The sequence below is a fragment of the Aphelocoma coerulescens genome, chromosome 24, assembly GCF_041296385.1.
Source record: "Aphelocoma coerulescens isolate FSJ_1873_10779 chromosome 24, UR_Acoe_1.0, whole genome shotgun sequence".
In the NCBI taxonomy this organism is placed as follows: domain Eukaryota; kingdom Metazoa; phylum Chordata; class Aves; order Passeriformes; family Corvidae; genus Aphelocoma; species Aphelocoma coerulescens.
The window spans coordinates 6,278,773-6,400,668 of NC_091037.1; the positions used below are offsets into that span (position 1 = coordinate 6,278,773).

A 121,896-nucleotide genomic window follows, 5' to 3' on the forward strand; every position below is an offset into this window, starting at 1 on the left:
GAGCAGCAGAGGGAAAAATTCCGGTAGCAGAGCAGTGGGGCTGGGTTTTGTGGAAATGAGTTATTAACGTGTCCTTTACCTCTCTGTTTATTTTCCACACGGTTCCAGGTCAAGGGAAGTTTGTCTGTGACAAGGATTAGGCTTTGGGAACAGCTGTGGCTTTTCATATTTGATTCCTGAGCTGCACCAAGGGTGTTTGGACAGATTCTCCTTTGTCTCCTCTGTCGGTGGTCAGGGATAACAGGACACAGGTGACATCCCCAGAGTGTGACATCCCCTCCATGAAGGACACCCAGAGCTCCAGAGGAAGAAAGGAGATAAATAAGGCACGTTCCACACTGTCCCCGTGGCTGCCTGGTGCCGCGGGGGTTATTTATGGCCGGGCTGGGAATTGCAGGGCTGGGTCCCACATGTGAAGTGAAAGTGGAAGTGTGTGGGTGGGAGGGGAAGCAGCAGCATCCCATTTATCAGCGCTCCCGAGGCCGAGCAGCTTTCCTGGATCCAGGCTGCCTCATGGAGCACTTCACATCTCCCAGGCAGTGCTGCAGAACCCCAAGGGCACGATCCTATCCCAGATCCATCCTCGGCGATGGCAGGGGCAGGCACACCCACCCTGGAGAGGGAAAACCCTTCCCGTTGTCCTACAACCTGCTCTGAGTGCTCCCTGTACCTGCCCATCCTCAGCACAGCTCCCAAAAAAGCCAGCTGGGAATGCCCCAGGCTGCCTTCCCCACTTCCCAGAGCCAGCGTGGATCCGTGGGGTTCCAGCAGGGAAGGGGGATGGGGTGGAGGGCTGAAGGCAGGGGTCACGGCGGGGTGAGCTGATGAACAGCAAACAATCCTAATTTATGCAAAAAGCAGTCTGGAAAAAATGACATTCCTGCTTGTCTGCATGTGCAACATACAGAGATCCCAAAGAAAGGAGCCAAAGACGTGCCCATGAATCGGAGCTTTATCCTGCCAGCCCCCCAGAGCCGAGCCCATGGATTTGGGGGAGTTCCCCTTGGTAATTGCCCGGCTCTCCAGCACAGGCCGGACCAACAGTGCCCTATTGCAATCAAACAGGTCCTTTGGGCCTCGGATTTTCTCTGGTTTTCCACCCTCTTAGACAACAAACAAGCCATTAATGTCTGAGAGCACAGCCTGGATTCCCACTCCCAGAGCACAGCTCAGATCCCTGCGGGATGCCCAGTGCCACGTTCAATCCCACGTCCCAGGGCTCACTAATCCCTCCCTGCCCACCTCCCATCCCAGTGGAGACACTCCGGGCTCACAGCTCTGCAAATGAGATCCCACTGTGCCTTTTCCTGATGGAAAACTTCCAATAGGGAGCAAGCACAGGCTTTGCTTTTGACCCCTTTTGGCTCTCCCTGGGATAAGGAAGTTTGCAGAGAATCTCTAGGCTAATTGCTGGATCTTCATTAACAGGAATCCTCTGTGCCTTGAATAACCCCTGGTTTCTTCTGCTGGCGAGTCACAGACTCCCAGAATGGTTTGGGGTGGAAGGGACCTTAAATCCCATCCAGAGCCACCCCCTGCCATGGGCAGGGACACCTTCCACTGTCCCAGGCTGCTCCAAGCCCTGTCCAGCCTGGCCTGGGACACTGCCAGGGATGGGGCAGCCACAGCTGCTCTGGGCAGCCTGATCCATAATTCCAAAGCTTTATCCATCTTTCCCTGCCTGCAGGCTCTCTGCCCAAACCCCTGGGCACATATCCGGGGTGCCAGCCTGTGGAAACCTGCAGGTTTTCCCCAGGCTTTCCCTGGATGTTCCCAGGCACAGTCAGCAGCTCCAGCTGGATGCCCTGCAGCAGGATATGGGAATTTTGGCTCAGGCTGAGAGTGGGTGAGAAGGGGAGCCCAGCTCACAGGAAGGGTGATGGAGAGAACCATGGACCAGAATCACTGGGCTGTCACTCCTGCTCCAAAGGCTTTTCCCAGCTGGAAAATGCCCCAGCCATCACCAGGCAGCGATAACACAGCATCAGCTTCCTCTCCATCCCGTGGGAGAGATCCAAGCTTGTTTTTCCTCCCTTTTTCCACTGGATCTGCCACGTCAAGTGGCTTTGTGAGCACTGGGGATGGCAGTGCCCGTGGATGGCAGGGAAAGGATTTCCCAGGGGAAATGCCATCCTCGGCCAGCCTTTCCCAGCCCTGCAGAGAGCAGATGGCTGCTTTGTGTCCCACCCACAGCCCCAGCTCCGGGTGCAAAGCCGAGGTTTGTCCCGTTGCTCCTGGGTGCAGGAGGAGCACACCTAGCTGGGGACATTGTCCTTGTCCCTATCCAGAAGGGCTCAGCTGGAACCAGCCTGGCCCTTTTGCAGCCAGCAGGAGCCCGGCCTGGGGCAGCTTTCTGGGGAGAGTTGTGGCTGTGCTGACTGGAGCTGTTTCCAGCACACCCAGACGAGCCCAGGCTCCACCACCAGCTCCTTCAGTGCCTGGAAATCTCCCCCTGAGACTTCATCAGCATCAGGTGGGAGTTTTATCTCATTTGGCCCACTGGGCACTGCCATGGGCGCGGACACAGCCTTGCTTATCCCAGTGCAAACGGGATGAGGAATTATTTTGTTTCAATCCCATCCCGTGTGCTGAGCCCCAGCTCAGGCTGGATTCACCTCCTCCCCCAATGAGCTTCACTAGCTCCAGCTTTTCATGGATGCAGCAAATGAGAGAAATAAAATAAATGCTACAATCAAAGCGCTCAAACCTACGCCTCGCCTATGCCAACACAAACCCTGAATGGGAGGAAGCATTAGGCTAAATTTAGCCCCTCATGCAAAATCTGAGAGCTTTTATTTTTTCTTTAATTTTTTTTTCTCTAGGTTCGTACTGTAAAACATCTGCTGAACAGTTTCCTATAACTGTTTTTGGCTTTTAAATCAAAGAAAGAAGAAACAATGTCCCATTTTTGTAGAGAGAAAAGGAGGAGGGGAATAATAGACCTTCCTCTCAAAGGAGGATGACAATGAGGATAGAAATAGAAAGGGGGGAGCTTTGAAACATCTTGAGTCCAGACAAGGAGTGGGTGGATGGCAGGTTCAGGTATCTCCACTTGCTTTGGCCTCTTCCCATTCCGAGAGGGAGCTGGCAGAACTGCTGACAGCCGAGGGGAAAGCCACGGGCAGGGCTGGATCTGCCTGGGTGAAGGGGGGATGGGAAGGGGGTGCAGTGGGGCTGGGGGTGCACGGGGAAGTTGTGGAGGAGGAAAACCGAAGTTATTGAGCAGGAAGAAGAAAGAGGAGCTGTGCTCGGATGTGCTGGCTTTTCCCCCCTACCCAGGAGAAAATTCCCTGCTCCTTCCAGCATCCCATGGTCCAGCTGAGCTCCTCGGGGTGTCCCGCAGCTGCGGCCACCTCCACCCACCTGCGGCATCGCCAACACCAGGGTGGGTGGCCCTGAGCTGCCACATCTGTGCTTGGGCCCCTGCCAGTCTCAGGCCAATCCCAGCCTGGAGAAACACGCTTTTCCCTGCTCTTCTCTTCCCTGCTCTTCCCTGCTCTTCCCTGCTTTTCCCTGCTTTTCCCTGCTCTTCCCTGCTCCTCCCTGCTCCTCCCTGCTCTTCCCTGCTTTTCCCTCCTCTTCCCTGCTTTTCTCTGCTTTTCCCTGCTCTTCCCTGCTTTTCCCTTCTCTTCCCTGCTCTTCCCTGCTCTTCCCTTCTCTTCCCTGCTCTTCCCTTCTCTTCCCTGCTCTTCCCTGCTTTTCCCTTTTCCACCGAGACCACGCAGCCCCTTCCCCAGGGGCCATGCAGCCCCCGGGGGTGACACAGAGCCCACGGGCGGGGACGTGCAGCCCCGGGGGGACGTGCAGCCCACGCTGTCACACCTCGCGGGCTCCTTGGCAGCGGGGTCTGTGCACAGAGGCCCTTCCTGCCAAGTCACAGGATGCGATGACGGCGCGGCTGGGAAAAGCTTCAAACCAGCCCAAACAATCGGAGATTGTCTGCGGAGAGCGGGCTCTAAAATTGGCTCCTTGGATCAGCACCAGGCTCACCCCCCGGGCCTTTGTCAGGAGCGCTGGGCCCGGCAGCGGTGACGGAGAAGGAGCTAATCTCGCTTCCCATCTGGGATCGGGCTTGGATTAACCCGGCCGTGCCCGTCCCTCCGTGACCCGCTGGCATCCAGCGCCCGGACAGCGGCCGGGAGCGACTTCCCGCTGGCCGGAGCCTGCCCTGCCTGTAGGAACCCTGTGAGTCCGGAGCCAGCACCCCCGTTTTATTCATCGCCCTAAAAAGCCGCTTGGGAGCGTGCATCCCTATTCCTGCGCGGGCGGGGGAGGAGGGGCAAGAATTCCGCGTTTTTTATGGATTTAGCACAGGTTGGGCTGGATTTGCTCCTTTAAGGTAAATCCCAGTGAGGTGGTGGCAGAGCCCCTCCTGTCCCGTGGGATTTCTTCTCACATTTGGTCCTTTCGTGAGGGGCTCTGCCACAAAGCTGCTGTAGCAGCACCAGGGACTGGGGTGACACATTCCCATCAGCCATGAGCCTTTTCCCCTGTATTTTAGCCCCCTGATCCCAGCAGCCCTGCAACACTGCGGAGCTGCTCCCAGGGGTGTATCAAACACCATCAGGGCTGTGGCTCTGGCAGATCCTGGGCAGACCCTGGGCTCCTCCCCCGGGCTCTGCCCAGCCGCTGCTCCCAGCGCCATCCAGCAGCATCCCTCAGCATCCCTCTGCCAGCCCAGCCCAGCCGAGGAAACCTTGGACAAAAGGAGCTCAGAACAGAATCCCGGAGTGGGGAAGTGGCAGGCGAGGGCCTGTGTCGGATCAGCCGGATCCTCAGGAGGAAATAATTGGAACAAGGCCCCGGCACGTGCCGGGGGATGGGATGTGCCGGGGAATATTCCCTTCCAGCTCTCTCCGGGCACTGCAGGCAGGAGCAGCCACTCCCCTGCCCCAGCCCACGAGAGGGTGAGGGAGGGGAGATACCAGAAAATGCATTTTGGTGGAGAAACCTCTCTGTGACTGAATCCTCAGTCTGCATGGAAGGGGCTTAGCTTTCCCCAGGAGATTCCTCTCAATCCCCCCAAAGCCAGAGAGAAAAGAGCGTTTCAGGCACTTCCCAAGCACCCAGAACCACTTCTTATCCTCGTGCTCTGGAATGCACCGTCTCCTCCAGACAAGAGGGGTCTCCAGACCCTAAAGCCCTGCTCCCAGGCCCCTTTATCCACTGTGGCTCTGCCTCATGGGAGCTCTAGGGGATGGGGCCAAGTGCCCCGTGCCAGGGGGCTGTGGTGGAATGCCAGCACTGGGATAAATCTGTAAAACACATTTCAGCTCCAAAGGGATGTCTGTGAGATGAGAGGGCAGCGGTGGGGGGCAAAATCATTTGTCTTTCCAGGACAATGAGCTCGGGGCTGTGTGCAGGTGCTGGGGCTCGCACAGGGGGAGGGCAGGGACTCACAGCAATATTGGGAAAAAACACAGGAACTGAGGGAGAAACAGGGCTGGGGGAGCAGTGGGGCTCCCCAGGGCCACCGCACCCTGCTGAGGAGCCTCAGCGAGGGCAAAGGTGCATCCCTGCTTCCCAGGGAACCTACCCAGGATCCCTGTGAGAACTGGCCACGAGCTTGGATCTGTGCACGGACACACAAACACGTCCTTGTGTCTTCAAGGGCACCCCAGCGGACAGGACACCCCAAAGCTGGGGCGTGGGTGGCATGAGGGGTCCCGTGGGTGTCCCCCGGGATCGGGTGGGGTGTCCCGTGCCCCTGCCCTCGGGAGGTGATGCCAGGAGTGTTGCAATTCCCGGGCTGGGTTTCCATTCCCGTGTGCTGCCTCTGCCAGAGCGCTGATTGCAGGCAAAGCTTCGCAGCTTGGAAACTTGGCCGGCTCCGGCTGTTTTCACTCTCTCCCTCCCTCTCCCTCTCCCAGGCTCTTTCATTCATGCTTCCTCTCTCTTTTCCCCAGTGCATTTCTCACTCACGCTCTCATTCATGCTCGCTCGCTCATTCTCATTTTCCTGGCTGTATTTTTAGCTCCCTCGCCGTTTGGAGGATGTGAACATTATCCCTGAGTCATGACTTTGTGAGGAAGCAGCCAGCCAGGGCTCCCATTACAGCCCGCCAGGGCTCTTATCAGCTGCAGCGCAGCCTTGCTGGGGAGGGGGCTTTATCTCTCCCCTTCCTTTCCCTCCAGCTGCTGCAGCTCCAGCCCCTCTCCGAGCCCAAGAGGCTCATCCCCCCCGGCCGTGTCGTGATGAGGAGTTAAATCAAGATTGGCAGCCAGGAAATGGGAGTAAAGCGTGGGGGCCAAAGAGCATCATCCACCCTCCATCCTCCATTCTCCTTCCATCCTCCACCCTCCATCCTCCATCCTCCACCCTCCGTCCTCCACCCTCCATCCTCGATCCTCTGTCCTCCACCTTCCATCCTCCTTTCTCCATCCTCCACCTTCCATCCTCAATCCTCTGTCCTCCATCCTCCACCCTCCATCCTCCATTCTCCTTCCATCCTCCTTTCTCCATCCTCCTTTCTCCATCCTCCTTTCTCCATCCTCCTTTCTCCATCCTCCCTTCTCCCTTCTCCCTTCTCCCTTCTCCCTTCTCCCTTCTCCCTTCTCCCTTCTCCCTTCTCCCTTCTCCCTTCTCCCTTCTCCCTTCTCCCTTCTCCCTCCTCCCTTCTCCCTTCTCCCTTCTCCCTCCTCCCTCCTCCATCCCAGCGCTGGGGTGCTGCCGCCGGGATCGCAGCCAGGGAAAAGGTGTCTGGCAGGGCTCTGACGCCAAAATCTGCCGGGTTATTCCCAGCCCGAGCAAACAGCCATGAGGTAATGGCACCTGGGGGCCGAGCCCTGAGCCTGCTCCACATTTGGAAACACAAAATCCCCCCGGAGGATTTCACTGGCTCACGATCAGGTGGAAGCAGCGGCGAAGTTTGCAGCCGCTCTGTTCCCACACCGGGATGAGCCGTGGAAGTAAAAACCATCCCACGCAGAAAGGATTGGAGCCAATCGTTAATTTGGGATTCGTTCCCAAATGCCAGTGGCACACTGCGTGTCCTTTGGAGAGAGCAAACAGGCATTCCCTCGGGAGAGGAGCAGCCTGCCCGGCACAGGCGGTGCCCCTGCCCGCCTCCTGCCCCCGGCAGCCCAGGGGACAGCCCGGATGATTTCCAGGTGCCCCCGGGTCGCTGCCGGGGGGAGGGGGAGGGCAGAGGGCAGATTTCGGTGTGTCTGACGCAGCCCCGAGCATCACGACAGGGCTGGGCCGATCACGGCGCTGGGCGGGAGGCGCAGCTTCACCTTTCCATGACATTCGGTCTGTTTTCAGCTCACTTCCTCTGCCTTTCCTCACTAACCTTTCTGTTATCTCCCTGATACTCTCTCCTCCTTTTTCCACCCCTCTGCTTATTTTAGCTGCCTCTTCCTGCCGGCTCGTGTGGCCGCTGCCCTGCCCTGGTCCCCTCCCGTGCCCTGTCCGTGGCAGAGGAGGGGTCACCGTCCTGCCCTCAGCTCCAAGGCAGAGTTTGGCCGCATTTTCATCCCCATTCTGCCCCGCATCCTCCCCAAACATGGCTTCACCCCAAATCCCCGTGCCCCCTTTTCCACACACGCTGCCGGGCGTGGGGAGCCCCCGCAGCCTTTTCCTCTGGAATGGATTGGCTTGTGGTTATCCCTCACCATTTCCCAAAAAACCCATTTCTGCATCCCTGACACCTCTTCCTGCTCGTGCTGGCTGCACTGATGCTCAGCCTAAACTTCTGAGCAGTTTTAACAGATCCCTGTGGTCCTCTGCCCCCATGGAGATGCTCCCAGTCCTTCATCCCTGACCTGCAGTGATGCTGTGCCAGCAGCCCGGAGCCACATCTGGCTGGATCCCACCCACGAGGCCGTTTGTCCACCCCAGGAGGACAACAAAACAGATGCCACTGGAACCTGCCGGGAGAGATGAAAGGCTGACATGGGACCAGGAACCAGCTCAAGAAATTCAAGGAAGAAAAAGCCGCCCAGGGCTACAAAAGAAACGAGCTTTGGGTCAGGAAATCCCAGTGCTGTGGCTCTTGGAGCTCGGGGAGGATCCCTGGGATGGATCAGGCCCTTTTCGCCTGCTTTTATCTCTGGTTCCCAGTAGGAGCCAAGAGTGGAGCTGCTGGTTTGGCTGAACAGAACCGTTTCCCCTCACACCTCTGAGCTGGGGGCTTCCTTCCCTGGGACGGACACAGAACTCTGGGAAAAAGGGATCTGGACAGGGAATTTTTCCATGGCAAGACACGAGGCAGTGGAGGGGGTGCTGATAGTGCAGGATATGTCCCTGTGACCCCCTGGGGGACAGGAGGGCACCAGCAGGAGCTTGGGGACCTTGTTTGTGCAAGAAATGAGCCCTTTTGCAGCCCAGAGTCAAAACACTGTGGCAGTGGAAGCCGGGGCTTCCTGGGCTGAGCCCCGCTGCTAAATAGAAGACAAAAGAAAGAGTAATTAGGTGCCATTAATTGTTGTTAAGAGGATTTTCACTGGCAGCCAGCGCTCCTCTCCAGGGACACAGCCCCAGCCTCACCCGGCACGGCTGCAATAACACTCACTGTGCATTTGGGGTTATTTCCAGTGCCCTGAATGTCCCTTTTCTCCCAGTTCCAGAGGCCACCGGCCCTCCCACCCTCCCCATCTCCTCTGGCCATGTTCACCCTGGCACCAAAGCCAGGGGTGCTCTGGGCTGGGGTTGGTAGGAAGGGAGAGGACAACCTGGCACCACAGTGGGATCTGGCCCATTCCAGGCTAACCTGGAACAGCAAATCCGTGGATGCTGCCAGCATGGCAGCCCTGGGAATCTCAGCTGCCCTGTTTGTGTGGGGATGCAGTGCAAGGGATAAGCCAGGAATGTGGAAGTGGTGCTCCTGTAAGGAGAGGCTGAGAGAATTGGAAGTGTTCAGCCTGGAGAAGAAAAGGCTCCAGGGAGAGCTGAGAGCCCCTTGCAGGGCCTAAAGGGGCTCCAGGAGAGCTGGAGAGGGACTGGGGACAAGGGATGGACTGCCAGGACACAGGGAATGGCTTCCCAGTGCCAGAGGGCAGGGCTGGATGGGATCTTGGGAAGGAATTCCTCCCTGGGAGGGTGGGCAGGCCCTGGCACAGGGTGCCCAGAGCAGCTGGGGCTGCCCCTGGATCCCTGGCAGTGTCCAAGGCCAGGCTGGACATTGGGGCTTGGAGCAACCTGGGACAGTGGGAGGTGTCCCTGCCCGTGGCAGGGGGTGGGATGGGATGGGATTTAAGGCCCATTCCTGGATTTTATGAAAATACCTGTGGCTTTGAGGGCAGTGAGGGGCGAGTCCTGGGGATGTTCAAAGGCTCCTGTGCCCCTGTCCTTCACCTGTGCTCTGGCTTCTGTGCCTTCCCATTAGAGTTTATTAATTCTGATGGCTGGGGTTTTATTGTGTGATGGACGCAGCCCCTGGCAGGCCTTGGGACACTGCCGAGAACCAGAAGCAATTTAATAACGAGGAGCCAGCACTGAGGCCCTGCTTTCAGTCTGCCCCACGGGTGAGAACCCCACTGCTCCTCATCAAGGGCAGAGTCCAATCAGAGCTGTGTGCCCCCAGCTCCGTCTGGTTCCAGTGATCCTGAAACTGAGAGAGAGGAGGCTCAGATTGGAAATCAGGAGGAAATTCTTCCCTGTGAAGGTGGGCAGGCCCTGGCACTGGGTGCCCAGAGCAGCTGTGGCTGCCTCTGGATCCCTGGCAGTGCCCAAGGCCGGGTTGGATGGGGCTTGGAGCAACCTGAGATAGGAGAAGTTGTCCCTGCCCCTGTCCCATGGCAGGGGGTGAAACTGGATGAGCTTTAATTGCCTTCCAACCAAAATCATTCTGGAATTCCATGGTCCTGCTCAGAGACAACACAAATTTGTAAGTCTCAAGCATGGATCCCAGCACTGCCAGAACTGCTTCCCAGGCTGGAGAAGGGGATGCAAAGAAGGAATGCAGCCCCGGGGAAAGAAATAAGGGGATTTGGGGCTGAGACTTAAACTTTAGCCAAGTTATTTTTATTTTTCCTTCAGTCCTTCCCAGGCACTCCCTCCCTCCCTCCACTCAGACCAGGTGTTCCCTCCACTGCCGAGGCCGCGGTGCAGGCGAGGAGAGGGCACCCAGAGTGACCCAGAGCCCTGCAAACCACCCCATGACCTCAGCCTCCATCCCAATGAGGAAAGAACACGCTTTTGGGGACCCCACACCCCACAGGCAGCCAGCTCAGACCCTCAGCGCGGTTATTGGCAGCCCGGAGTTTGGCATCCGAGAAGTTGTGTTCGCATCTTCCAGGCCCCAAGCCCTTGTAGCTCCCACCAAAAGCGCTCCTTCCGCTGAATTCACGGCGGCGGGGCCGCAGCGCCTCCCGGAAAGCCGCAGCTGCCGCGCTCGGGAGAGGCTTCGCTCCGACCAGCAGCGATCGCCGCGGCCCCGCCGCGCCTCCCGAGCAGCTCGGGAAGCACAAGGACGCCTCCTGAAGGCGATCCTTGCCCAGGCTTCCCCCCCTGAGCTCCCCGGGGCCGAACAAGGAGGCTCCGCGCTCCTCCGACGGAAGAAATCTATTGTGCCCAAGCCGATCCTGTGCTGCCGTGGGGTTTGTGCTCCCGGGGATCGGGTCGGGAGTGCCCAGGTGGGGTTTGTCCCGCTCTGCTGAGTTATTTTTGTCCCCCTGGCAGCATCTGGAGAAGCTCAGAGCCTGCGGGCTGTTTATCTCCGCAGCGCATCTGTAGGGCAGGGAAGTTGGAAAGGAGGGGATTGACTTTGCGAAGGTCGGGAGCTGAGCTGCAGGGAGAGGTCAAGAGCCTGGCTCTGAAACCAGCAGTGCCAGGGCAGGCACCTCCAGGGAGCAGCGCTGGAGCATCCCAGCACATCGAGGGGTCAGAGTCCCAGAAGAGTTTGGGCTGGGAGAGACCTTGACACCCATCTCATTCCTCCTGCCACGAGCAGGGACACTTTCCACTGTCCCAGGGTGCTTCAAGCCCCATCCAGCCTGGCCTTGGACACTTCCAGGGATCCCACCCACAGCAGGATTCACTGACCTGGCCAGGGTCACCAACCCGCCCCATGCAGGGTATCCATCCACAGCAGAACCCATGGGGACAGCGCAGGACAAAGCCCCAAGTCTGCTCAATTCTCCCCCCCAGCACAGGCCAGCGGCTCCTTTATGGATTTTGTTATCCCCATTATTCAGCTGGAAACTGGAGCACAAGGAAAAGGAGGCTTTGTCCACCATCACCCATTGCTTGGCAGAGTCACTGCTGAGTTCCCTGAGCTCAGCAACCCCCCCAGGCTCAGTGCAGGACGCTGCCAGTGCTGCCCCTCCAGCAAACACACACTGCAGATATTTACTGAAATTGTGTTAAAAGCCCATTTTCCAGCTCAAAGCAAGAGCAAATAAAATCCCCACCGGTGTTACAGCAAAGCCCCTCCATTTTCACACCTAAAAATCAGTTCCTTCCTTCCTTCCTTCCTTCCTTCCTTCCTTCCTTCCTTCCTTCCTTCCTTCCTTCCTTCCTTCCTTCCTTCCTTCCTTCCTTCCTTCCTTCCTTCCTTCCTTCCTTCCTTCCTTCCTTCCTTCCTTCCTTCCTTCCTTCCTTCCTTCCTTCCTTCCTTCCTTCCTTCCTTCCTTCCTTCCTTCCTTCCTCCCTTCCTCCCTTCCTCCCTTCCTCCCTTCCTCCCTTCCTCCCTTCCTCCCTTCCTCCCTTCCTCCCTTCCTCCCTTCCTCCCTTCCTCCCTTCCTTCTCTCCCTCCCTCCCTTTCTCCCTCCCTCCCTTTCTCCCTTTCTCTCTCTGCCTGGCTAATGAAAGAACACATTTTACCCCCTCTCACTTCCCCTTGTTCCCAACATTCCGTCAGTGCCACTTCCAAGCTCTCATCCATCAGCACGAGCTCTTGCCTTACAGAGTTATGGTTTTGTTTAAATTAACAGAAAGAGAGGAGGAAATGTTGAGGCATTTCTCCGCTGATGGAGCAGCTTGTTTGGGAGGTTCAGGTGGATCTGAGCTCTTTAAGGCAGTTTTAAACTGTCGACTTCACTTAAAAGCCTTAATCCTACCTGAAAAGCCTCGGAGCAGAGGCAAAGCCGGGAGCGCTCCGGGTGCGTCTCATCACTTGCAGCATTTCCCGGCATCTCTCGTTACGTTTTGCTGTATTTTCCTTTTTTTCCAGGGCTAAATGTATGCAGAGACTTCACATTTTGCTTTTCTCTGGAGTGACACTCTCCGCTCCCCCGTGTTTCTGGGCTTGTTTTAAGCCTGCATCCAGCAGCACCCCTGGGAGCCGCCTGCTGCTGTCCGGCCACCCTGCGCACCAGGGCTGGAGCCCGAATTCCCGGGAAGGGCAGGGATGGGGATGGGGATGGAGCCCGAATTCCCGGGAAGGGCAGGGATGGGGATGGAGCCCAAATTCCCAGTAAGGGCAGGGATGGGGCTGGGGATGGAGCCCGAATTCCCAATAAGGGCAGGGATGAGGCTGGGGCTGGAGCCCGAATTCCCAGTAAGGGCAGGGGTGGGAATGGAGCCCAAATTCCCGGGAAGGGAAGGGGTGGGGATGGGGCTGGAGCCTCGTGCTCCCAGGGAACAGCAGGGGTGGGGATGGAGCCCGAATTCCCAGGAGGGGCAGGGGTGGGGATGGAGCCCGAATTCCCAGGAAGGGCAGGGATGGGGATGGGGATAGAGACCCGTGCTCCCAGGGAATGGCAGGGATGGGGCTGGAGCCCGAATTCCCGGGAAGGGCAGGGATGGGGATGGAGCCCGAATTCCCGGGAAGGGCAGGGATGGGGATGGAGCCCGAATTCCCAGTAAGGGCAGGGGTGGGGATGGGGCCCCCCACTCCCACAGAAGGTCTGGGATGAGCGAGCCCAGCCAAGGGCAGCACAAGCCACCTTCCATCAGGAGGTCTGGCAGGTGCAGACGGTCTTGGGGCTGAATAAAGACTCCTTTGCTCTCCCCTTTTCTCCTCCAGGGAGGCAGAAGTCCCAAGTGAAACACTCTTTTCCTATTAAATCATGGCAAACATGCCCAAAGGTTAAATCTCCCAAACTCCCAAACTTGGGCCTCTGTGCTTTTCACTTCACCCGTGCAAGACCTGGAGCACAAAGTCGCTGTTAACAGGCCTGGGCTGAGCTTTTCATCTTCATTTTGAGCTCAAAGGATTCCCTCTCTCCTGGCTTTCCTGGCTTGTTTTCCACATCCATCTCCAGAGCGCTAGAAGGAGCCAAAAATAAATTCTCTGAGCTTGGCTCCTTTTGGCCACTTCTATTGCAGGGCTGGGGGAGTTGCACCGGCCTCTCCTGCTGCTGTAATTAGCTCGAGTTTAATTATCATGAGTTTGCTTGGGATGAGAGGGTGAAGGGGAGCCACCTCCAAGTGCTGAAAAGCTGGGAAGGGGATGGATGGTGGAGAACCTTTGAGTGCCCAAGCTGGCAGCAGGAAGCTGGGAACACTTGGAGGGTTTTGGGGTAGAATGAACCAAGTTAAGCCCAGAGAAGAGATTTCCTGGGACATGGCACTGCCTCAGGTGCCAGTGAGGATAAATCCACAGGCACTGGGAGCTTTCCAGGCAGTTCAGAGGCTTTCCTGCACCCCAGGGCGCTGCTCTGTCAGAGACACGTGAGGAGCCCCCCGCTTTGGCTGCAGATCTGAACTTCCACAGATCTCAGAGCCAGGGAGGACCATAGATTATCCAGGCTGACTTCCCATCTAACGCAGGCCAGATGAGTCCATCCCCTTATTCCTGCCCTGAGCCTGAGCATTCCTGCCTGGCTCCACATCTCTTCCAGAACAGCATCCGGTCTTGATTTAAAGACTTCAAGAGATGGAGAATCCATCACTTCCCGTGGCAGCTCATGCCAATGGTTATTCCTAATAAAGGAGGAAGCGATTTAGAGCTGGGCTCACATGTCAGAAGCCTCTCTGGGTATGGGATGGCTCCCAGGCTGCCTCCCCTCAAATAAAGGCACAGAGCACTCACAGAAGGAGGATTTGCCCCCAAGTGTGCCTGTTCTCTCCAATGTTGCAGCTGATGTATCTTAAGTTGGTCTTTTCTCTACAAGCATCATCTTCTGAAGCTCCTGTGGCTGTGAAAACACTCCCTCAGCACATTCCTTAGAAGCTGCTTACTTCTCTGAGAAAAAATCCCAGCACGTTTTGCCAATGCACACAAGGAATCCTCCCCGGGAGCCTTCAGCCACCCTGGTCCTTCCAGCCCCCCCCGGGCTGCCAGAGCAGCAGCAGTTCTGCAGAAAACACCCCCAAGGCTCCCCCAGTCCCTGTGAATCCACGGCCCTTTCCCACCCTCCTGAAGGACCAGGGAAGAGCCCGCCACTCACAGCCCCGCTGGGTTATCAGGGCAGACATGGACACCTGGGTCTGCCCCCTCCTTTCCAGGTTTTCTGAGCTCACGTCCCTCAGCACCGGAGAGGGACAGCCCCTGGCCATGGCTCAGCTCCCCTGGACAGGACACTGAGCATGGGGCGGCAGGAAAAGGGTCAGGAAAAGGGTTTGGGAGAGCTGATGACAAGTGGGACTTGCCTTGGAGGTGGGACTGTGTCCCCTCGCTGTGCTACTGCCTTGGACTCATCCTTAATCCTGGATTCCCGTTGGAGCTGACAGGGAATTGTGCTTGGACAGATCCAGAGGACCCTGCTGACAGCCTGAAGCGTCCTGCTATGGACCAGAGCCGGGAGCTCTCCCAGCTCCTGTCCTGGTGCCATCACACCGTGCAGAACCAGATGTTCTCGTAGCCCGCTTTCCCGGGTTATTTATATCCCTGGAATAATTGATGTTTCCTGTTTCATTAAAGGGCTTCAGGTCCCCAAGACATTTCTCAAAGCAGCGAGGGCCACAGGAGCTCCTGGAGCATCCCAGAGCGTCTCCCTGCCAGGAGCGGGAGGGAGGGAGGGGTGGGAGCTGCTCTTGGTGATTTCATGCTCTGAGAATCCGTGTGTCCAGGAGAGCTCTGAGGGAGGGGATTTGGCACCCACTGAGCACCTGGGTGAATCCACCTGAAACGGCAGCTGTGGGAACTCCCTTGTTCCAATGGATTGAACAACCCTTCCCCTGCTGGATGAGGATTCCCAGCACTGCAGCTGGGCTTGGCTGAGAGTCCATCTGGCAAAAGGAGTTGGGGAAGATCTGAGCCAAACCCGCAGAGATTTTTCACCCCTCTCTGGCACTGGCTGGAGAGGACAGAGCTGCCACCAAATCTCAGCTCCCTCAGATCTCCCAAAATCAGATGAGGGAGATCTCCAGGATGAGGGAAAATGTCTCATGTGGTCTCGGCTCCTCGGCTGATTGACACAACCCCCCAGCCCAGAGACCACAGGCAGGGTAAAATATGGCACGGAGGAAGAATGGGAGTCAAAAATCCATCTGGGAAGTTCGATGTTGGATAACCACATCCTCTGAAGGGGCCAGGGCTGCTGCAGAAATCGGGGGGTGGGAGGAGCAGGAGTGCCACATCCCCTCTTCTCCCCCAACAAATGCACCCAGTTTCTCTCTTTGCTGACCAGAATTTCCTCCCCATCCATCGGGGTCCGAAACAATCAGGGATTTCTCAAAGCAGCAGCTCTGGCCTCAGCAGCAATGCTGTTTTCCCAAGCTGCCACAAGATGCCAGCATTTCAGAGAGTTCCTGAGCCGCGAGCCGGGCGGAGGGAGCGCAGCTCCGGGAGAATCCTCTGCTCCTCCAGCTCCGCCCGGGATGTCACGGTGCCCCTCCGGCTCCTCAGGGAGAGGGGACGAGGATGGGGAAGGTGGAGGGAAGCGTCTCCGTGGGACGTGGGGGGAAGAACCTTCATTGGAGGTGCAGGAAAAGCATTTTTGTGGGAGGTGAGGGAAGAATCTCCATGGGAGAAACATGAGGGAAAGCATCTCCTTGGGAGACGGAGGAAAGCATCTCCTTGGGAGACGGAGGAAAGCCCCCTCCTGGGAAGTGGAAGCCGTGGCTGTCTGGGCTGCAGGCAGAGCAGGCTCAGCAGCTCTGCAGCTCCCTGGCGGTGCCCAGCCCTTGGCTCCCCAGTTCTGGGGCTCATCCCGGGGTTCAGGGGTGCAGGGAAGGGCACCCTGAGCCTGGGGGCTCAAAGGAAACCTCCCCCTCCTCCTCCTGAACCGTGCACGGGCTGCCCTGGACCGCTCCCTCAGCATCCCCAGGCACTCGCAGTGGGAGTTTTCCTCTCACTTCCCCGAACAGAGAGAGCCAAAGGAGGCAGTTCCCCATTTTCTCGTATCAGTTATCCCTGGCAGTTATCCCTGGGGAGCTCCCAGCTCTCTTTCAGTTCTGTTCCTGCCCCACCTGCTCCACCTCCAGCAGGAGAAGAACGACTTTGCAGGCCCAGCTCTCCTTCAGGAGTCACAAAACTCCTGGATGTCCCTAAACCTGAGAGTGCCACCGAGAAGGAGCAGCTGACGGGGCTTTCCCAACTCGGATGAGCTTTTTGCCTCCTGTGGAAAGACATGGAAGAAATGCAGCTCCTCCCTCACGCCGATAACCTGCTGACCCCCCTTGTTCACCAGCAGCCCCCTGCAAGCCTCGGGTAATTCCCCTAATCCTAAAAACATCCCAAAGTCCGTGTGGGCCTTTCCAGCCCCTCCCTTCTGCTGGGAGAGGGAGAGCAGGAACCTGTCCAGGGCAGCTGAAACCCTCGGGGCTCCACGATTCCTCTGTGACTCCTTGACAGCTCCATCCACAGTGGCAGTGGGCTGCAGGACACCCCTCAGCACCCCTCAAAAGCTCTCCAATAAGATCCTAATCCCTTTTTCTGTCCATTCCCCCGGAGATGTGGAGATGGGACAATTAACACCTTGGTTTCTATAAATAAATGTATTCCTTTCCTGTTTCTTCTCGCTTCACAGATCTCCTTTCCCACCCAGAGGGATAAGGCAGATAATTGGAGCTGATGGATAATACACTAAAAACCCAAATCCCCGTTTGCTTTGAGGGCAGCCAGCTGCTTTGGAGCTTTATTGCCCAGACCACAGCACAGGAGGACAATTTTCCTTGGGAATTTGCCTTTGCAATCACAAAATTCCTCACCTCTCTGCAGCAAATCGGGATTGATGTCAGCAAGGAACTCAATTTGCACAGCCCGGAGCCCAGGCCAAGGACTTTTTGTACTTTGCCATGATTTTTACATTTCCCAGTCTCCCAGAACTCTGCTTTCCACAGCTCCACAGAGGTGTTGGATAAATTTCCTGTTTCACTCCTGCAGCAGCGAGCCCCAGCTTTATCAGGGAATATTCAAGGGAGCAGACACTGCTTCCAGACAATGCTGTCTCCATAAAGGAGAGCTGTGGAATGGGGCTGTGGAACAATTCCTTTCCTGCTCACCACAGGTTCAAAGCCTCAGCTGGAGCTGCCAGCGAGGGCTGGCCTGTGGCACACAGGGATGCTCAGACATGGATCTTTTTTCCACACACACTCCCATAAAATGGACTTCTCTGTTCCAGAGTGGAAAACCAAATGTTTTACTGTCTGCTCCTAATTTATTTTTGTTAGAGAGCAACTTATCTCTTTCTTTAAGCAACCCAAAATTATTGATTTGGGGTTTCCTGGTAATATTTCCATTCTGAAGCTGAGACTGAGAAGTCTTCGCACTCAGAAAATAAAGGAGGATTTCATCATCACCTTTCCTCAGGGAAAACTTCCAGCCAGAGCTTTGGTGCGTGGCAAGTTGGAGAGACACCTCAGAGCAAACCTCAGCCCTCACCGCACTGATCATTCGGTAGCACACCCCTAAGCCAGGCTGCCTGGCACTGGGAATCCTGGAGGCTGCCCAGTTTAACCCCTGGGCAGCAGCAAAGGCACCAAAACCTCTGGGCTGTGCAGCAGGAGATGTGGCAGAGCCATTCCTGCTCCTTCCCCTGCTGCTGTGTCTCCAGCACAGTGCAGACGAGCCTGCAGAGCAAGCACGCTGTGGCCAGATGTGCAGAACATCTGCTCGCCCCAACAGAGCGCGAAAACAACAACAAATAACTGGAAAAAAAAGGGTAAGGAGGCACATCCATGGATGCTGCAGGGTGCAGGATGTGTCTGATGTGCTGGGGCTTCCCAGGAAAGGCTGGTGGCACAGCGACAGCTCAGCTGGGAGCGACATCCCTGCTCCCAGGGACAGCACTCGCAGCCCTGTGACAGGCCACAGAGTCCAGGGGGATTGGGACACTCCAAAGGGTGGCTCCATGGGGATCTGCATCCCTCCAGAGGGATTGGGACCATCCATGGGGATCTGCATCCCTTCATGGGGATTGGGACCATCCATGGGGATCTGCATCCCTCCAGAGGGATTGGGACCATCCATGGGGATCTGCATCCCTCCAGGGGGATTGGGACCATCCATGGGGATCTGCATCCCTCCAGGAGATTGGGACCATCCATGGGGATCTGCATCCCTCCAGGGGGATTGGGACCATCCATGGGGATCTGCATCCCTCCAGGGGGGTGGGGACCATCCATGGGGATCTGCATCCCTCCAGAGGGATTGGGACCATCCATGGGGATCTGCATCCCTTCATGGGGATTGGGACCATCCATGGGGATCTGCATCCCTCCAGGGGGATTGGGACCATCCATGGGGATCTGCATCCCTCCAGGGGAATTGGGACCATCCATGGGGATCTGCATCCCTCCAGGGGAATTGGGACCATCCATGGGGATCTGCATCCCTCCAGGGGGATTGGGACCATCCATGGGGATCTGCATCCCTCCAGGGGGGTGGGGACCATCCATGGGGATCTGCATCCCTCCAGAGGGATTGGGACCATCCATGGGGATCTGCATCCCTCCAGGGGATTGGGACCATCCATGGGGATCTGCATCCCTCCAGGGGGGTGGGGACCATCCATGGGGATCTGCATCCCTCCAGAGGGATTGGGACCATCCATGGGGATCTGCATCCCTCCAGGGGATTGGGACCATCCATGGGGATCTGCATCCCTCCAGCGGGGTGGGGACCATCCATGGGGATCTGCATCCCTCCTGCTGCCCGCGAGTCTCGGATGGACGCTCAGGGCCCCTTCCATGTGCACATGCCATAATGAGGTCTGGATTTACAGCGATCCTGGGCTGAGGACGTGTCCTCATCCCCTCCTGCAGGCTGATCCCAAAGTGCAAACAGGCCCCGTGCTCAGAGCTGCTGCTCCAGGGAAATGTCATTTGGGGATCAACAGGGCCTTGGAGGCCTCTGGCCCAAACCTCGCCCAGGATCACCCATGATGAATGGAAAACCAGGAGTGTCCAGCCAAGCCTTGGGTCCTGCTGGGATGATCCAGGGTGCTCCGAGCACAGGAAAACACCACGGGTGTCCCCGAGCCTGCGGGGAAACGCTGCTGCCTTGGCAGCCCTAAAAACAACAAACCCCATTCTGGGGGCAGGAGGACACAGCCCCAGAGAGGGAAACAACACTGGGTGACACCAGTGCTGGGGCAATCCCCTGTGGGGACACCCTGGGCTGGTGTCCTCTCCTGCAGGGACATCCTGAGCCAGTGCTCTCCTCTCTGGGGACATCCTGAGCTGGTGTCCCCCCTCCTGGGGACATCCTGAGCTGGTGTCCTCCCCCATGGGGACATCCTGAGCTGGTGTCCACCCCATAGGGACAGCCTGAGCTCGTGCTCTCCCCAGGTGACCTCAGCCCTACTGAAATGGGGCCCATTCCCAGCCTCACCCCCAGCCCAGCTCCTGCCCTGGCTCAAACTCACTGATTTAAGCTCAGTCCCTGAGCCATCTGGGTGTAAATCCGTGGGAAAATTCCCATCTTTTCCCGAGCCAGTAACAGGTCCCAGGACATTAAACCCCAACCCAGCCCCTGCCTCTGTGTGCTCACAGCACCCCTGGCCACCTCAGGAGCCTGATTCTGCTCTCAGTTTTTGTGTCAGGGCACGGGGCTGGTTAAAGACAGCCCAGCAACCACAGCTGGAAGGTTGGGATTGGGTCACAGACTCATGGAATCATTCACGTTGGAAAAGCCTTTGGAGGGTCTGGATCCTCCTGCCTGATGTTCACACCCCAGTGGGGTGTTGGGCTCTGCGTGCGTGGGGCTGGGGGCAGGGGAGGGGAGGTTTTGTCTTGCTTGGCCTGAGCTCTGCTGCAGCTGGGATTTGAACCCCAGAGCAGGAGCCCCATCCCAGCCCTGGCTGGGAACTGGGACTCCCAGAGCAGAGCCAGGGGACAGCAGGACACTCACACCCCCCGGGCACTGCGGTGGTGGGTTTGACATCTGTAAATATCCATGGGTAAATGCATTTCGTGTCTGGAGTCAGGAGAAATGGATCCTTTGGCAGAGGTGGAGCTCTGCTCTGGCTTTCCAGCAGCTCTCCTGGCCAGACCAGGGCCTGCTGATGCCGAGCAAAACCCCTCCCATGGGCACCAGAGCCACCGGGAGCTGCGTGCTGCACAGGTGACCTCAGTGGGCAGTGGAGAGGTGACAGCAGAGCTGCTTCCAGCTGAAGCACACCCAGGTATTCCCCTGGAGCCTTCCCACCAGCCCCTCTGGAGCCTGCCCTGCCCGTTCCTGCACAGGGATTTGAAAAGGCCCAGGCAGAAATGCACTGAGATTTCTGTGCCCCAGCAAACCTGATTTCTTTGCCACTCTGCCCTGGTCAGAACTCTCCTCTGTGCATCACTGAAGTCCCCTAATAAAATAAGGAAAATCAGAGTTATGATGCTCAGGAAGCAGAAATTGGCTTCTTGGCACAAAGAACATTTCTTCCTCTGGGTGCTGCTGTCCTGTCCCTGCCCCACATGGGAAGTTTCACATCCTTCTCCTCGTCTCCTCAGCTCCAGCCAGGCCCATCTGATGCTGCCCAGCCAGGTGGAACATATCACAGGGTGCATCTTTCCCTGGCAGTTTGGGGTGCAGTGAATAACCTCCAGCAGCTGCAAGTGGTTCCTGTGAAAGTGCCATGAGTGCAGCAGGAGTCTGACCAAGGCAGGGATCAGCCCCAGCTCCTGGCTTCACTGAAGGCATTTCCCAGTATTTCCACACATCACCAAGTGCAGAACCCTGCTCGTGGTGACTGAATTTCTGCCAATAGGAAGAAAAATCTGATTCTAGAGGAGCTGGCTGTGCCCCTGTGCAGGGACAGGAACATCTCTAGAGCTGGGATCATCCTCGTCTGGGAGGGTGAACCTGGGCAGGGGATCTGAATTTAGAGTGCATGAATGGGTGGGGAAACTTGAAAAGGAAACAGCTGTGATCCCAGTGATGCTGGGAAATCTGGATTTTCATAGGTTTGAGGTAGCCCTGAAGTGGAGGGGTCACTTTTTTCCTTAAGTGTTGCTGTTTCAGTGGGGCACTCATCGAGGTCAGCCCAGCTGGGAGCTGTGCCTGTTTTCCTGGTGCAGGTAGGGAATGAACCCTCAGGGGATCTGGGTTCATTCCAGGGCAAAACCTGGGGCTTGGCTTTGGAGAGGAATGGAAAGGAGAGGTGTGGGGTGGAAGATGCTGGTTTCCCTCACAGACCCGTCCCTGTGGTGCTGCCCAGGAGAAATCTCCTGCTGCCGGACGCAAATGCCCACCCTGCTGACACCAGGGCTGTATTCCAGAATTCCCAGGCAGACAGGATGCCCACAGTGCCCTGCCCTGCCCGAGGCTCAGCCCAGGCAATCCTCATCCCTCACCCCAACCCTTGCCAAGCCCTCTGACACCGAGGATGCCTCGGAAACAAAGCACATTTGGTAAATCTTTGCATTTGTGGCAGCAGTGCCACCATCCCTGAGCTTCCAGACCCCGCTGCCTGACACCTGGATGTGTCCTGGTCCTGGGAGCAGGTGAGGGAGCAGCCATGGGCCAATTCCACACAGGCAGCTCCACCAAGAAGGGTGAAAAATGAACTTTCTGATTCATCAGTGGTTTTGAAGCTTTGACTTTCCCAGATTTAAAAAAAAATAAAGCAGGGAAGGAATCATGAAAATAAAAATATTTTTGGCAGAATCAAACCACCTAAATCCTGAGCTGTGGTGTTGTTTGACGTGGAATTAAAGGACTTTTTAAAACCAAATGGTTCTCAGGATGGAAATAAAAATACAAGCATTTGACACCTACCAAATCAGGACACCTCAGATTTGAAAACACTGGGAAGAAAGTCTGAAATAGAGAGATATTTGTGAGGCATTTCAGAGCTGCACAGAAGCTGAGCTGGGCTCCTGAACCCCGAGCAATCTCCCTGCTCACCCATCTGCTTTAACTCCCCCTCCTCTCCACCTCCTTGACCGACTCCAGTCACGATCAAAAGTCTGTCCCAGTCAGGATTAAATTTCTAGAAATTTTATAAAAATCAGCAGCTGGGTGGAGGGGAGAGCCAGGCAGGGCTCTGGTGTGCCACCCTCTGCTTGGCTCAGCAGGGCCAGCTGAGCCCTGGGTGGTGGAAGGAAGGGGATGAGTGGGGGACAAGGAATATGATCCCACAGGAACACAGGCTTTATTCATTTCACTGTCCACAGAACATCTGTAACAGAGAAAGGATCCAAAAAGCAGTGGCCATGCAATGCTGTTCCTATTTCTCCAGGACACTCCTGGAACCCTTTCCTGAAGCATCCTCTGCCAGGAGCTGGGGTGGGCAAGGACCAGGACCAGGCTGCAGCCTCCTCTTTGATCCCAAATCCAGGCTGGGCCCTGCTGCTCCCATGTCCTGGGGCTCTGCTCTCGCTTATGTTCAGCACCTCTGGTTCTGTTTATTTGTCCTCGATTGTGTCATGGTCTTAGCCAGGACCTTGGGAAGCTCCTGGGGAAGTTCCTTGGAGAGCTGGCTCAGGCTGCCTTTGCCATCTGGCTGCTGCTCGTTGCTGGGGACTACAGCAGCAAACGAAACCCAAACATCGGGAAATGGGCCTGAGGAGAGCTCGTCTGCATGAGGAGGATAATGGGGTGGGAAGTGGGACAGAGCCTGGCTGGTGCCAGGCTGAGGAGGAGCTCTCTGCAAGGCTGCTCAGACAACGGGAAACTCCCGATGGTTTTGTACCTCAAAGGTCCCGATGAACAGGGATGGGGAAACTGAGGCACAGGTCTGTGGCACAGCTGAATGTCCTGGTCCCCAGGAAGAACCTGGGAGTCCAGCCAAGGGAAGGTGGCTCTGAGGGCCCCTTCTCCCCCCAGTTTGGGCGCTGACTGTGCTGGGGACAGTGGCAGCTCCTCCCGCAGGGATCACTCGGGAACGGGCCAGTGACAAATGGGCTGTGGCTGAAATGAAGCGATGCTATCGTGGCCTCTGTTCCTCCCCCTGCAGGGACAATGACGGGCCCTGGCTGCCTGGGCCAGCTCCCATTTCCCTGGCTGGTCACGGGTGGCCGGGCACCGTGAATCAAAGTGTGGGAGTGGGAGCAGGAAATGGCCAGGACGGAGAACAGGAGCTGGAACCCCTCTGCCACGGAGGGTCGGGCCAGGGAAACCCAGACAGACCTTACCTGTCCCCACCCAGGGACTCAGGGTGGTATTTTAGCAGCTCCCCAGCCCTTCAGAATTCCACCTTGGGGTTTTTGAGGCCATTTTTTGATGGCTCAGCCATAAAAGCTGGGAGCTTGCACCTGCCCTCTGTTCTCATTGCCCTTCTCCTTCAGTGGCACTGTGGAAACATGAGCAGGTGAAGGATTTTCCTGGGGAGGCCAGAGATGGTGGGGAGGTGATGGAGCAGAGAATCCCCATGGACTGAGCTGCCCTTCCTTCCTAAAACAACCCCAGGTGATGCTCCAGGCACCCCCTGTGTGAGACCTGGCCACTTGGTCTGGGAAAGCACAGAGCAGGGGTGCTCTGCTGTTCCCTCCATCCTTTCCCAGCTCTGCCCTCAGCATTCCCACATCCAGCAGCACTCAGCTGTGCTTGCCGTGGCACTGGGCATGGTTATCCCCACAGGGATTTGGGAATGGAGCCCTGCTCTCATCTCCAGTCTGCAGAGGGACAGAATATTCAGTGAGGCAGAACAAAAACTGCCTGGGACAAAGCACATCAGTGCTTCCTTCCCACAGCCATTCCCACAGCCGTTCCCTACATCCAGGGGGTTCTGTCAGTCCCACCAGGACCCCTCAACTTCCAGAGGTTCAGACTTTCCTTTGCACACAGGTTGAGGAGCTGCTGCGTGGTCGCCAGCTCAGTCCGCAGCTCACATCCGCCTCCCAGCTCCTGGAGCTTCATCAGAGCCTCTCTGATCCCAGGAAATGAGTTTTCCAAATGAGGCGTGCCCAGCCCATCGATAAGGAAGGCATCAAGGGCCAGCCCAATTTCTTCTTTGCTTTCTTAGGCCCCATAATGGATGAGGTGTGCAAGGTGTCCCTGCCCATGGCAGGGGTTGGAACGAGGTGGGCTTTCAGGTCTCTTCCAACCCAAACCATTCAGGGATTCTGGGATTCCACTATAATTTCCCCCTGTTTCTGGTTGGTTGTTTCCAAAGCTGTGTAAAATGTGGGTGTTTCCTGCACCTCAGAGCTGCCTGGACCTTATGTGTGTCCAGAGAAGAGGATCAGCCCCTCAGGTTTCCCTGTGCTGGTTGCATCCCAGCTGTATCCCAGCTTCTCAGGGAACACATATCCATCTGTATCTCCAAATTTATCCCCAAAAAGGGTCTAAACCTTGCCCCCAGTGCAGACAGCAGTGGGGTTTGTTGACTTCAGCACCTACAGGAGATCAATCCATAAATTAACCCAGCACTTCCTATGCAGAGCTCACCAACTCCCTTTATCATTCCCTTCAGCCCTGGGCTGCCTCGGGCCCTGAGCCGTTATCTGATCCATGGAAACCAGGATATCACGGATCCTGAGCTCCTCCTGTGCTTCCCAAATCCTGCAGTGAGTCCTGAGCTGCTCTGGACCTGGGAAGTGAAATAAGTCCATTCTGCTGATGAGAACAAGTGACAAGGTGTCACCCAGCACTGCAGAGACATGGAATAGAGAATTTTTCATCCATGGATGACAGATTGCAGGGATAGATGTTTCCTACCATCCCAGTGTGAGCACTGGGTATAAATGTGTTTGCACTGCAATTTTTACTGGTTTAGGGATCGAGTCCCACCACAGGACTTGGCAGAACTCCTCTCATGTGGGTGCAGCCCAAAGTCCTTCCCAAGGCTTGAGGAACTGGGTGTCGCTCCAGCCAAACCCAGCCCTGGAGAGCCTGGAGGGAGATGCTCATCCCAGGGCTCTGCTGCAGAATCCCCTCCCTTTGGGAATGGCCCGATGTTTGGGAACAGGGCAGGATAACGGGAGCACAGGGCTTCCAAGGGCCTGTTGCACCGGGACCTTCACTGAACCTCCCTCATCAATCTCCATCAATCCTCCCTCTCGTGTGCCCCACTTTGGTCTCTGAAGCAGCTCCCTTCCTCTTCCCCCTCCCCTCCCGCTGCCCCCCAGCGCACACAGGCACATTTCCTTTTCCTTAAGCAAACAATTTTCAGATTTAAAAGTGAACTGGGAAAAGACAATGTGGCCTGGCCCCTTATCTGCTGCTATCTGCTCCCGACAAGCTGCGGGCCCAGATTGGGCCTGCGGGAGATTTCGAGTGTTTATGGGCCACGGGAGGGAGGGACAGGAGGGGAAATCTGCTGGGGGAGATAAGTCCAGGAAATGGGGCTGGTGGCTGGAGCAGAGTCAACAAAGCTGAGTGAGCAACCGGACACCTCCGGAGTCCCGAGGATGTGACTCAGTGTCACGACTCAGTGTCACGACTGCAGCTCCCCAGCAAGCAGAGCAGATTGGCCTGGAGTGGGCTGTGCCTGCCGTGGAGAAGGGAAACATCCTCAATCCTCATCTCTTTACACACTTGGAATGTTCTCCAGTGGGGAGCCCAAACTGAAGTTCCTCAATCCTCAAATAAACCCCTTGGTTCTGCAGGACTGGGAGCATGAGCTGGGCCCAGCTCCAGGCTCAGGGGGTCACACCTGGGGTTTATAATGTGCTGTGTAAATCCAGAAGCTCCCTGGGCCCCAAAGGATCACCTGGTCTTTGTCCATGTGCCACCAGTGGGGCTCAGAACCCACAGCACGAGGCAGGAGCTGCTCACATGGGCACCAGGAGATTTTTATGACCACCGGGATGTTTTTATAATCACCTGTTTTCCCCATGTGCACAAGGGGTTTGGTGGTAACTGGAAAAGTGTGTGGGCTCGTCTGTAATGTATTTCAAACTCAAAAATATCTGGGCTAATTATATCCAAGAACAGCAGCTGACATTGTTCTGGCAGCCCAAAAACTGTCCTAAGCATGGCTGTGGGATGGAAAAGTGAGGTTTGTGTGCTCTTTCTGTGGAAAACCAGCTGGAAGAAGCTTTCATGCTCTGATGGTTGTTTCTAAGCAGGAAAACTGATGCAAACTCTGTTCTTTGGGGCAGCTGCTCTGGTTTTACCTTAAACTCTGTAATTTAGGACAGACTCTTCACATCTGAGCTACTGAGGGGAAAAGCAGCCTCATGGAGAGCAGAGGGCCACTGACCTCCAGCTGCAGAGCCTGGGCCACCCCAGCTCTGTCCTGGCTCAGGTTTTACTGACTGAGCTCGGAGTTCACGGCATTTTCATGTGGTTGGGTGGGGTTTTCCTCACGCCCTGCTCCAGCCCTGCTTTGGATGCTGCTGTTCTGCACTTACCCGGCTCCAGCAGCTTCAGCTTTGCTCCTGCTGTTGCCCCACTGTCCCAGCATTGCTGTGCCCAGGCCATGGGAGCCAAACAGGGCTCCAGGAACTGCCCCTGGCCCAGGCACCTCTGAGGGCATTCACAGAAACCCAGAATGGTTTGGGTTGGAGGGACCTTAAAGCTCCAGTTCCATCCCTGCCGTGGATCCCAGGGTGTTCCTCAGGTGCTTTCCATCACTGGCACAGAGGAAAACAAGCCTCCCCTCCCCCTTCCTGCAGATTCCTCTTTCACCCCGACACCTTTCCCTGTGAATGTTTTGAATCCTGGTTTCATCCCCTCCACGTTTTTGCTGCCAGAGGCTGGTGGAAGATTCCCTGCCCACAGCACGAGGTGATCTTCAAGCTCCCTTCCAACCCAAACCCTTCTATCAAATCTGCCTTTCTCCTATCTCCTCTCCTTGCACTTCCTTCTTGTCCCAGACAGATTCTTTGGCTCATCAATTGGTCAGGGTTGCCCTCAGCCTTTCCTGCTGTCCCTGTCCTGGTTGGGATGTCCAGGAGGCCCCATCAGTGCATGGCAAAACCCTGACACGGAGCCACTTCAACAAACTCTCACTTGATAACGTTAGCCAGGGAGATTTCCCGAATCATGGCTCCGCTCCAGCTGGGAGCTTTATCCCCCACAAAGCACCTTCCCATGGAAAGGCTGCTCCAGCAGCAGTGGGCAGGGAACCTTTTAATCTGCCTGGAGCCCCCGAGCTGTTGGGGACAGTGAGGAGACGAGGGCTGAGGTATCTGAGCTCTTCGAGGGAAAGCCCCGCACAGGAAGGGCTGGAAAACTCCTTTGCTCTGGGTTGTTCTAAATTCCCTCTTTATTTTATGGTTCCTCTGATTCAAAGAGAAACCTTCTCGGCAGAGGAGTGGGAAACACTTCCATGTCAAAGCCTTGGAATCACATCAAGCTCCTGCTTTAGGCATTTCTTTCCCTCTAACTCACCTTGGGGTTGGGGTTTTTTTATTCCTTTTCATTCCTCCAGCTGTTCATGCAGCCCTTTGGTGGAGCTGCCTTTCTCCTCCCTCCCTTCCCTCCTGTAGCATCCACAGTGGATCTCACAAGGTGAGATATTTCCAAGGAATTAATGTCTGGGAAGAATTCATGGATGCATTTGCTTGGTTGGTTGTTTTTCTGTGGAGACCAGAGCAGGTGGAGCCCCTTCAGAGCTCCAGAAGGGTCTTCAGGGGCTGCCTGGTCTCTCTTGAGCAGGAGAGCTCAAGCCCAGGTTGGCCACGGAGGCTCCAAGGGAGATTCAGGACAAGAATTTATGGTTTTGCTTAAAAGAAAAGAGGAAAGAAGCAATCCAGAGTGAGCAAAGGCTATACAAGGAGGGGGAGCTGTACCAGAGGCAAGGGTAACCTTGAGTTTTATATCCCAAAAAAAGAAGATTTTCATCTCTTCTACAAGACATGCTTCATGTAAAATTTACTAAAAAGCAAAGCAAAGCCAATCTTGCCAGGAAAGTGGGGTCACGGCCACTTCTCTGCTCCGAAGAGACAAAACTCTGCTGGAGGAAGAGCTTTGTTCTTCATTTCTTTTCCTTCTTTTCTTCTCTTTTTCTGGTCAGCATCAGCTGGGCAGGGACGTCTGTGGTGAAGGGACCTCGGAGGGGTGGCAGTGCTGTCACCAGGGGCCACGGCCACCAGGGTGACACTGCGAGGGGGGACATCATGGCCCACGGCTGCTCTGTCACTGAATGGATGCTGGAGGGGCTGAACACAAAAATCCTGGGAAAAAAGAGGAGTCTCCAGGGCAGAGAGGTCCCAGGAGAGTGGGGCCTGCTCAGCAGGAGCAGAGCTCATGGGGGGCGAGGGGTTTGTAGGATTCCTGTCCTGCTTCTGCCACAGGGATTAAATTCCTGACCCTCCTCTGCCACTACAGGATGAGACCCCTTTGCCACAGGGATTAAATCCCTGTCCTCCCTCTGCCACTCAGGGATTAGATCCTTCTGACACAGGGATTAAATTCCTGTCCCTCCTCTGCCACTCAGGGATTAGATCCCTTTGCCAAAGGGATTCCTGTCGCACCTCTGCCCCTCAGGGATTAGATCCCTTTGCCAAAGGGATTCCTGTCGCACCTCTGCCCCTCAGGGATTAGATCTCTCTGCCACACGGATGAAATTCCTCTCCCACCTTTGCCACTACAGGATTAAATCCTTCTGCCCTGGGATTCCTGTCCCACCTCATCCTACCCCACTGCCATGGGGTCCAAGGTCTTATCACCCCTTCCCTACACTTCCTTCCTGCCTTTTGTCTGTGAAGCTTTCCTTGTCCAGGAAATGTCTCTGTAACCCTCCCATCCCACCCCACACGACCTCGGGAGGATCTCTCTAAGGACTGGTAAAAACCCACATGGATTGAGGCTCACACCAGTCCCCAACCCAAACTGGTTTAACGGGAGTTCTGTGACATCCCACAGACAGTAAATAATTTCCTTGGATGCTCACAAACAACAGGAGTGGAAACGCTGCAGTTTTGTAAATGATCAGGGCTTTAACAGCAACACCGAACTCCCACTTTTTGTAACCTCCCAATGAACACTCCTCGAAATAAACACTCCAAACGTGTCCTCAAACCCAGACAGTGAAAAGAGAAAGGTTCTCATTCCCATTAAACAGACAGGGAAGAAGGAAATTAAAATTCCTGGGGCATTCATGAACCTTCACCTAACATTCCTTTTTCAGGAATAACATAGAATCCAACAATGACAGCAATCCCTTTTTTCCTATGCCCTCATTTTATCCCTGGAACTAAAGCTTTCCCCATGTTGTGATAATGATTTTATCAATAATTTAGGATTATTTATTGGAGTACTCTGATCACATCCATCACCAATATTAGGATGAAGTGCTTTCTATTTTAAAGGTGTTTTTCCTGCTAGAGAGCGATTCAGCAGAGCTGAAATGTTTTTCCCAAAAATATTTATAGTGGGTTCGCTGATTTTCAGTGGAATTCGTCAAAGTGCCTTTAATGATTAAATTAATGTGGCAATGAAAGAGCAGATTCTCACTGAAATGGGGCTTTCTGAGCTCTCTGAATGAAACCTTTTTGCAACGGTAATTTATGACAGAAAATCTTTTTCATGCTAAAATTCTAAATTTGCCCTTCTTATCGATGGAAAATGAAAATAAATGTTAGCAGGGAGGATTTTCCTCTCAGACTAATAATGCAATTTCAGGAATATGGCTAATTTTAATTCAATTTATCAGCTTCAGCTATGCAAAAGTACCTTTGTGGCGGATGCTGCTTAAAGACAGCACAGGGAAAAGGCAGAGTTTGCAGCCACAGAGGGTTCTTAGCTTGTCTCCAAACTCCCCAGCAGCACAGCAGATGCAAACCCGGATGGACACCTCTCCATGGCAGTTGTTTCACCATTTCTTCCCTGAATCCAGGGGAATTCAGGAGCCTGGTTTTGTTCCTCCTCCGGGATTTGCCCCTGGGATTTAAAGTTTGTGCCCCCTGAAGCACAAAGTGCCAGTCCCTGCAGAGGGAGCAGGATGTGGAAGGTGTTTGGGATCCTCCATTCCTGTGGGGTTCTGCCCTTGGTCACCGATGGATTTCCCCGGTTTCCCCTCCCAAACACCCAAATCTGGGTGCCGTGGTGGCCAATTTCACTGGGACAGAGTCGTCACCTCACCTGTGGCTGCTCTCCTTGGCCACGGGCCCAGGTTTTGAGGTGCCGATAAATTTTGGGAGAGGAGCAGGGGCAGAACGAGTTGTTGTCATTATTTCCCCATAGCACGTGGAAACGGGGGTGGCCAGTTCAAAACCCCACATTTTCCTGCCAGGAGAGAGAAACTGAAGCCCAGCAGCGTGTGTGTGGTTCCATGTCAAGCACTGGAGCTCCATCTGCCTTCCCAGACCTTCCCCTTCTTCCTAATTAACATGTTGAGGAATTTTAAAATGTAATAAACATGATTTCTAAACAAGCCGAAAGGAAAGCTCGCTGCTCTCCGGTTTGATGTAAACATTTACAGCGCGGCTCCATCCTTAAACAGCTAATCTTATAGCGACCTATTAAAATAAAATGAATTGTGTTATAATTCATCCTAAAGCAACCTCGGGGTGAGTGGATCAGGTAACTCCTGCTTTTGCAGCCCTCATGACGTTTTTAATCAAATTCAGCTGTAATTGCTGGAGCATTCACATGCCTCTTTTAATACCCTGCCTCCATTTGGGACTCGTATGAGTCTGTTTTCTCTTAACGGAGCTAATAAATAGAAAACATGAAAAGAGCACATTTTGCGGGGCTCGGAGCTTTTGCAGCGTTCCGTTTGTCGCAGCAGCTGTCTCATGGGAACGCGGCACTTGTCAGCTCCCCCGCGCCCCGGGATAAAACCCTTTGTGAGGCTGAAGCCGCTGGTTTTGTGTCGCACCCCGTTCAAGGGGACAGGGACACTGTCCTCTCCCTTGCGCGGGAGCTGCGGGAAGGATTTCATTGGCACCTTTAAAACACCACCGCCGCTGAGGGATGCTGAAATGGTGCTTACGAACAAGTCACCCGCGGCTTGGGGAGGAAAGCTTGAAATGCGGGCTCTGCCTCCGAGATGCTCGTGTAAACAAAACCCCTGCAACTTTCCCTGCCCAGGAGAGCAGGGGGGCGGTGGGCTTGGGGTTTTTTTTTCAGTCTCCGACGCTCCAGCTGTTTCCAATTTGCCAGCAATTTTCTTTTGGGCTAGTAAAGCTCCCAGGATGGCTGGAAGTGGCCACATGGGTTTCTCCCCTCGGCTGTGGGGTTTGGTTACAAGGGGCAGCAAACCCAGCTCGGGATTCGGGGCAGGCGTTTCCCCTGAACTTGGGAGTGCTTTACATCCCAAAATTTCTGTTAACGCCAGCCTTTAAAGGTTGTTTCATTGCAGGTTGTGCGTGTGCTCGGGGGTCCCTGCCGGAGCCAGGCTGAGATTGCTGGAAAAGTGCAGGAAAATAAGAGGAAAATGAGAGGAAGGGGCAGAGATGCATTCGCGGGCTCCCTGCCCCGCCAGGAAAACGGAACGAGGCGTCAGGGAACACAAGAGCGGAGCCCTCGGGGTTCCTCCCGTGCGCAGTGTTCGCGTAATTCACACACGGAAACGTGAGAAAAGAATGAGCGATGACTTTGAAACGTGAGCCCGTTCGGTCCCCGGCCGGCTGGGCTGAGTTGTTCCCATCCCCGCAGAATAATGAGATTAAGCCTTGGAAAGAGCATTTTGAACCCCGTGCAGGCGATTTTTAAAAAGCCTTTAATGATGACAACGCTGCTTTTGATTTTAAAGGGTTTTTTCCCTATTCCCTTTCTCTCCTGTTTGTTCCCCGATCCTTTCTCTCCTGCGCTCCTCGCGAGTCCCTCCGGTCGCTTTGCTTTTCCTTCCATCCCAAAGCAGCTTCTCCCTAAAATCCGCGTCCCCTCACCTTGAGGGAAAGGGTTTCTCTCGACACAAACAACAACAATTATAACAACAACAAAGAATCCCAAGAATTTCTATATTAAAAAGCGGCGAGCTCCCTGATCGCTGGGTGCAGGTCTGAGTCTGTTTTCCTTGGAAATTGGGAGGAATGCTAAACGCCTCGTCTACCAGGGAGTAAATTGTGTGCGGAGCTCAAGGCACGGCTCCCAGGTTGCCCTTTCACCCCTTCACTTTATATGTTCCTCTTATTAAGGAGAAAAATGTTTCAATATGTTGGAATTTGGGGCAAAGCCGGGAAGGGGAGAAGGAGAATAGAGAATGGGAGAACATTTTCCAAATAGTTTTGGTAACCCTTCTGAGGGCTGCATTTTAAAATTGATGTTGTACTAAAATCCCTGGAAGTTTTTGCCCAGGTTAGTGCAAAATATTGTCTGTGAAGGCTTCTGAGATGACAAAATGCACCAGGAACGCGACTCCGATGGGGAGAAAAGCATCCCTGGATTGAAGATGTGTTCCCTCTCCCTCCTGAACGCGATACTATTTGATAGGCTCTTACGAAATAGCTAAAAAGAGCTGGAGATTCGGCTTGCAGGGAGAAATGCGGAATTCTTGATCCAAAGGAATCGTTTGGAGCCGATTCCATCCCGCTTTCCCAGCCGCGAGCATCTGCAGCGTGCTCCGTCATGCTTTCGGTCCTGCTGCAGGGGGAAATGGGTTAACTCTTTTCTAGGTAAGAGTAAGGAAAAAAACCCTCAAAATAAGGAACGATGATTTAAAAACGGATATTTGAAACTTCCTTATTTTAAAAAGGGGGATTTAAAGTAGCACTTGAGCTCCACTCAGCGTCTCTTTTCGGCTTGACTCCTCAGCAATAGTTTTTTTAAAAAGTTTTGAATTTTTTTCCTGTTTTTTTTTTTTTTCTCTTTTTCCTTTTTTTTCTGTGTGTTGTTTAAAGTCGCTCACAGCGCCAGGAGGGCTCATGGGGCGAGGATGTCCCATGGCCACGAATAATCGGAGGGAGCAGCTGGAATATTGATAAGGGGGGCAAACGGAAATCAAATGAAAAGTAGAGGGCAGAGAAGCGAGGGAAAGGAAAGCAAAGCACGTCCTGGAGCTGCGAGCAGCACAGAAGCCCCCTGAGGAAATGCCTGCTTGATGCAGCCTGTCTGGATGGGCTGGGAATTTTAACTTCAGCGCTGCTTTGGATCCAACAAGTTGAAATCTCTCTTCTCCCCGCAAAACTGCAGCGGCAAGGGCAGGGATCCACAGCTGGCGGGGAGCTTGGGTTTGGTCTCAACCTGGATCTTTACAAACTGCTCTGCCACTGGCTGAGGGCAAAGGGTCTAAGAGGTGAGTCCTTTCAATCATAGCGATGAGAATAAGCGATTCTAAAAGGAGTTTAAGAGGCCTTTTTCTATCGCGGCTGACGCTGGCAGGACGAGACGACTGATAAATAATCCAGTGCAGACTCTCGAGAACCGGCTCCAAAATATGCAGATGGATTTATTTACATGCACAGGCGTAATTACAACAGGGAGGTAAAGGAGGCGGGGGGGGGACGCTAATCAGGGGTAAAGAGGGGAGCGGGGGAAACCAATATGGGAATCCTTGACCCCAGAAAATTTACTGGCGAGGCAAAATTACCTTGTCCCTCCACTCTGCCTGCCCCCACCCCCCGGCGCAAGTTCAGAAGCGAAAGAAACTGGAATGTGTTAGGAGGGAGGACGACAGGAAAAAAAGAATTGTACTTATCAGAAACACATTGTCTGCCTTAGAGCCGCTTGCCCTCCCGTGCCAGCTGGACGCGCAATAAATACTTGAGAAATCAATAAAAGGGGGGTTACGTGCAGATACAGAACTTTTCTTTCCCAGTTGTTGGGCTGTGGCGTTCTTTTCTTGTTTTTTTTTTTTTTGTTGTTGTTTTTTGGGTTTTTTTCTTTCCCTTAACTCCGCCGATGTTTCGGGGGCTCGGGGGTGCCCCCGGGCTTTGCAGGGGCGCAGCTCCAGCTGCCGGGCAGCTTCATTAACACAGCTCTGTAATTAACCCCGGCGCTGGCTCGGGTTAGACCCGGACAAGCGGCGCTAAAGGCGCAGCCAGGACCCCACAGCTTTTCCTCAAGAGCTTGGAAAAAACCCCAAAGCGACAAGCCCGGAGCGCGGGCCGCTCGTGCGCTGCTCTTGGCGCATCCTTCCCATCCTGGCCGATCATTTTCCTGCGCTAATTCCCGGGTCAATGTCTGACTCTCGCCTTCCATCCCGGGAAAACGGGACGGAGCAGCAGCGCTTAGGAGCCGCAGGCTGGGGATGCTTCTTAATGAGGCACAAATTACACTTAGCTAATTACAGTTAGCTGATTGTTTTGTGGCGCGTTCCAGGAGGACTGCAGACCCCGAGAGGAGCGGGGAGGACAAATAAAATCGGTTGTCGGATGTTTTGGTGGCTGCGGGTCTGTTTTCCCACACACCGCCCCGTTTTTCACCATTGTTGTTCATCTCTGCGTCTCTGTAGTGACGATTTTGGGGGTTGGAGGCAAAAAAAAAACCCAAAAACCTGTTCATCAGGAGCTCATCGAGTCTCAGGAGCACTGAAAGTCTGAGATAAAGTCTGAGCAGGACCCGAAATAGAAACGGGATTGGCAACCCCGAGAGTTCTTTTCATATTTGCAGCGATGCTTCCATTCGGGATATTTTTTAATTTATGGTTTAATTATTGCTGGTGAGGAAGGTTCTTTAAATCAGTCGGGGCCGGCGGGTTAATGGCTCGGGATGGTTTCAATGAGCCGGGAAAGGCAAGGGCCCCTCACTCAGCCCAGGGAAACCTCGGGGTACGAGTCAATGGGGTTAACTAGGCTCGACATGAAAACACGAGTATTTCAGCTGGCTTTTAATTGTTGGCTAAGAAATTCAGTTAATCAAATGTCAAACGTTTCCCTCCGCTCTGGCCAAAAGTGAAGAAGGCTCTTTTCCTGAGGAGGAGGGGGAATCCAAAGGAAAAACCAAAATAACCTAGAAATAAACCCCTGCTCTCTGAGTCTCTCACTTGATTTTAGTTGCTGTGTTGATGGGGTTCTCCGTCTTTTAAAAGCTACGCTTAAATGCTTGATCATTCCCCTCTGGATTTTAGTACCAATCTTATCTTTAAACCAGGCTTTATTCCTTTACTTTTCTGTATGCATATATATGACCTGGAGTATTTATATGATTTATTTCAGGTCAAATTTAGGACCTTTAAAGATATCTAATAAACCAGTAAGGATGTTTCAGACTGTACCAGACACTTCGTCTTACGTCAAGGTAAGACATGACAGCATCTTTAAACAGGTAATGTCAAAAATTCCAATCCTCCCAAATTCACGGTCGTTTGTATTGGTTGAAAATCTCATTCCCTTTCTTACTGAATTTAGCAGGAGAAAAATCCCTTTGGTCTTCAGTGGGAGAGGGGGCAGAGGCTGAAATATCAAATTTCTAATTTTGGAAATGTGCAGGGCTGAGTCAGAAGTTGTCTCACTGGGGACAAACAATGAGTTCAGGTGGGCTTGTCTTTTCTCCTGCATCGATGCTGGGTTTGCTGGGTTATCCTATAGTCAGGGTGTCCTAAATCCCAGTGTGCTCCTGGTTTATTGCTCTGGAACCACCGCCACCATGGGGCTGTGCCGCTGGGTTATATCCCAGACTTCTCTCATAGTGGTTCCTTGAATTTCCTCCCAATTTTCTGCTCTCCCAGCCCCTCTTAGTCCCAAACCAGAGCTAAATTTCATTTCTCTTCTCCGCCGTGCCAGCTCCTTAATTCCAGGTGCAGGATGATCTGTGGAGTGGTGTGGTTTCTGAAAGGTCCGTTTCAGAATGGATTTAGAGGGGGGAAATGTTGAATGAGTCAAAGGCAAACATCTCTGTCAGCTGCTGAAGCAATGCATCGCCACACCAGGCAGTGCTGTGTAACACAGATTTCTTTCCGTGCTCCTGGTGGTTTTCCTTGAGTGTTTCCATGCAATTTAGCGGGAAAATTAACTTCAGTTGTTGGTTTTGAACTGATATTACCAGACGTTGCACTCCAAATACTTGCTTGCATATATATATTTTTTTTTTTCATTTAAAAAATGGATCTTACCATTCTTTCGATGGCCCACTTCTGCCTCTTTCTGTTTTAAAGATTAAAACAAAAACCAAAGCAGGGTTGGCACAGCCTTGTCCCTTTGTACCTCACTTGAGCTCTCTATTATACTTGACATCATATAGGGGTTTTTCACAACAGTTCCCAAGAATGTAAATAAACCAAGCCTGGGACATCTGGGTTACACGTTTGAGGCAAACCCTGCATGTAGCAGCACTTAGGGAAAATCTAAACCACAACCTCTCCTGTCCCTGAAGAAACACAGGAGGGTGTTAACTAGAGCTGGGTGGATAATTTGTAATGAATAATTTATTACAGGAATTCGCTCTCTCTTTTTTCCCCCTTTCCCTCTCTCAATGATCCGTGCCCCAGTTGGGATTTTCATGTCTGTCCACCTTATTGGGGATGATTCCTGTGGGTAATCCTGAGGTTATGGCTCAGTTTGGGCAGCTTGTTGGGACAGTCAGCAGTGGAAATGCCAGCTTGGGATGATCCCAGGTCAGGTGGCATTGGGTGAACTCGTGCAGCTGCTCCACATTTCTACAGCAGATCCAACCAGGAATGGGCAGGATTCCCTGTTGGGTCGATATCCCCCAAGATCCCACTCCCATCTCGGTGTTTCAGGGAATGTTGGTGAGTTAATTCTGCTCATTAAGTTTGCACAGCTCTGGACCAGGTTCTGAAACACCAGAAATTCTGTGGAAAACAGCTGAAATTCAGGTCTGGGGAAGGCAAATCCCTCCGAGTCCAAGCGAAGGGAGGCGTTCCCCAGTGCGTGACTGGCTGTGGCGTTGGGTGCCTTTGGAGCTGGGGATGTGGGCAGTGCTCCGGGATGCTCTGTGTGCAGGGAGGAGATGAAGGCCCTGGGACATCCTCCAGTGTGGCATCACTGCCCTGGGTCGGGAGGCAGATCCTGGGCTGCTCCAGTTGGGAGAAAAATTCCTTTGGAATTGAGTGGAACGGAGACCCAGGGCTGAATAACAGAACATTCCAGCAGAGCTGGGGGAGCCTGTCCGTATCCATGTCGGGGCAGCCTCCTCATGAAGCACAGCCCTGCAGGAAAAGGCTGGGACAGAGCTCTCTTCCCGGGAGTTTGTGCCATATCCACCAGGAAGAGCTCTCCAGGTGGGACTCACAGTGTGGAGGGAGGGATGAGCTGTGGGATGCTGGACTCTGCCTCTAACCCAACCCTTCCTCCTCAGCTGATGTTGTTTTGGGCAAGGATTCTGTCTCTGCTGTTTTGTCTGCAGAGCTTCTTCCACCCCGATGGCACTGGGGAAAGGATTTGTTCCTGTCCTTAAAAAAAAGCAATGGGATTTTGATGGATTCTGATCCAAAATCCTCCGGAGACAAAGGAAATGTCTGCCACTAACCCTCAATGGTTTGAGTCGGGCTCTGTCACAGTGGGACCAAATGGTACCAGGGCAGCTCACTCAGAGCTGCTCTAAAAAGTGGGAATGGGGTGAAATCCAGGGAAGTTTGACCCTTAAGCAGATGAGTGAGGTCAATCTCTGCCCCTCGGAGTTCGGTGGCAGCTTCCAGTGACTCAAATGCACCCAGAGGGAACAGAGAGGTGCTGACAGTGGCTGAGTTATTCCCAGGAGAGCTGGGATTGCTGGATGTTCCAGGCAGTGGGAAATGTGGCTGTGGATGCACTCCTGGGTGGAGTGAGCTCGGTGCTCCTGAGCAGGGCCCCTCATTTCCCCATCTCACAGTGTGGCTGCAGCCAAACAGGGGCTGGTCCCACTGAGACCCCGCTGCCTTCCTTCCCCTCCTGCTTCCCCACACCGACCTGGGAGGGCTTCCCAAGATCTGGGGAGCACAAGGTTTGAAAAGCAGAAGATTGAGAGAAGATTGAGTCCCAATTCCTCTCTCTTTCTGTGTCTATTCTTATTACTTTTCATGTCACTCCTTCTCCACAAAACCTTATTTGCTGTCTTATGGATGGGAGGAGTATTTTCTTCGTTACTTTTGTGGGATGTGGTGGGATTCCACCAGAAAAAGAGAGATTGGGATTGATCTTTCCTACAAATCCTCCCCGACTGATGGACAGGGTGCATCAACTCCAGGTTTACTCTGTACCTTGGACAGAAAATGCCTCATCTCTGTGGTTTGGAGCCCAGGGGGTGTTCCACAGGAATTCCCAGGAGGAACAAACTCACCCAATATCCCGTGAGCACCTCCAGGCCACGGAGCTCTTGCCATGGCTTTCCAAATGCAGACTGAGGGGTGGGGTGAGGTGAGGTGAGGGAGCTGCAGGAGGATTTCATTCAAAAACACTTTGTTTTAACAAGGACTTCGACGTGGAGTCACTCGGCTTGGAGCTCAGCCTCTCGGTGCTGTGACCTCAGTTTCTATCACAGCACAGAGGAGCATGGAAAGCACTGACACCAGATCCCACAGAACTCCTGACAGGGGAACCCAACCCCACAGAACTCCTGACGCTGAATTCTCTCTCATATCCACTTCTTGTAGGGGCCTTAACTCAGTGGAGGGCTGGGAATCCATAGAAATAAAAAAGAATTTTGATCCTTCATGGCTGATTCTGCAGAGCTGCAGAAGAATTTCTGTTCCTCAGACCATTAGGGACTGACTGACCCGTGAGTATTTCGTAGTTCACCGTGTGTCAGAGGGCACCGATCTCATCTAAACACAGGGACTTGACTTTAGGGAATGAAACGTGGAATATAATCGGGAAATGAAATGTTAAAAGAAGACAGAGCTGGAATCCTGACCGGAGGGATATGGGAAGAATTAGGGCCATAAGCATAGCACCGTGACCTCTGAATACTGATTTTTGAATTATTCCCATTGCCACGAGCTCCTCAGGGCCAGAGCAGCCCTCGCTCCCCTCCTGCCCCGCCAGTCGGTGGTTTCAGACCCGTGGAAAGGCGGCAGGAGAGCAGTTCTGGGGGTTCATTATTCACCCGCGCTTTTCTTCTGCCCTTGGGCAACGTCCGAACGCTTCGTGTGCCCCTTTACCGCCTGCTCCTCGCACACTCAGCGCTTCTGCTTTCGCTTCCCGTGCCCTGCCCTCCCCGAGGCAGCTGGGGCCGGGGTGAGCCTCCCTCCCTTCCTGCTCCTGGAGATACTTTTCCTGCTCCTGCAGCCCTTTTCCTGCTCCTGGAGATACTTTTTCTTCTCTTGGAGCCCCTTTCCTGCTCCTGGAGCCCCTTTCCTGCTCCTGGAGATACTTTTTCTTCTCCTGGAGCCCCTTTCCTGCTCCTGCAGCCCTTTTCCTGCTCCTGGAGATACTTTTTCTTCTCCTGGTGCCCCTTTCCTGCTCCTGGAGCCCCTTTCCTGCTCCTGGAGATACTTTTCCTGCTCCTGGAGCCCCTTTCCCACTCCTGGAGATACTTTTCCTTCTCTTGGAGCCCCTTTCCCACTCCTGGAGCCCCTTTCCTGTTCCTGGAGATGCTTTTCCTTCTTCTGGAACTCCTTTCCTTCTCCTGGAGTTCTTTTCCTTCTGGAGCGGGGCTCCCTCTTTAAGCCCGGCTTTAACGCAGCCCTAAGGTTCGTGGTGCAGCACAAAGAAGGATATTCATGGAGGGGAAAGGGGCTGCGTGGCTGGGAACAATATTGGGCTTGTTCTTGCTCTCCCTCCGCCTGGAAAGTTTACAGAAGCCCTAAAGAGAGAGGGGGTAAATTCTTTTTTTAAGGACAAAACAGTGAGGTTTTCTTTGGGGCGGGCACTGCCAAACCCTGGCACGGACACGTCCCTTTCCCGCCGAACAGGAGCAGGGGACAGGTTGCCAGGAAAAAATATCCCGGGATTTCGTTGGTTTTGCGGCGGGATTGGTGCCTGATGGACCGAGCGAGGGGAAGGCGCTGCAGAGGGGTCAGCCCGCAGGTGCTCGGGGATGCGCGGGTGGAAACCTGCCCGTGTTCCCAGGAGCAGCTGGACAACCTGAGCCCGGCAGGAAAGGGAAAACCAAAACCTCCCTGGACTGGTTTTTCCCCGGTCCGGGTGCTGATGTTCCTACTGAGTGCATCCTCCAGTGCTCCATCCTTTTCTGCTCATTCTTGTTTCCCTTTTCCCCATTCCTGGCATCCCGGAGGATTCCAGTCCCTCTCCCTGGGCTCGGGAGGACGGGACAGGCCCCTCCAGAGAAGGTGGGGACCGCAGAGGCTTCGGGGGCAGAAGCTGCTGTGAACTCCCACGTCACTCACCCTCCGCGATCACTAATTCCGTGTGCACCCAATCGTTTCTCTTTGTTTTCCCTTTTGACACCCATTTCTGGGATCACAAACGCTGCTGGACTGTCGGGCTTTAGCAACTCGTTGATGAACGCCTTGTGACAATTCCGTGCTTAAGGATTTCGGTCTCGTTTGCACCGACCTCTCTGCTCTAAAGAGGAAAAGCCCTCTCCGCGTCCCCGTGTCCTGCCTCTTCCCCGTGCTCAGCCCCGCGCTGTTAGGGAAGGGCTGGCATTGCTCCTTCCCCGCTTTACCTTCAGGACACGGCCTGAATTGAAGTCGAGGTGGGAGAAAAGTTGTTTTTCTCCTGGAATTGTGACGTGTTGGAGCTTTCTAAAATAAACCAGACTCCCGGGCACAAGGGACGAGCTTTTGCAGTGACCTCCGTCTTTAGGCAGCAACAACCAACCCCCCTCCCCAGCTCCGCGACCTTTTAATGGCTCCATTCTTTCCCGATTTACAGAAAAAACGCCCCCCTCCCAATATGCTGGATCCAGGGAATTTCGTATCCCAGCCCTCCCTACGCTCTCCGGCCCCGTGTTTAGTAGAGGAGGTGTGCAGGGAAAGGGCAGCAAAAAGGGAAGAAAAGGGAGAGTGAATGCTAAGGGGGAAAAAAGCTTTAAATCTTTCCTGTAAATCTCCAAACATATGAAGTCTGAGGAACAAATTCAAAGCAGGCACGGCCGCCTGAAGAGAAGTTCGAGAGAAATATTCTGTTCCATTCAAGCGCATCAAGGGTCTCGCTGAAGTCTTGTTTGGCTAAGGTCAGACGAGACTGGGTTCTCCAATAAAAATAAATCTCAAATTAATTATGGCCTCAAGCGAGGGGCCAGACGTTCGGAGCTAGTGCACTGCAGTCTGTTTTTTTGGCCTTCGGTATTTTTGTTTTTTGTGCCTCAGCTTTTCAATAATTGCGGGATGGGGGAGGGAGGGAGGGCGGGGGTTGTTTTATTGGGACATGGAACTCAAATAAAAGCGGCCAGGACACCGCTCGCCCCGCTCGCCCCTCATTGCCAAGCAGCTTCAAAGCTCCTGCATCTTCTCCACTCCACTTTTAAGACTTTAAGTTTTACTTAGTACCGATTAGCGGGCTTCAGGTTCCCAAATCGCCTGGGCTGTTCCTGTGGGGAGGAGGGACCCCATCCTTCAGTTCTGCGGCTGGAAGCCTCTCCTGATTCCCTTTAATTGCTGCAGCTGAAAAGCGGAGGTTTGCCCAATTAGTTCGGTCTAAAATTGGGATTCGCTTCTGGGGATCGAATCCCAGGGCTGCAGTTTGGGCTTTTTGCTCGTAAGAATGTGGGGTTAGAACACAAACAAAACACGTCGCGTTTTTCTTTCTGCAGCGGGGTCGGTGCCAGAGGAAAGGCAGAGCTGGGGATTTTAAACGTTCTCTGGAGCTGGGGGAGAGTTTCCCTCCAGTGAAGGATGAACTCTGTCCCCCTGCAAGTACAGAATGATGGGAATTACGTGTAGAGTGAATAAATGTATAGCAAGTTAAGGAGAAAATAATATTATTAGATGTATAACGCACACAATGTACCCAGCGCAGGCTCTGTAAATACGCGTGGTCTGGAAGCTCCTTTAAAGAAGGGGACACTGAGCCACAGTCAGCGGGAAGCGAGGCACTTGCTAGCGACAAAGCCAGGGCGTGGATGTCTGGGGGGTTTTGAGCTGCCCTCCCCATCCCCGCGTGAGTTCACAGCGACAGCTCCAGGCTGCGCTCAACGAGAGCTCAGCTGATGCTGTTGGGGTCAGAGAGGGTGACAGAAGCCAATCCCCTCTCCCATCCTGGCAAAATCAGATTCGCACCCTGCAGTGGGGCTCGGGGAGGTTTTCACTGTGTTTATTCCTAGGGAATAACTGGCGGGTTTAGTTAGGAAGCGATGCCCGCTAATCCCGTGTGGGTGACAGACAGAAAACCCAAATCTTTGGGGTTCTGCGAGGGACTGGCACCGAACTGCACCGAGGGTTAATTCCTTTGGGTCCGGACACCAAACAGCTCCAGGCCACATCCCCCCAGTGGATCCTCTTTCCTTTCGTTCGGATCGCGCCGAACGCGGCGTTTTCACCTTCTCCGTGTGGGGCTGCAGCCCCTGGACCCAGCCCTGGGGACGGGGAGAGGAGGTGGGGACGGGCCGAGCGCCTGAGATCGATATTAAACTCATTAAAAACGCCGCTCGACAATTCCGTTACATTCATTAACGGAGTGAAAGATAGTAATAATAGTGATAATAATAATAACAATAATAACAATAACAATAATAATAATAATAATAGAGGAGTAACAGATTTCTACCAGCCTGGCCCGATGTAAGCATTTGAAATCTTCCGTGGTTGCCAAGATCAAATGATTTTCCAGATGTCTGGTGGTGACCACATTAAACAGATCCTAATTCCTCTGCTGTACGTACATGTGCATCCAAAGGGCGAGCAACAGACCCAGAGTGGCGCGCATCGCTCAGCCCCGTGCCCGGCTTTCCCCCGCCTGTCTCGGCTCCCTTCTTCTTGGTTAAATGCCCTTCAACAACAGTTAATTCTCAGTTCAATAACAGTTAAATCCTCCGTTCAATAGCAGTTCAAACCTCAGTTAAATACTCAGTTAAAGAACAGTTAAATACCCAGAGTCACGGCACAACCACCTAGGATGATTCAGAGCTTGGCGCACGGAGGTTAGGAATATTCCAGCCTTTTCCAAAAACTTCCAGGGTGGCTTTGGGTTTGGTTTTGAGGGGGTTTTGGTTTGTTTGTTTTGGTTTTGTTTTTTTTTTTGGGGGGGGGGGCGGTGTTTAAAAAAAAACACAACAGAAAAAAATAAAGGAAAGCTTCTATCGTTCGTTATTTGGGAGGAAAATAGCAGAGTGTTCCTCTTGTCTTTAGAGTGTGTAACAGCTTCGCTCATTTCCTTATCTCTTGGATTCTCCCAAATGTTATTTTAGACCAAACACAGGAGATGAAGCGTGAAGCATCCCTGGCAGACCCGGTACCACAAGTGACCCGAGCAGGCTCCGTTCGAGTCATCCCCAGACATGCAAAATAAGCCCCCGGGGGTCACGGTGCCCGTCTGGCCATAAAATGCAGAGTTGGGTTCCTAAACCACCTCCCGGTGGGATGGCGGGGGGTCTCTTTGGCACCTTCCCTTCTTTGGGAGCGCCGGGGATGGGCGGCGGGGGCCGGATTTGTTTGTCCCTCCAGCCCGGAGCTGGGCAAAGGGGTTTGGAGAGGTTGGGCTCGGGGAGTTTTGAGGGTGTTGGGCTCCCCTCCCGTGAGCTGGGCACGTTTCCAGGTGGTTTCTCGCCCGGATCCCCGGCTCTCCCCCACCGTCGGTCCCGCAGCCCCAGCTCAAAGTGCCGAGTGAGGTCCGTGGGTGACAGAGGCTCCTTCCAGGGGATTTTCCCTCCTTCCTTTCGCGGTTCGGATCCTCAGCCTGTCCTCTTCCTCACCCCCACCCGCGGTGTTTGTCGGGGCTGGTGGAGAGCGTTGTCTAGAGAGGAAACCATTTGGGTTTTGAAAGGATGCGTTTCACTCTTCCCTTTAACCTCTCGCTTTTCTGCTCGCTGCAGCCTCCTGCCATGTGGGAACGCCGAGGGGGGAGCCGGGACCGGAGCTTTGGCGGGGGGACAGGACAGAGGGCAGGGAAAAGCAAAGAGGAATGAGGAAAGCAAAGGGTTAACCGTGATTTCTTTTAATTGAACTCCAGTTTTGTGGCCCTAGGCGAGGGGGGACCTGACCCCGCTAGCAGCATCCAGATGTGCTGCTCTCGGGGGACCCCGGCGCAGACCCCGGGACTGCGGGGCAGACGGGGGAGGCCGGGGGTGCGGGGGCCGCGCTGTCCCTGCGCTCCCCCTTCACCTCCCGGCTGCGGGCGGCCTCAATCGCTGGCAAGCAGCGAGCCCAAAACCTCCAGGTCTGGTCACGTTCAGCCCCGTGTCTGCATCCGAACTGCAAAATTGTAGCTGAATTGATGAGGCTAATTTCAGAGGAGGGGGAGGGAGGGAGGGGAGGGAGGGGCAAGGGGGATCTGCGGCTCTCTCCTGCCAGCTCCGGGCTTGGAGAAATAAAGTATTAATAAGGCATCTCTGCCGCGGCCGGCTAGAAACACCGGTGGCATTATTGCACTTCCCTTTTGGAAGGGGCAGGGGCAGGATCACTTTGGAGATCATTTTGCCTCCCCTCACCCCCCTCCCCGTGGCTGGACTAAAGAGAGGGGGAAACAAAAAGCCTGGACACAACCGGCACTGGACAAGGTAATGCTCTCCAGCGGTGTGCAGGGTGTCCTCCTGCCTTGACACTTTTCTTTCGCGGCTTCACCCTCCTCTTCCCCCCTCTGCTCTGCCCCCCGCTTTGTGGAAGTGGGGCAGAAGGGACGCCCCGGCTGTTGCATGATGTGTTCCGCCGCTGGTTATTTTGGCAAGGGCGGGGGGAGCGGGGGAGCTGCACAGGCGGGCATTGTCTCCCTTCCCCGGCTCCTTTGGAAGGGTTCGGCTTTTCCCGGAAAAAGGAAAACGCGCGTTTCTCCTCCGCTGCTCGCTCCCGTTTGAATGAGAGGCAGAATTGCACGCCAGGTCTGAGGCGAGGTTTACAGGCTGCTGGCTGAGGGGTTTTGTTTGCTGTGCCCGTCAGGAGCGGTAAATTCCGCTCTTCTGACGATTATTGTGAGGTTTTGACATTTTTGTCAAGTTGGGGGTGTCCCCTCGCTCTGCGTGGGGTTTAACACCTCAGCGAGGAGCTCGCACTGTGAGACGAGGCTGGGAAAGGACTCCCGGCACCTGAAAGGAACGATGGAAAACCATCCATCCCAGGGTTTTCCCTTCCGAGCCCCATATCCCACCCGGCGAGACGAGCGGGAGTGAGGGGAAGGGGCGAAAGTGGCCGAGAGCCTCGGCTTGCCCCAGCCCCATCCGCAGCCTCTGTTTAACCCTGGGCCGTCTGTCTGTCCTGCATTGTGGGACTCACCGCTCGCTCCTGGCACCCTCGGCTCACGCTCCGTGCTGGGAGGCGTGAAGGAGAGGGCTCGAAATACGCTTTAAGTGCGTTTTAATCGCCAGGTTTTTCTTCTCTCCCTCCGCCTGCCGTCACCGAGTCGCATTTACGGTTTTCTCCCCTTAATTTTTCCCGCTGACTGGAAAACGCATTAATAAAAAAATCTGTGGGAAGAGACGGAAACTCAGTGAGTCAGGCTAAAGCTGCTCCAGCCAAAAGGAAAAAAAAAAAAAAGGCAAAACCCCACGTTAAACTAAACTGGGAGATGACACAGGCGGGCTAACACGGGCTGGGGTGCGAGGCAAGCGCTGCGCTGGCCGGGCTGTCCCAGCGACAAACAAGAGCTGTGACAGAGGTGGCCATTGTTCTGCCCCTTCTTATCTAAATGGAGCAAATATCCTGTATGTAAAATATATATATTTTCATCAAGAAGGCAGGACCAGCGTAGAGACGAAGGTTTCCTCCTCGAGTGACTTCACTTCCCAAAATTAGCAGAAAAAAACGTTTCATCCGGTTAACTGTCTCTTTTTCGCTCTGCTGCAACAACCAAAGTCAAAAAAAGAGAGAGACCGAGAGAGAGGGAGGGAGGGAGGGAGAGAGGGGGAGAGGGGGTACGGAGAGAGCAACGAAACCGCTGGAAGGGCAGCGAGAAGAGCGAAAAGAGAGAGAAGGATAAAAAACTTCAGGAGGCGTCAGTCGCAGGCTAAACCGGGTCAATGTGTGGAATATTGCTGGTCCCGGCTGGAAGTTATTCCCGATGGACGGCACTATTAAGGTAAGGGGGCAGGAGGGGCTGGGGGTCCCCTCTGCCTGGGGGGGCTCTGGAAAGGGGCGCGGGGCTGGGGGCCGGCTCCGGCCGGGCTCTCTCCTCCTCCTCCTCCTCCTACTCCTTCTTCTCCTCCTCCTCTCTCGCCGCCGCCGCCGCCGCGTCTCGGGGCTCTCCCGTCGCCTCCCCGGTGCTCGGGGGCTCGCAGCCGGCTCGTACCCCTGCGCCAGGGGCCGCGGAGGGGGCAGCTCCTGTCGCCCGGTTCCGGAGGGCACTGACAGCTCCTGTCCCCGGCGTGGCTCGGAGCTGCCCCAGATGTGCGTGTGCCCCTGGCCCCGGTCCCTCGCCCGGCCCTGGCTCTGGTGGTCGCCCGTGCGTTTCCTCCAGCAACTTTTTGGGGTTTTTTTGGCGCGGAAAAAGCCCCGGGTTGGAGCAGAAACATCACCCCGGCTTGGGGGAAAGGGAAGCGGAGTGTGGCAAATAAACCACCAACATAACCAACCTCTGGTGGCCTTGAGCAACCAGGGACGCTGCTGGGGCTGGGAGTGCAGTTCCCCCTCGTGTCCCCCGGCCAACCGGCCGCTCTTTCGGTCCCTGGAAAGATAAACCAAGCTTTTCCAAGCTCCCTGAGGTGCTTCTCCGAGCCCAGGCAGCACAGGGCTGGCTCTGGGGGACCCTCGTGTGATTCTGACGGGCTCTTCTTGAGGGAGCGCTGCGGAACAGAAGCCGCTCAAACAGAGGAGCCTTGAAGCGAGAGACGCTGTGGGTGTGTTTGGGTTGGAGGATTTCGAAAGATGCCTATCGCCTGGCTGGGTGGGGTGTCGAGCTCGTCTTAAAAGTGCCTTTTTTTTTTCTTTTCTTTTTTTTCTTTTTTTTTTTTTTTTTTTTTTTTTATTTTGCTGACCTGGGTAGAACGGAGCTGCAAACGGGCAGGAACTGAAACTCTCTCCCTTAGATTGCAGCTTGTGACAAGTGCACGGTTTGGAAAGGTCTCAAGAGAAGGGGGAGGGAAGGAGGAGATGGGCAGGAAGAGAAAATGGAAAGAGGGAATGAAAGGGTGAATGTCAGAAAAGAAGGGAGAAAGCAGGAGCATTGAAAGCACAATATTTGGGAGGTATGGCTGGAATAAGACAGGTTTTCCCCTCCACCTCCTCAGATCTGTAGCAAAAAGTAACCTGGGCCTCATTCAGGATACATTTAATGCACCACGACCTTCTTTGATTTGTGGAGCCCTAAATATTGTGCAGTGAAAGTGCAGAAATCCCCCATCTGTGCCTTTGCTGCGGTGCACACATGGACCTGCTTTTCTGCACAGGCCAGGAGCCCCCTGCACCATCCCCTGAGCAGAGCTGCACTGTTCCCATCTGCCCCCAAGCCCCTGGAGCCCCTGGAGCTGCTCCTCTCCCCCGTTGCACTGAGCTGCTCCCCCCAGGCTGTGGTTTGGGGATGAGGAACTGCGACACTTCGAGCTGGGCTCAGTCACGTTGGAGGCTGCGGCCAAAGGAGGAACTCGGCCACATCCCAGGTCACTGCCCCGGGCCTGGGCCTGCCCTCGGACTGCTCTGCAGCAGCTCTGCTCCTGCCCTGCTGCCCTGCTGCTGTGGGAATCATGGAACTGGTGGGGCTGGGAGAAACTGGATCCAGGGGCAGGATCTGCTCCTGGGCTCCTTCCCTGCGCCGTTCCAGGACCAGCAGCACTCTGCAGGTCCCCACGTCCCGTTTGTCCCCTCTGACAATGCCTTGCACTGAGATCCCTCTTTCTGTGCCGTGCACTGAGATCAGTGCTCCTGTCCTGCCCAAAGGATTAGCCGAGATTCCTTGCAAATTTTCCGGCAAAACTGTGGGTCCCAAGGGGTGCCAGCCCCCCACACTGAGAGATTTGCTGCAGGAAGGGTGAGACCCCCTTGCCTAGCTTCTCACAGGTGAAGGACAGCATGAGAGGATGTGGCTTGAGGTGCTGCGATGTTTTTGGTGTGCTGAGCTCTATATTTAACCTGTGCTGCAGGGTGGGTCTGGCTCCAAGGGCACAGTGAAGCAAACCCGGGCACATCCTGAGCAAAGCAATTTAACAGCAATCGTGGCCTCAGCTCTGCTCTCCCACGGAGGCATTGATTTATCTCAGAGCTCTGCATTTGTGTTGGGGAAAGTATGGCAGAAAGATGCACATCAGTGACTGGAGAGCAAGAAAAACACAGGGAAAGGTTCTTTCATCATCTGCAACAAGAACACGGGGCGGGCCCAGATGAAATCTGAGTTCCGGTGCAGGGACAGGCGCTTCCCACCCCAAACTCAGAAATATTCCTGACCTGGGAGAGGATAAGTGCTAGATTTGGGACAGGGCTGTGCACTCCAGATGATTTTCCTTTTTAGCAATTTAAATTTGACAAGTGACTGGTTTTTTGAGCCAATGCAAAACTATTCCACAGACTAATTGTTTTAATTGAGCTGGAGCCTTTAACTGCAGAGAGGCAGATGCAGGGGTTGGGTCCAGCCCGCTTTGCAAACCTCTCCCTTTCCCTGAAATCTCCAATACTTGGCTTGTACTTTGCTCTTCATCTTTTTATCAGAAAGGGTTTTGATGACTCTGGCTGCCGGTTTTACCTCCCTGGAGTAATTTAACTGCACACCTGCCCTGCTGCAGGGGAAGGGATAAATCCACTGGAGCCTTGAGCTGTCCCAAGGGCTCAGAGCCATGCTGGGGAAACAGGGCATGGCCAGGCCATAAATGTGGTTGGGATGGTCCTTGTGGATGTGGATCCCTTGTGGGCACTGTGTGCAAGTGTGAATTGTCCTCAGGCTTTCAGCCCAAACAGGGAATTCCATGGATATAAACATAAAACATAGGATCAGCTCAGGACTTGAAGTCATCATTCCCACCACGCACTGACTGACATCCCATGTGACAGGGGCACCAGGCCTAGAATACATTTTTATTTCTTCACAAAGGATTATTTATCTTGCATAGAATCAGATCACCTGCTGAGGAGGTTGGTGGCGATTTTTGCTGCACTCTCTGAGTAATCTGTTTAATACGTGGCAGGAGTGGAACTGGCTGGCTGGGAAAGTGCTCCCTGGAGCAATGCTCAAAGAGTTTTGTGGAGGAAGAAGTGCAGGAAATCTGAGTTATTTCCACATTCTGCTCGTATTCTGTGAACAGCCCTGGCAGATGGTGATGGGAGCCAGTGAAACTCCTGACTCTTGTGTTTGCACTAATTTTAAATAGTCACCAACATTTTTATTGTGCCTCTAGACATTCAAATCCCATCTTCTTTGGGTTAACACCCCACTTTGATCGACTTGCATCGTGTTTGGGGGACTTGGCTTTTATTGTCTCACAGTAAATCAGAAAAGGGCCCATCTCATCATCAGCGAGATGCTCATGCACGGCCTTCCTCACAATAACAAATGGTGTGGTTTCAGGCTGCTTTAATTGTTTCAGTTCCACTTTATGCGTGGAGAATAATTAAAGTAAATACACTTGCCAGAGCCTGCCTGCTCATGAAAAAGCACATTTTGTGTAGCTGTTTCCTTCATTCCATGAAAACAGATTTACCCTGATGTTGTGGCCATCGGAGAGCCCCTCAGCGAGGATTTTGCATTGCTCAAGTGGAGGACAGCCGTGTCTCTGAATGGAGGGAGGACTCGTGTGTTGGCGTTGCCATAGCGAAGGGTGGGGCTGGGGTTTGGAGCAATCGCTGTAGTTCGTGAGCGGGAAGCGTTCGCTCTCGCTCTCAAACTTGGCCATCGGGATCCCACACTAAGAAAATGTTTCCTTTTTCAGCAATTTTAGTGTCCGTTTGGCTCTTTTTAACGGCCCCGGCTTTGGCCCCTGAGGGATGGCCTTTCCTGCTACAGGGCATTGACTCCTGGGGCCGGGCTCCTCATCTCCACACTGGAAAAATATGAAATAAATCTCAACACTTGAGGGACGACTTTCCGTGTTGCTGTCCCTCAAAAGCAATTTGGAACAAACCCATCTGGAATTTCCAGGGCATGAGCAGTGATATTCCCTCCTCCCCTGACCCCCGTTCAAAGGTATTTATATTGCATAATAACTTTCTAACGTGGAACAGCAAAAACCATTTAGGAAGGTTTTCTGATGGGGATATTTTGATGTTGCTGCTTCATTTTCCCTTCGAGATCCACGTGCAAAGGGACATCTCCTGCCTTAGCACGAACTTCCAGCCTCGGCGTCCTGCTGGGTGCTGCCGGTTCAGAGTGCTCAGTGCTGACTCCCACTTGCCAGCAAGCACTGGGAAAGCCTTTTCCGAGCCTGCAGTGTATTTTCTCCTGCTCAGAACAGGATGATTGCTCTGAGGTAAACCTTTACCCGACAAAACAACGCAATTGCTTGGATTTAAAGCCCTTGGAGCTTTGCTCTGAGGCTTTAAGGAGGTGCTGAGAGCCTGGTGTATTTGCTTTACCTTCACAGGATGTGGTCACTTGAAGGAGTAGCAATGCATGTCCTGAGGACTGCATGCCTTTATTTTAGTTATTGATTTCAGTTCTGGGCTATTCCTTCCGTGGCATGGGGGAGGGAACAGCTGCCATCCCTGCTGGCAGCACCTCTTCCCTGGGGAGTTCTGTGGGGTGCAGGATGTGGTTCCTTGCAGTGTCACCGTCAGGAGCAGCACGGGGGAGGCTGCACCTCGGGGTGAGCTCTTAGATGACACAGAGAGGTGCGATGTGCTGGGGGAAGGGCATTTTGAGCAAGGCTTGCAGGAAGCAGAGTTTATTTCCTTCAGGGCTCTCCTTCCTGGACTCACAGGAGGTTTTTCCTCTTGAGTTCAGCTCCCATCTGCTCCGAGGGGTCAGGTCTAGAACACGTCAATGTACATCCTTAGCACAGAGCATCTCCCAGTCTTTTGTTCCCCACAAGCCATCAGAGGCTGAGGTTCCTTTACAGCCCCTCATCAGCTGCCCTTGAAAAACAAAAACCTCTCCTTGTGCCTGAGTTCACCTGAGCCCTTACAGAGAGCCCGTGTCTCACCTCAGCACAAACACACCAGCAGGAGAGGCAAAGGAGCCAAGGGAGCCCTAACCTCAAGGTTTCAGATATTCGTGGGTTTGCCGAAACCCTAAAGCTGCAGAAGCCTGGTGTGCCTGGATGTGCACCCAGAAGAAGCAGCTCTAACACATCAAGTTTAGTTCTACAGCTTGATTTGGAGCCAATTTCCACCAGAAATGGGAAATTCTCTTCACATCCCTCACCCGGCCTGGACAGCAGGTCTGCTCCCCTGCCTGTGCCTCTCCTGTGCTCTGGTGCACACCTGAACACACGTGCCCCATGCACATGAAGCTCTGGCACCCAAAAAGAGCTGCCTGGGGGCCGTCACACAACCCTGGCTGAGGCCCAAGGACACCTTCTGAGCCAACAAACGCTTTCAGACAAGGCTGTGGCTGCACTTTTATAGCTGGGCTTGAAATACAGACAAAATACCAGCCCCAAATGTGGGTTTCTGCCTCCATTGGGAATCATTTGTCTGAGGTGGACCCAAGTCTTGGGTGCCTTTATCACTCTAAAAATTGTATGAACAGCACCGTGTGTGACAGGACAGTGCCTGATCGGCTCTGCTGAGTCGCAGGTATCAAAGCCTTCAAGATGTTGATGCATTTTCTGCTTGTTTTCTTCCTTCCTCTCATTACCAGGCCACATAATTACTGATGTGTATCTCCCCACCAGTAACACCCACCTGGAAACCTGGCTCTGGTGCTGAACTTACCACAAACGGTGCCTCCCTCCTCCTCCTCCTCCTCCTCCTCCTCCACCAGAAGCTTTTCCTTCAGAGCCCTAACCCAAAGGGATGTGCAGCACTGGGTGCTGGAGGTTCAGGCTCTCCTGACAAACCTCTTGCTTCTCCAAAGGCAAAATTTAGGAATAACACCCTGACCAGGAGCAGGGGAAATAGAGGAGGAAGGTTCAATCACACAGGGCTTGCGCAAAATCCCAGCCACTGCTTCTCTTCAGGATGCTGTACAGAAAATACCCTTCCTGCGTAGCCAGCATTCTTTCTTTTCTTGATTTTTCACCAAAATCCAGTAAGAAACACAGCTCAGGAGAGGAAGTATCCTGGAGAAGCCTCCTCCTTTATTTGCATTTATCTGGTCCTTGTTCTTACAGCATCGACCAACCCAGGACTCCACCAGGGCTGTGAAGGAGTCAGAAACAATTAAAATAAATTAGAAAGCCTTAAGCCCAGCCTGCCAAAGCTGCACACCCAGGAACTGAACGTTACCATCCTTGTCAATCATCCAGAGGCAGTGAAAAATAACCCAGCGGGCAGCAGAGCCTCTCATTACTCATCTGCTGATTCCTCATTCAGCAAAAAACTGCCCTTCTTAATACTGCTGGTTTTGATCTGAGGGGAAGAGATAAATCAGCAAGAATACAGTTTTTTAAGTTGGTTGATGAGTGAAAGAAAGAAACTGGAGTAAGGTATGGTGGGGTCAGGGGAAGGTGTGGTGAGTTCAGGAAACCGACTTCTGTATGATGAGAAAATGCTTATTTGAATGGCTTTTTATAGCAGCCTTTCTTCAAAAAAAAAGAAGATAAGGGAAAGATTAGGAGGGGTTAAAATACTCTTTTTACAGCTAAGTGCAGAATTTGGCTCTCTGGTTTCTTCTGAATATCTCTTCTTGTTGTTCCAAGCTTGATTGACTTATAACTGCATCTGAACCAACCTCACATCAGTTCCTTTTTATCAGCCAGAGTGAGACTTCCTGTGCTCCACAGTCTGGTTTCCTGATGTGTTTCCTTTTTCCTTTCAACAGAACAAAGGAAACTGTAACTCCTCTGCTGCTCCTGTTCCCAATCTCCTCGGGACTCCACACACTCTCCCCATCCAACCTTTGCCTTGTATTTTCTCTGCCCGCAGTTCCAGTGCCCTCTTCATCTCTGCCAGCTGCACACGGGCAAGACCTTGGTGCTGCTGAAAGGAAACCACTGGGAGAGCTGCCACCACCGGCAGCTTTTAGTGGCTAAAATGTAATGAAGCAGAAAGGGAAACTCTTCACCCAAAGGCTCAGTGTGCTGCTGGAGATGTGGGATTTTTAATGTCCTGCCCAAGCAAAGATCGGGTGTTGAGGTCTCAGTGATTTGCTCAGGCTGGTGGTGTGAACTTTGATACCTGAGCCTGGGAATTTGTGTCCTGAAATGTGTGGGCCACTGGTGGAAATGCTCCCCAAAAAGGTCGCACAGGCACAGTCACTGCCCTGGCACACGCTGGAACTGGCAGCCCTGCATGTTACAATATATTTTAATTTGGATCATTTTCAAACCACCACACTCAAGGGCAATTACCCTCTTCTTGCACTGGTTTTCCCTCAGCTGTGAGGGGCTGCAGTTCTCCCTCAGTCCTGCCATCCACACAAGAAACAGCCCGTGGATGCAAAATCCAAATTCTGCCCTGCAGGGAGGATCCTTTTCCTTGGGAAAGTCCTTTTTCCCGGCTGTTCTGCTGAGATGCTCCATCCCTTTATAACCCCACAGCTCAGAGCTGAGGCCTTTTCTTCAGAAAAATCCCAGGTTCTTGTTCATTTGACTGACAAGAATCCCTTGTTTTCCTGTTCAGACAGAGGAACACGAGCTCAGAGCAGGACTCAGTAAATGCCTATAAAAATCCTTCAAACACAACCGAAATCCACTGGAGAAGTGTGGAGTTGATGTGAGTGCAGAGCTCAGAGCAAGGCCGGGCCTGATTCTGAGGAATAGACACTGGATATCTGCAAATTCCCACTGAAATCAGTGTGAGGAGTTCATGCTTAGATTTTATCTGTTCATCCAAACCCCAGAGCTCAGCAGGGTTAGGAAGGAGAAGGGAAATTGGGCTGTGCAGCCCCCTGGCCACCAGAGTGTGGGGGCAAAGGGAATGTGCCAGCTCAGCCTGCCCAGAGCAGGCAGCTGAAATCCAAGGTTCCTTTATTCAAACCATCAGGAACGGCAGAATGTGGAATAGGATGGGAGATTCTGGGCTTGGCTCTTTCCTGAACATGGGTTTGTGTCTGTGGGGTGGGAGGGTGGCCAGAGCAAGGCACTGGTTACACCAGGCTGAGGCAGCAGAGGATTCCTGCACCGCATCCAGGGACAAGCAGGCAGAGTTTCCAGGGAGCCCTGCTCACCCAAGACTAAGGGAGCAGCAAGATCTGCATTACTTTAATCCAGGAAAAGAATGAACGTCATTCCCCCCTACAGAACTGCCTTTCTGCAGGTTTCTGTGCACTGCTTTGAGGTGTTCTCATGCACCTTTGCAGTCAAATATGTCACTTTCAATCAAATCACTTTGGGTTGCCCAGCAAAGGGCATCAGAAAATTATTTCCTTGCTGTAAAATCCTGGGGAAGATCAAGGAAGTTTCGCCTTTTCTGCTGTGTTCTCCTTATGGAATAATTTCGGTCCAGTACAACTCAATTTCCATAAAAACTCCATTGATTTAATCCCTATTAAACCCTGAGAATTTGTCTGTGAGGGTTGTGTTGCAGCTCTGACTCCTGATTAGAACCAGAAGCCGTGGCTCTATGATTAATTCCTGTATTTTGGGAGCTGTCCCCAGAGGTTGCCATCAAGGAGAACCCTGGCACACAGATGGAACAAGAGCCCCAAATCCAAGCAGGCAAAGGGAAAAAGGCAAAACAGCCAGGACATGAAATGCAGGAAGCATCTGCTCACTCAGCAAGGCACCAGCAGAGAGGCAAAGGTTCTGTTCACAAGTTCCTGGCATCAGAATTGCCCTGGGACTGGTGGATTTTAAACACCTCCCATGGTTTTACCACTGAAAAATCACCAGAGGCAGAAAGGATTGATACAGTACGAGCTGAAAGGGGACAGATCCCTTCAGCATTGATCCCAAAAGCCTGAGAGCTGCTTTGAGCAGCTGCTGTGGGTGTCTCTGAGGCCACTGAGGATCCAGACCAGTCTGGGCAGCCAGAGGTCCTTCAGGGCCACTTTGCTGCAGCAGGGACAATTTTTGTGCTGGTGACACTCCCAACCGAAAGCAGAATTCGCATGACACAAGATGTAACAGCCTTCCTTAATTAGCTCTAATATGCCCATGTATATCTTTCCACCGCACAAATATTTATATTTTGCTGATATTTCTAAACTCATCCATCTGACTTTGTTAGAACCAACCAGGCTTTAAGACAAGCACTCACTGGAGTGATTTGTTAGGCCAGGACTCTCATCCTGCAAATATTACCAAAGTTGTCTTTAACAGCTTCAGTGACAGGGGAAGGAAGGAGCCCAGGAGAGGGACAAAGAGCACTGAGTGTCTGATCAGGGTCTGGGGTGCTTTGAATTGCACACATTTCTCCTGAATCCAATTTCCTGCCAGACGAGTGTGTGTAAGTTTAATGTGTGCCACGTTGTACCCCAGCGATGGTGAATTCCCCGGGGATACTCGGATTGTGCTGGAAATCCGGGATGTCTCCAGGACCCGAGGGGAGAAATGCGATGGCTTGGGCCCAGCTCCAGCTCCTGCCCTGCCTCTGTGCACAGTCTGGGCTGCAGAAAGGGCAGCAGGAGCATGGGCAGGTCCAGAAGGAAAAGTGTCCTTACCCACCCAGGAACTGGACAGAGAAGATGCAGGACAGGACTTTGCTGCGGCCTTTCCCCTGTGCTGCCCTTGGCAATGAGATCCTCTGGAGTGGGGCAGAGTGTGGGAGGCTGTGTAAAACCCTTACTCAACATGCAGATACGATCCTTTTTGTGGCAGGAAAAGTGTGAACCCACTTTTAACTCCAAACCCAAACTCGTTCCTGCCAGGGACAACATTTTCTGTCTGTCAGCATTAAATTTGGCTCTCCCCTTTGCTGGTTTCCACAAGACATCCCAAACCCAGCTTTACAAAGGAATCCTTTCCCTCCACAGCAGCCCCAGAGCAGCAGGCAAAGGTTTTAACAGAGGGACAGAGTTCATCCCCTTCAGAAAGGGAAAGCAATGCCCTGAAGTTCAAGCTCACTTGCAATAAATCCTCGGGACTTGCACCACGGCATCCGAGAGCAGACGTGTTCTCATCCTCACAGGACACAGGCTGGTCAGGAATGGTTGGAATAAACTTGCAGTTTGCTCCCTGCTCCCCAGTTTTGGTGTTCTCCTATGTCATCTGTGCTGCAGGAAGGATGTAATTATGGTTGGTCGTTAGTGTGAGGAATTATCTGTGCTGCAGCAGTGCCTAGAGACCAGCGTGCTCTGGGCTTGTGTAACAGGAGAGTCTTCCTCGAAATTCCTGAGCAGTGAAGAAAAGTTAAGGCACTTAATTTGAACTCCAGAGTGGGAGCAGTTCTTGGGCTCCACTGTGCTGTCAGACAGGACCACGTGCTGTCATTCCTTTCCCAAATTCTCCAAGGTTTCCGTAAAGGATGGATTTTCTTTCCACCCCCACTGCTCCCCATTGAACAGGAATTCTGTAACTTCTTCCTTCTGAGGTTTGAATGCTTTCTTCTGACTGGGGCTGGCATTTGCTCACGACTGATTCACGCCTTTCTCATGCAGCACTTTCCCTTCCCTGGACTTCTGTCCCCAGTGCATTTCCAGACCACTGCTGTACCTCCCTCTTGGTTTTGCTGGGATAAACAAAACCCTTATGATCCCTTCTTTCTCCTGGTTGTTCCTTAGCCCTCAGCTGCACCCGATCCCATCTGAATTTGCCTTTTCTCAGCATCCCTGGAGTGGCCCACGTTGTTCTCAGGGCTTGGCTGGAAGGACCCTCCTGATGCAATCCCGGGATTGGGATGCTTCGGTTTTTTTAACTTCTGGTGAATCAGAAAAGTCTGTGCTGTTAATTGACGGCAGTCTTCGTGTCAGCAGTGCCCAGCCTGGCTCAGTCACTTGTTGTGCCTCTGTAGGATCTCAGGCACTTCACCTCTCTATACCTCAGCTTCTCCTCTGTGGCACTCAGCAAACCCTCTGTTCCCTCCCTGCCTGCTCGGGTCTGGTTGCAGCGATGCTCTCCCAAGCTGGGAATGACTTTGGCTCTGTTCAAGAGCAGCAGAGATCTCAGTGCAGGCCCATCCTGCAGTGCCATGTCATGGACAGGGAGATCAGTGGTGTTCCCATCACTGTCCTTCATCAGTGTCCCACAGCCTTCTGCCTGTCCTGGGAGATGGGCGCAGTTCCCATCCTCTGGGGTCTTGCCCATATTTGCAATGTGGCTTTGGAGAATCCAGGAATGTTTTCCCATGAACCAAAGGCCATTCCAGAGGAGGAGGCAGGGGGTGAAGCCCCACAGGGCTTCCAGGGGTTTGCAGCAAGGTCCCTGGAGGAGGAGGAGGCAGCAGAGTCCATGTGTGCCTGTGGAGCTGCTCCGTGGATCCAGACGCAGAGCACAGCCAGAGTTTCAGCAGGGTCTAAATACCAGATGGCTTCTTGCATAAGCCAGACTTGATGTGTTTAAAACCCAGCAGCCAGCACAGGCTCAGGACCCTGCTCTGATTCTCTCTTTCTTCATCCATTTCTTACCCTTTGCAGCGCGAGGTTCTGTCGTTTCAAAACTAACAGCTGCAGGCTTCCAAAAATAAAAGAGAATTCATTAATTAACATAACCCTAAGCCACAGAAACCCCACCTTGTGAGCAGCCCTTTGGTCACCACGTGCAGCTCTGTGCCAGGCTGGGGGAGCTCAGGTGGCCGGGCAAACCTTTGGGAAATGTGGGATGTGGAAGGTGTGTGCACTCCAGCAGAGAGGGGAAACGTGAATGGAACAGGTCGGGGTGGCAGAGGAGCAGAGAGGGAGCTGGCTGCGGAGGGAAATCCCTCCAAGTCCTACAGACCATTCTCCCAGTGCCACCAAGGCCTCTCCTCACCCAGGTCATGACCTCAGCTGTTTTCAGGTCCCGAGGGCTCCGTTCTGGTTGAGCTGAGCCTCCACGAGGTGTGTGCTGCTTTCACAGCCTCTCCTACCACACAAGAACCACTCTGTGGTCCCTCACGTTTCCATCAGTGCTTCGTGTCCTCCTCAGGCTCCTCTCACCCTGCCCGGGTGTTTGGGGTACCTGCAAGTGCAGCAGGGTCTGATGCAGGTGCTGTGGGCACTGCAGGCTTGGTGCACACAGGGCAATTCCCTGAGTAAACAAAGGGCTCTGGAGTGTCATCGGCTCCAGGGGACTGAAGGAGGGTGGTTGTGCCCTCCCCCTGTACAAACAGCAGGGTAAAGTGGTGGAGTTGGGCAAACAGCTGAAAAATGTCTCAGTCTCAGGCAATGCTAATTTTGTGTATCACCCCACTGCATGGGGTGGGTGGGAGGCACCTTAAAAACCACCTTGTTCCACCCTCTGCTGTGGGCAGGGACACCTTCCATGAGACCAGGCTGCTCCGAGCCTGGCCTTGGACACTTCCAGGGATGGGGCAGCCACAGCTGCTCCGGGCACCCTGTGCCAAGGTCTCAAAACACAAATCCAGGACACTTGATGTTCCTTCCTGGCTCTGTCAGTGACTTTTTGTGCAGTCTCGAGAAGCCAATGAACTCTCAGGCCTGGTCATTCCTTTTCGTCTCCTGCCTGCCCATTCCTTGAGCTGTTTGGAACAGGAGCCATCCCCCGGGGTGTATTTGCACAGGGGCAACTTGAGGGTTGCTCATCCTGAGTTGGGGGTGGGAATTTCCCCAGGAATCGTGTCCAAGAGCTGCCCTTGGATAGTCACCCTCTGTTATGACTTAGTTACAGGGTTATGGAGATGAGGATACTTCTAGAAGAGAACATGTTCAGAAACCTGACATTATCTGTGACAAAGTTTTCTTAGCATATGAGATCCTAATCAGACATCTATTATTTAGTGAGAAGATAATAAGGAGAGATCTCTCAGCTGGTATCTGCTCTGCTCAGCAGATAACAATCAGCTCACGTGGCCCTCTTTAAAAACTCTCAACTTTGTGTTGAATCAAACCCTGCAAGTGGAGTCTCCTTGGCTTTATTCCTCCTCCTCACCCAGAAACCCGGAGCAAATCATTAGAGGTTTCTGTGCCTTGATTTTCCTAATTGTAAAATAATAACGGCAAATGCTCTTCTGAGGTAAAGCTGAGAAGTGACAAATCTCCACAAAGAGTTTCGTAAGCCCTGGATAAAGAACGTGCAGGTGCCTGAAATGTCAGCAGAAAATCTCTCTGAAATCCAGTTCAAAGCAGCTGGATGCAAGAATTGCGGCTTTTGAAACCAGGAAAGGAAAGAACTATTTATAGGGCACGAAGTGCTCTGGTACTTGTGAAACACAGCGAGAAGCAGCCTGTGCTCTGCAGCCCTACAACCCAAACCCATGCAGTAACAGGAACCTCGGGGGACACCTTGTGCAGTCCCAGCCCTCCAGCCCGAGCAGGGAGGGTGGGAGCGCATCCCGCAGCGTGTCCAGAATCCCGTGGGATGGAGGCAGCACTGCCTGCTGAGCCCTGCCCCTCCCAGGACACTTCTTCTCTTTCCAGTCCTGACAATCAGAGATGCAAAGGCTGCGTCAGCCGCTTTTCCTGGGCAGAGAGGTGCGTGAGGAGTGTGGGGAGCACAGAAAAGCCACGCTCTGATGATGTGGTGACCAGAACCCGAGAGCAGCAGAGCAGCACAGCTCCCTTTGCCGTGCCCGTGGCTCTCTCAGTGCTGTTATTGTTTGATTTCGGGCTGCTGGGACAGGTGCAGATCTGCTTCCAGATCACACTCGGCTACGTGGCAGGCAAATTTTCCCGAGAGGCTGCAATAACAAGAAACAGCTCTTGTCTCTCAATGCTCCATAGAACCGGGGGCTCTTCTGCAGCACCTGACGGGGCCTTTCCCCCTCTGCTGCACCTTTGTGTCTGCCCGGCCAGTCATTTAGCGAGTGCCATTTGTGGCGAGCTGATTCTTAAAAGACAAAGGGGTGAAAAAAATGCAGCTGAAATGAGTTTTGCTTTCTGAGCAAGCTCAGAGCCTTGGTTGGCTGCGGGGGTGGTGCAGGAGTGGAAACCCTGAGTGCAGGGGTGAGAGGCTGGTGCTTCATCGTCTGGAGAGAAAGGATGCACAGGCTAAACAAAAAGATGCAGAAGGCAAATGAAAAGGTGCTGAAGTTATATAAAAAGATGCACAAGCTAAACAGAAAGATGCAGATCCTAAATAAAAAGATGCAGGTCAAAAATAAAAAGATGCACAAGGTACATGGAAAGATGCCCAAGTCGTATAAAAAGATGCCCAGGGTAAATAAAAAGGGGAGCCAGGGAGGCAACCTGAAGCATAGAGGAGCTGGTCCCCTGATGAGGTCATTCACCTGCTTGTCTGGACATAAAGCAGTGTGCTTTAGGAAAGTGCTCCATATCTCACAAGGTCAAGGACATTTGTTAGTGCAGGGGCTGAGAAAGGTGCCATGAAGTCCAGCTTTCCTCCCCCTGGTTGAGGCAGGGTGGGATGAATTTCTGGAATATTAGGAAATTCAGGAATATCCTTTGCACATAAACAGCAGGAGCTTCAATTGTTACCTCAGTGAAGGAAATGAGGGCAGCCTGGAGTTTGTATTTTTATACAGACAAAAAATTGCAGACTCAATGAAGCTTTGGCACCCCCCAAAGGCACGGAGGGCAGCCCTGAGATGAGGCTGAATGCATTCCCTGCTTGCCAGGAGAGCCCCGAGGAGTGTGAGGAGCTGGTGGGAGCCATCGGCCAGGTGACAGCAGCCACCAAGGCCAGCGCAGTCGGAGTCCCCTGTCACTGAGCTGGGCCCACCATGAACACCCAGAGTGATGGGAGTGCACGAGCCAGAAGCAATGGGACCTGGACACCACATGGCCAGGGAGGCTCTGGGAAATCAGGGAATACAGAAGGGAAGCAATAAAAAGGACAGTGTGGGGCCAATCGACGGCAGAAGGATGGAGAGAGGGATGCTGGGTGACACAGCAGTGCTGCTGCCAGCTCTGGTGGTATTTGGTTTTCATCTGGAAAGCCTGAATTACACTCTGACTGCATATCAACTTTTATTTAATATAATTGAGTTTCTTAAGATTGCAGAGAAGAGCTCAAAATGAGATCCTAAAAAGTTGGACAAACCAATTATAAATACAATTCCATGTTCGATTATGTTCAATGAAAGCATGGGACTGGAAAGCAAAGCCTTTCATGGTTTGCCGTGATCCTGCTAAGGATCATCAGCATCTGTCATGAACAGAAGTGTGAAAACCAGCAGCAGGATGGCTTTGGGGTTCTAATTTTAGTCTGTGAGTGATGAACTGGCGAGGGAGGCTCGGGTAGAACCTGTGGAGTCAGGGGTGGCCGAGGATGACTTTAAACAGGAGATCTGAGCAGGATCCAAACCAGACACACCTGGGGGTGAACCAGCCCCACTGATTTGTTGGATGGGGGAGGGATCCCTGGGGCAGAGCCGGGGCCAGCGTTAGCCCTGCCCCAGCCGCCCACTCCGGGGGGGACGGGAGCTCTCTGACAGGTACGAGCTCATCCTTTCCAAACCAACCCCGGCACAGCCCCAGCAGGAGCCTTTTGGGGAGATGAGGTCAGCTCATCTGGCGCTGTTCCGCCCCCGTCTCTGTTCCCCCTCTCTCACCCAGCCGATAAAGGAGCGGGGCTCGCACCGTGTTTATTAATTCGGGATGACAATGGGACACCTGGAGCAGCACCTGTCAGAACGGGATGCAAATGAGCCCGGGGAGCCGCTCGTGCTCGCTGCCGCCCTAATGAAGCTCTAATAGCACTGATAATGCCTCGCGCGGCATTCACGGGGCATCGGCTCAATTGCAGTAATTAATGCGCCCGTCCCGAGCTGCAGCTCCCATTCACGGGCACTTCCTGATGCTTTGCTCTCGCTGTTTGTTTTTTAAACACACAAACCCGGGACTTATTATATTTGCAAACAATGGCCTCGTGGAGATGCTCTGATTTACTGCGGAGATAGAGGGGGATGATGTTTGAAAGCCTAAATTAAAGCAGGATTTCCTTCTGTTTTCTCAGAGGAAAGGTTAACATTTGCTAGTAACTGTCACAGGCTGCAAACGGTCTCGGTGTCATATGATGGATTTTTCTGATTGCTTTTAATCAAGGTTTTCAGATATCATGGGGTGTAAACAGAGAAATGAGCTGAGCGCTCATGAGTTGAACAAACCTCAGGAGATGTGACTCAGATAAGGAAAAACTGTTCTGACAATGAAGTAATAGCAGGTTTTTTGCTGCTCGAGTTCCACTTTTTTATCATTATTGTTTTAGTGTTCCCCATTCCGCATCTGTGGCTGAGATAAACTGCTCTGCAGGGATGGACGTGTGCTTGCAAAGGTTGTGTGGGAGGGTGGAGGGCTCTTTACCCCACAGAGATATTGAGTTGCTGCACTATCTACATCATCTCCCTTATTTGGGGTTTTTTTGCCTCTTCAGGGAAATTTAGATGATGGGAATGAATTAGAACAAGTCTCTTTGCATGCTCAAATCAGAGAGAGATGGCAAAGGTGAGGCTGGGGATGTGGGGATGATCTGTCCTTGAAAATTACTACTTTTTGCTGGATGCTTCCCCTCGAGAAAGGGATAAATGGGGAGGTGCTTCAATAAACCATTTGGAAATAAATGTCAGAGAAACGATTCCCCAAAGAGAATTGCAGGGGAGGAGTCATCTGTGCTGGAGAGCTGGGCTCTGGTAAAAGGCATTTTGTGCCACCAGTTTCTTTGTTAACAGGACCCAAAACGTGAGAAGCACTTCTGTGCAGTTGCAGCAGGGCCTGCATTTCCCAGCGATGCAGGACACTGATGTGTCAGAGGGCATTTGTGTCTCGTGCCATCTCAGGGGCGATTTGCAAACCTGCAGAAACCAAGTTTTGGGCCAACCCTGGTGGTTACCAGGGCTCCTGGGAGGGGGGTGGTGGGGACTCCTGGTGCTCAGCAAAGCTGGAAAAGGCCGAGGGGGATGAGGGAGTCTGGCAGGAGCACACGGGGTGAAGTGCCTGCAAACCTCCAGCTGACACAAGCTGTGTCCTCTCCCACGAAAAGCTTCATCATAATCTGTGCAGAACATCACTTCAGGATAAACACAATCCTGCTATAAATACCCCCGGCCATTTCCTGTTGTTCTTTCTGCAGCTTGCACAGGGTTTGTGTCTGGCTGAGGGTGTGACTGAATCCACACAGCCACATACACGTCCCCCGCTCGGTGCTCGAGTGGAAACAGCTTTTTCTGCCTAAAATCAGGCACTCTGGGGTTTGTGCCACTGAGCTGAGTGTTCATCCTGAATGAACCAGGAATATTCTGTACAGAAAGAATTCAGGGCAGCAAAATGGTAAATTCTCGTGCTGTTGAGATGAGCTGACCTGAATGTCTGTATACACTTAAATTAATTACACTTCATTACCTAATTGCATTTTAATACTCACTTCCCATCCCTGGCAGTGTCCCAGGCCAGGCTGGATGGGGCTTGGAGCAGTCTGGGACAGTGGAAGGTGTCCCTGCCCACGGCAGGGGTGGCACTGGATGATTTTTAAGGTCTCCCAGCTCAAACCATTCAGAGTTTCTATGCCACAGTTTGTCACATTCATACACATTTCCATCCCAGGATATTTCAATTCATACCCATTCTTCATTTTGACTGTCAAGGGAAGTCAAGCACAATAAAACCTGAATGAAGAGAAGCAGCAATGCAAACTCCTCGTGGCTTGCTTTATGCCTGATATTTACTGAATTTTGTGTTTTAAATGGATTTTTTATTTTAGTGAAAATGAAAGCAAAACTCACACTTCCATCTGCTTGTTAATCACACAAATACCTCAGGGAGAAAGGAAACAAGCTGAGGGGAGGGCCCTGGATCCTCATGTATGAATTAAGTCTTTAGAGAACCAGACTGAAAGTTCCTGCAACTGCAGAATTTTTAACTCAGCAATTTCATTCAAACCACTAATTTTTTTTTTTTTTTTAATAGTGTTGGCAACATCCTTTTTGCTAAATAGAATAAACTGAAAGCCTGGGTTCTAAATACTTGGCTTAGGCTTTCTACCCAAGTTGAGCTAAAAACTTAGGGTCATACATTAAAGATAACTCGGGCACGTCCAAAGAAGATACGGTGCTGTTTGAGTGTTTAGCAGTTCCTTCCCAAAGTGAAAAGCAAACCCAGATTTGCATTGCCCAGACTTACTAAGTTTGGATCTTTGTGGTTGGTTCTAATCAGAGAGTCAATCCCATCTTTATGAAACTACAGAAATTATAAATTGTTCCTTCAGTTTCTATGAGAAAATGGGAAGGGAATTTCTCAGGAGGTCATGGACAGACTGAAACTGCCCCACTGGGGAAGGAACCAGGGCCCAGCTGATCCCTTTGCTGCTGTCCACAGGAACAGAGAGAAATGCTCAGAAACAGAATATTCTATAGAAAGATCATTGTAAACCAATTTCCCTGTGACTGCAAAGCAGTGAGGCAGAGTGGGTGTGTGCAACGGAGCTGTTTGGTGTGAGGGGCAAGGAAGGAAATGGGAATTGCAGGCAAGGCTGGGGAGAAAAAGACCTGATGAATGAAACAGAGACAGAATGTTCTGGCCCTGTTCTGGCTGACTGAGACTTCACCTCCATGCTATTTCATATGAACTGACTGAAGGTAGAGAGCAGGATTTGAAAAGCTTTAAATTAAGGATAAAATGGATTTGCTTGCCTGATTCAGATTTTCTCCTTCGAAGATGCCCCAGAAGAAAACCCCTTGTTTACACATCCCACTGTGGCTCAGCACACCTGAGGCAGTGCCCTGAGAACCCAAATTCTTATGCTCTCAGCCCGATTTTGCTGCAGTTGTGCTGTGTGACCCCCAGTGAGTGATGTCTCTGGGCCTCCTGTGACTGCGTGCCACAGAAAAGAGATGAGAAAAGCAGTGTGAAATCTGCCCCTAAAGGTGACCTTTAGCATGTGAGAGAGAGGCAGGCAATATTTTGACACGTTTAACAACACCCACTAACATTTTTCCTTGATGACACGGAAAAAATTGTTTCCCTGGTTGGTCATGAGGTGCCCTGGCCAAACGTGTTCTGTCTGGGGTGGCGTGGACAAGGAGGAGGGGACAGTAAAACATCTGTAATGATACCAGTGTAGGATATGTAAAATGATCTGGCCGTGATCTCCACAGCCGCTGCTCCCCCAAACCTGCATTTATCTGCATAATTAAAATGTGACAAATAGAGGCTTTTGCCCCAGAAGCTGACTCCTATTTCCAGCCTATTCCTCCCCACATCCCTGGCAGTGTCCCAGGCCAGGCTGGACATTGGGGCTTGGAGCAACCTGGGACAGTGGAAGGTGTCCCCGCCCATGGCAGGGGTGGCACTGGATGGGCTTTGAGTTCCCATCCATCCCAAACCATTCTGTGACTCCGGGATTCTAATTTTGAAGTGCTTTACCCATTTTCCCTCTTCCCCCTATTTTGCAGTAGCTCCATCAGGTGTTTTGTCAGCAAGTCCCCAAACAGGCCCCAGATCCTTTCAAAGCTTTGTTCTGTGTGAGAGACTGATTTTCTTACTGCCCACCCTATAAACACCACCTGAAGCAATGTTTGGGATCTCTTTGTTGTCCCCATGGAAGAGAAATTCCTTCAGCACCATCACCTCAGAGCCCCAGGAACAGGCAGGGCAGCTCCCAGGGAGGCGCTGCTGAACTGCTGAGGTCTCACTCTCAGAGGATGCTGATGAGGAGGGTGAGTGTCAGACCTGCCATGAGGCACTCCTGCTCCTTCCCCTGGATGTTCCTGTGGGACCTTCCCAAACCAGGGCGAACTGGTGCCTTCACAGGAGCCCCACGGAGCTGCCTGAGTGCTGAGAGAAAAATCAAACCCCAGAAAACACAACTCAGGCTTCCCAGAGCTGCCCAGGCCAGCCTGTGTCAGGCATCCCAGGAGGATCCACTTTTCCTTTGGTCTCCCTGAGAGCTCCATTGTCCTTCCAGGATAAGAATCTGGTGTACTTTTAGTCACCATGATATCAAATTGCCAAATGTTACTGATTTTGAGGTACCTGTGCAGTCAAATGGCATCAGTCAGAGCCAAAAATGAAATAAATTCTTAAATTATTTCTAAGCATCCAAAGGAACCAGGGCCCAGCTGATCCCTCTGCTGCTGTCCACAGGAACAGAGAGAAATGCTCAAAGAAGAATATTCTTTAAAAAATCATTGTAAACCAATTTCCCTGTTACTGCAGAGCAGTGAGGCAGAGTGGTTGTGTGTTCTTTAGGTGTTTGTGTAAATTATTTCAAATATAATTAAGAGTCTACAGGTGACAACCGCTTGGATATTGAAAGTTTTCCAGGACAGATGCTGTGTGAGCTGGACTCATTCTTGCATTCACACAAAGCACACAAACACACAAAGAGCTGCAGGGAAGGTCACACATCATCCCAAAGGCAAAGGTCACACATCACCCCAAAGGCAAAGCTCCCACTGGCTGTGCTGCCCTAGGGAGCCTTGGTTTGGCCCTGTCCCCAAGGGCTGTGACAGAACTCACCGTGTTTGTAGCAGGGATGTGCACAGGAGATTCCTGTGAGGTACAGCCTGACCTTTTGCTACGTGGTGCCTTTTCCTCAGAAAGATGCAAACTGATCCAAGGCCTCCTGCTCCCTGGGAAGGCTGAGGTCTGACAGGCTGCTGAACGCCCTGCTTGGTGCCTTCTCAAGTTTTTCAAGTTTTCCTTTGAAACTCCACTTTAGCTGGAAACCAATTGCAATATTTTAAGGAAACTGGAAAGGTTAAAGCTGCAAAGAAACACTCGGACTATCCAAAACAAACTCTGGTTAATTTAAGGTGGAATTCTCTGGATAATCGTTTTGACCTTGTGTCCAACACCAGGATTGACAATTTTCCCCCAGCCTCCAGAATTTCCTCAGGATAAAACAAGGATCTCCCACCACATTCTAGGCTTGTCCATCTCTTACCCCGTGGCCTTGACACCCTTTTTACCCCTCATTTTGCACAGAAAACTTTGGCTAGAGCTGAGCAAAGAGCTTTGCTGCCGAGATGGTAAACGAGCGCCCATTTCCCAAATGTCACTGTAGCACTGAAACCACAGGACCATCTTGTGGGCGCTTCCTGGCCATTTCCTGCTTGCTTGAAAGCTGAGGAAATGAGGTATGCTGAGGTGTGAACTTTATTTGTTTGTATGGGGACAGCACTAAGAGACAGAGACACAGCCCATGACCAAGGTGTCAGGCTCAGAAAAGAGAAAAAAACCCCTAAGAGCCCATTCCCAAGGCATTTCCAAATTAATGTTAAACAGTGCATCTGGATAAACCTGCAGGGACTGCCCGAAACTCTTAGGCAGGGCAAAACACGGGCTGGGTTTGGGACTTTGCCAAGGTGTGCCTCAATTGATTTTCTTTGGTTTTAAACCCTCGGTTTCACTAAAATCAGGATGTTTGAGGGATGGTTGGTTGTTGGGTTGGTTTGGTCTGGTTTGGTTTGGTCTGCTTTGGTTTGGTCTGGTTTGGTCTTTTTTGGTCTGGTTTGGTGTGGTTTGGTTTGGGTTTTTTTGGTCTGATTTGGTCTGGTTTGGTTTGGTCTGGTTTGGTGTGGTCTGGTTTGGTTTGGTCTTTTTTGGTCTGGTCTGGTCTGGTTTGGTCTGATTTGGTCTGGTTTGGTCTGATTTGGTCTGGTTTGGTCTTTTTTGGTACGGTTTGGTTTGGTCTTTTTTGGTCTGGTTTGGTTTGGTTTTTTTTGGTCTGGTTTGTTCCGGTTTGGTTTGGTTTGCTCTGGTTTGCTCTGGTGTGGTTTGGTTTGCTCTGGTTTGGTCTGGTTTGCTCTGCAGTGCTCCCATTCTCCTGCTGAGCCAAGAGCAGGACCAGCCCTGGCTGTGAGAGAAGGGACAGTGTGAAATGCCAACCCAGGGAGGGACACAGCTCAGGCTGCTGAGGTGACCCCCAGATTCCTTGGGCTGGGAGAGCCCCTTCTCCTCCATGCCTTAAAAAACCCAAATTGACACCAATTCTTTTAATCCCCCGGAGAGTTTTCACAGCCAGCAGATTCTCCCTCGAGCCCTGCAGGCAGAGCTGGGTCTCTGCAGGGTGGCTGCTGCTCCTTGCAGGCAGGACTGGGGAGCAGGCCGGGTTATTAGCAGCGAAAGCTGGTTGATTTATGAGAGCAGAAGTCTCTTGCTCGCTCCAGCACAGGTTATTCTCCGAATGCAAACTCTCCTTCACTTCACACACACAAAGTGGCCGAGTGCTGCGTTATGAATGGGCCCCTTTGTTACCCCTGGCCCGACAGGACAGACTGTTTAGTTCATGTCTGTGCTTTAGTGAAGGAGGACGGGGTCTGCGAGACAGATGTGCCCTTTAATTGCAGGGAAATATTAGAAGATCGTTAAGCCATTTCTGACAGGGCTTTCCTCTGGCTCAGGGAGCAGGGAGTTGTTTTGGGAAGGCCAAGGAGCAGCCCTGTCTTGCCAGCCCCACAAACAGGACCTTGTCCTGCTCCTTCACCCCAGCACTAAACAGAACCAGAGGAGGTTCAGTCAGAAGCCCCACTTTTCTGCCAGAGCTGCAGAGCTGTATCTCAGAGAGAGCTCTCCTTACCTTGCATCTGATAAAAGGCTTTTCAGCACTGCTCGGGGAACCTGCCCTGCTGCAGATAAGAGCAGCCCTATCAGCTCTGCTGAGAACGTGGAGATGTGCTGAGGGTTCTGCTTCTTATTTATGTTACTGAGCATGGCCTGAATGTAAGAAACTCTCCAGCAAAAGGAAAACACCCTGCAGTCACCTCAGGAAACACCCCAAAGTGCAGGGGGGAAAGGTAGATCTGCCCTATAGGAGAGAAAGCTTTTTTGGGGGGCTGGGGTTTAGTCTTGGTTTAGTTATCCTGATGCAGTGCCTTGGAGCAGTGTTTGGTGGCTCTGTGTTGGTTCCCCCACTGCAAAATTCCTGAACAGCCTCAGGTGTGTCTGCAGGGCACCCCTGAGATGGTGGCTTTGTCTTTTGGCATCATTGCTGTGACAAAACCTGACAGCTCCCCACTTCAGTTATCAACTCAGAGCTAAGGATTTTCATTTAAAATCCAGCAAAACAGGCCAGAACAAACCCATCACACTGACTGTACGGGGGGGACCTGCTGAGGGATAACGGGAATCCCACAGAGGTCTGAGCAAAGGCACTGGGGATGACAGAAACCTGCAGAATCAGCCCCAAGCTGGCCCTTGGGTACACATTTTTAGCCTCACCTCCAGCCCAGGGGAGGATGCAGAGCTGAGTGACCTGGCCAAAGCCCCAGCACTGAGTGGGGCCTGGGCTGGGATTTGGCTCCCAGCCCCTCCCAAACTCACCAGGAGCCTCTCCTGCAGCTCCTGCCTGCCCTCCCTGCAGCACAACATCCAAAATCCCTGCCAGGGGCTCATCCACGGGCCCTGCTGCACCAGCCATTGCATCTCCCAGGGGTAGAGAACTATCCCTGGGCACAGACTTGGACCATTCTGAGATTGTGGGATTACTCGAGGTGGCAAGGGACCTCATTTATGTGAGCCAGGCTCAAAGCCCTTCTCAGGACCACGCTGATAAAGCCAACAGACTTTCTGTTAATGGTCGCTGATAAGGGATTTTGGTGAGGGTTTTGTGCTCAGTCTCAGAAGAAAGTCAGTTTTGCTTTGTCTATCAATCCTACCCCTGTGAAAACACTTGTCAATTCTGCAGCCTCTTTCTCCAAGGACAGGGGATGGTTTTACAAAATCTGAGCATTTTGGGGGCAGCATCACACAGACAGGGAAACTGAGGCATGGGGACATTAATACAGTTGTGTAAAAGCCCTTTTTTCATCTTTACTCTCACATCTGCTGCTGGGTGAGCCAGGAGCCAGCACTCACTGCCTGGTTCTTGTAGATTCTTTCTGATTCAAGCCTGGTTCTTGCAGATGTAACACCAGAGAAGGCCTTGGATGTGTTTATTTAGTGGGAATGTTTGTCCTCAGCAAAAGCTTCACTCCAGTTACTCAGCAGAGGCTCGTTCCCTGCTGCAGCTCCCTGGAACTGTTCCTGGGGTGGTGTTTGCTCTGCCGTGTTTGATACCAGGAGGAAGAACAGCACCTTGTCAACTCCTTTCTGTACTGCAATGTTCACTTTGGGTTCCAGCCCAGGTGCCAGGATTCAGCCTTTTTGTCCAAGACATAGGAGTGATGGCAACTCCTGAATCCTTCCAGGACCTTTCTCTTGCACCACAGTTAAAACCTCAGCGTTCCTTCGTAAGGAAATCAAAAGCCCCTGGGAACTTCCACTGGTGTAAACTGGGTTTTCCTGTTCAAATATCTCGATTGAGATTGACAAAGAAAATATCTCAGTGTAATCCTGCCGGGCTGTTTTCCTTGGAATGCCACGGGCAGGCTTGTTCACAAAATCTCTGCTTGTGCTATAGGCGTGGGCAGAAACAACCCCGTCCCTGGAGCCACAGGGGCTGGGCTCGGTGCGCAAGGAAAACACAGATCCGTGCCATCCCAGCAGGGTGGCAGCCCTCAGCCCCACTGCCAGGCTCAGGAGAGCAGCTGGGATGTGGGTCAGGAGCCAGCAGAGTGCTGCACGAGGGCACTGAGTGTGTCCTGGGGCAGGGAAATGCAAACCTGGGCCAATCACGAGATTTAAACCTGGTATTTGAGAGGGATTCAAGGCACTGTGGCTCCCAGCTCCTGTGAATGGGCATGGGATTTGTGTGACTTCAGGCTCCTTGGAAATCTCACCCTCAGGACCTGGCCATCCCCATCAGAACCATTTGTCTGGCCCAGAGGCAGAGATCAGACTCCCGGTGCTGTATCAGGAGCTTGCATGTGCTTCTTGGGGAACAGACAGATTCCTGTGAGCCCTGGACCACCTCCCCCCTCTCCTCTCATCTCTGGGCTCCCTGTGATGCAGCCTTGACCCAGCCCAAGTAACCTGCTCTGGGCCCAAACCCTGAGTTTGTGCTCTGGATGCCGTGGACACTGAGACCCTAAGCTCGGATTTAACCCAAACCCAGCTCTGGGCTCAAACCCCGAACTCAGATTTAACCCAAACCTGGCTCAGGGCACAAATAGACTCGAGCCCTTGGAAAACCCAAGGCACATCTGGTGTAGGATTCAGCTGCAGGATGGTGTTGGGCTTGTGTTTGCCCCCTGATAGGGTGCCCAGACCCTCACTGCGCACTGCAGATGTCAGAGATGGACCATTCCTTCTATTTCCTTTCAGCTGAGCATTCCCTCAAGAGGCGCTGAGGTGCCCCAGGCTCCTGTCCCAGGGAGCAGCGCTCGCTCCTGGAGATGCTGCCGGGATCCTTTCATGCTGTTGTTTTTCCTCAGCCTGGGATAAGTCATCTTGGGCTGGAGGAGCTTGTTTTGTTCTCTGCGGATGGAAACAAAACAGCCCCCGATGGCCGCTTCCTGATGGGCTTCCTGCGATTGTGCAGGGAATGGTGGCAGGGAACAAAACAGGATACGGCAGCGGGGTTGTGAATGTAACGGGGACAATGGTATCAAAGTGGAATAAAAATAATGAATGGGCACTGCTGGAGCCGTGAGTCACAACCTGAAATATTTGTGTCTCCCCAAGCTGCCACCTCCCAGCCCTCGAATTCCTGGGACAACGCTCTTTTTGCACTTTCCAGTGCTCTGGCAGTAGGAACCCAAAGAGAAAAGATAAGGTTTTGTGGTTTGCACCTATTCCCTCAGGCTACTCTCTGTCCTTTCCAAGGCAGCCTGGGAGCAGGCCCAGAGATGGGACAGATCTTCTCTCGTGACAAACCCCCAGTACTTCTGGGTTTCTCCATTTGTTGTTTTCCTTCCCAGGGCAAATCATTTCTATTGAAAAGCTTCAATTTATTTCTGTGTGTTGGAAACAAGACCCAGTCTCAGTTTGTGACACAAATGAAAACACCCCCCAGAAGCTCTGCTTTGAGGGAAAAGGTGACACCAGTGCAACAGCAGATGCAGCTCGGAGTGAGCTCAGCCTTCCTGACACAGAGTGCTGGGTCAGTCTGCAGAGTCCCGATGGAATATTTGCCACTGGGAAGAGCCTCTGGCAACACATCAAGGCGAGGGGCCAGGCACTGGGTGCTCCAGGACAGAGCTGAGGTCAGCACAGCATTTCTGCATTTGTGCTCTGGGATAGTTGGGGTTTGTCAGCAAGCCAGGCTCTGAAACCATCTTGCAGTTTCCCTCCCTGTTCCTTCAGCAGAGAAGACCATAAAAATGCTACAATAATATTTACTGAAGGGTGCATGTTCACAGTTAGGCCCATGTGTCTCTGTTTACAAACACATCTGCTCGGAGCAAGGCAATTATTTTAAAAGCATGAGGGGAAAAAGAAATTAAATCAAAAGGAAGGTGAGCTAGAGCTGGGTGGATTTGGGAGCTCAGCCCTGGAAAGCTGTGACCCAACAGTGTCAGTCTCAGGGAGAAGGGGAACAGCTTTGGAGGAGAAAAGCTGAGGGCAGAGAGGAGTGGTGATACAAGCACAGGAAAGTGGCTGTGGGGAGTGTTAATACCTGGCAAAAACCGATTGATTTTCTGGGAACATGGCACGGCTTGGAAAAGATCTTGTGGGATCATACAGTCCTCAGCCTGAGCAGGCCAGGCTGGGTCATCCATGCAGGCGAATCTTTTCATGATCTGTGTCACTTCAGGCTCCTGGGAAAATCTCCACCTCAGGACTTGTCCATCCCAGGCAGAGCCATTTCCTGGCTTTTATCAGATCCCAGATTCCCAGTGATTCAGTGAAATGAACTGCCAGGATAAGAAACCTGGCCCAAGCCATGCCCAAGGCAAAGCTTCCAGCACCTGGGACAGGTTTCACATTCTACCCTCATCCTGAATCCTCTCACGTGTCCTGGCTGGCAGAACCGGGCAGGGAACAGAAGCCAGGGAATTCTCTGGGAACGGCAGCCAGGAGCTGTGGTTTGTCCCAATGGATACCCACCTCACCCCAGTGTCAGTCCCAGCAGGGTGGGAAGCACTGGGGAAGGCAGGAGCGCTCAGGGAATTCCCTGTCCACAGCCCGGGGATGGGATGAGCCAGCTGGGGACTGACAGGGCTGTCCCCTGCTCCAGGCACTGCTGCTGCTGCTGCTCGTGCTCTGAAGGAAGAGCTGCAGCATGCTCCAGGATTTCGGGATGTGTGTGATGGGATGGACCCTCCAGCCTCAGCTTTCACCACATTTACCTTCCAGAGGTCAAGGGGCCACAGAGGTAATTTGGGCAGGTCCTTTTTTAATTCCACCTCTGTTCCTGGGCCTGTGCTGAGACCTCACAGAGGCTTCTCCTGGGGATTTCCCACAGCTCCAGACCTGGTTTAAGTCTCCTTATCAATATCCTTAATGCAGCAACTCGCTGGGAAGGAGAAACTGTCACCTGGTTATTCCCAGTTGGCTGGAAACAAACCCAAATAGGCCTTGAAACCATTAATGTGGAGTCTAGACTGAGGAAAAAAGTAATCGGTCCAGATCCTATGAAATTGCGCCTGAAGTAAAGTGCTTTTCTGAGAAGTGAAGTACAGAAGAATGGTTCATATTTTTCAAGGCTGCTTTTGGGGATCTTGAGATGAAAATAACAGAGCACTGATTTTAGCAGCCTTCTTTTACTCAATTGATATGAAATTTGATGGGAATAGTGAACATTTTTTTTTTTCCTTATGAGTTTTGCCAAATAATTTTGCCCCAATTTTGAGCTGTCTAATTTCAGTGTAGTTTTGGTGTTTTTCAGTGTTTTTGCTGTTTCTGCTACTCTGACTCCTGCTTTGTTTCCCCCTAACACAAGATACCACGTTGTGGTTTCCCATTTATTTGAATTGTGAAGGAATTACGGTGCATTCCGAGGCTGCCAGGCTACCCTTGGATGGAGTAGCATGGATGGAAAGGGGAGGAAAGGGAAGGAAAGGCAGCCTGGGCTGAGTGGGTGGCTCTTTGTCCGGGTCCCTGTCCTGCTCTGTGGCTCTGAGCAAGTCTCCAGTGCAGACTGGGGCAAAAACCTGCAGTGTGGGATGCCCTAAAATAATGAAATGAACCCCCTCCTTTATGCCCACAGAAATCCTCAGCTCTGCAGAGACTTGGGCACAGTGTTAAAGGTTTGCTGCCTTCTTCAGCCTGAGTGCTGCTGCAGCAGGGAAAGGGGCTTGGAGCACCTTGGGACAGTGGAAGGTGTCCCTGCCCTTGGCAGGAGGAGGAATGGGATGAGCTTTAAGGTCCCTTCCAACCCAAACCATTCCCTGGTTCCCTGACAGCAGCCTGCATCTACTCCCATCCCTCCTCCTGGGGCAGGGATTCCAGCAGTTGGGGTGTCCCAGCCCCAGCAGCCCACCCACAGCACACTGTGGGACCCTGGGCAATGCTGCAAGTGGGTAAAAGGGGGAAGAACAATGCACTTGGAAGTGGCAGCTCTCATCCTGCTGGATTCACCGGGGGGAATGAAGGATCTCCAGCTGCAGCCCGGAAAAGCTTCTAAGCAGGACTTAAATGGATTGGGAAAGGCACAAGATTGGATTGTGGTTGTTGGCACTCAAATGTTCGTGATTACAATTTCCCAGGGGGAGTTCTGGCAAGTCCCTGCCCCAATCACATCCTGTAAGGAAGGTGGAGGAGCAGGAGCAAATCTCAGGAAAAGTGGTCTGGAAAAGCTGCAGAGGGAATCCTTGGTTTGATTAGGTGCAAGGAAAGAGTGGGTATATGAGAGTGTATCCAAAGGATTCCTGTCCGTGTCCCACTGGCAGCACGCTGGGGCTCGGTGCCCCGCAGTGTGCACAGGACAGGGGAGAGGAAGAAGGCAGAGAGAGAGAGGGATGCTCCCTGAAGGCTGTGCCAAAGATCTAGGGCAGGGATGAGAACAACACTCTGTCCTCCTGCCTCCGATCCAGTGCCTGGTCCATCCTAATGTGCTGCCCCAAGATCAGCAGCACAGACCCTGCTCCTGTTTGAATTTCTTATTTGACTCATTCTCTTGCAAGCCTGATGTTATCTCTGTGCTCTAGGAGATGCTGGCAGCAGAAGTGCTGAATGGCAACACTGCAGTGCCAAAGTCATCTCTACTCCAGGGTTGCTCCTCAGTGCAAACCCTGGGCTGTGTGTGGGGCTGCTGGACCTCAGATTTTGGTGCTTTGCATTGTCAGGTCTGGGATCTTCAGGGCTATGTTGGCAACATTCTCTTTACAAAAGTATTTCGGGAGTTATTTTCTCTCAGGACCAGGAGTGGTGAAATTTTGGGGAGGCGGGAAAAAGGAAAGAAAACAGCCACCCGTCTAGAGGCGGAGTCATCTCTCCATGGTGCAATGGTTCAGGTACTCGGCACTCTCTTCTCTTCTAAGTCAGCCTTTGTGGAGGAGGATGAAGCTTTGATCTTTAGCAACGCCTTTTAAATGTGGTTATGGCCAGAAAAGTGAATGTAGAGAGCTCAAAGTTGATGTTCAGTGAAATCTCATTGCACGCACACGGAATAAGCCCAGTTATTGGGACACCTGGGGTGACAGCACTGCTCACCTCACCAGCCCTTGTTCCCCTGGCCTTTCTCCTTTCTCAAATGCCCTGTTCCATTCATTAACTGAGTGAAACCTTTGCTGAAGTGTGTGTGTCATCTCCCTTTCACAGCAAGGGATCAGGAAACCTTGCTTGAAGCCCTGGTGGCTTGTCAGCCCCCCCAGAATCCCAGACTGGCTGTTCCTGCCCTCAGGGCCAAAGCCAGACTGCGCCCTCCCGCCGTGTCCCACTCCCACCTGGGACCTGGCTCCAGATGGCTCATCCAAGTACAGGCAGACCTGCAAATTCACCCTCTCACAGCTGGAAACTGCTGTATAAATAAGAGCCACACCACAGATTCCTGCCTGAGGGATGCAGGAGTGGGTGCCAGCTCCTCGGGGGCCTTGCTTGTGGCAGTCACTGGTGGGCTGCCCTGGGGAGGCTGGGGCTGGGGCTGCCCGGCGAGCTGGACGTGCTGCCAGCTGCCATGGACGGCACTGGTCACATTTATGCCAGGAATGTGATTAAAGCCTGGAAAAACTGAGGCCAGCCTATTCCCAGAGGCACTATTAGGTAACATATATGCCAGAGCAGCACACACAGCCCCTGTCTCAGCCCCGGGCTGGCCGGCCCAAGGCCACAGGCTGAGGCAGCAGCGTGGGGGGACCCTGGCGGGCTGTGCCCTGTCTGGGCAGGCGATGTTGGCACCTGGGACACCTCAGAGTGTTTTCCCAGTCTCCCAACACTGAGTAGCTCTCGATTCCAGGGGAGAGAAGCTCGGTATTTCATGGAGGTGCTGCTCTCTGCCTCAGCCGAACCCCTCCTGAACAGGCTGGGCCTCCAAAGCTGGGCCTGGCCAGCACTGCCCTGGGGAGCCGAGCCCCACAGTGAGCACGGGGAAGGTTGTACACGTTCCCTGCAGCCTGAAGCCGAGCCATGGCCCCTTCCAGGAGAGGTAGCTCGAGTCCCAGGCAGCCCTGACATTGTCCAGGGGGTCTCCAGGCCGCACAGGCTGCCTGCTGCCTGCCCCCATATTTTTTCTCTCAGCTGGATGTGGGCACAGGGCTGAGGCGGCGGCAGCGGGGCTGGCTCAGCGCCACCCACCTTCCCTTGCATGTCAGCAGCGCTGCTTGTGCTGTGCTCTTGGAGCTGAGCAGGTGTCACCAGCCCTATCTCTCCTCATCTGCTGGGGTGGCTCAGCTCCCCTGGGGCTGAGCCTTTGTGCTCGGGTTTAGCTCAAACCACGCCTGGCCCAGGAGCTGCCACGAGCAGCTGGAGCATTTGGGTTTCTTCTCCTGTTTTCAGGACTGAAACTGTTCAAGCAGCACAAGGCAGAGCTCGGTGCCAGTGCCCCAGTGAGGTTCTCGCTGTCCCAGTTAACACCAGTTGCACGCAGGCAGGTCTGAGCGGCCACTTTGTCTTTCAAGGAAGATTCTTATCTGAGGAAGTTCTCTGTCACACACTGTCACAGAGCAGGATGTACTTGCTTGTGTGTGTAAAGAGTTGTACTTGGTGCAGCCCCAGCCATTGATCCTGTGGGGTGTTGTTGGGTTTGGGGTTTTTTGGGACAGCCAGAGAGATCCCTGCTTTCCAATTTCTTTACCACCAGAACCTTTCTTCAGAAGAAAAATGGCTTTAGGCAGAAAAAGCAGCCTGAAATTGAGTGCCTGACTAAGCTTGAATTCAGAAGGACCCTCCAACCCCTGCCTAAATCCTGATGAAGTTCCAGTAAAAATCTTGTGAGCAACCTCTCACACTGATTTTGTGGGATAACTGTCATTGTAGTTATTTTCCCAGATGTTGTATCCCTAAAAAACCTCCAATTTTGTGTATGTTTTTAGACTGTAGATCTCCAAATCCAAACATTCAGAATCTTTATCTGATGAATCTGTAGTCACATTTTCCTTGTCTCTGCCCAGCTGAGACTGGGTCTAGAGGGCCCTAAGCCAGTCCAGCAGCCCGGTGTGGGGTTCACCCAGCACCTCAGGTAGGGAAGCTGTCACTTTTGTACTGGGAGGAAGCAGAAGCCTGCAGAAAACGCATCTTTTGGGAACCTGTGCCTGGCATCCTGACCTCAGTGAATCAGAGGAGCAGCAAATCCTGATCTCTGATGGGAAGAATGAACCATCTCTTGTTCTTGTACCTTCCTGCACAGGCAATATTTGCAGCCTGGAGATAATCCCAGCCCTCTGAGGGGTTTCTCACACAATCTGCTCCCTCCCTTACTCTAAGCTGAAAAAGGGAGGGGTGTTTTTGAAAGGTTCTGAATCCACCCAGGAAAAGCTGCTGGAAAGGTTGAACACAGCGTGAGCTCCGTGACCTCCCTTCCCCAACCACCACTGGGCAGTGTGGGGTAAACCCCTCCCTTTTGCTGTTTGAGGGCTGTGACCAGAGTGAGAGGCTGATCACGAATTGCAGCAAATGCTGGAGCTTCAGCAGGACTGGTGCAGATGTTCGAGGGTTCCTCTGAGTTCAGGCTTAGTCAGGCCCACTCCAATTCCAGGCCACTTCAGCTTATTTGGGTTTGTGATGGGGACTGAGACCAGAGACAGAAAAAAGCTGATTTTTGTGAGGGCACAGCACTGGCCTGACTCTCTCTAAGTGGGTTAACTTCAGACTGAGGAGGATTTTCGTGTTGACCCAGCAGACTCTGAGTTATTGACGTTTTTTGTGATTGTATCACGAGCCTGGTGGTGTCTGATTTGTGCTTAGATTCTCGTGTCACTGCAGGAGTTGCACTTCTCTAAGCTTTCTGAATTTCTGTGTCCCTCCCTGCTTATAGAAGAATTTACAAAACAAACCTCCGAAACAGCTACTGGGGAGGGGTGGAGAGCAATAATTTATTATTTTTAAGAGCTCCTGGTTCAGGCTGTGCCCTGTGAATGTTGAGCACGGGGGTTAGCACACAGCAGCTGTGTGTGTTCAGTGACCCTCTGCTGCCCACACACCGCTGCTGGGTGGCTTTTGAGTGCTCAGTGCCCAGAGGAGGTGAGTCTGTAGCTTTGTTTTGGAGTCCGCTCCATCAGCTCACATTAAAGTGAGGGCTGCTTTCAGTGCGGGAGGTTCCTCCTTCAGTTTCTGCCCTGCCACTCATAAAGGCAGCTGTGTTGTGTGTGGTTAACGAGCTCCTCCAGAGCAGGCAGCCCTTGCCAGATGCACTTTGAGTCAGGCAGGGCTGTGCCAAAGCCATCAGGAGCCCGGCACTCTTCGCTTGGGAAACCCGAGCACATCCACGCGAGGAAATCGATAGTCAGAATTTTTGTCAACATTTGGAGTTTCAGCAAGGAGGGGGGAAAGATTAAAAATAATTTAAAAAAAAAGGATAACGATTTCCTGTTTTTAAGCATTTCTAGAAATGCACAGTTGGGTAACACACCAGCCCTTCACTTCCCACAAAATAAACAAAAAGTGTAAAGTAATGCATTTTTTCCCCCACCACGAACACCCATAACTCTGACCTGCTCTGGCTGCTTCTCCTTCAGCAGCAACCTCAAAACACAAACAGCACACAAACCCTCCCAAAGGAGACGCAGAGACTTTCACTGCCACTCCAGAGGTGTTCCCACTACAAACCAGTTGGGTTTGGAGCAGCAGGTGGGCAGGGGACTCGCTGGGACTGGGGGCGAAGCTGCCCCCATGAGGTGTCACAGCCCCCGTGAGGTGTCACAGCCCCCATGAGGTGTCACAGTCCCCGTGAGGTGCCACAGCCCCCGTGAGGTGCCACAGTCCCAGCAGCTCCTGCACTGTTTGCAGAGGTCCAGTGAACCTGAACGCTGCTCCCACCCGAAGCCAGCAGCCAGCAAAGCAGAGCAGAGCAAGCCCTGGTTTTGCATAGGGGTTCCTGGACCCCAAGGGCTCTGGTTCCCCTGGCAGGTGGCAGTGGCAGCCAGCACGGGGCAGCTGCGGGGCCCTGCAGGTGCTCCCCGGCTTGGAGGGAGGAGCAGAGGGCAGTTCCTGCTTTAGCCATGGCTCTGAGGGCTGGTTCTGTCTCTCCCCAGGAGGCTCTGTCGGTGGTGAGCGACGACCAGTCCCTGTTTGACCCCACGTACGGCGCGGCCGCACAGCTCCCCAAGGACATGACGGCCTCCGGCAGCCCCGACTTCGGGCAGCCCCACAAGATCAACCCCCTGCCCCCCCAGCAGGAGTGGATCAACCAGCCCGTGAGGGTCAGCGTCAAACGGGAGTATGACCACATGAACGGATCCAGGTAAGGAAAGAGCCTTGCCACACTTGCAGGGTCTTAATCACGGAATTACGGAATATCCAGGTTGGAAAGGACACACAGGGATCATTGAACCCAAGTCCTGAATCCAAACCCTGCGTCCAAACAAAGGCAAAGCACACGCTGTCCGTTCATGCTCTTATCCTGCACACCAACGAACCTCTCTGTGTCCCACAGAGTCCCAGTTTCCTGTAATTCCTTCTTTAGTGGCTCGGTTTTGAACAGCCTGAGCACCCTGTTCTGCAGGGTGTGTCCCTTCCCTCCCAGTCTCCACGAACACTCCACAGACTGGGCACAAGGCTGCCAGGGCAGAGCTCACACTGCAAACGCTGCTGTAAATCCCATATTTCACCCCTCAGTTCAGCACCCCATGGATGTGCCGTGGTTCCAGGGGCTCACAGAGGGGCTCACGCAGCAATAATTGGAGTTCCTGCCAGGGAAGCACTGAAAGCTGCACTGCTGAGCTGCCAGGGCTTCACTTAGAGGACACTTTTTATTTGTACCAGGGCATAAGCAAACCCCTGGAACTGGAGAGGTTTTTGATGGAGAAGGGAGAAGGAGGAGACTGAGGTGCTTTATGGGACCAAAGGCCTGTGCCCACCCCTCTGTGTGGGTAGAGGTGACACTGGTGACAGAGGGAATTCAGGAGCAGTTGGAGAAGGGGTGTGAACCCCCTCACGGTGAGTGGGGCTGGTGTAACCTGCCCAGCTCACGGCCAAAGGACAGCCCAGCCCCTGTCATTTGTACCTAGAGGTGAATCATTTCCCTGTTCAATGGGAAATTGAATGGCTTGAAAACATTTTTTCATCCCAGCACAGCTTGCCCCTTTTAAAAATGTTACTGCAAGTCCAAAGCCTGGAAACAAATTTCACCTTCTTGAACATAATCTTTAGGTGTAAAAATGTCCTTTTTTATTTTAATTTTCAATATATATTTATAATATAGATACACTTCTAGTTTTTAGCAAAGGCCTTTAGAGCTCACATTAATTTTAAATGTGATTTGAATTTCAATGTCACAAACCCCTCCAGCATTTGTAGTGTTTAAACAGTGAAACCCTCAAGGGTTTTTCTGCTTTAGGGTGAGTTTAGCAGCACATTTTCCTGGTTTCTGAGAACACAGCAGAGCACAGAGCTGGAAAGAGAAAGCAGCCTTGCGCTTTCAGCCCTCTGCAGAGGGATGATGGTGTTAAAGACATCAAACAGCAGCATGTTGTTTTTATCTCGTGAGTGTACAGTGGATGCTGATTCTACTCTCAGATAAAGGCCTTTGTGGCAGTTGCTCTCTTGTGGGGATCATTTGCAGGCTGAACTCGATCTCACCCTGATTGTACCTCAGGAGCACTTCTTGATTTCATGAAAACCACGTGGGTGTTTGCACTGTGTTCCCAATCCCAGATCTGGGGCTGAAACATGGGAAAATGAGTTATTTCCTGAAAAAACATGACACAGATGAAAGGATGGATCTTGGAAGTACCAGAGGTTTTGATAGTCATGGGGGCTACCTTTGGCTACCAAGGTTTTCTAAGGAAAAGGAGGGAGGAGCCTTTGCAGCATTGCCAGGCTGCCCAAATCAAGGGTGGAGCTTAGAGCAACCTGGGAGAGTGGAAGGTGGGATGGGATGGGATGGGATGGGATGGGATGGGATGGGATGGGATGGGATGGGATGGGATGGGATGGGATGGGATGGGATGGGATGAGCTTTAAGGTCCCTCCCAACCCAAACCATCCTGGGCTTCTGTGGCTGCTGCAGCTGCTCGCACCCACAGTGCCAGACTCACGCACACAGAGGGGTTTCTCCCTTCACCCTCCTCTGTCCCAGGGAAATCTGGCAGGGAAAGGAGCCCTCCACACCCTCTGAGCTGCCATAAACCACACGTGTCTGTACGCTGCAGGTCCTGTGAGCACAGGCTCTGTGTCACTCGGAGTGTGTCTGTGCTTGTACACCCAAACTGTCCGGGTGTTCCGTGTGCTCTGGAATGAAACGTCCTGGGCTGTCCTTCCCTGGTGATCCCTGCGTGCCCATTTCCTCCTCTGCTCAGAAAAAAGGGAAATAGCTCTGCCTGGACAAACTGATTCACAAACAGCTGTAGGAGCCCGGGAGCCATGGGAAGGGCCCTTAGGAGTGGGTTGGTTCTGGGCAAACAGGAAATGCTTCTTTGCAGACTTGCTCAAGACTCCAAGGTTCTTGGACACAAAATGCATGATCAGTGCCCCTAGAGAGAGGTAACCCCTGTCAGGAGAGAGGAGAAGGCTGCTGTGAATGTCAGGACCACGGCCTGCCAGAGCTCCCACCCTGCCTCTGGAGAAGTCCTTAGCACAGGAACTGCAGAGCATCCAGGACAGGAGGTTCCCCTGACTCCTCCATCCCCTCCTGATTTCCCTGCATGTTCATCCCCGTCCATGGGGATGGACTGGGCCACTCCAATCACTCATTCCCCTGCCCATCAGCTGCCCAGCCAATCCCAGTCCTAATCCCAATGCCAATCCCAGTCCCAGTCCCAATGCCAGTCCCAGTCCCAGTCCCACTTAACACCCGCTGCAGGCTGAACACCCCCCAGTGCCCCCCCACCTCTGTCCCTGCCTCTTTCCTGTCCCTCAAGCACCCTCTCCCCGTGTTCCAGCTGCCCCTTCAGCAGGATCAGCCTTTGTTGTGCTGTCACCCGGGCTGCTGGGGGGTTTGTGTGCTCTGGCAGGGACACAGCTCAGGGACCTGGGCACAGCAGGGACAGTGCCCAGCTTTTCCCCTTTCTCTCAGAGAGCAGGAGCAGGGCTGAGGGTGTGATGAGCTGGTTTGGTCCTCAGCAGCGTGGGAGAAGGGTCTTTGAAGGACCTCTAAACAACATGGAAAGCCTGCCTAGCTTCCTACCCCATGTCAGGATTCCCTGGTTTATCCTCAAACTGGACAGAATTTCCCAGATAAGTGCACCCTAAGTGTGCATAGGGGATGCTCAGGCACGGATCACTGTTTTAGGGGAGAAGATGGGAATTCTGCATTATTGCAAGATTCAGATGTAGAAAGTTCATTAAATTCCACTGTTATCAAACCTTGAGGAAGGTTTTGGCCTCAAAATCTGCCCTTGCCCTCACAGACAGCACTTTGCTCAGAGCAAAACCCATTTAAAATTGTATTTGAAAACCAAACCAAAGTAAACAAAAAAATCTTTCACATTTGAAATCCCACTGAAGAAAGGAGGAGCATTATTTAGAGGAGAGCTGGGTAAAGTTTAACCCAATTTACAGCCAATGTTAATAATAGAGCTTTCCTTGTAGTTTACGTAAATTCCAGATGAACCAAGCAACAGAAATCCCAAATCCTGGCTGTGTATGCTGAGCTCCCCCAGATCTGCATTTGCAGCTAAACTCAGTGAGCGATTTTTCAAAAACTGTTACAAAATATGTCTGATCTTCAAATGTGAAAGAACGTTCTCCTGATGCAGGCAAACATCCCTGGGCAATCCCCGCTGTGGCACGGATTTTGTCCAGCTGAAACAGCGAGGTCAGTGCTTTGGAAATGCTTTGGAGCCGTTCTGCAGAGACATCCCAGAGCAGCTGGGGCTGCCCCTGGATCCCTGGCAGTGCCCAAGGCCAGGCTGGACATTGGGGTTTGGAGCAGCCTGGGACAGCGGAAGGTGTCCCTGCCCATGGCAGGGGTGGCACTGGATGGGCTTTAAGGGCTCTTCCATCCCAAACCACTCCAGGATTCTGGGATTTGATGTTTCTCTTGCTTCAGAACATGAAAGTGAGGCCAAGGTTTGGGGATTCCCAAAGGTGTTTGTGCCCCAGGGACTGTGTCAGACCAAGCCAAAGGACTTTTTGCGGTGCCTGCAAGGACGAACTCCCCCTGGAGCACCGTGTGAGCCCTCTAGTGGGATTTGCTGGGTCCTTCTGCCCGAGCATCTCCCTCCTGCTGGCCTTTACCTGTCCGGGATGAACAACCTGAACTTTTCCATCCTTCTGGTAGTTCTGCAGCCTCTTTCAGTGGGAGTTTCCCTCCTCCCGAGGCATTCCTGAGAGCGGGGTTGAAGCACAGGCAGATCCAGGTTTGGAGGAGCTGACTCTGTTCCCTCTTGCTTCTTCCCACAAGCAGAATCCCAGTGTCTGTCTTTCCTTCCTCCACCCAGCAACGACAAATTAAAATGGGGCTTTACACCAAAAAGTGACAAATGTATAAAGAAAGGAGGGGTGGAAGAAAGGAGGAATGAAAGGATGGGAAAAGGGGGATAGAAAGGAGGAAATATCCCCCTGAGCCAGGTTCAGAAATTCCTGAAGTCCCTTATTTTGCTCTTTCAAGCAGAAGCCAAAGGTGATTCCTAGACAGAGCCCTAGGACACACCTCTGGAGCCCAGGCTGGAGCTGTACCAGATTTACTGGTCAGTGCCAGGCCAGCTGCTTGTCCATTTTGGCCAGTCTAGGAAAAACATTCCCAAACACCAAACTCTTGGCATCCTCAGAGAGAGCTGCTGGAGCGAGGAGCCTCTGGACAGTGGGAATGAGTTCTGCTTCGTGTTCCTTGGGCTCTGCCACGGCCACACGGGCTGTGCTCCAGGGAGTTTGTGAAATCAGCCTGGATCCATTTACCTGCGTGCATCCTGCCAGAGCCTGGCAAACCCAGCATGGAGAGCCACCGGAACGTCAGGAGTCTCTGGGAAAAGCCAGGGATGGATCTGGGATCTGCAATCCCCTTGCACAAGCCTCTCAAACAATGAGGGAGTATTTCTAGGAATCCCAGCCTGCCTGTGGCTGAGGCATGAGCCGAGGAAGGAGCGATATTCCATGAACACACCATCCATGGCTCACAGCTCCCTGCTCCCTCTGACACAGCTGCTGTTCCCCAGGCTGAGTCCTTCCTTGTGTGGCCACAGCTACACCCCCCTCCTGCTGGGATAAATCCCTCACCTGGAGCTGGGGCAGGGCAGGGCTGACTCAGACTGGCAGAATTGCCTCAATTCCCAGTAAAAGGCTGGGTTTGGTAGGAAATGCTGGGTTCCAGAGGACACAGAGTCAAGGATCTTCTCGCTCTTCTGCTGCCACTGAAGATTCTGTGGTGTTTCCTCAGGCACAGCTCAGTCTCTGCCCAGTTAAGTCTGGGTGATGCTATTCCCAGTTATGTGTGTCCAGCAGGGTCAGCTCTGGATGCAGCCATCCTGAAAACTTCCCCCGAGGGAAGGGAGGCAGCTCTGCAGCCACATGGACACGACCCTGCCGGGTACCTGGAGCACATTCCGTGTCTGGCAGGATTAATGGGATGGCTCCTCTGCCCACAGTGCCTGACAGGGGCACCTCAGCCTCTCAAAGTTCTCTTCAGCCCTTTCTGCCGGATGTTTCTGGTACTTGGCTGTCCGGGTTTGGGTGCTGAGGCACAGATCAAGGGATGGGAAGGGTCTGAACTGCCAGGGCAGAGGCTGTGATGTGAAAAATCATCACAGAAACACCGAGGGGACCTCACAGCCCCGGGGTTATTGTGGTTACTTCACCTTGAGGGCCATGTGGGTGTGTGCAATGTGAGCAGGGAGCACAGCCAGCCAAGGGCTCTGCTCTGCCCATGTGCTCCTTCCATGCCAGCAGAAGGCAGGGAGAGGCTCTTTAGAAAGTGTTGTTGTCCAAGAGTCTGGAGATCACAGAATCCCTGAGAGGTTTGGGCTGGAAGGAGCCTTAGAGATCATCCAAATCCAATCCCCTGCCATGGGCAGGGACACCTTCCACTGTCCCAGGCTGCTCCAAGCCCCAATGTCCAACCAAACCTTGGGCACTGCCAGGGATCCAGGGGCAGCCACAGCTGCTCTGGGCACCCTGTGCCAGGGCCTGCCCACCCTCCCAGGGAACAATTCCTTCCCAATATCCCATCCATCCCTGCCCTCTGGCACTGGGAAGCCATTCCCTGGGTCCTGTCCCTCCATGCCTTGTCCCCAGTCCCTCTGCAGCTCTCCTGGAGCCCCTTTAGGCCCTGCAAGGGGCTCTGAGCTCTCCCTGGAGCCTTCTCCTCTCCAGGTGAGCACCCCCAGCTCTCCCAGCCTGGCTCCAGAGCAGAGGGGCTCCAGCCCTGGGAGCACCTCTGTGGCCTCTCTGGACTCGCTCCAGCAGCTCCACATCCTTCCTGTGCTGGGGGCCCCAGAGCTGGACCCAGCACTGCAGGTGGGGTCTGTGCTGGAACAGTTCCCCACAGAGCTGTATGAGCGGAATATATGGAATGATTGGATCAGAAGTAGTGCCTGTCCCATCTGCAGGGGGTGTTTTTCCAGGGGGGGAGAGAGGAGAGGAGGTGGGTCACTCACCAGGGGCAGTGAGCACTGAGCACTGAGCAGAGCAGCCTGAGCCCCTGGAACACATTCTGAAACCCTGGAGCACAGTGCAAGACCCTGGAGCACAGAGACACACCCCTGAGCACGGTGTCACAGCTGGATCACGGTGTCACAGCTGGATCACGGTGTCACACCCCAATCACGGTGTCACACCTGGATCACAGTGTCACACCCAGAGCAGTGTCATACACTGATCACAGTGTCACAGCCCAATCATGGTGTCACACTCCAATCACAGTGTCACACCTGGATCACGGTGTCACACCCCAATCACAGTGTCACACCTGGATCACAGTGTCACACCCCAATCACAGTGTCACACCTGGATCACGGTGTCACACCCCAATCACAGTGTCACACCTGGATCACGGTGTCCCACCTGGATCACGGTGTCACACCCAGATCACGGTGTCACACCCAGATCACAGTGTCACACCCCAATCACAGTGTCCCACCTGGATCACGGTGTCACACCCAGATCACGGTGTCACACCCAATCACGGTCTCACACCCCAATCACGGTCTCACACCTGGATCACGGTGTCACACCCGGATCTCCGATGCCCCGCTGGCCCTCCCCATCCCGGCCATGCCCCAGCAGGGCTCAGCTCCCCGGTGCTGCCCCGGGGCCGTTTCCCTGCCAGCACAGGCACCTTTCACACCTGACAGGAGCATTCCCACCGGGAATCAGCTCCATTCCCTGTGAAATCCCCACGTCCCTGCAGCTCCTCAGCCTCTCCCCGGCTGCCTCGGGACATGAAACCTTCAGCAGTTGCCTCTCTGAGGGCGGATTTTGGTTCCCTGCCTGGAAAAACAGTAGGCGAAATAGTAAACCCTTAAATTCGAACATGTGTAAGTTCTACATCTTATTTCCATTTTCCAGCAACATTCCCTTCGTCAGACATGAGGAAAAAATTACCGTCTGCCTCAGAATATCTCAGTGGAGCATTTATCTCCCAGCCATGATAACTGAATTTCAGGCACTTCTCCCTCCCTCCCCCCCAGTTCAGGTTAAGAGACAAATTTGTTTGGTGTCCAGCTTGGAATTCCGGGCAGCTGAGCTCGGAGGGTGGGATTTGTGCAGCGTCACCGTTCTCACCCTGCAGGGAACGGTTCCCTCCCAAAGCTCTTGGCTTCTGGCAGAGGAGGAGGACGGCTCTGGGATTAAAGCCTGGCCTAAACTGCCCTGGAAACGGCTCTGGGATTGAAGCCTGGGCTTGCTCTGTGCAGAGGCTGTGCACTAATTCCCCCCTGGAAAGGCGAGGGCAATGATGTGCCCTTCCCTGCAAGTCCCTCGAGCTGGGATGTGCTGTGTGTGCCTGGCAGGCTCGGGGCTGGGGTTGGAAGGGGCTAAAGGCAGGAGCTGCTCCTGCAGCTGGAGAAAAGCACAATCCCTGCTCCCTCTCTGGGCTTTGGGCTCACAAGTCTCCCAGAGCCTTCCCCAGGGTCTGCACTAGGCCAGGCCTTAGCACGGTGCCACCTGAGCTGCTGGATGTCCCCTCTTCATCACTCCAGCACCTCAGGAGTTAAACCGGGGCCAGAGCCTTTTCCACACCCGGGTGCTGGGGTTTGAAGTTCCTGACTCCTGCCTGGGGCATGAAAGATTCCCAGATTTCCTCACCAGGTAGTGAACTGTGGCACTGTCAACCAGAAAATAATGGAATAACAGAATAACAGAATAATTGAATAATCAAATAATTGAACAATAAAATAAAGGAACAGGCTGTGCTGGAAGGGACCCACAAGGATCACAGAGTCCAGCTCCTGTCCCTGCACAGGACAGCCCAGCAATGCCACCGTGTCCCTGAGTGTTATCCAAGCGCTCCTGGAGCTCTGGCAGGCTCCAAGAACAGACAAGCTCTGCTCCATTCAGACTCCGTGCTGACACTCCTGGGTGTTCTCAGGGACAGCCCTGTCACTCTGGGGGGGTATTTTGGGTTCTTTGTCAATGCCACGAAAGGGCTGTTCCTGTGTCCCTGTGAGCTCTGCAGAAACACCTCAGGGCAGGTGAGCAGAGCACCTGTGGGTAATTGCCAGGCTCCACTGCAACACCAGGCGTGTTCTAGTGCCACAAAGGGTGGAACAGCCCCACAGGAGCTCCCAGGAGCACCCAGGAGCACCCAGCCATGCCTGTAGGATTGCTGGAATGCACTGAGCAACCAGGGATGGGGGAGTCGGGTATAACCCACCGGCTGGTGTGACAGGCACTGCCTTGGGAATGTTGCTATCCCAGAGCCACTGCACACATTGCCGTGTCTGGAAGTCATTTCCCTGGAGACTCCACCTGGTTGCATTATCGGAGATCCCCTGTGTGACTTGTGCCCCACAGACCCCCCTTATGACACCCTGTGACAGGTCAGGAACGGCCTCTCCCACCCAAAGGAGCTCCCCTGACTGTCCCACCCTGGGACCGTGCCCATGTCCGTGAGCCCAACCCCTCCGGTGCTGCAGGGATGGAAGGGGCAGTGATGCTGACCCAGCTTTTCCCTTGGCCTTCCAGGGAGTCCCCCGTGGACTGCAGCGTGAACAAGTGTGGGAAGCTGGTGGGAGCAGGCACCGAGTCCAACCCCATGAGCTACAGCACCTACATGGACGAGAAGAACGGGCCTCCCCCCAACATGACCACCAACGAGAGGAGAGTCATCGTCCCCGCAGGTACCACCCCGCCCTGGGGCAGCTTTCCTTGCTCTGCCTGGAAGAGTTCTTTGTTTAGTTTGATTACCCACCCCCAGAGGAATTTTCTCCCTTACAAACCACGCGAAAAAATAAGGAAAATATCAGAGTTTCTGGCTAGTGGGAATTCCCATGCCCTGGTGCATTATCTGAATCAGGATAGGCAGCAGAGAATTGGTGCTTTTCCTTTTTTTCCTTTTTTTTCTCCTTTTTTTTTTTTTTTAATTTTTTTTCTGGAATGGAGTGTTGTTTTGGTGTGCTGAACCAAATCCATCTCCTGTCATGTGTTAGAGGAGAATCTGCTTCCTGGGACACACAGGGACTGATCAAAGAGGAATGCAGTGGGCCCAAGTTATAACTCCCCTGGTGCTCTCAGCATCCAGCTGCACTTTCAAGTCACACTGATTGATTCAAAATGAGCTATTTTGTTTGCATTTTTTTTGTTAGAAGTAGAAACCCAGAAGAAATTCTATTTCACAGGAACTGCATTATCTTTCCAAAAATTGTCACACAGAAACATTCCTGTCCAGCTCTGTTTGTGTTTGGTATCCACATCTGCTGCCTGGAGCTGGCAGGATGCTCTGGATGCATTTGGACACTCAGGGGTGAGAGCTGCTGTGGAGGGAAGGGGTGAAGCCTGAACCGGGAGCAAGGAGCTGTTTCCCTGTGAGGTTTATAAACAACATCCACAGAAACACTCAGGGCCAGGAACTTTCCAGCGAAGGAGCCAAGTGCTGGCCCAGTGCACGTCCCAGAACTCGCCCTGGCTCCCAGGGCTGCACCAGGGCAGACACAGCGCTGGCAGAAGGAAATGCACTCGTGGAATTCAGCTCCTTTCTCTGAGCGTGGCTCAACCACGAGCAGATGACAATTCCCAAGCATTTGTTTGCCACTTAGGATGAAAAGGAAAAGCCTGAACTGAATGCAGCGAGGAGAAGCCAATAAAAGATTGATGGCAAATCTCAAAGTCCCATCTGAGCCGAGGTTTGAGAGGCTGGCTGAGCTGCCTGGGGATGGCAGCACAATCGTGGCCAGTGTCACCCTGCCTGGAAAGGTGGAGCTGCCACCAACCAGCCCCTGGATTACTAAAGATGTTCCAGGGGGGACATTTATCCTGCTCCTCACCAGGCTGCTGACACAGGTTTAAAAAGACCAAGGGTGAGCTAAAGTTTAGCGCTGTTGAAATAGGGGAAATTACTTTCAGTGCCCCCAGTGGAAGAGAAGGTTTGGAAATCTCCTCTCTGAAGGAAAGTGAAGAAAAGGACTTTCCCCCCCTTATGACCATCCACAAATGAAACCCTTGAGATACTTGTGAAAGAGCAGAGATTTAAGAGCAGACTTTGGAAAACAATAATGAACATCATCCCGGATCTCTGGCTGCAGGAGACGAGGCCCAAGTCATCCAAGAAAGGCATTTGGATATTTTAATTTAATCCAGAATGGAGATTTATAGCGCATTAGGGCGAAGATAAGCAAGAATAATGTCACATTAGGCTTACAATAGTAGCAATAATGAGCTCTAAGCCATGTTTCGAGGAGGCAGATCTTCAGACACCATTCAATGTCTTTTACAGTGTTTAAAGAGAGGCCACAGATTCACTCTGCCCTCTAGATGTTGGGTTGTTTTCAAAACTCAAGACAAATAAGTCTTTCAATTAAAAAAAAAAAAAAAATCTCCCTTGAATAGTTGCATTGTAAAATTTGCAGCCTTTTGCCAGTGCTTAGAAAGCAGAATTTCAATTAACTATTGCCAAAACCTGAAGGAAATCCATCTGCTGTTCCCAGAGCAGACTTGCAAAGGTGTGGGGTTGTAAATTCCATGTTCTGAATTCAGCTTTCAGCAGCCCAGGTTTTCTGGAGATTTAGTGGGGAAAGGTCCCAGTTATAATTTCATCCCCCTTGGTCTCAGTTCCCTGTTTGGTGCTGGAATTCCGGAGCTCAGGTGCCCAGGGATGCCGGGTGTGGGCACTTCCCGACCTTTGGTGCCCAGGGATGCCGGGTGTGGGCACTTCCCGACCTTTGGTGCCCTGGGATGCCGGGTGTGGGCACTTCCCGACCTTTGGTGCCCAGGGATGCCGGATGTGGGCACTTCCCGACCTTTGGTGCCCAGGGATGCTGAGTGTGGGCACTTCCCGACCTTTGGTGCCCAGGGATGCCGAGTGTGGGCACTTCCCGACCTTTGGTGCCCAGGGATGCCCTCAGCCTGGGCACACAATGGACAGCCCTGGGCTGAGGCATTGTTCTCTACCCCCTAAAATCCAGGCAGAGGCATCTCTTGTCCTGCCCCCAGCGCTGTGCATGTTCCTGATCCATGAGCTCAGCTTCCCGGGATCTGAGGTGTCTGAGGTTTGTCTCGGAGCTGGACCAGCTGTTAATGACACATCAGACATCTCCAAAGTTTGAACTTCTCTGCAATCCTCTGCAGCTGCAGCAGAACACGAAAGTGCAGCTCCAGTTTGGCAATGGGATACGTGGGGAGAAGCAGCACAGGAAACATCTGAAAATGCAGATATGCTCTGAAAATGACTCTGGCGAGTGCTATCGTGGCACCAGCTCTTGCTGGGCTCTCTGATCTAATGCCCTTTTCAGAATTCAAAGTCTTTTCTTAACCACTGATGCAGCCTCTCATCTCCACGGGGCCTGAGCTCCAGCCGGGCTCAGAGTGTCTCTTACGTCAGCACCAGCAATAAAGATCCCACAGCTGGAGCTCTGCTGACAGCCAGTGATGCCCAGACAGCCCAAAATCCACCCTGCCCTCGCAGAGCTGGGTGGGGCTACAGGGAGAGTGGAGGTAGAACTGTGTTCCTGTGCCAGGGTGAATGACTCTGACTCACACCCAGGGCAAGCTGCTCTGTTTTAGCAACACCACTTTATTTTATTTTATTTTATTTTATTTTATTTTATTTTATTTTATTTTATTTTATTTTATTTTATTTTATTTTATTTTATTTTATTTTATTTTACTTTATTTTACTTTATTTTATTTTATTTTATTTTATTTTACTTTATTTTATTTTACTTTATTTTATTTTATTTTATTTTATTTTATTTTATTTTACTTAATTTTATTTTATTTTATTTTACTTTATTTTACTTTATTTTATTTTATTTTATTTTACTTTATTTTATTTTATTTTATTTTATTTTATTTTACTTTATTTTACTTTATTTTACTTTATTTTACTTTATTTTATTTTATTTCATTTTATTTTATTTTATTATTTTATTTCATTTTATTTCATTTTATTTCATTTTATTTTATTTTATTTTATTTCATTTTATTTCATTTTATTTCATTTTATTTCATTTTATTTCATTTTATTTTATTTTACTTTATTTTACTTTATTTTATGTCCCTTTGCTGACCATAAACACCTCCACGCCCAGGGTTTCACGTGCCAGCTGTGGGGCTCCCTAAGGCCCATGGTGGGACTCACCCAGCCCTGCTGCCACTGGGCAGCCTTGCAGAGCCACAGCTGGGGCAGGAACACCCTCTCCAAGGGATCAGCTTCCTTTGGGAAGCTTCTTTCCAGACAGAATAGAGTGAAATGTTCCCAGCAAGCAGAGCAGTGAGGTTTGGGCAGGTGGGGGACAGCCAGGACAACTGACCAGGCCAAGTGACCCCCCTTGAGCCCTGCTCCAGCATGGTGCTTGTTCATCCTGCCAAAGTGGGATCACTTCAATATTCAATATATTATTGGATTTCCAATATATTGTTGGATTTCCAATATATTGTTGAATTTCCGATATATTGTTGAATTTCCAATATATTGTTGGATTTCCAATATATTATTGAATTTCCAAGATATTGTTGGATTTCCAATATATTGTTGGATTTCCAATATATTGTTGAATTTCCAATATATTGTTGAATTTCCAATATATTGTTGGATTTCCAATATATTATTGAATTTCCAATATATTGTTGGATTTCCAATATATTGTTGAATTTCCAATATATTGTTGAATTTGCAATATATTGTTGAATTTCCAATATATTATTGAATTTCCAATATATTGTTGAATTTCCAATATATTGTTGGATTTCCAATATATTGTTGAATTTCCAATATATTGTTGGATTTCCAATATATTGTTGGATTTCCAATATATTATTGAATTTCCAATATATTGTTGAATTTCCAATATATTGTTGGATTTCCAATATATTGTTGGATTTCCAATATATTGTTGGATTTCCAATATATTATTGAATTTCCAATATATTGTTGGATTTCCAATATATTGTTGGATTTCCAATATATTGTTGAATTTTCAATATATTGTTGGATTTCCAATATATTATTGAATTTCCAAGATATTGTTGACCAGCCATGCTGGCTTCTCGCTGGGCCCATCCTTGGGATGGTGGATCTGTGGAGCAGGGGTTGTGCCTCACACCTCCCACGTGCAGCTGCAATATTTCAGTGATGATCATTTAATAATGATCATCAAAATATCCTGTAAATTCAACAATATATTGAAAATTCAGTGTATCTGCTTGTGGAAGCAATGGATAAAGCCCTGACAGGGCTGCAGGGAGCTGGAGGCCAGCGTGTGCCCATCCTCTGCTCTCCCCTGCCAGATCCCACCCTCTGGACCCAGGAGCACGTGCGCCAGTGGCTGGAGTGGGCTATCAAGGAGTACGGCCTGATGGAGATCGACACCACCATCTTCCAGAACATGGATGGCAAAGAGCTCTGCAAGATGAACAAGGACGACTTCCTGCGCACCACCTCCCTCTACAACACAGAAGTTCTGCTCTCTCACCTCAGTTACCTCAGGGAAAGTGAGTATTGCCCTGGCTCATCCCATCCCATCCCATCCCATCCCATCCCATCCCATCCCATCCCATCCCATCCCATCCCATCCCGTCCCGTCCCGTCCCGTCCCGTCCCGTCCCGTCCCATCCCATCCATCCCATCCCATCCCATCCCATCCCATCCATCCCGTCCCATCCCATCCCATCCCATCCCATCCCATCCCATCCCATCCCATCCCATCCCATCCCATCCCATCCCATCCCATCCCATCCATCCCGTCCCGTCCCGTCCCGTCCCATCCCGTCCCGTCCCATCCCATCCCATCCCATCCCATCCATCCCATCCCATCCCATCCATCCCGTCCCATCGCATCCATCCCATCCCATCCCATCCCATCCCATCCCATCCCATCCCATCCCATCCCATCCCATCCCATCCCATCCCATCCCATCCCATCCCATCCCATCCATCCCATCCCATCCCATCCCATCCCATCCCATCCCATCCCATCCCATCCCATCCCATCCCATCCCATCCATCCCATCCCATCCCATCCCATCCCATCCCATCCCATCCCATCCCATCCCATCCCATCCCATCCCATCCATCCCATCCCATCCCATCCCATCCCATCCCATCTCCTCCCATCTCATCCCATCCCATCCCTACAGGCTGCTGGGATAAACTGCCCTGGGTATGGAACTCCCAGGCTCCTCCTGCAGCAGGGGGGGAGGGAAAAGGGACAGAGAAAGGCAAACAGGGAAATGGGGAATGAAATTGGGCTGGAAAGTTCAGATGAACGCAGATGGAGCTACTGGTGCTATCAGGGAGGTGAAGAACTGAGCAGGGCTCTGAAGGAGATTAGATAAGTCCAACAGATAACAGCAGCATCTGTGGGTATGTGATAAAAATACACATATCTGCCATGGAGATTAAAGCTGACGTTAACTGCTGTGGCACAGGCAAAGGATTCCATAGCTTTGCAGTTAGAGGGCTGTGCCCTTCCATGAACAGGAGCCACAGCTGGCCAGGGCTGGAGATTCCCTGTGTTCCTGCAGGCCCAGGTTTGTTGGAGAGAGTTAAAAACCCAAGAGTGATTCCCCATATGTAAATGTGCCGGAGCAGACGCTGTGCAAATGAGCCAGGACTCCAAGAAAAAGGCTGTGGAAGCTCCTCATTGCTCCTTTCTGCCCCACACTTGAGTATGGGATGGATCCAGTTCCCTTTTTTGCTCTATTAAGCCCCAAACCCAGGAGCTGTGAGCAGTGTGGAAAAGCATTTTCCCAGCACCCACACAGGAATGATCACCTTAGGGATGGCACAAGCACCTGACATTGGGAGTCTTAGATTCCAACTTTCCCAAGACTTCTGTGCAATCATGATCACATCCACAGCTTCCAAATGTCTCCTCTTCACCTCTAAATGGAGCTAAAAGCATTTCCTTGCCCCACGAAGGAGTGCTAAGGGTAATGGTGCTGTGATGAGGCAGAGAACTCGAGCTGGGCCCCACATGCTCCGCTGTTTTTCCAAGTGGAACAGCTTTTTTAGGAGTTATCATTATTTAAGCACTCAAAAATCAGGAGAAGGTGCCATAAATCAAGGTGGGAGTGCAGGGAGAGAAAGGAAATAGTGTACTTTCTCCACTAGAAAATCCTATTGTGCTGAAAAGGCAGATGAAGATGTCTCCTCTGGCCAGTGAAGCAGAGATACGGAATTTATTTAGGGTGTTCCTTCAAAGTTGATCTCTCTGTGCCTAAAATCAGAGGGAGTTTCACAGATTCCAGTGGCACAGGAGTTAGATCACAGATGGGTGCCTCTGGAAGCCCCACCTTTATTTTTCTTGAGAAGTCGAGCCAAGGAAATGATTCACAACAAAAAAACCCAAATTGTTGGATTTGAGCAGTTTCTGTCCCTCATGACTGGACAATAAAATAATTTCCCATCCAAAATCGTTGGCAAATTTCATCCTGTGTCATCAGCAAAGAGCTGCTGCCCTGCAGGAAGCTTTCAGAGGTTCGCCTGTGGAATCACACACTTTCCTGGGAAGTGGGAAGGCAGTTCAGTGCAGCCAGCAGTGCCTTGGCCAAAGCTGTTGACTGGGGCTGGGGAAATCAGGCTTTGTGACCGGAAACGCTCCTCAATTCCCACAAGATAATCACTCAAGTGAGACACTTGAATCGTCTTATTGATAAGGCCTGAGAACTGACAGAGAGATGGAGCTGTGAGGGTTCAGAGCACAGGACCAGGCTGAATTTGGAAAGCTTGGCAGAGGGGTGGAATTCTCTGTTGTTTTAGCTCTGGGTGGCATCTCCAGGACCATCCCCAGTGCTTGTGTCCCATTACCTGGGCTGTTCAAAGCCAGTGTCAGGGGAATTGCACTGCTGATCTCAGGGCATCAGCCTGAAAACCTGGGTTCAGTGGCCACCTTCACCACCTGCTGCTGCCCATTTGCTCAGGAGCAAATCCCTGCTTGATCCCATCTACCCTTAGACACTGAATTGTGGTCACACTCCATTGCCAGCAAGGAAGCACCAGGGCATGCTGACACTCAGGACAGCAGTCCCTGGGTCACACCTTGCCTTTAAATACCTGAAATTAGGAGGAATGAACCTCTTCCTCAGTTTTGCTCTCTGTAAGGTGGGCCCAGCCATGCTGGCTTCTCGCTGGGCCCATCCTTGGGGTGGTGGATCTGTGGAGTGGGGATTGTGCCCCACACCTCCCACGTGCAGCTGCAATATTTCAGTGATGATCATTTAATAATGATCATCAGAATATCCTGTCCTGCCAGGGCAGTGCCTGCAGTGATTTCTGTGCTCTTAAGCCAGTGCAAAACCCGAGGAGCTTTGCTGGATTCAGGCAGATTACTCACTCCTTTTTCAGCCCATGCCCAGCCTTAGGATGATGAATCTGTGTGTGCTCAGCCCCAGATGTGCTGCGAGTGCCGTGCTCGTCAGAGCAGCTCCTGTCTGCTGGAGCTGGGCAGAGCATTCCTCCCTCCCTGCAGCTGTTCCCAGCCCCAGGACAGGCTGCTCTGGGGAGTGCTGGGTGTCTCCCTCACAGAGGAACGCCTTCCAGAGGAGCTGATGGCTTTTCCAGACCGGCTTCCAGCGGATGTTCAGTGCTGAGCCCTGAGCTCAGTGCCACGGGGACATGGGCTTTTGTTTCCACAAGCTTCACTTTTTGGAAGGGTGTTTGTCCCACAGACATTCACCTCTGCTCCTGCTTAGTGGAGGGAATAGGTGATGGCCACCAGCACAGGAGGATTTGGGGAAATTGCAGCCCTCCCAGCTGGACTGCCTCTGCCCGGGCTCTCTCTCTAAAGATGCTTGTGCTCTCGGGGTGTTAAGCTGGATATCTGATGATTCATGAATCAGCTTTGGGGTTTGTTTTCCAAGAAGCAAAGCTGATCTGAACTTTCTGATCCTGTTTGCTCACCAGACAAGGAGACCCCCTGAAAATGAGCTTTCCCAGAAGGTTTTCAGCATTTTACACTCCTGATCAGGGTGAAAACTTCTTCAAAGCTGCCTATGAAATACATTATTTTGGCACATCTGAGTCCAGACAGAAAAAATAAACCAGCAACATCTGCATGACCTCAACAATAGCTCAATCTTGGTTTTAGCAATGGAAGGTTCAGGTGAGCTGTGTAATACAGTCGAGAGTAACCCAAACTCATCCCACAGCACCTTTAGTCTTCAGGCAAGGCTTAGGCCTGGATCAGAACGGTGCAGTTGTTTCCTATTTCCACAAGCCATGGAAGCAGGCAGGAATTCCAGCATCTCTGATCCTCAGGAGGTTTCAGAGTGCAGAGCCCAGTCCTGCAGCACTCCCTATCCTTTGGAGCCTCCCAAAACAGCCCAGTGGCTTTTTCAGGGAACTCCCTGTCCACCCCCTCAAACAACCATCCTTCTTCACATGTTTCTTTTAGTTCCCTCTCCAAAACTGTGAAGCCGTGCCTTGATTCTCCTTCTTTATGTCCATCCCCACGTATCTCGGGGCTCCAGACTGATCTTTCTCAAGCACACCCTGCCTGGTGAATCCTCTCCAGGGAAGGGAAGGGAGTTTGGGATGTATCCATGCTGTGTTTGGGAGGAAGATCAAAAGAAGCTGAGCTGCCACCTCCATCCTTTCCCTCCCTAGTGGGGGTCAGGGTGTGGGGTGTGCACAAATGAGAGGAGCCCGAAGGGGAAAGAATGAGGCTGTGGTGAGAAGCAGAAAACTGCTCAGGGGTTTTTAACACGCCTTAATGCCAAACAAAACCATCCTGCCAAGTGCAGCAGGACCTGGATTCCATCAGGAGCTGTGCAGGGAAGGCCACAGGGCCTGGGGAAGGTGAAGGTAAAAAAGGCTTTCAAATTAAATAGACCCCGAGACTGTGGAACCAAGATGTTCCTGCACCTCTGAGGGATGAGAGGGAAGGGTTTATGGGGAAATAACTCTCCCGGTTTTCAGTCTTTCTCCATCTTTTTGTAATGAATGCGAGGGAAATAAAAGGAAGGGAAGGGTGGGGGGTGCCATAAGACAACGCGTTTGAACATTAATTGTGGGAGAGCAGCCCTGCATTACCCCTACTGAGAGAGCTGATCCATCCACGGTGTCGCTGACCCAGGCAGGGGGAACAGGAACAAAAATGAAAATTCATCACAGCCAAAGCTCTGCCCCCGAAGGAGAGAGGCAGGAGCAGCCTGGCCTGTGTCTGTCTGTCTGTCTGTCTGTCTGCTCCCCTCTGTCCTGATCTGGGTCTCTGCCTTTCTCCCTTTCCCTCCTCCATTGAAACCCTTAATAGGAAACACATTTCCCTCTCTGTGGTGTTCCCACCAGAAACCTCAGACTGCCGGGCAAAGGTGACAACTCTGAGCAATTAAACCTGGGGAGGCGCCGGCCCTTTCCAGAGGCTTGGGCTGCATTTTTTCGCCTAAAGTAGCTATAGGTTGATCCTGCTCGTTCAGTGCTATTCATCACCCCACCCCCACCGCCCCAGCCACTCATTTGCAGCCCCTTTAGTCATAGAAAACCACGTTTCTGAATTCCCCAGCACTTCCCTGTCTGGCAGGGGGAAGCTAGGCTGGGCGTTGCACTTAGGATTGCTTTAAATAACCTGAAAAGGAGAGAGTGGTGCACAGGAGTTTCCCCACAGATATTCAAGAAAGAAATGCCAAAGCCAGAAACCATCTGATGAAAACATGAGTTACGTGGACAGAGTTATTTCAATTCCTCCAGCAGCCAATCTCTCTAAATATTTCAGCCAACCCCTTTGGCTATTGGCAGCTTTCAGAGCCAGGGTGCCCTTGGGATCCCTCTGAACTCTTTACCTCCTCGTTCACCATCCATCCTGGTCTTTGGAAACATCCCCTGACTTGCAGCATCTGGTACCATCCATCCTCCCCTCCCTGGGAGCAGCTTTGTTTCCCAACACCTCCAGCCTCCGTGTCCTTGCTGCCTTGTGCCGCCTCTGCCTTTGTTTGCATTTGGGAAGGAAAGAAATCCGCTGGAGCAGAGGGCAGAGGGCCAGCAGCATCCAGCACCTGCAATGGCTCTCAGTTCTGGCAGGGAACTGCCCAAACCTCAGCTCCCTCAGGAAAGAGAGACACTCTGTGAGTACTGAGGGGCAGCTGAGGTCATTTGGGATCATGTGGAGCAGAGGAACGTGGGACTGCAGGGCTCAGCTGCAAGATCCTGCTCAGCTGGTGCTGTAGTACCTGCAAAGAGGTGTTCCTGCCCTGCTGAGGGGTCTGGGGATGCTCAGGGGCAGGATCCCACTGAACTGAGGGGATCTGGAGAGCAGGAAGGGTCTGTGGGCAGGATTGGTGCTGCTCCAGCCACACCACAGGATCCTCTGCCTTGTCAGGGGTGTCTCTGACACAGCACAATCCTCTCCAAGGAGCTGCAGGGAAGGTGAGCCCAGGAGACTCTGTGAGCACTCATAAGCAGACAGCCATGAAATGTGCATTTTGTGCTGGCTTCCCTCAGCTCCCAGGGTCTGCCCCTCCATTTCCAGGAGAGTTTGCAAGAGAAGCAGAGGGAAATGCTTAGAAAGGAACATTTCCACCACAGACTGCACGGGACAGACGCTTCCAATGGGTTCTTTTTGAGCTGCTCCTGTGCGTCACGTGGAGCTGGATGGAAAGGCCTCTCTGATCCAAGAGAGCTGCTCCCAAATCCCCCAGAGCACGGGAGATGCTGGAATCCCAGTGAGATCTGTGCAGCTGCTGGCCCCAAACCAAGCATGTGACACTCTAAAAATGTCCAGGTCCTGACAGTGCAATTCATGTCTTTTCTCCTGCCTGTTCCTCAAACAGGAAATTTCTCTATCACAGCCAGAGAGAGAGAATCTTCTTCCTTATCCTGGCACACAGTCTGTGCCTCAGGCATTTCTGGGATAGATTCTGTAGCTGGATAAATGCACTGAACGACCTCACCATCTTAGATCAGTTTTCAGTGGGGGACATCAAGGCACTCAGTGAAGGAGACAAATATCTTTATTTTTTTGCAAGTGAACAAACAGCAGCACGTGTGACCTGCAGCTACCAAGCTTTTAGGTGAATTTCTCAGAAAATAGGTGCCTAATTAGCAGCAAAATTCTTTTTTTTCATGCCATTAACAGCATTTCCTACCTGCCCTCATGGTTCCCTGTGGCAGAGCGTGCCCAGACTGCACTAACTCCTTTTCTTTGCCCTGCAGGTAGCTCACTGCTGGTCTACAACACTCCATCCCACACAGATTCCTCACGTCTTGCCACCAAAGAAGGTCAGTGTTTTGCATGTAAATGTCCTGGGTTTGATTGGGTTAAAACTGGACCTTTTTAATATTATTAATTTTAATATTATTTTTAATAATGTTCTGCTCCGCTCTGCGTTCACAGCACGGTTAAAGAGGAATAATTCCCACTGTGCAGCCCCATCCAGGCTGCAAATGCCATCTCTGCTTGTCCCGACAGCACCGTGGCACAAACTGTGTCACTGGCACACTGGTGTTTTGCTGAGCTGGTGGCACATTTTCTGTTCCTGATGTGACCAGTTTGGAATCTCACACAGGCAGGCCTGAGACACTGTTTCTCTCTGAGTTCACAGTTGAAAGGATAAAATCCTCTCACAATAAATCTCACTGCTGCAAAGGCCACTCAGGTATTCCAAACCCCTCCGTGGATCTGCAGCTCATTTCAGCCAGCAAGGGAGACCAAATGGATCTTTTTGACACCTTCATTCTGGAACAGTTTGGTTTTCTTTTTCGTTTCAAATAACCCGGTTTTTGTTTATCTGGTAGAAATCCTGACCACATGGCTATAGCTTAGAAACCTTGAAGTTTAAAAGTCAATAACCTTCTTGGGGCTCCTTCAGGCTTTGGAGCTGTTTGTGTGTCCTTCAGTCAGGTGTTCCAGGTTTTCCTCTGCAGCTCCAGTCCTGCTCCTTGTTCTGATTTTTATTGACCAACTGGACTCTCAGTCAGGATAAAGTTGTGAGCGTTGGTGTGATGGGTGTGATCACAGAATCCCAGAATGGTTTGGGGTGGAATGGACCTTAAGGATCCTCTTGTTCCAGCCCATGGCCATGGGCAAGGACAGGATGAAGCACATCCCATACCTACAACAGAGAAGAAGTTGAATTGATGAAGGCCAAATAGGGTGATAAAGAGCAAAAATCTGTTCCTGTGCTCTGTAACTCCTGTGTAGACTCTGTAACTCCTGTGTAGACTCTGTGACTCCGTGTGTAGGGACAGGAGCCCTAAATGGGGTTTTCCTTGCCCTCTGTGCTACTGCAGGAACATTGGGTTTGTTCCGTGTGCTCTGTTCAGCTCCTCCCTTGAGAAGGTTCTGGGAAGGGGTGAAATCTCCTGTCTCCCCCAGCTGGACCCAGCCTGTCCCTGTGCCACTTCCCTCACTGTCACATGAACTGTGAGATGCAAACACCTCTCTGCTCCTCAAGAGAACGTGGCTGCATGGACGGGCCACAAGTTTGGGTTAAAAAGAACAGTGGGGAGAGGCAGAAGGTCTTTTATTGACACAGCTGGAGAGACAAAACCTCCCGTTCCACCGAGGGGCTGCAGCAAACAGACCCCACATGAAACAGCTCCTGCATGGAGGGTTTGGCTGCCTTCTGTCCTTGCTGCTTCTTTCTCCTTGCATTTCATCCCTTGGACCTGGACACGAGAGCAGGGCTGCTCTTTCCAGCAGCTGCTTCTGTCCAGTGTGTAAATGCCCACTTGAGCTCCCTGGCACGCTGTTCTCTCCTGAGGCAGCACCAGCTGATAAAACAGGGACATTACAGGGACAAAACAGGGACATTACAGGGACAGAGCCACTCAGGCTTCGCTGTGACTGCTGCTTTGACATTAACAATCATCTATTTAAAGTTCATCCGAGCTGGGCTTGCTCCTATGTGAATAAGGCAGGGCACGTGCTCCTCCACAATTTCCCCTCACATCCAAACCTCAGCTCATTCTGTCTCAGGCCAAGCAGTTGCTAAAAATAAACCCAAGAAAAGTGTGATTTTTTAAATTTTATTTAATTTTTTTTTTAATTAAGGAGAAAATCTCTGCTTAGAACAGCACTCCTCTGAATTTTTAAACACTTTGTGACTCAGGCCTTGAGTCACTCAGGCTGAAAGAAATTTGAGGGGAAAGTGTCCCTCCCCTGCATTTTTAGTGGCCTCGAGAGTGTCTCTGCAGTGCAGCTGACAGAGCTCTGGGTTCACTGCTGTCAGCGTGGAGCCCTCAGCTTCACATGGAACTTTCATCACGTGTCAATAAAGGACCAAGCACGCCCAGGGGGCAGGCAAATAAAAATTAAGAACTACGTAGAAATGTTGAAATCCCATCTATTCCTCCCCCATTTCTTCCTATAAGGCATAAATTCCATCGTTCCTTCCACACTGGGTATTGGTGTAGCATAAACTGCCCCACTCAGCTGATTGAGGTTATTGCTGAGATAAGATGTCAGGAGAGGAGACAGGAGAACGTGACAGGCTGGCAGATAAGGAACTGGGGGAGAAGAATGAAGTGGCTCATCCAATAGCACAGCAGAAACTCGTGATGCTCATAAAACTGGACTTGGATTCCTCAGCCTGGTTTGTTGGGAAACAAGATTTGCCTTGTTTCCTTTTTAATGGACTCACTTCAACATGATATTCTCACTCCAAAAGATGATATTCTTTTGGAAAAGCAGTTTCAGGTTAAAAATTATGATTTTTTTACTGCTTTTTAACTTCTCAAAAGATTAAACATTTTTCTTCGAGTTAATGCGTCTGGAATCTCCCAGTCCTGTAAATGTTTCTCCTCTCTACGCCTGTGAATAAAAACAGACGACTTTTTCTAACCTCCTCCCCTTGAGGATTTAAAAGCAGGTGATGAAATAGTACCAAACATGCCAAAGATAGGAAAAAAAATACCATTCCCTTCACTCCTCCTGTAATTTTTCTACAAAACAAATGCAAATAACCTGCTTGTGCAGGTTCCAGGGAGGCACGGGAGCTCTTTGCATACATTTACGCTGTGCTTTACACAGCGTGTTCCATCCACGGCTGCAAAAAAAGAACCTACCCGGCAAAAAAAAAGTGCAGCTGCAGCACAGACAGCTGCAGATGTTCCAGATGCAGCACATGGCTCTGCTCCCTCCCCCAGGACGACGTCCCCAGGAGCACAGGGAGCCTGGCCCGTGTCCCACCACCGTCCCAGGGCTGGGGTTGGTGCCCTGGCTGCAGCTGCAGACTTGACTCCCTTTTTCCCTTCTGTTTTCTGCCCTCTCCCTCCCTGCAGTGCCAGCTCTGCAAACAGAAGGAGCTGCAGCTCTGCTTTAGGGGAGCCAAAGTGCAGATCTTTGCAGCAGAACTCTTGGGAATCCTTACAGCAGAGCCTGTAAGTCCCACAGCCGGGGCACAGGGCAGCTGAGTGCTGCTCTCACAGCAGACAGCGAGAACCCTGTCCTGTCCCTACCTGAGCTTCTCCCCTTCTCAGCTCACAAACACTCCAAAGGATGGGACTGAGTGTCACTGGGACAAATTGTGTTCGGCTGCCTCTGAGGAGTGAATTGCTCTAATGGAAATCACCAGTGGTTTTTGGCTGGAAGAGCAATTTTCTGGGAAATGAAAGGAGCCTGCTCTGATGGCTGAATGGAAAGAGCTGTGTCCTCCTCCCACTGCAGAGATGGTCTGGGTCATTTTCTGGGACTGTTTGGAGCAATGTGTGACCTGCTGTAGGTACTGGAGACAGGGACAGGAATCTGAGCCCACAGATCTGCCCCAGTGCAGGGAGACCCCAGACTGCTCTCCTGCAGAATGCTGCCACTGAGCAGGTTTCCATGGGGAAATGGAAAGAATATTCACATCCAACAACATTGGGAGGCCAAAGGGCCACGTCCCCAAAGGGCTCTGAGCTCTCCGGCCTTGCTCCAGCTCAGTTTTAAATCTGAGCTCAGGTTTTAGTGTTTTGGGGTCTGTGTAAGTCGTGTGTTTAATACATGAGCAAAATGCTGTGCAGGAGCTGAACCCAGGGCAGAGCTGGAGGCAGATTCCTGGTGTGGATGTGGGAAGTTTCCCGTGTCCATGTAAGCTGTGGGAATGCCTAGGGTGGGATGTGTGGTGCTTTCCAACACGTGCTGATGCCAGAGAAGGGTGTTTGTGCAGGGAGGTGGCAGACGGGGTGAAGGGAGGCTCAGCACCACGTATGAGAATTCTCCAGAGGCGTTCCTGGTGCTGTTTGCCTCCAGATCATTTAGGATCTTGATCCAAAACCTGCATTCGGCACAGGTCTGTCCTCTGCACACGCCAGGCTCAGCCCAAGGCAACAGAGTCCCAGAATCCCGGGATCATGTAAATTGGAGCAGCCCTCCCAGACCATCCCTGTGCCCGATGCCCACCTTGTCCCCAGCCCAGAGCACTGAGCACCACGTCCAGGTGTTCCCTGGACACCTCCAGGGGTGGGGACTCCAAACCTCCCTGGGCAGCCCCTTCCGGTGTTTAGCAACCCTTTCCATGGAGAAATTCCAACCTGAGCCTCCCCTGGTACAGCTTGAGGGCATTTCCTCTTGTCCTGTATCTGTTCCTGGGAGAAATCCCAACCCCCACCTGGCTCCTGGCAGGGGGTTGCAGAGAGGGACAGGATCCTTCTTGAGCCTTCCAGATTTGGTTGAGAATAGTGAGAAACCAGCCCAAAGTCTCAGAAATCCAACCTGAACTCAAGCAGAGCACAGGAAAAAGGGATGTGGTACCTTTCACAGAGGGAAGAAATCTCTGTGTGAATGCATGAATAGGGATGGAGGGGGGGAATTCTGTGGGTTTAGTCTGTGGCTGTCCCATGTTTATGTTCACATGATGGAAGTGGTTGTGTGAACATCAGGGATGTTTGGGTACAAGGTGTGTGTTTGTGTGTTTGGTGGGGCTGTTGGCAAATTTAGGAAGATGAATCAGTGGACCCTGAAATCCAGCTTGTGTTCCTGGGGGTTTGTACCGATGTTCATTGTGAGGCCCTAAGAAAGAGTTTCCTGGTGTTGGAGCATCAATAAAATCTCTCTCACACCGACTCCCTGGTACCTCACAAAACCTGAGTCTGTGCAGCTGCTTTCCTCACCATCAGGGCTGCAACCTCTGTTCCCTTTAAACTGGTAGGAACTCCTCAAAACTCTTCTCTCCCACTTGTCAAACTGGGTGATGATTTGGGGTGACAGATTCGAATATTGGGGGACTGGGGAGAGAGGAGCAGAGACCGCAGGGAATGCATGAGCACAGTTCCCGCAGGAACACACACTCAAAATCCTGCATAAAACCCTTCTCCTGAAAAGGCCATTTCTCAGATCTAAAAGGTTGTAGTGAAAAATATTGACCATGTTCAATAAACTCTCCTGTGAGTGTGTCAGTGCAGCCCCTTTTCACAGCGAGCGTTTTAAACTCTCCGGCTTCACTTGTGGCAGAGGAAAAGCAGCTGCAGCTTTGTGCCCTCCTAATTGTCTGTACTTGGTAAAACATTTCTCGATGATATTTGCGTGCCTGGTGATGAAATATCCCATTTTTAGCTCGGCAGCAGAAGAAGGGGAGGCTTTTTTAGGTCTCCTTTCATTTTGGCTGTGTGGCCAAGCAGGGATTTATGAGTTCAGGGGAGACAGTAGCCAGCACGCTCGGATTTTGCTTTTTATACTTTCTTTTTTTTTTAATTGTTTTCCTTTGAAATTCCAGAGTTAGTGTTTTGTCTGCTTTCTCCCTGACCCTCTTCGGAGGCAGGCGTGTGTTTTTTCACCAGAAAAACTGGAAACAAAGAATCGTTGTCTTTAAGCTGTAGCAGGCAGGAAACCCAACTCACAAGGGATCACCCCGAGCCAGCGCTGTCCCAGAGTAGACTCCAGTTCTCTGAATTCAACCTGACAGCTTGTCTGGAGCACTTTCTAAGTAACCATTATCCTTCCTTTTCCCCCAGCAAAAGAGCCATTATTTTTCTGCCTGGGGTGCAGTGCAAGGAGTGTTATTGCACTGGGGGGGGTCACACGTTTGCTGGGGTGCCAGGCCCTCCCTCCCAGAGCCTTGGAAGTGCTTGGGCTGTTTCCTCAAACAAGAGTTAATTTGTTTCCTGATAATGGCTTGAAAGCTGTAAAACTGCCACGCTGTGCGTCTTCCCTTTTCTCTCCTGTGTGCGTGGCCTTTTTCTCCATGGATGTGAGGTTTGGGGTGTTTTCACTTCTGCATTTGTGCATTTCCATCAAGAGCAGCCTCCAAGCCTGCTGATGGTTTGGTTTTACACCCCGTGCTGGGGGTAACATCCACACGGTGCTGTGGGCACGTTCCTGCCCACGCCTGGGTGTGTTTGGGGTGGTTCTGGAGGTGTGCAGAGGATGTGCAGCTGTGTGGCTGTGCCTTGGCTGTGCCTGCAGCCCTGCGTGGCTCAGGAACATCTCTGCTGGCTGGAGAGCATCTGCTTTTCCAAGCTGGCTCTGGGAGGGATTCTCAGGACACATTCTTCAGCCTCTGTGCGCTGTGCATTGGGATTTCTGCTGCCGATATTAAAAAAAGCAACAACAAGGAAAAAAAATATTCTCATTGCTTCCTCCTTTTCTTCATAATGTGTCTTTGTGAGGCTCGCACGGGGCGAGGCAGACGTGGCTCAGGAAGTGCCAGCGCTGCACGGCTCGGGGATGTTTTTCCAGCCCCAGGCACAACTGGGGGCTGTCGCCTCTGGCTCAGAGCAGGCAGGGAGCAAGTCTGAGTGGGGAGCAGAGCTCAGGGCTCTTGGCTGCCAGGAGCTCCTTCCCTGTGCCCCGGGTCTGGCCAGGGACAGGGGCACAGGGCTCAAACCTGTCCTGAGCACGCCCTGCCCGGGCCAGCTCAGGGAATCCCCTCTGGAAACCACAGATCACAGAATCCCAGCACGGGCTGGGTTGGAAGGACCTTAAAGCCCATCCAGTCCCACCTCTGCCATGGGCAGGGACACCTTGCTCTAGCCCAGGTCACTCCAAGCCCTGTCCAGCCTGGCCTTGGACACTCCCAGCGACAGGAACACTGAACCCCAGTTCTGTTCCTGCACCATGCTGCGCTCCAGATCCTGTCTGAGTCTGGAAATCAGTGGGCTTCAGCCACAGGGCTTTAACCCATCACTGATTTAGAACAGGAGTTCAATCAGAAATGTGTGATCCCTCTGATCTGTACTTCTATAAAGGCAGCAGTTCAGAACCAGGCTCTCAGCTACTTTCAGACACTCCCCAAGCTAAATCTGTTCTTCACATCCATCTCTGCAGTATATTTCTCACCTAAATCCAGCAGTCAGTCCCTTCTCACTTGGTTTGAGTTGACTTCAGGTCAAAACTCAGTGTTGTTCCAGGCCTGGATGTGGGATCTATAAAACAGGTTAACAGCAATGGCGAGATCAGAGGATCACAGAATCACTGAGGCTGGAAAGGCCTCTGAGATCATCGAGTCCAACAGTGCACCCAGGTGGATGCAAAAGATGGTTTGATAATATTTTTCAATTGTGAAATAACCAAATAGCCTGATCATGTAGAATAGAAGTAATTTTGAAATCATCCTGCACTCAGTGAGTTGCTTCCTCTTAGTGAAGAGACTTAGAACCACTGATTTCCACCTTTGACTCCCAGAGCAAGGGTTCCTTAGCTCAAGGAAGAGCACATTGTGTCTTGAAAGTGAAAAGAGTGAGTTTGGTGCTTGAAGGACTGGGAAGTCTCATGTAACCATGGGAACAGTCCCAGTAACACTGGCCAGGAATGGCAAACAGCCCAACGTGTGGCACACATGCTAATGAATTGTTTTAATTAGCAGAGATGGTGAGTTGAAAAGCAATTCCTTGCAGGACGAGTGATGCTGTGAGGTTTTGAGGCCTCAGTGTGCTCAGCTGTGACACACGTGTCCCTGGAGCTGGGTAAATGTGATGGGAAGTTGCAGAGCCATTGGAAAAGGGCAGAGGAGTCCTCAGAGCCTGCCCTGCTCCAGGCCCTGTCCCACCATCCCTGCCCACACCTACAGACAGGCGAGAGCCCAGAGCCTTCCCAGCTTTGTGCTGAGAGCAGCTGGAGCTCCTCTCTGCTGACCCTGGGAGGTTTGCACTGTGTGTGGGGCACTCAGAAATGTCCTGGGTGGCTGTGGGGCACTCAGAACGTGTCCATGGAACCAGGGAGGGACTTTTTGGGCTCCACAGCTTCAATGTTTGGTGTCACCATTTAAACCAGTCCACTGAATGTTTCCTGGAGGAGCTGGGGGTGTTTCTGGCTCCCTTGTCCCTGCAGAAGGCTGCAGTCTGGGTTTCTGCTCTCCAGCTGGCCTTGAACACGACCCCAGCTCCTCGATGGGATCTCCAGGAGGTGGAAGGAGGCAGTGGGAGGGCTGGACACACAGACCTTGATGATGTGCTTGGGTCGCAGCAGCAGAGGGGTTTGTCCCCGTGTTGGGACTTTTCCAAGGCACCAGGGGAGTGCCACACAGCCTCACGTGGGCAGGAAAAGCTGTGGGGTCCATGCCCTCCTCTCCCTATAAAGTGGAGACCCCAAGGGACCACTTGGATTAGCCACAGGTCTGCATCCCCCAGGACACCTGGCTCTGCTTTCCCCATTCAGGGAAGCTAATTTAAATTCCAGCCACCAAGCCAGGATCCTTTCTTCCTCCTGAAGCAGGAGGACTCCTTGCAAACACCAGCCTGTGTTCTGCACAGAGAATGCATGGCCCAAAGCTGGAATGCAGGAGGAGCTGTTCTGGGATGACCTGTCTCACCTGGATTGGGAGCATGGGTATTTCCAGGCAGGACTTGGCCTTAGAGAATTCAGTGCAGCAGATCAGGAGAGGGGAAGGAGAAGGCTGCAGATCTGAAGTGGGCTATGAACTCCACAGGACTCTCCATGTACCTGACCCTCCTTTCCCTCTCTCCCTATAAAGCAGTTGCCACAAAATAGGCCCCTTGTGACACATGACAAGTCTCAATCCCCCAGGGCACCTGGGGCTGCCTTCCCCTGGTCTCCCTTCCTGGCTCTGTCTCCATGACTTAGGACAAGCCCCTTCCCATCCTGCAGCTGCCGAATTTCCTTGGAGGTATCAGCTCCAGAGACTCCTGGGCTCTCCATTCCTTCCCAGCCTAGTCTGTAGTGCCAGCATGGGTGGAATTCCAAATAAGATTCCCCTATAGTGCCCATAAAGCACTTAGTCCGTAAATGACTCCGCCCTACTACATCCATCCTAGAAAAATAAAGGCCCCAAAAATGCAGATATTCCAGGCCCAAAGCTCGTTGCTCTCCTGGAAAGCCTCACCAGGGCTGGTGGCACAAAGTGGTGCCTGACTCGGCCTGGCTGAGAGAGCCCCTCCGGAGGGAGCAGGATGAAGGGGCTGTCAGCACTTCCCAGCAGCTCAGGAAGCACAGGCACTGTGAGCCCATTGTTCACTGAAACCCCCCCTTGCCTCCCCTCTGTCCCAAACTCTCAGATTCATAAAACACCAGGGCTCTTTTCAAATATTTTGAACCTTTTAAAGCTTATCAGAGAGGGTTTGCTCCCTAATACATCATATCTCAAACCCAGACTCCCTAAAGCCTTGCTCGCTGGGCTGCACTCTGGCTGAAAGGACTGACAAGAATTTGGGATCGTGGTGTGGGAATCCACCTGGGGATTTTCAGGCTGGTTTCCTGCAAAGGCAGTCTGTGTGTCTGTCCATCTGCCCCCAGCGATATCCATCAGTCTGTTCAGACTAAATATGCCCCAGAGGTGCTGGCAGGGGACAGGGGCTGTCTGGAGAGGTGGGCACAGAGGGTGGCAAGGTAGAAGCCGAGGGAGATTTGGGGTGAGAAAGTGGAGAGCAGGGCTAAAAGGGCACGGAGACCACTGCTGCAGCCTGCCCCACACAGCCTGATCCTGGGAAAGGCAGCTACAGCCTGCAGAAAGTGCATTTATGCCTGCGAATAAATAAAAAAATAAATGCTATTTAACCTCCTTCCCAGGCGCGCTGTGAGTGCGAATGTTTGCAAAGCTGTGAGATCCTCGGTTGAAAGGTGCTGCGAAAGTGCAAAGCATTATTAATATCCCTTACCTTCCTCCTAATAGACTGAGCATTCGTGCTGGGGAATTCCTGGACATAAACCAGACAGCTGCAGAGTGACAGTTCGTGAAAGCATCTATGATTTATTTGCTGCTCTTTAATTCCATTTTGTATTGAATACACATTTGTCATAGGGCTCTTGTTCCACGGGGCCTTTTAAGCCTAAACCAGACATGGGGACCTGATCCTTTCTGGGATAAATTTGCCCCCACTTCACTGTAGCCATTTGCTGATTTACACCGGGAGAGAACCCTGGTCCAAGTCTTTTAATTGAATTTCCATCCCATGGCAAGTTTTGGTGTAAAATCCAAATGGTTTTAATGATAGATAAGATTCTCCCTGTCACTGTCTGGCTGCAGTTCTGCAGGATCTCCTCGAGCCACTGGGCGTCAGGTCCTGGGAATGGTCCTGGTTTTGCAGGAACCCGAGTCTCTGGATGGGTTCCCTGGCTCTGCCTTTTCCATTTTGCTTTAAACACGTTCAGCTTTCGAGCCTGGGCCTGGAAGCTGGGAGGGCTGGTGTGGTTCTTTCACGTTGCAGGGATTTTTGTGAAATAAAAATAGCTTCCTGCATTTGGATTTTTTTTTTTTTTTTTTTTTTTTTTTGAGGAGGAGCAAAAGAGTTGGAAACTTGCAGTAGCTGAGTAGTGTTTCAACAGCAGGGCCTGTACTGCTGGTTATCAAATTGAACCCTTCTTACCACAGCAAAGTCACACTCGGGGCTAAATCTCATCCTACAACACAAGGCTGCCCCTATAAATCCCACACTTTGCTCCATAATCCATATTTATAGAGGAAAAACTGAGGCAAAGGGGCTCAGCCAGCCTGGATTAAACCTGGGCTGAGGCACATTCACACCGTCCTTCCAAGCTGTCATTTTACATCCTAAACTCCAGGCTACAGGAAACCCATTCACAGGGGTTGGGATCAGGCTTAGCTAAACTTCCCTGGAGAACCAGGCCTTGATCCTGCACAGCCCAAGCTGCCATAGGGATCCAGTGCTGGTCAGCAAATCTGACTGGAATGGTGCCACTTTTAGGTGAAAACCCCTCTTTCTGGGGGAAGCAGGTTCCTCCTCTGGGACAAAGCTTCTCCATCTGGAGGAGGAAGAGGAGGAAGATCATCTCTCCAAGTCATGGCCCATTTATTTACTCAAAACACGCTGATGACTCTGGATCAAGCAACCCCTTTGCAGCAGTTGATTCCCCTGAGTCAATGACCTGACCCCAAAAAGAATCAGAGAAAACTGAAATTTTTCAATGAGTTCCATGACTTTGTGGGAAGGAAATTTCCCCCCATTTTGAAAAGGATTTTTCTGTTGGAAAAAGAATCTCTGCCCTTCTTTTAACGGGATCATCATATGGCATTTCCATTTATGTCACTTAGGGCAGAACAGTTTATTGATGGAACAACCCAAAATGGACATCAGCATCTCAGCTGGTGGAAACCACTGAAGGGCCCTAATGGGACAGGGATCCCCTATGGGGACAGGGATCCTGAATGGAACAGGGATCCTGAATGGGACAGGGATCCCTAATGGGGACAGGAATCCCAAATGGGACAGGGATCCCTAATAGGGACAGGGATCCCGAATGGAACAGGGATCCTGAATGGGGACAGGAATCCTGAATGGGGACAGGGATCCTGAATGGGTGCAGGGATCCTGAATGGGGATAAGGATCCCGAATGGGGACAGGGATCCCAAATGGGACAGGGATCCTGAATGGGGACAGGAATCCTGAATGGGATAGGAATCCCAAATGGGGACAGGAATCCCAAATGGGGACAGGAATCCTGAATGGGGACAGGAATCCTGAATGGGGACAGGCATCCCGAATGGAACAGGGATCCCAAATGGGGACAGGAATCCCAAATGGGGACAGGCATCCCAAATGGGAACAGGGATCCTGAATGGGGACAGGCATCCCAAATGGGGACAGGGATCCCGAATGGGGACAGGGATCCCGAATGTGGACAGGGATCCCAAATGGGACAGGGATCCCTAATGGGGACAGGAATCCTGAATAGGGACAGGGATCCTGAATGGGGACAGGAATCCTGAATGGGGACAGGAATCCCAAATGGGGACAGGGATCCCGAATGGAACAGGGATCCCAAATGGGGACAGGAATCCTGAATGGGACAGGGATCCCAAATGGGACAGGGATCTCTAATGGGGACAGGGATCCCGAATGGGGACAGGGATCCCGAATGGGACAGGGCTCCCTGATGGGGAACGGAGCTCTCTTCTGGGACAGGGCTCCCTGCTGGGACAGTGTGCATGAGGCTGTCACCTCTCTCCTCCCGAGCTGTCCCGTCCCACCCTTTGTCCCAGCTGGAACCACCGGGGTTTGTTTTCCAGTCCGATCTATTTGCAGTGGGGTTTGTGGTTTCTGTGAGAAGGGAAAGAAACAAACAAGTCACATAAAAATAAAACCAGGCCGATGACATGAGCTCTGCTTTCCCCCTTCCCCTCTCTGCCCTCCTCCCTGGCTCCCCCACCCTCCCCTCTCCCGTCTCTCTGTGGTTTCCTTTCCATGCCAATAACTGCAGGGCTGTAATTCCGAAGCCTCAGCGGCTTTCCCAGCGCCGCAGGAATGTGCCAGTGCCTGGGGTGGATCCACAGCCCCACAGGCAGGAGGCGCTGGGCAGAGGGGCACTTGGGATGGCCCTGGAGGATGCTTTTCTCTGTCTCCTTGAAAGAGCCTCCTTATTGTGACCTCAAATCCTCGGGTTTAAAATCCTCATTGAATTCCTGTGCAATAATAACAGGGTTCATCTCATCCTCCTCCTCTGCCTGTGCTCCTCTGAATCCGGGGGTAAGAGAAAGGGGTCTCCTTCTGGCTGGGATGGGTCACACTGGATTCCACTGAGTACCATGACAGGACTTCATGGTCAGAACGTGTCAGGTCAAATCCCTGTCCCATTTGGGATTCCTGTCCCCATTAGGGATCCCTGTGCCATTCAGGATCCCTGTCCCCATTAGAAATCCCTGTGCCATTTGGGATCCCTGTCCCATTAGGGATCCCTGTCCCATTCAGGATCCCCGTCCTATTTGGGATTCTTGTCCCCATAAGGGATCCCTGTCCCATTTGGGATCCTTGTCCCATTTGGGATCCCTGTCCCATTCAGGATTCCTGTCCCCATTCAGGATTCCTGTCCCCATTCAGGATCCCTGTTCCCATTTGGGATTCCTGTCCCCATTAGGGATCCCTGTCCCCATTTGGGATCCCTGTCCCATTCAGCATCCCTGTCCCCATTAGGGATTCCTGTCCCCATTTGGGACCCCTGTCCCATTCGGGATTCCTGTCCCCATTCAGGATCCCTGTCCCCATTAGGATTGAGAATTGCCCCAAGAGCCCCATTGCTGCATTTTCACCCCTATTTCCACCCTCTGTGAGGGGCCAGGGGAGCACTGGAGATGTGGGAGAGGAAAAAACGCAGCCCTACAGAACCCAAGCCTGCTGGGACCACGAAGCAAAGCCAGATCCTTGCAAAGTTTTGTCTAGGAAAAGTTCATGTCAAGCCCTCTGTGCCCGTTGTCTTTTGTCACTAGAGCCCTCCTATGAGGCAGGCAGGAGAGCAGGATGGGGCAGCAAGGGGAATTCTGGCCTCTCCAAGTAGGGTGTCCCAATGGGAATCACAAACTGTGCAGTGGAAGATTGAAATGAGACTCGGGCCCAGCTGGCCTGTGCTGGGAGTGTCAGAAGGGCAGAAGCTTTGGGGACAGGTACGAGGTAGAACTGGGGACAGATAAGAAGCAGGATGATGTTATGGACACAGTAATACTTGTAGGGTTTGATAAGGGGCCAGGAGCAAATCCTCTGCACAGACTCCCTGGAAACCACAGGCCTGTCCCCTGCTGGGATGGTTTTAGGGACAGCCCTGGACAGGTCGGGCACATTCGGAGAGTTTCTGACAACGTTCCAGAAAGGCAAAGACCAGCAGGCAGATGGGGCCCCTCTGCTCGAGCCCTGCTCAGCCCAGTTCTTGTTCTTACTGGGTTTAGAGTGCCTGGGATTCCCAGCAGCGGGGTGACATGGCAGATAATTCCCTGTCCCTAAAATCCGTGCTGCAGCTGGCACAGCCTGGTGGCTCTGAGCCACTGTCCCCAGTGCCACCGCTGGGGCTTCTGCCTGAGCACGGTGGGCACATTCAGCCCTCAGCCAGGTCCTCCTGGTGTAAATCAACGTGGCAGCACCTCTGAGGCCCCTCCCTTCGCTCTGCAGCTTCCTGAGCTGTGCTCGCCCCAAATGTGAGAATTCTTCTTTGAGTCACAGTTTTCTGTCGTCAGAAATGACACAGAGAGGAGGAACAGATCTTCCTGTTGAAGGGATTTATACAAATCACCACAATATTTTCAAATAAATATTTGATAAACCCCAATTATTTTTTTTTTTTGCCTAAAAAATAATTTGTATATGCAAAAAATGTGGGGAAAGTTCCAACATAGAAGGAGGTACATTTAATAATCCAATTTTCTGTTCACAACGAGCTAGAATGGAAGTTCAGTTGCAGTAAAAGAAAATTAATGAAGTAGCTACATAATATTTTCCTTGTCTCATTGTCTATTTAGGAAATTATAAATATTTATACAATGTTTTCCTTATTGGAGTATTTTCATTTTGCAGTGAAAACTTAAATTTCTAGGGACATCTCTTAATTTTATAGTGCAATCCCCAAAAGATCAGCTTGTAGGCTGAGCAAACCTCTCCCTGGCAGTCACTGTGATTCCTGCAGGATGTATTTTGTACTCTGTACCTGTTCTCTGCCCCTGTTAACCCCTTCTCTCTTCCCAGGCCCTCCTGTCGCGGGGACACAAAATGTGAATAAGACAACGGAGCAGCAGCGGCCCCAGCCAGGTGAGCGTGGATTCTGTGACCTTGGATTGGGAGCAGCTGGGGGAACTCACGAGGGAATTAATGTGTGGAACTGATGTGTGGAGCAGCCCCGGGCAGGGGACAGCCAGGGGACAGGACATGGCCTGAGCTGTGCCAGCAGCTCTTCCCAACAGGCTCCGTTTGGCTGCTCTGCCCCTCTGCATTTCTTTTTCCCACGTTTGATGTTTTCTGGTTGCCACACAGTGCAGGGCATGTCCGAGGAGGTCCCAGACTGTGAAAGGCAGGTCTGAGAGCAGTGCCAGAATCTGTGCCTGTGCCATTTGGGATCCCAGAAATACTTGGTGGTTGCCTGCTAAAGGAACATCCCTGTGCCAGGATCTGCAGTGTCCCCATGGGCTGAGCCCCCTGCAGCATCCCAGCGTGTCCCTTCCCACTGGAAGTGTCTCCAGACATCCCAGCAGGGTTTCCCTGGCCACAGAGGAGCAGAGGAGGGAAGCAGCCCCACAGGGCAGAGCAGGGAGTGTTTCCTGCTGCCTTCCCAGGGCCTTGCAAAGGCCAAGCCCACCTTCCCTGGCGGCACAGCTGCTTTCCATCCCCGTCCTCTGTTCCAGGGCTTGGTTCTCTTGGCACCGGTTCAATCCACGAGCAAACGCTGCAGATCCAAAGCACCACAACCAGAGAGAGGCAAAGGAGAAGGGTAGAGATTAGGTCTGAGGAGGCCCCACAAAAAGGGAAGGAATTCATTCCTAATAAATGCTTTGTGGGGTTTTCAAGAACCACTCAGCCTCGGTGGAGCCAGCGACAAACTCCTGTTACTCTCATCTCTCTAATGCTGTGTTTGCTTCACAAAGAGAGACTCGGGTGAATATTTCCTGCCCTCCCAGGGCAGCAAGCTCAGCTGCTAGCAAGTGAATCTGAAAATCTCATCTGCTCTCCTTTTTATTTAGCCCTTTTTTATGAGGAGAAATACATTTGCTCCTGCTGTGTGGCTGTTCTCCTATCCCACACTCCTTTTTTCCACGTTTGATGTTTTCTGGTTGCCACACAGTGCAGGGTATGTCCAAGACTGTGAAAGCAGGCAGGTCTGAGAGCAGTGCCAGAAACTGTGCCTGTGCCATTTGGGATCCCAGAAATACTTGGTGGTTGCTTGCTAAGAAGGAAAGAAGGAGCACTTCCAGGCCCGGGGAGAAGGGGCAGAAAGAGTAAAGAAAGAAAATGAAAATTTGGTTTCTAGAACAAACATAATGACCTGGAGTTTCTTGTTGGTGAAGCATCCTTTAAATTTTGTTGGGTGATTTTTAAAAAATGTATTTATATTTTAGATCCGTACCAAATCCTGGGGCCCACCAGCAGCCGTCTTGCCAATCCAGGTGAGTTCATTTTACATTTCAGACCCCCACTATCAAAGAGGTGAATTTCCCTTTGGAGCTGCTGCTCCAGCCTGCACTGGAGGAGCAGCTGCTGTCCCTGCACCCTTGGGGTGGCCTGTGAGAGCCCCTGGCCTCAGTAGCTGTGACCTCACAAGGGCTTTTGCCAAAATCCTTACAGAAAAGTGAGGAAAGTGGTACAACATCACCACTGTCGGGACAAAATAACCATCCTGGATGTTCTGCCCCAAACCCAGCACTCCCTAAGAAGAGTTTTATAGCAGACTTAAGTGCTGGTCTCTCAGATTTGCAGCACAGGTTAATTTTTCACTGCCTGCTGTGGGTTACATGAAAAAAGGCACAAAACATCTCTGAAAAGTGCAGTGTAGCTGTCCCTAGCACATCATCTGCAGTAAATAATCCTGATTTTAGGGAGTAAGGCCTGGAGTAAATCCTGCTCCAACTAACCAACATTGAACACGTGGTGATGCCTTTTCCTGGTTTAAAATCAAGAGCCAGACACGGTTAGAAGGGGAAAAGGGATTTTACCTTGTATTTATTTTAAGGATCCTTAGGTGCACACGTCCAGGTCATGTGCATCAAGATGCACCCTGCTGAGTCTCCCCCCCCAACATTGGGTATAACATTATAGGTGTTACTAATTAGCAGATCTATCAAAGATTCCCCAATGAGAGGCTCGAGTGAGCCCCCCTCCCCAAGGAACCTTCCCCTGGATGGCTCTATCTCAGTTTACAGAATGTGTTCTGGAGAGGACCTTGGGCTCTGGGGCACACTGATCCCTGGCTACAAAGCTTCTAAAATGTTGAGTCTCTCAGCTTGACAAACAAGTCCAAGAATGTAGGGAAAAAGCACTGAGAATACAGAAGTTGTAAAAAGGTATAACAGGGGTATAAAAGAAAAGGCAAAAATCTTCATGGCATCAGTGGGATGCCTGTAAGGAAACATCCTCCTAAGGCTCTTAACTTACTGTACTTAACTACCTGTACAACTACACCGAGTAAAACCAGGAGTCATCTGGGGAACAAATCATCCCGTGTAACTCAGCTCACCCGCTGGAGAGAGACCTGGAGGTATCCAAAACAATCTCCATGGCAAACAGTGAGCAGTGGAGGGGTGAAGTACACTGTGCTGCCCAGTCAGTGAAAACTCTGCAGAGCAGTGTCCTCACTGAAAGCCCTGTTTATGAACAGCCCGAGCATTTTAAGGCCAAAGGCAACCATTATGAAATCTAACGTGACCTCAGGCGCGGGCCCAGAACAAAGGGCTGAGTAACTTGTTTGCTGGGAACAGTTTATCCACTCCTAGGGCCGCCTTTCCAAGGCCTGAAGGAGCAGTTCCCAGTCGAGATCGAGATAGTCCTTCTGTTTCCTGCCTTTGTGTGTGCCCCGGAGCAGGAAACCCCGACTCATTTCCTCTCCCCTTGGCTCGTGTCTGCAGGGAGCGGGCAGATCCAGCTGTGGCAGTTCCTGCTGGAGCTGCTCTCGGACAGCTCCAACGCCAGCTGCATCACGTGGGAGGGCACCAACGGCGAGTTCAAGATGACGGACCCTGACGAGGTGGCACGGCGCTGGGGCGAGAGGAAAAGCAAACCCAACATGAATTACGACAAGCTGAGCCGGGCACTGCGATACTACTACGACAAGAACATTATGACCAAGGTGCATGGCAAGAGGTATGCCTACAAATTTGACTTTCACGGCATCGCCCAAGCCCTGCAGCCCCATCCCACCGAGTCCTCCATGTACAAGTACCCGTCGGATCTGTCCTACATGCCATCCTACCACGCCCACCAGCAGAAGGTGAACTTTGTGCCCCCACACCCCTCTTCCATGCCTGTCACATCATCCAGCTTCTTTGGAGCAGCCTCCCCCTATTGGACCTCCCCTGCAGGAAGCATTTACCCCAACCCCAATGTGCCCCGCCACCCCAACGCCCACGTCACACCACACTTGGGCACCTATTACTAAGTGCTTTCATCTGCCAGTGGCCTTGAGCAGTCTGGTTGGACTTTTTCTTTACTCCTGGGATTTTTATGGTTTTTGGGGGGACCCTTAATGGATAATTGTGGCCTTTCTGGGGAAGAATTAAAACTGGATATTGGTTATTCCTGGACCAAACCTTTTACTTTTGTAACTTTGCCTCTTGTGTCTTGAACTGAGAGATGGAAGCTCCTGTGGGCCAGTACTCTGCATTTTCTTTGGGGTTTAAGGCTTGTGTCCTCTGTAGGAAGTGACAATGAAGATGGTTCACCATTCCCTGGAATGATTATTAGCTTTCGGATGAGAGGAATTTTTAAGGATTCAAAGGCTTTTGACAAGGCATAGATCCAGCAGTGGGTCGTAGGAAAGGATGACCACAATGGGGTTTTTCTCACTGGCCATTTGACCATTCAGTGGAGGACACTGGGCTGCAGGGGACCACAACTGGAATCTTAGCTCTAAGGCAGAGGAGGATTCTCACCCAACTGGAAATTAAATATATATATATTCATATATATATATATACGTGTATATTTTAAGAAGTAAAGGGCATTGAAGGAACTTTTCTAGAGTACAACTTCATCCGACTGTGTCTGAACTCAGAAAGCAGCAGGAAGCAGAACGAAGCGTAGGGCAAAGTCCAGCACAGACATTCCTTGGAAGCAGAAGTGAAGTGAAGAAACGACAGCAGGTCCCTGGCTCTGCCCGAGCCGCGGGGCTCTGGAAGCACCGATTCGCGAACGCTGTGCGTTTGTCAGCCCGTCAAACCAAGGGTCAACAAACCAGAAGGCAAATTACTGTATAAATTATGCAGAGTTATTTTTCCCTATATCTCACAGTTTTAAAAGAAAGAGTAAATAAAACGAGTTGACCTCGGTCACAAATGCAGGTTTGTTTTTTTACTATCAGCTCGGTTGTTTTTGTTTATTTTTTTAATGTAATTTGTACATCTTTTCAATCTGTACATTTGGGCTGTAGCTTTGTACGTTTTGCTAAAAAAAAAAAATAAAAAATAAGACATGAGTAATGTATCTGTTGGAGATAGGCTTGGTCCTGCAACTGGATCCATGACTGACCCCCAAAGTGGCCAGAAACCTTCCAGATTGCCCTGGGTTTGTCTAGAGGAGAGGATTTTCTGTATTAGTCTGTTGTAGCTGTCTGCAAATTAACTCCACTTACTCCCATGTTTGCATTGAGGCTGATTGAAAACAGGCCCAGCATCTCAAGGCAACCATTGCAATATTCTGTGATCGCTTTTCACCCAAATCCTGAACTTTGGGAAGACCTTAACCACTTCATAGATAAAAAACGACAAAATACTTCTCTTTTTGATGGCTTCTGCTGGGGGGTTCTGTGGAAATCCGACCCCTTCCAGAATTCTCAGCCATCCCCAGCTCTGCACGTGTGAATGTGACGCTGCACAAGCGGCGGTTTGGTGCCGTAAACAGAGGGTAAACCACAAGCATTTGGGGTTTGGAACAGATGTCTGGGGGGCGAGATTTCTATGTACAACCCATTAGCTGCCTTGTATTAAGTGGCAGCCAATTAACAGGATCACAACTATCTAGTCTAGACCAACCCCTGGGACTCTGTGGGGGCGGGATTTGGTCCATGTGCATCCCATTGCAGGAGGGGAGGCTGAAACCAGAGCGTTGGGAGTCTGCTCAGAACATTAAACACAAGCACTGATGCCATTATTTAACAAAGTGGGAAGAGAAGATCAGGCTAATCCAGTCAAGTCTTAGTGCTTTCGGGGTGTTTTTAAGTAACATTTCTGCAATAATCGCAAAATTTAAGTATGGAGAAACTACCCATGGAAATGGGGCTTTTGCTACTATATATATGCAATGTACTTTTTGGATATTAAAGTATATATAATTTTGCAAGCTATCTTGGTGGGTTGTTTTTTTTTTAAATGTATTAATGTTACAATGAAACAGTTGTATGAAGAAGATGATGTAAAAAAAAAGTGACAAAATAAATGGTGGTTTTCCTCTCTAAGGCATCACATTGTCCCACTCTCTCCCTCCCCTCCCACACCTGCATGAACTTGAAATTGAATTTAGCTAAAAAGGGAAAGAAAGCAGCTCCACAGTAGTGGCAACCCATCCTGGCCACTGGAGTATCGACCCACTTAGTCCAGAAAGTTGTTGCCAGACTTGGTCAGACCTGATTTGGTTGTTGGAAGGATAAAAACTCAGGCTCTGGCTTTTGTCCGTGGAGAGAAAGTGGAAGAGCAGCCAGAGTTCAGGAGCTGAAGAGTTGAGGTGGCTCTTGGGGTGCCCCAGGGCCCTCAGGAATGTCAGTGTGTGCCCAGCCTGCTCCTGTTTCACACCTATCCCCAAACCCCAGGGAGAGCCAGTGCTCCTCAGCATTCCTGAGGTGGAGGCTGCAAAAACAACCACTGCCAAGGAATCTTCTGATTGTGGGTAAAGGTCAGGCCGAGGCACTTCCTGCAGCTTTGCACGGTGGTCCTGAGAGATATCTGGAGCCCCTGCAGACCTGATAAAGCCTTGGGAAGGCAGGGCTGCACGAGCACAGCACTTCCTTCCTGCACACAAGCTTTTGTTGCTGAGCGCCAGGACAAGGCTTGATTGGCTCGGGAAAAGGGCCACTTCCAGCACCCCAGAGCTGCTCCCTCTGTGGATTCCACCGGAGCTGCTCAATTTAGTCCCAAGAGTGAGTGGTTTGTTGCTTATCTCCGTTGTTTTCCACTGCAGCAGCAGTGAGGTTAATTCTGGCTGCGCAGCATCGGTGGAAGTATCAAGTGTTTTATTTGAATACCGTGTCCTGCCCACCTGCCAGTAATAGGGAAATCAGAAGATGAGATTGCACAAAAGCATCTAAAGGCAGAATCTGAAGGTTATCAGACTGTAAAGATGTCCCTGATAGCAAAATTCGGCCAGCAGGAACCCTGAGGGGGAAAAAAAGACGTTTGAAAATAATCAACAATTTGAGAAGCATCTGGTTCTGGCTGTGCAGTGTGTTAAAGGAGCCCTCCTGAGAAGGGAGGTGATCAGCAGCATCCCAGCTCAGGTCCTCTCTGCCTCCTTTCATCCTTCCCTTCAGGGTACTTGCTGGCATTAATCTTTTCTAGTAGCCACTAATATTTAGCTTCAGATATTAATTTTTTCTAGTATTTGCTAACATTCAGCTTTAGACAGATTTTGCCTCCCACTCCCGGCATTCCCATGGAATCCAGAGACCTTAGGGCAAGGAGATCTCACCCCAGAGTGCCAGACAGCCTCACACTGCTGAGGCACTTCCCAGGCACCTTTTAGAGCATCTTCATAAGATCTTAACAGTTTACATTCCTCAGGTAGAGAAAGAGCAGTAAGGCAGGGATTAGAGTAGTAGATTTGTACCCCTCGACATCAGCCTGGCTTTGCCACGTTGGCAGTGCCAGGGGTGGGACCAGGGGGATCTCCCCTCCCAGCCCAGGTTTCTGGGGCACACTGGGACACAACAAACAAAGAATTTGACAGCCCTAATGCTCCTTTCTGCTTTTCCCAGGAGAACAAGGCAGATGGAATTCAAGTATTTCAGGCTTAAAGCAGAAAGTTTACCAGGCAGATGGCTGGGATCACACAGCTGGGAGCTGGGAGTCAACAGGGGCAGCAGAAAACCTTCTCTGCATTGAAGTTCAGGACTCCGAGCTCCCCAGGAAACCCAGCTCCCATTGCAATCAGGGTGAATTCAGCTGCTGATTTCCAGGGATCTGGTATTTCCCCTGGATTTCTGTTCCACCAGCCTCAAACTCTGAGCGGGATCTGGCTCAAACATGCCGAGCTGGAATTAACCCTCCATTCCTCTGTCTACAAATAGAGGGTGCAGCCGGTACCTTGAGCCGAGTTAGCAATGGCTTTACAGGCTCAGAGCTCTGGCTGCCTTGGCTGGATCTCTGTGCTGGTTTTCTCT

General features: G+C 52.0%; 1 protein-coding gene across 2 annotated transcripts; it reads left to right on the forward strand.

The window, feature by feature from the left end:
* Window positions 1–32,845: 32,845 nt before the first annotated feature.
* Window positions 32,846–119,979, forward strand: FLI1 (Fli-1 proto-oncogene, ETS transcription factor). 2 transcript variants are annotated; one of them, XM_068994752.1, is made up of 9 exons: window positions 32,846–33,272; window positions 35,134–35,215; window positions 79,305–79,513; window positions 88,330–88,484; window positions 93,088–93,291; window positions 99,947–100,012; window positions 114,570–114,632; window positions 115,934–115,981; window positions 117,437–119,979. In XM_068994752.1, the coding sequence occupies exons 2-9, from the start codon at window positions 35,177–35,179 to the stop codon at window positions 117,964–117,966; spliced, it is 1,314 nt and encodes a 437-aa protein (XP_068850853.1). In that variant the 5' UTR covers window positions 32,846–33,272; window positions 35,134–35,176; the 3' UTR covers window positions 117,967–119,979. The 2 variants fall into 2 exon arrangements, with proteins under 2 accessions (XP_068850853.1, XP_068850854.1); XM_068994753.1 differs by lacking the exons at window positions 32,846–33,272; window positions 35,134–35,215 and adding an exon at window positions 45,803–45,984.
* Window positions 119,980–121,896: the final 1,917 nt, after the last annotated feature.

Coding starts and splice junctions, on each gene's coding strand:
- FLI1 (XM_068994752.1), top strand. CDS start 35,177: ATGTTTCAGACTGTACCAGACACTTCGTCTTACGTCAAG. Junction 35,216..79,304: donor ACACTTCGTCTTACGTCAAG/GTAAGACATGAC, acceptor GTCTCTCCCCAG/GAGGCTCTGTCGGTGGTGAG. Junction 115,982..117,436: donor CAGCCGTCTTGCCAATCCAG/GTGAGTTCATTT, acceptor TCGTGTCTGCAG/GGAGCGGGCAGATCCAGCTG.